General features: G+C 43.6%; 1 protein-coding gene across 2 annotated transcripts; it reads left to right on the top strand.

Annotated features, from left to right (window-relative positions):
* Positions 1-1591: 1591 nt before the first annotated feature.
* Positions 1592-99130, top strand: LOC120062215 (protein diaphanous homolog 2-like). Of its 2 annotated transcripts, none has more exons than XM_039012017.1 (4): positions 1592-1751; positions 23477-23612; positions 44479-44577; positions 98902-99130. In XM_039012017.1, exons 1-4 carry the CDS (start codon positions 1632-1634, stop codon positions 98964-98966), a joined length of 420 nt encoding a protein of 139 aa, XP_038867945.1. In that variant the 5' UTR covers positions 1592-1631; the 3' UTR covers positions 98967-99130. The 2 variants fall into 2 exon arrangements, with proteins under 2 accessions (XP_038867945.1, XP_038867944.1); XM_039012016.1 differs by lacking the exon at positions 98902-99130 and adding an exon at positions 46152-46627.
* The last annotated feature ends 45049 nt before the right edge of the window (positions 99131-144179 follow it).

The raw sequence follows: 144179 nt of genomic DNA on the forward strand, positions 1-144179 counted from the left end.
CATCGCCAGGCCGTGTGGGCTGTAGCGTTGGCCACTGCCAGTGCTGCTGTTGAGGTCCAGTAAACACTGACCCGCTGAGAGCTAATCCAGCTTGTCTCGCCTCCCGCCGGCCCTGCTTTCATCCCCGCTCAGCTTGATCCAACGTCGGCGAGGACACGGCTGCAGCAAGGCCCCCGATCAGCCATCACATCCCCATTGGATCCCCCATAGAACCCCTGTTAGATCCCATACACACCAGCCCCATCCATAGATCCACAGCCCAGCCCATTGGCCTGTAGATCAGCTTTAGACAGCCTTGGACAGATGCACAAATGCATAGATCAGGAGATACAGGTAGATACATGAAGGATTATGTAAGCGATTGATAGAACAGTGGCGGTGTTGGATGCCGTGTTGTGTCTAATAATCCTCAGTGTTGTTGTGTGTTGCTGACAGTGAGAGCTCCGTAGTGGTTGTGTGTGTGTGTGTGTGTGTGTGTGTGTGTGTGTGTGTGTGTGTGTGTGTGTGTGTGTGTGTGTGTGTGTGTGTGTGTGTGTCCAGTCACACTGCTGTGTGTGTATCATGCCTGCTACCATGCCTGCTGAAAGTTGGTTTTTCAAAGTGTGTTCAATAGAGGTGTGCTTTTCACCTCATCTCACACACTGTCACACTGTGTGTTTTTCCATCTGCGTTTGTGGCAAAGAACACCCAGAGTCTGGTCTCCATGCGCTCAGCGGCCGCTGGGATAATGCTGCACTGACAGGAGCAGCTGTTAATAGCCATTCACCCGGTAGAAAGTGCTTCATCTGCTCTGTAAATTACACAGTGCGGCATGGGCAGCGGTTCAAGACGACCCAACCCCTCCCTTGTAGGGAGAAACAATGCAACAATGACTGAAATCAGCTATTCCAACAGCCATTTGTGTTGCGGCCTACTACAAAATACATTCCTATTACTCCTGGCCCGCATGCTATTAGCCCATGGTGCCAAAGACACCAAAGTGAGATGGAGAGGTTATTGAAACACACACATTAGTTTCTCTGACCTCTCCCTGTGTGAAATGCAATGTTTTCTTTTAGCATTTTTTGTGTGGGTGGGTTTACAAACGAGTGACTGGTGGTGGTTTGATAACTAGCTCAGGGATGGTTTTCTATTGTTGGTATGACAACACACATTCTCTGACCTCTCCTGTCTGGAAAGCACTGGCTTTCGCGCCGCTATTCTTTTCCCTGCATGGGTGGGTTTACAAGCGAGTGAATGATGCAAAGTTATAGGTTTCTCCATTTGCTTAATGATGACTGTTTATTGTTGTGTGACATCACACATAATGGTGACAAAAGTGTTATGAAGTATCATTGTCGTATTGTTGTACCAGTACTGGACCTGGGTTCACATACTTTGAGCGTTTCCATGAGTCTGCCTGGAGTGCCAGTCTGCCTGGAGTATCAGTTCACCTGGAGTGCCAGATGTGTGGGGTTTAACGTTTGGGGACCTTTCTATTGGTGTATTGAGCAAGGCAAGCTCAATCGGGCACAATTAAAGTATTCGAATCGAGTTCTATTGATTAAAAAAAACATGTTACTTTCCTTGACTGTACCTCCCTTCACGGCTTCTCCAAGCATTCGCGGGAGCAATACGAGAAGCTTTCCACCATGCACAAGAACATGCAGAAGCTATATGAGAGCCTGGGCAGCTACTACGCCTTCGACCCCCACGTCCTCACCGTCGAAGACTTCTTCGGTGACCTGGCCTCCTTCCGCATCCTCTTTGTGGTGAGTACTGCACACATACAAGTTGTTGTTCTCTTTGGAAAAGATGGAAAATATATCTTACCTGTACGGTCATGACACACACACACACACACACACACACACACACACACACACACACACACACACACACACACACACACACACACACACACACACACACACACGTTGGTTTTTCTCTATTTCCTCAATTTGTTATCAGTAAAGGGGTCGTTCCACGAAATGGGTGTATTTTGCGTCCCTTTGAAATGTTTTGTAGAAATGATGCACCAATATTGAGTGTTATTAGCCTGTTATATTAAATGAAGTGCACTTTAGTATAGACCACATGGAGAATTCAATACATCATATGTTTTATTAGAATGAAGGCTTGCTAAAGTGCCAAAATGCATCACTTTGACATGTCCCTACGCCAACCCTGTGTCACTTCTAGGAAGATTTCAACCCACTTAATCCTGAAATGTATCCACGTTTCACCATCATTGCAAAGGCCTAGTCATTTTGCTGCTTTGACAAAGTCCTTTCTGAAGATTCTTATTTCTATTCATGTGATGAGGGATGCCTCATTTTAAAACAATTGAAAATAATCAACCATTCCACCAAGTGAAATTATTCACAGCAGGTGCTTTATCATCTTTGACTGAGGTGGTTGAACTCAACCCATCAACCTCATTCGCTCAATTAATGTTCGGAAAACTTGAATTTGACTTAACTTTCATTATGTGTGTAACATACTGTATAATTCTTAATTTCATGAACACCATGTGGTTCCATGCTCTTCACCACATGAGGAGTTATCTTCACCTAAAACCTCAACCCTTTCATTGTCAACCCTATTAAAGGCCCAATGGTGACTTTCTCAGTTGGATAGGTGACTTTATTTATACTTGATCAATGGGAAAATGTGAGATTTATCTCAAACATGCTTTTAAATAATAGTTAGGCAGTTACATAGGGTTGACAGACGGTGTGCTAAAAATGCAGATAAAATGCTCTTAGTTCATAGGACTTTAATGCCTGAGATGGGAGAGAAAAAAGGTTTTCTTCCGTAGGCTAAATATATATTTCATGAAATTGAATGTTGAAAGAAGAGATTTTAAAGATACTTTCTTAGAGGTTTGCACATTCAAAAGGCATCCATTTCGTTGGAACGACCCAAACGTAATTTCTGCCTGAGTTTTATTATTGCTACGTTGAAGTAATCATGGATGAGAAATGCTGAGGTACGTTAGTGTCCATTGACTTTAGTAAAGTGTAGTTCTACTGTACAGTTAGAAAATATAGTTCCAAAAGGGTTCTTTGGCTGTCCCCATAGGATAACACTTTTTGGCTCCAGGTAGAACCCTTTTGGGTTCCATGTAGAATCCTCTGTGGAAAGGGTTATACATGGAACCCAAAAGGGTTCTACCTGGAACCAAAAGAGTTCTACCTGGAACCAAAAGGGGACAGCCGAAGAACCCTTTTAGGTTCTAGATAGCACCTTTTTTTGTCTTAGAGTGTACTTCAAAACTCATGAGGTATCAAAAACACATGTTTCTCCATTCCTCGTGAGAGAACACAAATGTGAACCATTCCAACAGCAGTGGGGACACGATAACTGAAAACAGTTTTTAGAAAGGAAAGCTTCTTTCAATTCACAAACACTTCTATCTCAAACCATTAGTGAAATCCATGGCTGATGCCATTTTACTTTCGGTGTGTTACACCAAGAGCAAGAGCAGCTGTCTCAGATTTAAGAAAGTTGGCACCGTCTTAAGAGTAGATAAAGAAATTTGCCTTACAGACCTGGGAGCCTGACGACGGAGGGGCGGATTTATAGGACAGATTAAGCCGTACATAAACTGTAGGAACTTCCCAAATAGCACCCTAGTCCCTACATAGTGCACTACTTTTGACCAAGACCATGGTCAAAAGGCGAGAACTATGTAGGGAATAGGGTGCCATTTGGGAGACAGCCTGTGCCTGAGAATGGAATGCATAATGTATCACGGAAGAGTGTAAGTTCCACACTGATAAAAGAGACTTTGGAAGCTTCTTATCCCCTTTAAACGTACTTTCATTAGCGTGCCAGTGTACGTGTCGGAAAGAAAAAGAAAGTGCCTCCTTCGGTGTGTCAAACAGTCAAGCAGGTCTTACGCAGGTAGAGGGGTGTGGTAAGTCTGTTGAGGCCTGCGCTTATTAAAACTCTGAAGAGCTTGGAACTGTGGAGGGTGACTCTAGTATATTGTATTCTATTGTATTCTATTGTAAAAAGAAAAATGATGTATTAGACTTATTAGCTACCTCCCACCATTTCAAGGAATACAATGACTAAGAATGATATCGTAGCATATGATGTATTGCATTACTCTGATATATTGTATTTTATTGTAAACATTATTTCTACATAAGTCCGCTGTATTTAAGCTATTACCTCCCACCATTTTCAAATAGCTAGTTAGTAGTGTTTGGGTTGAACTGAATACAATGACTAAGGATTATATCATAGCAATTTGCTTTTACCCCCTTGAAAATCTAAATATATCCATTCTTCAGAAATGAACAAATACATCCGGGCAGCCACAGAGAATAACAACGATGTATACGCTGACTCAGTGAGTGAGTTTATAAGGAAGTGTATAGGAGATGTTGTACCAACTGTGACTATTAAAACCTACCCTAACCAGAAACCGTGGATGGATGGCGGCATTCAAGCAAAACTGAAAGTGCGAACCACCGGATTTATCCATGGAAACAGGACTGTGAGTTTGGCCGAATAGTGTAGTTATTCCCTCCGCAAGGCAATCAAACAAGTGAAATGTCGGTGTAGGGACAAAGTGGAGTCACAATTCAACGGTTTAAACACGAGATGGGGTCTACAGGAAATTACGGACTACAAAAAGAAAACCAGCCACGTCACAGATATTTAAAAGTTTTAACCCTCGCAGGGCTGCTGGCCCAGACATTATCCCTAGCCGCGTCCTCAGAGCATGCGCAGCCCAGCAGGCTGGTGTGTTTACGGACATATTCAATCACTCCTCATCCCAGTCTGCTGTCCCCACATGCTTCAATATGGCCACCGTTGTTCCTGTAACCAAGAAGGCAAAGATAACTGAACTAAATGACTATTGCCCGTAGCACTCACTTATGTCATCATGAAGTGCTTTGTGAGACGAGTCAAGGATCATATCACCTCCACCCTACCTGCCACCCTAGACCCACTTCAGTTTGCATACCGCCCCAACAGGTCCACAGACGATGCATTTGCCATCACACTGCACACTGCCCTATCCCATCTCGGCAAGAGGAATGTAAGTATGCTGTTTAATTGACTACAGCTCAGCATTTAACACCATAGTACCCTCCAAGCTCATCATTAAGCTGGAGGCCCTGGGTCTCAACCCCACCCTGTGCAATTGAGTCCTGGACTTTCTGACGGGCCGCCCCCAGGTGGTGAAGGTAGGAAACAACATCTCCACTTCTCTGATCCTCAATTCGGAGTCCCCACCAGGGTGTGTGCTCATCCCCCTCCTGTACTCCCTGTTCACCCATGACTGCGTGGCCATGCACGCTTCCAACTCAATCATTAAGTTTGCGGACAACACAACAGTAGTGGGCTTGATTACCAACAACGACAGGAGACAGCCTACAGGGAGGAGATGAGGGCAACCTCTCACTCAACGTCAACAAAACAAAGGTGATGATATTGGATTTTAGGAAACAGCAAAGGGAGCACCCACCTATCCACATCGAGGGGACAGTAGTGGAGGAGGTGGAATGTTTTAAGTTCCTTGGCGGACACATCACAGACAAACTGAAATGGTCTACCCACACAGACAGTGTGGTGAAGAACAGTGCCTCTTCAACCTCAGAAGGCTGAAAAAATGTGTCTTGTCACCTAAAACCCTGACAAACTTTTACAGATGCACAATCGAGAGTATCCTATCGGGCTGTATCACCGCCTGGTACGGCAACAGCACCGCCCTCATCCGGAAGGCTCTCCAGAGGGTGCGCATCACCGGGGGCAAACACACCTACAGCAGCAGGAAGGCCAAAAAGATCATCAAGGACATCAACCACTCGAGCCACTCCCTGTTCACCCCGCTACCATCCAGAAGGCGAGGTCCGTACAGGTGCATCAAAAAAGCTTCTATCTCATGCCCATCAGACTGCTAAACAGCAATCACTAACTCAGAGAGGCTGTTGAGAGGCTGACTCATATCACTGGTTACTTTAATAAATGGATCACGAGTCACATAATGTTACCATATCTTACATTAGTCATCTCATATGTATATACTGTACCTTATACCATCTATTGCACCTTGCCTATACCGCTCGGCCATCGCTCATCCATATATTTTTATGTACATATTCTTATTCCGTCCCGTTAGATTTGTGTGTATTAGGCAGTTGTTGGTGAATTGTTAGATTACTTGTTAGATATTACTGCATTGTTGGAATTAGAAGCGCAAGAATTTCGCTACACCCACATTAACATCTGCTAACCATGTGTATGTGACCAATCAAATTTGATTTGATTTGATGAGTCAGTCAGGAATGAGTGATTCCCTCAGCTTTATGTAGGTGCCGAGGCTATATGACTGTGCCATCAACTTGATTATTTAGAAGACATCACGTGCTTATATTCAGTCAACACATTTTAAGAATATCATGGAATATAATTGAACAATTCTGTTTCTCTTAGAATAAAAACCTTAATGTAACAACAGTTTTAGTAAGTAATACTGTTGAGTAGAAACAAAAAAATATCCAGGACAGTGGAATAGCAATTCTTACACTATTGTTCTCATTTCAATCACCTTCTTCATCCTTCATCAGTTTCTATTTGGTTTATGTCACCCATTCATTAGAGACACATAAGCATCTTGGGACCCAAAAGCATAATCAGTGCTCTAACTCCCCCTTTCGGTGGTCTGGAGCAATGAAGCAGTGACGCAGGGTACCGTACTAAACCACAAATTACCTCTCAGTCTCGCAGCATAATCTCAAAACTTTTAGTTGAGCAACCACTGTAGCTTACATTGTTTCACAGACACAATTCCAAAAGAGTGTCACACAGTGGCAGAGTAAATTCAACCAAAAATAGTGCATTCAGAAAGTATTCAGACCCTTTCACATTTTCCACATTTTGTTACGTTACAGCCTTATTCTACAATGGATTAAATATGCACAATATATGACAATGCAAAAACCGTGTTTAGCGTGTCTGGCAAGACGCCGGTGTCCGCGACGTGGCTGGTTTTCCTTTTATAGTCCGCGATTGATTGTAAACCCTGCCACATAAGGTGGTCCGTCCTTTAAAAGTTGCCACGTACTGCAGCACAGCTTGTGTAGTGCCGCAGTATTCTATGGCACGTTATTTAAGTGCCAACCACTGGTACCATTATTGCTAGTTAGTGCTAGTTTGACCAACAGATGACATTTTTGAGAAGCATTTGATAGCCTTCAATAGTGGCTGTACTAGAGAATTTAAAACCTTGTTTTGTAAGAACATAGTATATGGGACTGATATTAAGATTGATTAATATTATGGTGTTTCTATTCCAAGAAAAACCCTCTGGGTTTCCATTAGGGTGGAATGGAAAATATGGCGCTGTACAACGTGATGGTTGGGAGTAGGCTACAGTGCTGGGCTGTTTAGCTAAGGAATCCCTGTGTCATGCGCCGGCACTGGGAGACCGGGGTTCAAATCCTCGACGGGGAGGAAGGAGTAGGCTGTCCTTGTAAATAATATTTTTTTCTTAACTGACTTGCCTAGTTAAATAAAGGTTATACTAAGAGCATAACATTTCTATATCATAATTGTAGTCTAACCAATACCCAAGCGGAGATTCAGTCAAAATAAAAATATAATTGATTTATCAAGACCAGTCCCCATGCTTGTTTTAGAGCAGCGCAAAACGGTGCTGAAGTAGTTGTAGGCTAATGCTTCAAATCCTATTGCTTCTAACTTCAATATACTCTTTAAATAAATAAGACCTACAACACTTTTAACAGCACATTACTCAACACTAGTGAGACTCATGTCACTTACGATAGGCCTACAGTATATATCGAAAAATATGACGTGACCCTCCACCAATAACTACATATAGAGGATTGGAGGTTTATAAATTAAAACCAAAAGCCGCCTCATGGGTCTCCCAGCATGGGTATCTGTAGCAACACAGTTTGAATTGCGATACGGTGACTTAGACAGCAACGCCACAGGGGAGGCCCCATCCACAAAGTATCAAAATACTGAGATGTGTTGGTAAAGGTATATTGTCCTGCTAATAGGCCATAATGGGCTATTATAAAACTGTACATGGTGTCCAGGTCAGGTTGACAAAAACATTTCTTTATTAAAGACTACCAGAAAGAATGTTGGTACTTATTTATTTTGATCCAAAGCCATGAATGAGTGAGTCACTCAGCTTTATGTAGGTGCCGGCTATATGACTGTGCCATCAACTTGATAATATATAATGATATTTTGGAGGTTATTTTGGAGGTTTTCAAAAAAAATTAAGTGAGCGATTGTAATCTGAATAAAGGCCAAAATAATATTTGTAAAGGCCAAAATATGTATTTCTGTTTTTAGAGGGCGAGAAGCACTGGGCCAATTGTGCACCTGCCTATGGGACTCCCAATCACGGTTGGATGTGATACATAATAATAATAATACTTAACTTAGAGCCTAACTTAGAAATGCATTTGATGATAGAAAATGTCCCCCTGCCCTCCATCTAGGCAAGTATATTGTCCAGCTACCTGCTAGAACAGTGGGAATGTTTCACTAGTCAGCGCCATTATTAGTGCAATGCCCCTAAAAGTTTTGCAGTGGATACAGCTGGAGAACTGCAAGGCAATCCCATTGTGCGCCACTCGAGAGCCATGACCAATATATATTGTCCTCCAGATATAATATATCTGTGAGAATATTCAAGGGGCTTATATATAATTCTAAATGAATATTAATGATAATCACTGTGTTATAAATAACAATATTTTGGAGATGATTTCGTTATTTCCAAATAACATAAAATGAGCGAGAAAAAGGCCATTCTTGAATATGGGGTGAGACATTGTTACTAATTTGTAAATAAAGCCAGTTTGTTATTTAGAATGATTTATTTCTGTTTTTAGAAGGAGAGAAACCAAAAACCTACAGTCATCTCATAGGTCTCCCTGTCAAGGACAGCACGGGTATTGAACCAGCATTTGTAGCAACACAGCTTGCACTGCTATGCAGTGTCTTAGACTTTGCACCACTCAGGCGCTGTACGACATGACCGGTCGGGAGTGGACTACAGTACTACAGTAAGAGCAAAATAATCCTAACAAAACAAATGAATAAAAATCTTTGTGTAATAACAGTTTTAGTAAGTAACACTGAAGTCGTACACAATTATCATTTTCTATTTAGGTTTATATCACCCATTCATTGTCAGTTAGAAACACAGTAGGACCCAAAAGTATAATCAGTGCTCTAACTCCCCCGTGTTCCGCTGGTCTGGAGCAATGAAGTGGTGACGCAGGGTACCGTACTAAACCACAAATTACCTCTAAGTACCGCAGCATAATCACAAAACTGTTAGTGGAGCAACCACTGTACGTCTCGTGTCTGAGCCATTGAATTGCGAATCCACTTTGTCTCGATATTGACCTTTTGGCTGTTTGATTGCCTTGCGGAGGGAACGACTACCGTGTTTGTATCCTGCCATACTTTGCCGTGGTTAAATGCGGTGCTTTGTGCTTTCAGTTTTGCGCGAATGCTGCCATCTATTCACCTGCACTTCACAGAGTTGTGAAGGTGTACATTGATCTTGATGCGCCTTTTCAATAAATATCCAAGGTCTTATTCTAATGACATGATGATTAATGCTTGAAGAAATATTCTCGCTCTTATCCATAATATTCTTATCATGTCGACTAGCCTACCTGCACAGCCTACCCGCCCTGTATTTGTGAGCCTTTGGCTAGAGCACATGTGCCAAGACCAGAGTATACACATTTGCTATATAACCCAACCGTTTTTGTGACAAAACTATTAATAGAGTTGAAAATACGACTTTTTTCCGCAATAAGTCCGTTTTGTGGAAACACACCACTGGTGGGAAAATGTGCGTTTTAGAATATTTGCATTAACATTTGTCGCCAATTGGATGGAATCCTAGCTACTCATCATCTTACGGCGAAGATGATAACACAAACCGTTTCAACTTCAACATTTCAACAACATCAACAATATACCTAGTCTAATACATTAGCAATTTAAAAACACCAAAAACAATTCAGTCCAATCAATCAGTGTGTGTGTGTGTGTGTGTGCGTGTGTGTGCGCGCAAGAGAAAAGAGAAAAAAACATGTTGATTTACCCTACTTGCAGAAGAATACCATCCTCCTCTCTTTCATGCTGAAAAATGGTCAATGCCTCTGTAATACAGTAGCCAACTCCGCTGGACTTAAGTTCATGCAGTACAGCCTCTTCCATTTACATTTTTTTGTCTCTCTTGTCCACAACGATTGTGTATGTAGGTTTTTAATCCTTTTCAGACAGGGAAATCACCTTTCAGCTGATGTACTTGTAACATGAACTCCTTCAGTTTCTGTTTCAGAGCACTGCTCTGGAACGATTTCATATTTATCCCAGCCTGGCTCAATATTGATCTGATCAAAAACCATGTCCAATGATCTCTGGCCTTCGTGCACAGCATGCACTGCTCTACTTTTGAAGTTCCAAGGAGTGGCACAACCTCCCTGTACCTGAATGGTATTGTCAATCTCAGTTTGTCAATCTCAATTGTCAATGCTTGTCTTTTTGCATGACCGGGTAAAAAAGTTATGAAAACTGTCCATGGATGCAAAAAAACAACTATTGCTTGTCCCCTGTCATAAAACTAAATGTACTTTGTGGGCATAACAATGTCTGAACAGGGCATATTGACAGTGGCTTTTCACGAGCGCCTGAACCCCACTCTTGCAGCACGCCCCATTGTAAGTCTGGCAGATGAGTTTGGCTGCTCGGTTGTATTTGCCAATAGTTTGCATTACAACAGCAGTGATGACCTCTGCATTTCTCTCTGCACTTACAACTAAAAACCCCAGGAATCTCTAGCATATAACACCCTTATTTATCATTGACATAGCGTGTTATGATTGTCAATTGACATTTGCAGGATATGTCTGTGGTGTCATCCTCCTGACTGCTATGAGGATGACACCATGGGAGTGTCAAACACTGCAAATGCTTTGACAAGTTCCACAAAATTGTTGCTGACTCATCGTGTTCCCTGAAGGCTTGCTCCTGCCTTCCCAAGTACATTAGTGCGATGACCAGTTTCTTCAGAATGTCTCTGTTTTTCTTCAGCTGTTTGTTGTGCCTCTGGACACTGATCACTGCAGCCTGGTTCGAGAGCCTCATTGTTCCAGACTCTACCAACGAGCTTTAGTTTCAGGCTTGCCATAATGTGTTTTTTAGACTTTCTATGTCGGTTAAGGGAACTGCCCAGGTTTGCAAGATCAGAATAACTGTGGGGGCTTGAGGGTTGTTGAGTGAACATGTGTTCTTGTCAAATAGAATATACTGTGTCCATGAATGCCAGCCACTGACAGAAACTGATTGCTTTGGATATATTTAGATTATCAAGGTGGTAAAACTACACCATGATCAATTGACGTCAGTATTTCAACACAAACCTCTGAATATTATACAAACAGCAACACATTCCCAGTTTATTAAAAAACAAAAGATATAACATTTATTGGGCTGAACGTGAGTTGAGTCTAAAATAAAATGTCAGAAAAACACGCTCATAAAAATATACAGAATGCTCAAGAGGGGTTGTTAGGTGCAGGGACATTTTGTTTTTAAACTAGGGATATTTGTCCAAACTCAAACAGTGGAGAACAAACCAGAGACCCTACCTCCCGGGTAGAAGTCTTTTAAACATTTATTTAACTCCTTTCTCCTCCTCCATCTCTCCCTCCCCTTTCCGGTGCCCAATTTGTTTTGAATGTGTCAGGATGATGACACGATGTCCAGAAAGTACAACGTTTTCCAAACCTATTAATGTGAATGGCAAGGTCCCCTTGTCTGAGCTTCTTCTTTCTCTTCTCCCTCTCTCCTTCCCATATCTAAAACTAACTTTCATTCCGGTGATCAAAGTGTACCAGCGTACGACACGGCGCTCCCCAAGGATTTGCCGTTGCACGGCCTCTGAAAGGAGGTGACCGCTAAGAAGTACATTTGTCTCTCAAGCAAATAGGTCTTTATGAATAAGTTATTACTGATTATGACTTCAATGCCAAGGAGTAGGAGTGGCCTGGGGAAGTGGGCGGGTGAGTTTAGGGTTGGGATAGAGACTGGGGTTGTTCTTAGTGTATAAAATAAACAATCCTTCGATGACCAGCAACTATATTCCCGATATTTCATCTGGTTTTCCTTACTCGTTGGGAGCCCCAGTTGACAGATGCTCCAATGCTTCTAACTTCGAGGAATGTTTGGTGATCAATGTATATTTCATTTTGGTTGTTTGTTTTTCCCCATGTAAAACGGAAATAATTTAACCGTTTCCTTTGCAGCTATAGATGCTAACTGAACAGCCCTCCCCCTTTGCACCATGCTAAGGCTTGGCTAGCCAGTAGCAGCCTTGTGGATCTGTCTTGGGAAGGGTATTTATGCTTTGGCTATGCTAGCGGTACGTCCTTGCATCACCCATCACTTAAACTACAGGCACTTAGGGTATACTGTATATAATGCTGATACAGCTATACCGATACAGCAAATGGATATTGTGACTGGTCGGCAGTTGGGGTCATTAAAGAAATTCATATTCACGACGGAGACCTTATTTAACTTTCCAATTGATTTTACTCTAACACCCATTCAACATGCACAGTAAATGTATGGTTCTTTACAGTTCATCATATGGGCTTTGAGTAATTTGAGGCTAAACATTTATTCGCCGGCATCACGGAGTGTTGTTTGGCCTATGTAATGCATTCATTACACACAGGGCCATCCCAGACGATAAAGAACTCAATTGGAATACTACTTTCCTCTAAATTGCTTTGACTAAAAAGCTTTGGCTTAATGCAACGCCGACTGTCATGAGGCATTTAAGTACATAGACCTCATAGAGCTGACTACAACAGATAACATAATCCATTAGCTATGGGTGTCTATTCTACTGACAGCGAAGCTAATAAAAATCTTTAGATTTTGGCGCATAAAGTCCACATATATAGAAATGACCTGACAATTTGCTATTTTAATATAGACGGCCATATTTGAATATGGAGTGGATGGAGTCGAAGTGAAATGCATTCAGTCGGCTCTGTGTGTGTAATCCTGACCAGGGGCAGAGAGGAGGATGAGGATCTCTACATTAATGAGTTATCAAAGCCCGGGCAGATGGAGGACGAGCTAACAGTCTTAGTCATTAATTGAGTGACTTACTAATAAGACCAATAAAGCAAGACTAATGGGTGTGGGGTTGCAAGCATCATCGCATAAGCTTAGAGATCAAATGACGTGTGTGTGTGTGTGTGTGTGTGTGTGTGTGTGTGTGTGTGTGTGTGTGTGTGTGTGTGTGTGTGTGTGTGTGTGTGTGTGTGTGTGTATGCGTGCAAGTGTGTTTCTGTGTTTGCGTGACCGTGTGTGTGTGTGTGTCCCATCTTTTCAGGGCCATTGGCTCGATCGCAAAAGTATGTTAATGATGATAATAATGATGGGGCCGGTAATATGATGCTTCTCCTCCCACGCCCCTGTGACTGCTGCATCATCCTCCGCAGCTGCTACAGCTGCTGCACTCCTCTAACACAAACGCACGCGTGTAGTACAGTACACAGACACACAAACATATTGCTATGGATACTGGCTCTCAATGATTAAGTCGCTGATATTCACACTGTAGGCACTACTCAATCTAAACTAGTCACCAGATTTCATTGCATTTGAATTGTAATTTCCTCAGTAAGGAAAAAATAATAATAATGCGCCTCAAAGACTAACAAGTTAGTGTACTTGTACCCCATACGTTCCTGACACCATTCCATTAGAAGCTGGCACATACTGAAACAGACGGTGGATGAACACATAGGCTGCCCAAAGTTCTGTTGTGCTACAGTGTTAGTGTTAACATTTAAATGAGATACACACATAGATATTGTAGATTTTGTGTGTGTGTGTGTGTGTGTGCGTGTGGGCGTGCGTGCGTGCGTGCGTGCAACAGAACAGTGCAATTAATTTAGTATGCTAGCATGGAGAATCAAACACACTCCTTGGACTGGGCCAGCTCGTGTGTATAGGAGCAGAACCTGCTTGGTTCAACCCATGTTCAATTGGGTTGAGATCTGGTGACTGACACACACGCACTCACACGCACGCACGCACACCATATACAGTGCATTCAGAAAGTATTCAGACCCCTTCCCTTTTTCCACATTTTGTTACGTTACAGCCTTCTTCTAAAATTGATTAGAAAAAAAAACACTTATCAATCTACACACAATACCCCATAATGAAAATGTATACAAAATAAAAAACATAAATACTTTATTTACATAAGTATTCAGACCCTTTGCTATGAGACTCGAAATTGAGACAGGATTGTGTCGAGGCACAGATCTGGGGAAGGGTACCAAAAAATGTCTGCAGCGTTGAAGGTCCCCAAGAACACAGTGGCCTCCATCATTCTTAAGTGGAAGAAATGTGGAACCACCAAGACTTAGAGCTAGCCGTCCATGCCAAACTGAGCAGTCGGGAGAGAAGGTCCTTGGTCAGGGAGGTGACCAAGAACCGAATGGTCACTCTGACAGAGTTCCAGAGTTCCTCTGTGGAGATGGGAGAACCTGCAGCACTCCACCAATCAGACCTTAATGGTAGAGTGGCCAGACGGAAGCCACTCTTCAGTTAAAGGCACATAACAGCCCGCTTGGAGTTTGCCAAAAGGCATCTAAAGGACTCTCAGACCATGAGAAACAAGATTCTCTGGTCTGATTAAACCAAGATTGAACTCTTTGGCCCGTTTTTTCAGCGGCAGGGACTGGGAGATTAGTCAGGATTGAGGGAAAGATGAACGGAGCAAAGTACATAGAGATCCTTGATGAAAACCTGTTCCAGAGCACTCAGGACCTCATACTGGGGTGAAGGTTCACCTTCCAACAGGACAACGACCCTAAGCACACAGCCAAGACATCGGGACAAGTCTCTGAATGTCCTTGAGTGGCCCTGTGGCATGACTCTCTCCTTGGTGGGAATCAAAAGGAGACTTTGCCAGAACTCCAACATCCAAAAGTGAATAATGAAACAATATTTCTAACATAAAGAATGTAGGAAATTATTTTGGGGGATCCAAACAATAATCATGTCATATCATTTAGCAATTTGTGACGTCATTACGGATGGTATAACATGATACCTGTAACTCTGAAAGTAGACACGTCCGAGTTACCAGTTTTGCCTCTAAATGTTGTAAAACTTAGATGATTAAATATGAAACTATTTGTGAAAAGATAGCAATGTGACTTTAGCCTTCTAAATGAGATAATTATTTTTCATGTAAACTTTTGCCAAGTCAGTAACCACGCCCATGTGAGCACAGACATCATGGCAACACGATGGAACCATCCTCCAAGGTGAGTACTTAAAAGGACTTGCTGAAGAATTAACATACTAAACCAGAGAACTTAAGGACGCAGTCCACACGTTGAAATGGTTGCAATTTAAATACTGATCAGACGGCGTGGAGCGGGGGCTACACGGCTGACAAATGATTTAAAACTACAACACCAGAAAATGGTAAGACCCTCTGAAACTCTTGATGAGTGAAGAAGATAAAGACTACACATTCACAGTCTGCAGCTGTATATGTTAAATAGTCTAGAAAACTCGACCGAAGACGAGAAAACAATAACATTTCCCTATCACCACTGTGTGATACATCTCTGATGGATACATTCTAACAAACACTCCAGAACAAAGAAACTACAACTACAAAGGACATTGTGTCCTCTGGTGGACAAATCAGAGACTTCTGTCGAACTACTCCCCATAGACGGACCGGGTGATTTCAACAAAGAGACGACAAAGACATACACACATAAATATATGTGTTGCATTTCTTTTCTGAATGAGCGGTTGTTTGTGTGCAAAGTATTCATTCTCTTGAGCATAGCTTCCACATGTATGTACCAGCCCACTCTTTGTCTCTCCCTCTCCTTACATGCCCCTCCCTTTCCATTGTGTAACAAGCCATCATATCGGGTTAGTCCACTAGGGACTTTTCATTGCATTATGTTAGTAATCAATAACCTGTAACGTGTGTGTGTTTATGTATTTCTGTGTGATTATTTAGTTAGTTACATAAATTGTCTTAATCATATATTTACTATCACTGAATCATCACTTTTAGGCTAAGGTTCGTGCAGATTTACGAGGTCAACGATGTTCATAATGAGACTGATATGAGGAAATTTGTAATTGATGGCTGGGATGATACCGATATATTCTGATCAATTCTTGAGTTAATTCAGGAAACGGTAACTCATTAAACAAACTTTTCCCATGGTGCCCCAGATTCCTAATGAGTTAATTGTTACATAATTCATTTAATCGGGTAATGTTTAAACGTCGGATTTAATTATTCAATGAATAGCCGTCATCACATTAATGGTAGACACGTCACGACACTAGCCAGACCCCGGACTTAAACCTGATCGAACATCTATGGAGAGACCTGAAAATAGCTGTGCAGCAACACTCCCCATCCAACCTGACAGAACTTGAGGATCTGCAGAGATGAATGGGAGAAACTCTCCAAATACTGTTGTGCCAAGCTTGTAGCGTCATACCCAAGAAGATTCAAGGCTGTAATCACTGCCAAATGTGCTTCAACAAAGTACTGCATAAAGAGTCTGAATACTTATGTAAATGTTATTTCAGTTTTTTATATTTAATATATTTGCGAACATTTCTAAAAATCTGTTTTTGCTTTGTCAATTCTGGGGTATCGTGTGTAGATTGTTGAGTGAAAAAAACAAACATTTTATTCAATTTTAGAATCAGGCTGTAACGTAACAAAATGTGCAAAAAGTGAAGGGGTCTGAATTGTAAAGGTTCTCTTCCAGGGGTGAAGGAGAGGACCAAAATGCAGCGCGGCTAGTGTTAAACATGTTTAATACAAACACAAGAGAAACACTACAAACAACCTACAAAATAACAAATGTGCAAAACCGATACAGACCTATCTGGTGCAGAACACAAACACAGAGACAGGTAACAAACACCCACAAAATCCCAACACAAAACAAGCCTCCTACATATGAGTCTCAATCAGAGACAACGACTACCATCTGTCTCTGATTGAGAACCCACACTAGGCTGACATAGAAACAGACAAACTAGACACACAACATAGAATTCCCACCCAGCTCACGTCCTGACCAACTAAACACATACAAAACAACAGAAAACAGGTCAGGAACGTGACAGAACCCCCCCTCAAGGTGCGAACTCCGGGCGCACCCCTAAAACTCAAGGGGAGGGTCTGGGTGGGCATCTGTCCGCGGTGGCGGCTCCGGCGGTGGACGAGGGCACCACTCCACCATTGTCTTTGTCCACCTCCTTAGCGTCCCTTGAGTGGCGACCCTCGCCCCCGACCATGGTCCAGGAACCTTCACCAACTCCCCTCTACAATAGAGGAGACAACTCAGGACAGAGAGGTAGTTCAGGACAAAGAGGTAGCTCAGGACAGAGAGGTAGCCCAGGACAGAGAGGTAGCCCAGGACAGAGAGGTAGCCCAGGACAGAGAGGTAGCTCAGGACAGAGGGACAACTCCGGACTAGTGGCAGCTCCGGACTGAGTGGCAGCTCCGGACTGAGTGGCAGCTCCGGACTGAGTGGCAGCTCATGACTGAGTGGCAGCTCATGACTGGAGGGCAGCTCATGACTGGAGGGCAGCTCATGACTGGAGGGCAGCTCATGACTGGAGGGCAGCTCATGACTGGAGGGCAGCTCATGACTGGAGGGCAGCTCATGACTGGAGGGCAGCTCATGACTGGAGGGCAGCTCATGACTGAAGGGCAGCTCATGACTGAAGGGCAGCTCATGACTGAAGGGCAGCTCATGACTGAAGGGCAGCTCATGACTGAAGGGCAGCTCATGACTGGAGGGCAGCTCCTGACTGGCTGGCGTCTCTGGCAGCTCCTGACTGGCTGGCGTCTCTGGCAGCTCCTGACTGGCTGGCGTCTCTGGCAGCTCCTGACTGGCTGGCGTCTCTGGCAGCTCCTGACTGGCTGGCGTCTCTGGCGGCTCCTGACTGGCTGGCGACTCTGGCGGCTCCTGACTGACGGACGGCTCTAATGGCTCGGGACAGACGGGCGGCTCTAATGGCTCGTGGCAGACGGATGACTCAGACGGCGCTGGGCAGACGGATGGCTCAGACGGCGCTGGGCAGACGGATGGCTCAGACGGCGCTGGGCAGACGGATGGCTCAGACGGCGATGGGCAGACGGATGGCTCAGACGGCGCTGGGCAGACGGATGGCTCAGACGGCGCTGGGCAGACGGACGGTTCAGACGGCGTTGGGCAGACGGGCAGTTCAGGCGCCGCTGGGCAGACGGGCAGTTCAGGCACCGCTGGGCAGACGGCAGACTCTGGCCGGCTGAGACGCACTATAGGCCTGATGCGTGGTGCCGGAACTGGAGGTACCGGGCTGAGGGCACGCACCTCAGGGCGAGTGCGGGGAGGAGGAACAGAGCTCTGGCGATGCACTGGAAGCCTGGTGCGTGGTGTAGGCACTGGTGGTACTGGGCTGGGGCGGGAAGGTGGCGCCGGATATACCGGACCGTGAAGGAGGACACGCGCTCTTGAGCACCGAGCCTCTCCAACCTTACCAGGTTGAATGGTCCCCGTAGCCCTGCCAGTGCGGCGAGGTGGAACAACCCGCACTGGGCTATGCAGGCGAACCGGGGACACCACCTGTAAGGCTGGTGCCATGTACGCCGGCCCGAGGAGACGTACTGGAGGCCAGATACGTTGGGCCGGCTTCATGACATCCAGCTCGATGCCCAACCTAGCCCTCCCAGTGCGGCAAGGTGGAATAGCCCGCACTGGGCTAAGCACGCGTACTGGGGACGCCGTGCGCTTTACCGCATAACACGGTGTCTGACCGGTACGACGCCCTCTCACTCCACGGTAAGCCCGGGGAGTTGGCTCAGGTATCCAACCCGGCTTCGCCACACTCCCCTTTAGCCCCCCCCCAAGAAATTTTTGGGTGAGCCTCTCGGGTTTCCAGCCACTCTGCCTTGCAAGCGCCTCATAATGCCGCCTCTCCGCTTTTGATGCCTCCAGCTCCGCTTTGGGACGGCGACACTCCTCTGGCTCTGCCCAGGGTCCCTCTCCGTCCAGAATCTCCTCCCATGTCCATTCCTCCTTGTACTGCTGTTGCTGCTGCCCGTTGCCACGCTGCTTGGTCCGGGTTTGGTGGGTGTTTCTGTAAAGGTTCTCTTCCAGGGGTGAAGGAGAGGACCAAAATGCAGCGCGGCTAGTGTTAAACATGTTTAATACAAACACAAGAGAAACACTACAAACAACCTACAAAATAACAAATGTGCAAAACCGATACAGACCTATCTGGTGCAGAACACAAACACAGAGACAGGTAACAAACACCCACAAAATCCCAACACAAAACAAGCCTCCTACATATGAGTCTCAATCAGAGACAACGACTACCATCTGTCTCTGATTGAGAACCCACACTAGGCTGACATAGAAACAGACAAACTAGACACACAACATAGAATTCCCACCCAGCTCACGTCCTGACCAACTAAACACATACAAAACAACAGAAAACAGGTCAGGAACGTGACATGAATACTTTCCGAATGCACTGTGAACCCCCCTCTATGCTCCTTTGAGACCCCTCTTTCCAAGTCACTGAGGTATCCAGACATGGTAGCCAAAATAATAGGCAACTGGGCATTTTAATACATGACCCTAAGCATGAAGGAAGGTTTTTTGCTTAATTAACTCAAGAACCAGACCTGCGTGGAAGAACCTGCTTTCAATACAATTTGTATCCCTCATTTACTTAAGTGTTTCCTTTATTTTTCGCAGTTACCTGTAGCTTGGTAATTATCTTTTGGGTAGTGATAGTCTACTTTCAACTATTTAGAATATATTGTACATCACGGTTTACGTGATAGTCACTGTAGTTTATGTACTGTGATGGCTAGTTTGTTTTATTTAGCTGCAGAAACCACCCATCTGTGACTTTGTGTAACATTCGCAGTTCACTCATCCTTTAATCTTCTTTCATTTTCTATCTCCATCCCTCCATCTTCCAGCTCGGTTTTTAAATACCCCACCTAGAGTTGTTCCAATTAACGAAACAGTTTTAAGTGAGGCTTTTTTTCTCTCTCATAATCAGCTTTGGTAATGACTTTGGATTATTTCATGTGCAAACCCAATTCCCCTTTCTAATTTACCTTAACGTATCGATTGGTGACCACCGCTGAATACCTGAAGACTTCCTACTGTGTTCAGTCTTTACTATCGCTTTTCCCGTCTTGCCATTCATTTTCCGATGACGTTCAACACACAGACGATAACACACACACAAAAAAAAATCAACACAGTTTTCTGGTTTAAGTTCTGGCATTAGCTGTCAAAAAAAAAAATCTAATGTCAGTGAACGTCGCTGTGGGTATAATCGATAAGTTTAAGGATAGGATGTGTAACCATGGAGATAAGCTTGATGCAGGGAGACAGGTAGTTTGTTATGAATGTTCAACTGAAAAGCATTGACATAACAATCTCCATTATTCTGAGAAAAGGTACGTTCAAGAATCATGCATTAGTTCAAAACTAACCTTTTGAATCTACCATCTTATCAACAGCAAATAGGTCTTATGTCAAAGGTAATATCTAGAATTCATGCTATGTCTGAGTTGTACCGTTAAAGTTGGAAGTTTACGTACACTTAGGTTGGGGTCATTAAAACTAGTTTTTCAACCACTCCACAAATTTCTTGTGAACAAACTATAGTTTTGGCAAGTCGGTTAGGACATCTACTTTGTGCATGACGCAAGTTATTTTTCCAACAATTGTTTACAGACAGATTATTTCACTTATAATTCACTGTATCACAATTCCAGGGGGTCAGAAGTTTACATACACTAAGTTGACTGTGCCTTTAAACAGCTTGGAAAAGTTTATCTCCCATAAGTCTTCTTACAAGAGTACAAATAAGGAAACAGATCAAACGGATACATAGACGTTGCCATTGGCGCAAAGCAAGGAACAGCATATAGAGAAGGGGAAAAACAAAAAAACATATTTATTGCTATGGCAATTAGCGGGAAAGCATGTTTGACCAGGGCTAGTGTAATTGTGTTTACGGTCAGAATTGCTTGTTTATTTAGAGTACGTTTTTTTGTAATTTTTTGTAAAATCATTTTATATGTAATCTAGCACTCAAATAGAAGCTGGTTTATAATATTTTTCTCAAATTAATTGAATTGTCTTATCAAATTAGGATGACAATGGATTTGATCAACTGCAGATGTAGACCAATATAGCCTATAGGGCTCTACAACAATGTGCTAAAACACAGTGGTGGATTCATTACTGAATAGGGAGGGGAGGCAATGCATCATCACTTACCCTCTGTATTTGTCCACCATTATGTAAAGTGCACACAGTCAACATGTATACACCCACCATGGGTATCTATATCACCAGTGAATCCAGTATCCTATTCTATTCAGTGCACAGGCACACAAATGAATGAGTGAATATGTGAATGCTGCTCATAGGTCTAAATAACAATTAGAAATGTGGAGCATGATATTCCTTTATCTACTCTCTCTCTCTCTCTCTCTCTCTCTCTCTCTCTCTCTCTCTCTCTCTCTCTCTCTCTCTCTCTCTCTCTTTCTCTGTCTGTCTGTCTCTCTCTATCTTTGTCTGTGTGTGGCTTTCTCTCGTCCTCTCTCTCTATCCCTTTGTCCTTGTCATCTCACAAGGAGACAGTGACAACGAGTGCTCTCGTCCTTGGGAGCTGAGGCTTCACTATTGACTGGCATGATGAGCTGCTTGTTTCCTTGCTCCTTCCACACGATCTCCGTAATCCCTGTGTCTTAGCCGCCAACACGACACACGTCAGGAAACCATGGGGGGATTCTGAGGGGGGTGTCTGACTGTCGACACTCATTATATCAGACCTTGGAGGAGGAAGAGGGAGCAGGAAGGAGCAGGGCGTGCCAAGACACACACACACACACACACAGTCTTGTATAACTAACACAATCCAGTCCCATTCAAAGTCCTATTTTCCCTAACCTCGAATCCTGACCCATACCCTAACCCCAAAACCGAACCTTAACCCTAACCCTAGCTCTTAACCCTAACCCTAAAACGAACCCTAGTTCCTAACCCTGAACCTAATTCTAACCTTAACCCTAAACCCCCTAGAAATAGCCTTTGACCTTGTGGGGACTAACAAAATGTCCCCAGTTGGTAAAATATTTGTTTGTTTACTATTCTACTGGGGACTTATGGTATAGTATAGTTAAACAAGTAAATAAATATAGTTAAACATATCCACACTTACAAACACAAGCACACACACTTTCAAATACACATATGTCGGAAAAGTCGCACAGATACATGCACAGTTGCACATGTACACACATGCACGCACAGTCACACACACAAACACACACGCACGATTGCATGAACACATACACACACACACTCTAAGATGAGGTCTGTCATGCATGCGCCACAGGCCCGGGGTGAGAGAACCTTTGTGGGCTCCAAAGGTTGCGTGGTAGTGTCTGCTTCCCCCCTCTCTCTCACCTGGCGTCAGAACATTTTGTGCGAGCGGAGAGCCCCCTACTGTTTTCTCTGTTTTCTCCTCGAGCTCCTCCCCTGACAGCTCGGTGACATTTAAGCCAGTGAAGAGGGCAGATGGTGATATCTGTCGTCTCTCTCCTCTCTCCTGCTTGGGAGACTGGTTCACTGTAGTGTCACCCTCTTATGTTATGGTTCCCCGCCATCTTTGTAAGGTAAAGACTGAAAAAGACTGACGATACACTGCACACTCTAGATGCAAAATACACTCTTAGGTCATCGACCTTAGTCAGGCATAAAAACAAGACGAGCTTGATGCAATATATAGAGAGTCTCAACACAACACACTCACATGCAGTGAACTTCTATATGAAAACACAAATAATTGATGTGGAATAACAAAGATATTCTATAAATATTGATGTTTTTGCCATATTTCCAAAGAGAATGACTGGTCTTACTGCAGTGGAATGCACCATACTGTTACTGTACTGCACTGTGTGTGTGATGCAGTGTTATCTTTATTATGTCTAATGTTGATTGATGTATTATTGAAATGTGCCATCGCATGTCTCCTTTTAATATTTGTGCAAAGATACTGTACATTGTGTTGATCCAATGATGGCCACATAAGAAAGAAAATATGTTTGTGACAGAGTTTGTGCATTTCAAATGCATTGTTTATTCCATTTCCTATGAAACTATACATTTGATGACGGGATCCAACAGTACTGGAGAAGTATAGTGGCGTCAGGAACTGAATTCTAACTGCCTGTGTGTGTGTGTGCGTGTGTGTGTGTGTGTGTGTGTGTGTGTGTGTGTGTGTGTGTGTGTGTGCCTGGATCCTCATGCCTGTGTGTGTCTTCCCTTTCCCTCTCCAGGAGGCGGTGAAAGAGAACCACAAGAAGAGGGAGATGGAGGAGAAGATCAAGAGAGCCAGACTGGCCAAGGAGAAAGCAGAGCGCGAGAAGCAGGAGCGCCAGCAAAAGAAGAAGCAGCTGATTGACATGAACAAAGGTACGCCACTTCTTCTGTCACTTCTAGAGAGAGAGAGAGAGAGTTTGAGAGTGTGTGCGAGAGAGAGACTGTGTGTGTGCGCGTGCGTGCGTGTGTGTTGAGGGGGGGTTCTGTGTGTATGGGTGGGAGAATGTGTGGGTGTGTTTATGTGTTCGTGTGTGTTTGAGAGTGTCTGAGAGAGAGGTGTGTTGAGGGGTGCATAGCTTGAGTAAGGGAACTCTGCAGGGGGGGGAGAGAGGCATCTTTATCGCTGAGAAGAAATCACACACTTTGCACATTCAGATCTACAAAAAAACACCCTAATGTTAGCATGTGTTTTATCCTGTCTTTATTTAATAGCGAACAACAGTTTGGTATAGTATCCATATTCATATGTTTTGTTCAATATTCATATATGTATTATTGATCTCGTTCTGATGATGATTGCTAATAATGATACAACGGGTGGTTCTAATCCTGAATGCTGATTGGTTAAAACCGCATTCCAGCCGGTGTCTATTCCACGAGTGACCACCGTCTAAAGCTCTGACGTTGAAACGCCCATTTACTCTGTTCCATCTCACTGCGCAATCCACTGTCTCATCAGCCCAGCCAGACAATTTTATAAACTTGATCTCCACTGTAAAAAGCATCGAGACATTATCTGACATTTATTTTAGACTAACATTTAGTTTAACAGCAGAGTTTCTTATAAACCTTGCTGTCTCTCTATAACATTTGCAACATTATTTCAATATTCAAATGTGATCTCCAGCCGTCCCGTAGTAATGAATGTGTCGGGAGTCGGGATGAGAAAATAAGCAGCGTTTCTCAGCCAGTCGAAAACATGAATCAGCTGGCATAATTTGTATGGATATATACAAAGAAATGTAAATTGAAAAAGGTCAAACGAAACGAAGTGTAGCTAGTTTGCCGTCTTTCCAACTTCAGTTGGAACTGATTGTGTCCTGACGAGATATTACATTTTCTATGCCAGGCGAAATCACGCCTCATTAGCTCGTTGTTATGGATGTCTCCAAATAAATGTCACTAGAAAAACAGCTTAAACAAATGCCAATGCAGCTACTGTTGTTATTCTGGCTGCACTGTTTGACGCGTGTCAGGACCCGGTGCGAGAAACAGTCACTAATAATCGTCAGAACCCAGAAGATGAGGCAGACACAGCAGTACTAGAGATGGTGGTTTAATTAAAGAACAAAATCTTCAGGCAAAGAATCTAAATCCACAATGTCCAAAAATAAAGCCAAGAGGCACAAAATGGAAATCCTCCAAAATACAAAAAGAAACTCCACAAAGTGGTAAAAAACAGCAGGGAAAAACAAACCTCAAAAGACTACTCAAATAATACACAAGAACTAAACCAGAGAACCTCTGGAAAATCCAATAAGAGAAATATCTGTACAGAACAAGGCTTGGGCTGGGGCTGGGGCTGGGTGCTAACTTACAAACACTGAGCAAGGAACTGAGGAACACACAGGGTTTAAATACTAACAAGGGAACGACCCACAGGTGCAAACAATAATTAGAGCAAGAAAAAACAAAAGGTACAAAAAAGGTGCAATGGGGACATCTAGTGACCAAAACCCGAACAGTCTTGGCCAAAACCTGACAACGCGACTGTAAGTTTGTCGTAGTTGGCTAGCTAGAACGAACGACTGGGTTGCATGCATAGATACAGAACAAAAAGACTGAACGACTGGGTCGTGTCTCTGGCAACCGAACCGATACAACCCTAGATTTGTGTGGGGACTATATCTTGTGGAAGGATGAAATAGTATGAATAAATTAATCAAAATAACTTTTTTAATGAAAATATGTCAATCATTATTTGAATATGTTGGTAACCCGTTATATTAAAGTGCTAATGCCAAGAAGCCGGTGTTTGGAGGATATATTGGCACGGGTGTTGTTCGAGACGAACCGTGCCAATATCCTCCAAACTCCAAACAATGTATTAATATTATCTAATATTAGTCATAGGAGTAGGCTAATAGTCACAGTAGTATTACTACAGTGTTAGACTTTGTCGTACAGAAGAGTATATATTCAAAAAGCTACTTAAAAGTCATATATTTGAACCCAGGTACTGTATGAGTAGTACTATTAGAAGACAGTACTTATAGTTGTCCTCCATAGTAGTTGTAGTCAGTATAGTAGCAGTAGTAGCAATAGAAATGGTGACAGTGACAACAAAGCCTAGCAGTTCCATTGTGAATCCCTATTATGTCCCTGTGTTCGTCACTGTGTTGGCTGTTGGGTGTAGCCCAGCTCAGCTCTGCGGGGTGACGAGCAGAGAGTAGGCTGTCGGCCTCCAGTGTCATGGTGGATGTAGGTCACATGTAAAGATGGGATATCAGATCCGCTGGCTTTGTAGAGCAGACAGTTGATAGGGCTGGCACATCACACAGAATAACACAGCCCTTTTTTGGGCTATTAAAACATTTAAAGGTGCAAAATGCAGAAATCGCTCCGCCATTTCCTGGTTGCTAAAATTGGAATAGTTGTCTAATTTCAGTGTATGTGATGAAACAAAGCAGTGCAGAGAATCATTGCACCACGTTAACCACTCTGAAATACTGTATCTTCACAATTAACCCAAAATATAGTTTTTTTTTAGCTGTTTGAAGCTGGTGTACAAAACTGAAAGTGAAAGATGCAAAAACTAAACTTAAGAATGCTAAGCATGGAAATAGCGCACATAGCACAGATAGCCCTTCTTCGACTTGCTTTCAATGAGAATGACAGATCTATAACTCACATTTCTGTGTGCATTTAAGTCGGGGTCGCTCAAAAAGTGACATATTGCAGCTGTAACAACCCTGGATAACTAAAATTGAGTTGCAATTATTATTCCGACTTTTTTAACCATAGACGTGTAAGAGAAATGAGAGGGAAATGATTGTAAAAATGTTCACAACATGAAAACGTGATTTATTACAGTTAACAGTAAGTTTTAGAGAGATTTGTAGGAAATTATTTTTTCCCAACTTCCTGGTTTCGATTTGGACATTTAGACTCTGTCCCAGCCAGGTCATTTATACAGTAGTTTATCGTTTTAAATGACTGCCTTTATCTTTCTCATAAACAAAGTACTGTTGGTGAAAACGCTATTGATTATTTCAGACAGCACAGCTATTCAGACATGGCAAAATAGCAATAGAGATCCGTGAGTCTCAGTTCCCTATTACTGAGATGACATTGAGACAGGCAGAATGTTGTGCCTAGAGGCCTTTGGGGGGGCTGGGAACCAGTCGGCGTGGTATTTTTTGTTCTTTTCTGACAAACACACTGGGATTTCTTACAATCCACCAGTTTCAAATGTCACAGCTAGCCGAGGACCTTTCTGTAGCTCTGCCGCGTTCAGCAATGTGACAAGCCGCTCCAAGTCACTCTCCATCACACACTGCTGCCGTAACTCTCTGTGAGATAATTGATGCATGCAAGTATTTCAAACGGTGACCTCTTTGAAAGCGTCACTTTTAATAATCCAGATTCGCTGTCTTCTGAAGATGCCTTGGAAGCCTGTCTCTCTCTCTCTACTCTCTCTCTCTCTTGCTCTCTCACTTTCATTCCCATTCTCTCTGTCTCTGTCTCTCTCTCTCTCTCTGTGTTCCTCGCAGTTTCTCTTGGTCTTCCTCCCACCATCCCTCTCCCTATCCCTCCCCCTCTATTTCTAAGCAGATAGGGGGAAACAGGTGATATTAAAGATTTCTGCCGGAGCAGGTTTTGATATCTGTTTCAGTCGGAAGACATCATAATACGTTGGGGAATTAAGAAAACATGACAAGGACACGGACAGGTAGCCTGGAGCCTAGGAGATAGCGTGGATACTCTGCCATCCCCGTTACCCAGACTCCTGGTCTCTCTCGACTTAGTGTCTGATCATCCAGACGTTGTAATTCTGAATTCCGAGCCTTTCATGTTTCAAGGACGACGACACCTAGCAGCTTTATATCGTAGGCGGTTGGTGGTTCTGAAACCAATAAGCCAATACGATTAAATCAAAGTCGACTCGTCCCTCTTAGATCGTGTTTTCCCCCGCACATTCTGTACCCTAACTAGGTCCTTTTTGTGAAGAACTGGAAGGGGAACGACAGTTGGGTGATTTTTTTTCTTATCCTGTCTAAATGGGCTTGTGAATGGTGAACTTTGCTGTAATTCATCTTAAAAGGGGGTACAAGGTTAGGTTTTCTATTTAGTGCTATGTTCAGAACACAGATGTCAGTCTATCTAGTATTTTTCCATTGTATTCATTATTGTTTTATTCTACCCTGCTAGATAGTATCAGCCTTCTTCTCCTACAGATGACAGCTTTGGGTGTGAGAGGCTCCTCGATAGCCTCACTATACACACTAATCACCATTAGGCATCAACAGTTTGCTGGAGTTAGTGAGTTGGATGCCTTGAAACATTTTCATAGAAAGATAAGGAAGTATATGGTTTCAGAGTAAGCTAATCTTTTATTATTCAATACGTTTTATCAATCATATCCAACCTTTTTCAGCATTAATGTTGCAAGAGTGGGGCAGTTGTGGGGAGCTAAAATGTGACCTGTTTCAGGAAAATAGTTGTATGTCGCGGGTCACTACTTTACAGGAGAGCCGTTTGAACTTTAACTTTTTTGAATGAAAATGTGGTACGTAAACTTTTTTTTTAATCAAAATGTGTTTTTGGGCTAGCTAGTTAACATTACGTATAAGATATTATTATTAGTATCTCAGAGCCATTTTCTTGGCTAGTTATAGCCTAATGTTAGCTAGCTAATATTGAACCTGGTTGGTTAGCTACCTGCAGATTCATGCAGGGTAGTAACGTCATGAGTTGGGATTATGGTTCATTTTTTAGCTAGCTAGCGAGCTACATATCTTAACAAAAGACTCCACTATGCAAGTAACCATTTTGGGTGTGTTCGTAAATTCAGTCTGACCATCTACTTCGATTTCGGGGTACTCTCATCTGAGTGTGCCAGAGTGCAGAATAACTGATGAATTTACGAACGCTCAACACCCGTTGAATAAACGTCGTCAAAAAAAGCATAATTAAATTGTTGCCAGCAGCACAGTTACAGTCACCAACGCTCTAGATAACATGAAAACAGCCGAACCACCTCTGCTAGGGCGAGTAAAATGGTCAGAGTTTGGGTGGGGGTTAAAGCTTAAGAGGGTGTGAATGATTCTGAATGGGTATAGACAAGGAAGAGCTCTCCAGTAGGTACCAAAAAATTCTAAGGTCATTTTCTCAAAAGTGAGGTTACAAGTTTATCAACTTTCAAAGCATAATTACTTTCCCATTGTTCCTCAAATGCAGTGTATGATATACAATTTTCATGCTCTGTGTCTCTGCTTTTATCCAGTGTAAAAAACACAATTTCAAATTTTGCTACATAAGACCCAATCAAGGTGGTCGGTCAAAAATTAGATCTCTTGGCTTGATGTAATATACATTTTCTTGGAAATTAATGCAAAGACCAACTGAAGGCAATAAACAACTTCTCTGGTACAAAACGGCCTATGTGGCATCGATATTAGTCCGAAAAATGTATTTGAGTGTCCAAATTGACTACAAAGTGTAAATAGGATAATGTTTGTCATCAAGTCAGTCTCATCCAAAAAGGAGATTTGCGAGATAATTAGGGGGAAAAATTGGAATGGAATGAAGGGTAACGTAACAGTTTTCATGAGTTCCCCATAACCTGCAGCACCCAAGTAATCAATTCGGAGCGCAGCTGCACGTGAACCAATCGGAATTCCCATGGTCAATTTGGTTTGACATTCAATATCCCTATAGGGCTAGTTATGGACCATCAGTAAATGTACATGAGACAATATTTTAAAATATCAGTAAAATTTCAATGACTTAACCTCTATCCAACTATAATATTAAAAGCATTTAATGAGACTACTGTCCCATTTACATCGTCTAATTTAATGATGGTCCCGAACTAGCCCTAGAGGCTGGTTATCCAAAGTTAAACTAACTTTGCCACAGTCGCACACCGGCCGGCTGAAGCTAATTGGCGAAAGAAGTTGGCTAGCTTGCTAGCTAGTCTAGACTACTTCCAGACACAAGAGACATCCATATCAAAGCACGCCTTCAAGACCCAAATCTTGTTCTCAGTCACATTTCCTAATGAGGAGAATTGAAACTGAGGCTAAATCTGGAAGTTCAGCCCCCCTTCCATTCAAAACTAGGCTCCCCTATCCCAGAATATATGTATCTCTGGTTACAATGCTTGCTTCAATATAATACATTTATAACAAATGTACACTATCATCACCTTCGGTGTATCCAAATATCTTCTCACAGCCAGCTGGGACAAAACGTATGTCCATTATTTTCCTGGAATGACATTCAGGTAACAACCAAAATAAAGGAAACACCAACATATAGTGTCTTAATAGGGTGTCGGGCTAACCTGAGCCGCCAGAACAGCTTCAATGCTCAACAAGTGTCTGGAACTCTATTGGAGGGATGCACTATTTTTCCATGAGAAATTCCGTAATTTAGTGTTTTGTTGGTGGTGGTGGAAAACGCTGTCTCAGGCTCTGCTCCAGAATCTCCCATAAGTGTTCAGTTGGGTTGAGATCGAGTGAATGAGACACACACACACACATACCCTATGCTCCTTTGAGACCCCTCTTTCAAAGACAATGAGATATCTTATTCTAGCCATGGTAGCCAGAATATTGGGAAACTGGGTATTTTTATACATGACCCTAAGCATGATGGAATGTTAATTGCTTAATTAACTCAGGAACAACACCTGTGTGGAAGCATCTGCTTTCAATAGACGTTGTATCCCTCATTTACTCAAGTGTTTCCTTTATTTTGTTAGTTACCTGTGCATTTAAATGTAACTTTTCTACATATTCTTTTCTATGGTTTCATGCATTAATTCATTCCAACATGTGAGGTCTGTTTGATGGATCATACTATGGTGTTTAATGCAATTTCAAGGGGCTATTTTGGTAAAGAGATAGATTTTAAGTCATTTAGCAAATTGATAACTAATCCGCTTCACATGCAAATGATTAACAATGAAATGCATATTTAATGAGAATTTAATTCATTTAGCTTTAAGAGGATGGCGTTGGGTGGTGGTGGTCGGGTGGGGGGGGGGGCTGATGGACAAATGCATTTCGGAAATGGCACACAAAAAAGTCCCCTCCATTGCCAGGAGTGAAACTTGAGAATGTGCTCTTTTCAGTCAGCGAGTACTTCCTTGAACGCCTGTTATTGATGCCCTTGACAAGGGTCGGGCTAAATCAGTTTTCGTTGTGAAGTATTGGAAATACTAATATGGGAAATTGCTTATGAAATCATTACGTACTTCTCTCCATTTGTTTTAATTTTCCCTAAGTGGATTACCATATTCTCTTGGACTGACCAGATGTTCAGCATTAACCCAAATTGCTTTACCTCGGCTACAAGTGAACAGGCGAGCCAACGCTGCTGTAAAATACAGCCTAAATCCACCCTAATCCTTCCGTCTCTAATGAGATATTTCATCCCAACAGGGTATTTATTATGCTTGCAGATATGAAACAATGTCACAGAGAGTGTGTAGACAGCCTGTAGAGGGAGAGGGAGGAAGGGATAACTATAGGAAAGACTGGACTTGACATTCTATTGGGGGAAAACAACCTTCATTTACAAGTTGATGTCATTGATGTTTCAGCCATCAGAGGGAGCAGGGGGGTGGACAAGTGGGCACTGGTGCTACCCATGCCCGGCTGGCATCAGACAGGGTCAGTGCCCAGGTCTCAGCCAGTGTCCCTGCCCGCACGTGGACAGCGTCACCACAGTCAAATCCACTTAGGTCTGAATGGGGCCTGAAAGCACGTATTACGCTGTTTTGAGCACAATGTGACATGGCATAGGGGACACATTGGAACAATTCAACAACAAGTTAAAAAGTCCTTTGAACATTTCTTATAGTAATAAACCAGGTAAGTTTGAACAACACGCTAAATACAAAGTCAAATGTATTTAAAGTGCATTTCACATGAATCACAACACACTCTATCATTAAAAAAGGATTCATTCAAATAATTACTAACTTACTTTGATGTTTTCTTTCACCTGTTTGGTTTGGTCTGTTTTTTAGAGCCTATATAGTATTATGACAAGGGGCATTGATAGCTTTATTGTTGGTAAATAGATAAACAGTACATCATTTTGAAGACGTATGAGGTGAATTATTGAATTTAATATTCTGGGCTGAAAAGCTGTCTGGTTGCAACTTGCTACAATAACAATGGCTGTGCATTGTGTCCTGTATTACATTGACCCGTTTGTGCCTAGCTTCCTAACGCACAGTAATTGATCATCTGTTTACCTTTTGTAACACTTGTATTCTTTATGGAATATTTGTAAATTAGAAAACCAATAGTTCCCAAACTATTCCAGCCATCTTATAAAGTACTCATATAGTTGGAGGCTCACAGATGCTTTTTTCCTAATTACCTTTTACCTGCATGTGATCATTCTTCACAGTGCGAATTAAAATCTGCAGATCCAGTCCAATCCATTTTTCCAGCAGCTTGCAGGCACTGACAGAATTCAGTTTTATACAATTCTCTTCTATGGGGGAATATTATCAACAATCGAGACGGAGGCTTTGGCCTTTAGCTAAGTTGGTGTAGGCTATTCACTGATATCAATGTTTACTGTGTGAAAACTCAAGTTATGTCGAATCAAACCACTCTAGTTCAGAGTTCAAAATAAGATGAACGACTGCTCGCCTTGAAATAAAAGCACACCATTTCATTAAAATGGCTCTGAGTCTATTACTAAAAACAAGGTAGCAGTCTTCCTAATCACTCTAACTGGTGCGGACACAGCCTTATCATATTGTCATGGACTAAATAAGTGAGAAAATAAGGAGGTCTTTTCACAGGTTGTCCATAAAGCCGATTATATAATTAGCTTTTCATTTGTCTTGCGCCTTTTATTATTAAAAGGCACTCTTCAAGAGTGACTGAGTGCAACCGTTTAAAAAGCATCCATTTTGCTGATGATCTACTATGCTTGCTCAGTTCACCAGGCCTATTCGAATAAGGTTGGCATGCCTCTGTGGCTTTCAGAGAGAGAACAACTGAATGTTGACAATGATGGCCTCTAACACCTTTTCATGCACTCTCCCTGTCGGCTTTTCAACTTGAAGAGACTACATATCTCCTTGAAAAGCGATAGGAAAAAACTAGTGGGTGTCACGCTTTTCACACAAAGTACACGCTACAGCAAACTGGTATTACAATAGAATGGTATGGAAAAGACAGAAAAGAACCACCAGTGGCTTTGGTAGGCATTTTTATAAATGTAAACATCCTGTTTATCCACATTTTACAATACAGTAGTATACCTCATCCATGTCACTCTCAACCTCTATACCTAGCTAACAAGGTCAGGCTTGTGGCATCTTGAATGCAGATTGTGCATATATGCCAATCTCCATCAGCAACGTGTGCCCAATGCATGCCATGCTCGGGGGAGCCTGAGATGTTTTTGCCGTTGCCGGGGCCGACGGTAACTGGAGCGACAGGGGCAGTATGAAAGGGATGTAGATTGATGATGGTGTTTGACAGTGACAGCCAGCACACGTTAGGGCCGGAGAGAGTGTACATGTGTGTGTGGGGGAGGTGTGTGTGTGTGTGTGTGTGTGTGTGTGTGTGTGTGTGTGTGTGTACCTGCGTGGGGACTTTGCCAGGCAGGTGATTATAGAGAGGCGATGACAGGAGGCTGACGCTGAGAAAAGGTTGTGTCCTCGTGGTCGCACAATGTCCCCATAATGTCCTTCTCTTTATAAAAGGGTAGGGGACAACATTGTCACAGGATGATCTTAGAGACATAGTATATATTACAGCTGGAAGATGAGACCTATGGGGAAAATGATTGTTTTTGCAGAGACTGTGGCTTTGTTCCAATAGAATTCCACTCAGAATGCGTACCCAATACATTGATTCGCACTACTGTAAGCAGGAGGCTAGTGTGCATATTGGAACAGACATCATAGTATTCCTTTAGCTTAGCTTTTAAATTCGTCTAGTATTAGTGGGATGATATTGATCTTCGTGTTTGATACAGACACTGATGAGTAAGGACAGATTCATCGACATGATTAGGATGTTTGGTGTCGGGCCCTGACATTCCCGCTCCTGCATGTTTATTCCATTTGCTCATTTTCTTTTAAGATTATCATGATGGCTAGTGTGTGTGTGTATGTCTCGGTGGTGTGTGTATGTGTGTTAATCCTCATTGGCGACGTGTGTAGAAAGGATCCTCGGCCACCACACTTGCATACGACGGCCACTGCTTACCTGTCACTTTTGCATGTGTTATTTACGCCGGCTGTCAGCATGGCAGCATCCTCTTTTAAATAACGCTACGTTACATTTCAATGCGGCAGGGATCCGGGGCACAGGCGCTGGTAGGAAGCAAACCAAACGAGCGCTCGGGAAAATTCCTCCTGCACGTGGTGGACGGCATTGGACGCATCCCAAATGGCACCCTATTCCCCCATAGGGCTCTGGTCAAAAATAGTGCACTGTATAGGGAGTAGAGTTCCATTTAGGGTGTAGCCGTTGTGAATTTTAGATTTCTGTCATTACCTTGGAAGGTGCAACAAGGGCATTGGGCTTCATCGGGTTTATCTGCTGTAGTCCATCAACTCTAATAAATAACGCCATATTAGATTGTGTTCGTATCATCTTGGTGGATCTGACTGCGCCCCAAGGCGCTGATGGACTGTGTGTCTGTGTGTGTGTGTGTGTGTCTGTGTGTGTCTGTGTCTGTGTCTGTGTCTGTGTCTGTGTGTGTGTGTGTGTGTGTGTGTGTGTGTGTGTGTGTGTGTGTGTGTGTGTGTGTGTGTGTGACTGTTAGTGACTGTTTACTGCGTCCCAAATGGCACCCTATTCTCTATATAGGGAATAGAGTGTAATTGGGATGCACACCATCTGTCTGTGTCTGTCTGTATTTCTGTCTTTTAAGGTGATGCAATAAGCCAGTCCCTTGTCCAGCGTTTCCCAAACTCTGGACCCCAGGGCTGCATGTTTAGTTTTTTGCCTTAACACTACATAACTGATTCAAATTATGAAAGCTTGATGATTATTTGAATCAGTTGAGTAATGCTAGGGCAACAATCTAAACGTGCAACCCTTAGGGTCCTCAGGACCCAGTTTGGGAAACCCTGCCCTTGTCCATTTCCTACCCAGACATTGTTTTGTCTAATCACTTTAAATTTAAAGTGTCTAATCACTTTAAATCTGTTTGACATAATTTGGTCTGGTTTCCCCTCAGGTCAGGAAGGTAGATCTAAATGAGAAGATACAATACATCAGTGTGTGTGTCTATGATTCCTCGTTGGTGACATTTTCCCTCCAATCCTCCTTCCTTGCCTAAACGTATGAAGCCGCCTCCCTTAGGAAGAAAAAAAGTTGAATCTCATTAAGTTGAATCTCATTCAATCATTACATTTCCTCATGCAGTCATGGGTGGCCTGCCCGACGTCTCCCAGATCAATTCAAGAGACTTCACGATCTGGACGTCTGGAGTCACTTTACAGTCAATCAAACATAATTATACTCACTACAAAGCCCATCCAAATTGCATTGTCAAATCTGTTTACCCTCCACCAAGACGGCTGGCTGCAAAAACGGGATTCGGAGTCAGAGAAGATGATACCTCATCTGGGCGAAATGGAAGGCAGAGGATGTTAAGTGTGCCACTTTGAGAGAGACTGAGGACAGTGAGATGTGTTCTGGATGGATGGCAGACTGGTATGGAAGTTGTACAGATTTAACTCATATGCTTGAGAGTCCTCCTGTCTCTCAAACTTCCCTAGACCACTGGACCTCTTAGCACTGCTCACACTGTTGTCCTCTACTACTGTAGAGGACAACAGAGTTAACTCTTACTCGTCGTTAAGAGTTAGTGGCCAACTCTTAACGACGAAGATTTAAAAAAAAATAAAAAATAAATAAATAAATAAATGTAAGTTCATTTCCTGCAATCCTACACATTTTGCAATCAGGTGTAGAGAAAATGTTGCAGTTTTACAACAAGTTTTAATTGGCTCATTCATTAATTGTCTTCCAATTGGCTCATTCATCTCCTCTCCTCTGTAACTATTACCATACTATACTATGGTAAAATATGGGTTAAATAAATAAAATACGTTTTCTGCAATTCAAAAAAATCCATGGTACGGAGAAAAAAACCGTCAATTTCATTCAATTATTCTCATTTTGCAATGGGGAAAAGAGAAAAAAATTGCAGTTTTACAGCAAATGCCACTCAATTCTACCCATTTTGCCATGGGAAAGGTGGAGCGACATTTTTCCTGTTTGAAAGCAAATTTTCTGCAATTCTACACATTTTGCCATCACTCATATTCGAGTGAGAATGACTAACAAAATCAATGGGTGACCCCTGGATGTCAGGGCCCCTGGGCACGTGCTGTGCGTGCCTGGTCGGTATTCATGATTACTACAAGTTTAGATAGCTGGCTAGACTAACTACCAATCCATAAAACATTTATTTGACATGGCTAATTGAATGAATGTCATTGACTTACATAAGAGAAAAACTGCTGAAGCACAATCAAATTTCAAAACTGCACCTGGTGTATTCTACTATTCTTACTTGCAATATTAAGTTGAGACCCCGACTGAGTTCCTAAAATGAAGTTGATTATGCCGGTGCTGATAATATGGTCATATAGCGTTCATCTTTATTCAGAGCAGCTTACTGAACAGAACTGCTGACATTGGCAGGGACACATATATCCAGTTAAAGTTGCCTACGCAGGAATTTAACCCACAGCCCTGGTTTGGCCAGCACAATACTCTAACCCACTGATCCATTGGAACTACTCAACTACTGTATGCAGCCCTTGCCTCTGTACGCCCTTACTTGGCTGAGTGACATGGTGACTCCATGTGGTCCTCCTAAAGTGTGTCGACTCTACCTCTGTCAAATTAGCCAGTCAGGCTGGCTGCCTTGTCTAGGCTGGAGCTACCCCTGTGGACTAGCATGCTGGGTCATGTTCGTTTAGGCACCAAACAGACAAAAAAAACTGACTGAAACAGGCAGGCACCAGCTGGCCTTGCCCAAAAGGAAACGCAAAAATGTTTTTAAACATTTTCTATATTTTGCCCGAATGAATATTACTCCTTGTAAAGAGAGTTAGTGGCGGTAGTAGTAGTAGTAGTAGAAGTAGTAGTGGTGCCTGTCTGTCTCCTTTGTTACTTGTAGCTTTACTCTTTCTCTCCCACCCCAGCCTCACATGTGACCTCGCTGCTGCTACCGCCTACTAATCCAGATGGAGAGGGTTTACTTTTGTTTTTGTTTATTCACTTATTCACGCATACAGCTATTCGGGGCTTTCGTCTCCATGGCACAAATGCAAATCGCCACGGTGGCTAATCCACTTTCATCTCTTTCTCTTGCCACCACTGTCTCTTTCTCATCCTTCTCTCTCTGGTTCCGTGATAAGGGGCCAAAACAGAGTGACAGGAGCGACCGGGGTCTTACTTTCATCTTTGTAGCACACCACCCTCTTCATCTTGTGTCAAAACCAGTAGAGACCTCACTGGGGCCCTCATCCTCATTTTGTGTCTACCCCTCCCTGTTCTTTGTCCTGACCCACTCCACCCTCCCCTACCCTCCTCCCCGGGCGCCCGACCCTTTGGCGCCATCCTGGGGCTTGCCAGCCTTGCACTCCTATTCCCCTCGGACCAGGGGGGATGTGGGAGCATCCATAATTCTATTACGGAGGACATGAGTGGGTTTGCACATGAAGCTGTTACAGTCAAACAGTCAAGAATGATCTGCTTGTGGATCCATCTTCCACATTAGGCAGAAGAGCGCCCCCACCACCCCTCCACTCGAGAGGATCCTAGACACAGAACAGGAAGCTAAAATGTCATCTCACCCCAGGATACTTCACTTGACTATCCCATGAAAAGAAATAGAAGAGGGAGCACTCAGATGTCTGCAATGGTCTTATTTGAGGGATAAACAAACCGTTCAGCTTACGTTTCGGTGTTGCTCGGTTTGGCCCTATAGCGTGAATCAGTCATCTGTGTATGTGTGGTGGAAAGCTAGGCGAGAGTAGAGAGGAGAGAGAGGGGTGTGGCTCGTGTCTATCCTCCCTGCCCTCCCTCCATGGCAGTGATGTCTGACTGTTTGGCTCTATCTGGCTGGCTGACTGTCTGGCTAGCTGATTGGCTGGCTGGATGGTGCCTTTGGAGCCACAGGGACTGGGGGAAGGAATGACAGCTCAGTAAAAGAGAGAGAGAGAGTGAAGAGAGACAACAGAAGAGAGTGAGACACTAAGAGAGAGAGGGAGAGGTGCCGCCTGTACACCTGGCCATAGTGCAAGCTTCCCTCCCTCCACACAAAGGCTTTGTTCACAGCTAATGCACCAGGTTAATTGCACAGATGACTCTGTGCAGCCCATCAGATGAGCTAAAATGTGTTTAAAAACAATTCCCGGGAAGAAAAGCAAACTTCTTCTACTTCTTGTTTTCCATCAAGAGAGAGAAAGAGGGGAGAGAGAGAAAAATAAAGTGGGAGAAGAGCAAGGGAGAGGGCGAATGAGAGAGAGAGAGAGAGAGAGAGGGAGAGAGAGAGAGAATGGCAAGGGAGATAGGGAGCACATCTCCAGTAGGAGCAGCAGCATTCTCCCTTCAGAGTGGTCTCAGCACATCAAGCACAGGGCTGCAAGCACTTATTAGAGCTCATTACAGTGCAAATGAGAGTAGGGGATCTGTCACTGCGAAAGCTGGAGCAGGGGAGGCTGGAGACGGCAGCGACACACAACACAGAATACAGACACGCACACACACACACACACACACACACACACAATACACACACAGGTGATACATAAACACCGACAGCGAGACAGACGAACAGAGGCAAATCATAAATACACACACACACACAAATACTGACAGAGACACACAAGCAATACATAAACACGCAAACAGAGACAGACACACAGACGACGCAAAAAAACACACAAACACACAATGCACGTTTTCCCCCTTCCCACTGATGGAGTTCCCTTATTTGTCTTTACACACTCTCATCGGTTTAACTAGGAGATTACCGGTGTGTTCGCTAACACCACGCTGTTGCTGGTATTAATGACATAAACACTAACCTAATGTTATTATCCTTGTCATTATTTCATATTATTGTAAGACATATAATTATTATTGATACATGTTGAATTAGCATTAGTGATGTTTGCCGCTGCAATGGCTACCAATATAAATCTTGTTATTTATTGCAGAATATGGGCCCTGGTCAAAAGTAGTGCACTAAATAGGGAATAGGGTGCCATTTCGCACCCTATTTGTATTATGTACCGCTACTCAGACCAGACAGAAACTCTCTGCTTAAATTCTGCTTGTTTTCGTCAGTTTTGGTCCCTTCCCTCCAGAGCTGTCGGCGGCTGTATGCGAGCCATCAGAAATGTAGTTCTCCATCGATCCCTCTGTATTTCTTCCCCCCAACATGGAGGGAGATGACAGATAGCAAATTGAATTTATGAACAGCCTGTGTTGACACTGCTGCATAATGATAAGAATGCCATCCCTTTGGTGTTTAAGAAGGAAAGCATGGCGACTAATACAGATTGAAACCAAAGTGCCTCCGTTTTTCTTCAGAGAATGGGAAGAGGATGAAGTCTGCTTCTCAATTGGCACCATATTCCTTAAGTGGTGTTTAAAAAAAAATATATGTTTTTACCGAAGCCTCCATAGGTGGGGAATAGGTTGCCATTTGGGATTCAGAGGAAGTTAACAGATCTGCATTTTATTTTTGTCTTGCATCCACATGCAAATCCTTGTATTTCTTTTACCTGAAGATGTGTATTGGAACACAGTAATCTTATATTTGTATTTAATAGAAGTATACTGACAGTAAATTAAGTAGTATAGAGCTACACTGTGGAGGTTTTTGATGATGTGTTACAGTGCCTTGCAAAATGATTCATCCCCCTTTGCGTTTTTCCTATTTTGTTGCATTACAACCTGTAATTTAAATGGATTTTTATTTGGATTTCATGTAATGGACACACACAAAATAGTCCAAATTGGTGAAGTGAAATGAAAAAAAGTAACTTCTTTCAAAAAAGTATTTTTTTTTAAACGGAAAAGTGGTGCTTGCATATGTATTCACCCCCTTTGCTATGAAGCCCCTAAATAAGATCTGGTGGAACCAATTACCTTCAGAGGTCACATAATAAAGTCCATCTGTGTGGAATATAAGTGTCACATGATCTGTCACATGATCTCAGTATATCTACACCTGTTCTGAAAGGCCACAGAGTCTGCAACACCACTGAGCAAGCGGCACCATGAAGCCCAAGGAGCTCTCCAAACAGGTCAGGGACAAAGTTGTGGAGAAGTACAGATCAGGGTTGGGTTATAAAAAAATATCAGAAACTTTGAACATCCTACGGAGCACCATTAAATCCATTATAAAAAAATTTGAAAGACTATGGGACCACAACAAACCTGCCAAGAGATGGCCGTCCACCAAAACTCACGGACCAGGTAAGGAGGGCATTAATCAGAGAGGCAACAAAGAGACAAAAGATAACCCTGAAGAATATGCAAAGCTACACTGCGGAGTTTGGAGTATCTGTCCATAGGACCACTTTAAGCCATACACTCCACAGAGCTGGGCTTTACAAAAGAGTGGTCAGCAAAAAGCCATTGCTTAAAGAACAAAATAAGCAAATACGTTTGGTGTTCGCCAAAAGGTATGTGGGAGACTCCCAAAACATATGGAAGAAGGTACTCTGGTCAGATGAGACTAAAATTTAGCTTTTTGGCCATCAAGGAAAACGCTATGTCTGGCGCAAACCCAACACCTCCCATCACCCCGAGAACACCATGTTTTTCATCGACAGGAACTGGAAACTGGTCAGAATTGAAGGATGGCGCTAAATACAGGGAAATTCTTGAGGGAAACCTGTTTCAGTCTTCCAGAGATTTGAGACTGGGACGGAGGTTCACCTTCCAGCAGGACAATGACCCCAAGCATACTGCTAAAGCAACACTCAAGTGGTTTAAGGGGAAACATTTAAATGTATTGCAGTGGCCTAGTCAAAGCCAAGACCTCAATCCAATTGAGAATCTGTGGTATGACTTAAAGATTGCTGTACACCAGCAGAACCCATCCAACTTGAAGGAGCTGGAGCAGCTTTGCCTTGAAGAATGGGCAAGAATCCCAGTCCCTGGATGTGCTCAGCTTATAGAGACATCCCCCAAGAGACTTGCAGCTGCAATTGCTGCAAAAGGTGGCTCTACAAAGTATTGACTTTGTGGGGTGTGAATAGTTATGCACTCTCTAGTTTTCATTTTTTTTCATTTGAATTCTTTCGCAAGCCACTGTAGCTATTAGAGGGGTCTGTCTGGCTCTCTAGTTCATCCTCTCGCTGAACTGGCCCAGAGCAGCCATGGCTATAGGTCACACTGCATGGCTGACACCAGTCTGTGCTGGAGCACACACACACACACATAACATGCACATATGCACACCACGCAAGCACACACACCCCACATAGGCACAAAGACACACACACATACACACACAGTTGTGTGAATTGAATTTTCCACTGTGTAAGCACCAGGACGCCCTCTCCCTCTACACAGGCAGCGTTTTAACAACCGCCTGACATCACTCCAATGGGAGACTCTCCCCTGATCAAGACACATAAGGTAGATGGGACTATTAAACAGTGCATTAGACCCGGGGCCTGTCACGTCACGTCTCCCCTGTCTCCAGCTGAATGGCTTCGGACGGGGTGGGGGGAATCCCCAACGCACAGAGTGTATGTCCCAAACGGCACCCTATTGCCTATATAATTAACTACTTTTGATTATAGCCATATATGCCCTTTTTAAAAGTAGTGCACTATGTAAGGAATAGGTTGCCATTTAAGACATAGCCAGAGTCACTTCAGCGGCTAATGCAGGCAGAGGACGGCTGTGGATGAAAGCCTCCACTGATGAACATTGAAACATATTATTTCTGTGGCTTACGCAGGGGAGCTAAGTGCTCTTTACCAAGATTTAGTGTGGAGCCGGTCAATACTGGGCCGCTCCATCATTGTTCCGTCGATGACACCGGGCTCTGCCTTTGGAAAACATTCCAACCGCCAAACGGCTTAGTACATCCATGGCCCCACTGTGCTACCACAGGAGGGGAAGAGGAGAGGGAGTTTTGGGATAGGCCACTGTCTCTGTCCCTACACATATTAGCACAGTGTGTGCAGTGCATTGCCATGCGTACAGCACAGTACAGCACATGGCTCAGACGGAAGGATTCAGAGAAGACGAAGCATTTGGTCCTATATCTGGGTCATCTATCTTTACCCCCATACTAATGAGTCAGTGGGCCCTCTGTTCATCATTGTGGTCCAGAACAGACACTATTTTAAATTGGGATCATTAAGGTGACTATGCCATCCATCGTTTGCATACATGGCTGAACTGACTTGTGGGTAATGTTCACGGCGAGAAAGGCCGGGGCTTCTTCTAGGCATCATGGCAGAGAAGAAACGTTTGTGCCAGCCAGAGTCTGAGGATGGACTTTCAGCAGCACTTTCAGTGAGCGTTGATCAATCTTTTGTTTTTCCATTGCGGCGTTGTCGGGCGAATTTCATTTAGGAACCGAAGAAGTTGACACTGGGACATAATCAATTTGAGGAAATGCAACATATTCCAGTATTACCATAGAGAAGTTAGACGCACAGTATTATTTTTGTTGCCTTATCCAAGCAACACAACCTCCCAACGATAAAAGATTTACATAAAAAAAGATGTACCCAAGACTAGAAACGCATCTTATGTTAATTAGCCACACACGCTTTATTTGCGCTAATTTCTTTTCTTGATTTGCTCGTCTCATTCCCTCTTCCCGAGGCCCTTCCCAAGGGCTACTTTGAAAACCAAAGTGTATGATCTCTCTTTCTATGTGCTTTGTTTAAAAGCCACCTAGATTAAATGAAGCTTAATTAGACCATCTTGAAACAGAACAAAACAAAGTCCAAGTAGCTAGTGCTTATCTTCAAATTGGCTCGGCTACACTTTGATAGCCTTGCTAATTGGTTTAAAGCGGGACATGCATTTCACATGCTTTGCCCTGTATAAACAAGATTGCCAATCTGTATCTAGCTATGACACTGAGAACAGCACCGGCTCCCACTTTGTTCATGTATTTCCGTATCTAGGCGAACCAGGACCTCGACATGAATGCAACGTGTTAAGTCCGGGCAGGTAAACATTTATCTACTGCACCTTGGCTCCTGGAAAACTTTTAGACAGCACTTGCTTCAGTTTCCTTCTTCTCAGAGACCTAGACATCACACGGGGCCCCTGACAACTTTGATCAATTTGTCCTAGTTCTCGCTTAACTGTAGCCCAATTCATCATCTGTAATGACCAAGGCTTGGGAGCTAGGCTGGGTAGACTGAGTTCAAGACGGAGGATCACAGACACAAAGAAGCAAAATGACTAAAAGTGGAAACATGCTCCCCGGTGACCTGCCAGCGCTCCATTAACAATGGCCTATTCGACCCGACGTTCCACCACAGCCGGCCAGACCTCCGCTCTAATGCCGGAAGCTCATAGCTCAAAGATGAGGCCCTGGCTTCTGAGAATCTCTTAACATCCCCAACTGTGTCCAAACGCTTCCCCTCGACACACTAAATACAATGCTTAAGCAGAAATGAAAGTAAAAAAACTCATGCATTTTGGATTATTTGAGAATGATGTCTAAATCCCCACAGCAAACTTATCTTGATCTGACACGTAGCCCACTTAGAAGACAACTGTTGTTTACTGTGTTCTTGTCCTCGCGCCGCCTCTGATTTTGAGCTGTGAATACCCAGGGCAAATATATTCGATTGCGCGGCAGGGAATTACAGAAAAGCGAACCTTTGTGCAGGAGGGTCTGTCTTGAGAATAAGTGATACCCCGCTCGCAGGAAATGTTCTTTCCAAAATGGGTTAAGATGGGCTAAAACCGAAGAATTCGACAAAACTCTTCCCAGCAATGTAGCACCTCATCAAGCCATTGTACCTGTCCTCCCTCCCTCCCCTCATCCCTTCCTCTGTCCCTGGGTATCAGGTGCCACCTGGGCCCTGGGGATCTTGCCAAATGTAACAGTAAGCCCTGGAGCCCGGGCTGCTGGCTCTCTCTCTGTCTCTGTGATGTATTTACTAGGGTTCACTATCACATGTTTTAATTAGGGGATAACAAGGCCCCGGCTCTCTGACGGATTTGCTAACTTCACACATCATGATTAGTTTCCCTCTCCCTAACTATATACAGTACCTGGCTGTGTGCGTGTATGTCCTATATCCCTGGGAGAAGATGGAAGGGGAGGAGAGATACAAGTAAAGTCACCATAGGGAAAGGAAGGAAAGAAGAGGGGAGGGTTGAGGACGGGGTAGACCACAGTGAAGTAGGCCTGTGTGTATAGCTATAGGGCATCTGGAGGAGTAGGTTGGTGAGAGGACTAGTGGAGCGGGGCAAGGCACAGGGTCGTAAAACTCCTTCTGAGACACTTAAATGCTCCGGGCCTCTGACATTTCATACTGTATGCAAGCATGTAAATGCACGTGCAGGCACACACAAACACTTACGCATTCAAATACATGCATTGTGGATCCAAAATTTGCATGGATACTGGATCCCAATTACTTATCCAAACCCCAATAGGAGACAGGAGTCTGGCTCGACGAGTCGTACATGTGTATGTGTGTATTTTAGTGTATGTGTGATTTTTTTTCTCCCTCGGTGTGGGTGTATATCCTCTAACCATATTCTGTCCTGTCCTACAGAGGGAGGAGAGAATGAGACAGGTGTGATGGACAGCTTAATGGAAGCCCTGCAATCCGGAGCGGCCTTCCGCGACCGCCGAAAACGAACCCCGCGCAACGGTAAGGTCCCCCCACCTCTTGCGAGGTTACTTCCTCCCTCGCTGGCGACCATCTGTGTCCTGCACGGACACAGAGTAACTGCCATACCTCTTTAAACGTTATGTATAACCTGATTCCATCAACACACTCAGTCTCATCCATTGTCCTTAATATGAAAGGACTGTTGCGGGACCAAGTCGGTATATGCCAAGGGCGGACACATGTCTGTACGCTCATGTGCTTCTCTCTGTGTGTGTGTGTGTGTGTGGGGCCTTCCCCTCCCCAACACACACACTCACTACACACACACACGTGTACTATCCCTGTGCACTTCATTACACATTCATTGTCACATTGTCATTTCGTAAGGTGCTGATTACAATAGAAATGGGATGCGAGTGGGGGCTATGGGCTAGAAGTGAGTTAACATAATCCTAATGTTAACATATTCCATCCTGCCATGATGAATGGCCTGTACCCAGGGGGATGGTAAGTTGCCACCTGGTAGAGGTGCCAGGTTACATTGGTATGCAGGTGGAGAGACAGAGTCCTGTCTGTATAGAGGAGCTAGAGGATCCACAGGTGCTGTGATATTCCTGGTGCACTCCCTGCTCCATGCTAATCACTAAACAGTTATCGGGTGTATATTGGGCCTCATTAGGCTTAGGTTAACATGGCTTAGTATGAACAGAGTCGAGTGAGTATGCGCAGAGGTTTAGGCCCTGAACCTTGGCACTGAATATGGTAGTAGCTCCCCCTTTCACTCTGATAGGCTGGGTGTAATTTTCACCACATTGCTCACATCTATACAGTCCTCTCAAATCTATACAAGTGCCATGGTGGTATGGAGGTAGGAGTTAATTATAGAAGGGCCTATAGTAAAAAGCCTATTTCAGACAAGCATATGTTGTCAAAACTCTTATGGAGCACTCATTCAATGTTATACCAACAACCTCAACAACGAATAAACTAGCATATGCACACCGTGACCAAAATAATTGTCCTAAATTAACTGTCATTATGTGAAATGACCTGTTCAATTCCCACATTGTCTCTCCTCTTTCTTATCTTGGCGAATCACATCTCCCTACTAGGTCCCATGTCAAGGTTTGTCCAATAAGACCAGGTTAATGAAACAGGGTGTCACAACTCACACTCCTGAGTCCTGCTCTTCTTATCTTGGCCCGCATTTTGAGCTTGCTGGCAGCCAGGCAGCCATGTGGAGAAAAACACACACACACACACAATGCACAAACACAAAGGCATGCACACGCAGTACTGTATGCATAGACACACACACACACACGCACTCTTCTGATTCACCTGCCCTTCATCTACAATATCTCTCCTACTCTAACATGGTTCACCCAGACTGACAACATGGGAGATACACATGACATGATTCCAAACCAACCCAATCTATTTTCCTTCCCAAGTGTCTTTTTTTCTGTGTGAATGAGACAGTTTGTACTGTTTGTGCCAACACCAAAACTTTTCAGAGTGGATAATTAGTGTCTGATATATTTCTCTCTTTCTCTTCCCCCTCTCCTTGTCCTCCCTTTCTTTTTCTTCTGTTTATTTCGTCAATGTTGCAGGTGATCAAAGTCCATCCAGTCCTGCCTCTCGGTGGCCAGGTGCTAACCATGGTAACACAACCAATCCTGTGTCTGTTTAACCCTGAACCTGCTTCTATGCTGCACTGTACTGCACCACCTCTACTCCTGGCTGTGTAACTCATGTGGCTTCTTCTCTCTCCTACTGAACCAGAGCTGGTGCACTCTCTGACAGACTCCTACACTGATCCATAACTTCTCTGATTATTTCTGTGGCGACAGTCAATTAGGTTACATAGTATTATCTTGTTTCGGTCTGATATAGGCTTAGTTGTACACCCTCAATTCAGTGGTGATATCAACTTGACGTGGTTACAGACTGATTAGATTGATTTGAATGGTTTGATTAGGTTACATATAGAAGATTGATTATCTCAATAACAGGAATGAATACACAGTTGAAGTCAGAAGTTTACATACACCGTCGCCAAAAGATTTAAACAATTCCTGACATTTAATCCTAGTAAAAAAAAAATGTTTTAGGTCAGTTAGGGTCACCACTTTATTTCAAGATTGTGAAATGTCAGAATAATAGTAGAGAAAATGATTTATTTCAGATTTTATTTCTTTCATCACATTCCCAGTGGGTCAGAAGTTTACATACACTCAATGACTATTTGGTAGCATTGCCTTTAAATTGTTTAACTTGGGTCAAACGTGTCGGGTAGCCTTCCACAAGCTTCCCACAATACGTTGGGTGAATTTTGTCCCATTCCTCCTGACAGAGCTGGTGTAACTGAGTCAGGTTTGTAGGGCTTTGTGATGGCCACTCCAATACCTTGACTTTGTTGTCCTTAAGCCATTTTGCCACAACTTTGGAAGTATGCTTGGGGTCATTGTCCATTTGGAAGACCCATTTGCGACCAAGCTTTATCTTCCTGACTGATGTCTTGAGATGTTGCTTCAATATATCCACATAATTTTCCATCCTTATGATGCCATCTATTTTGTGAAGGACACCAGTCCCTCTTGCAGCAAAGCACCCCCACAACATGATGCTGCCACCCCCGTTCTTCACGGTTGGGATGGTGTTCTTTGGCTTGCAAGCCTCCCCTTTTTTCCTCCAAACACAACGATGGTCATTATTGCCAAACAGTTCTATTTTTGTTTCATCAGACCAGAGGACATTTCTACAAAAAGTACGATCTTTGTCCCCATGTGCAGTTGCAAACCGAAGTCTGGCTTTTTTATGGTGGTTTTACTTCCTTGCTGAGCGGCCTTTCAAGTTACATCGATATAGGACTCGTTTTACTGTGGATTTATATACTTTTGTACCTGTTTCCTCCAGCATCTTCACAAGGTCCTTTGCTGTTGTTCTGGGATTGATTTGCACTTTTCTCACCAAAGTACGTTCATGTCTAGGAGATAGAACGCGTCTCCTTCCTGAGTGGTATGACGGCTACGTTGTCCCATGGTGTTTATACTTGCGTACAATTGTTTGTACAGATGAACGTGGTACCTTCAGGCATTTGGAAATTGTTCCCAAGGATGATCCAGACTTGTGGAGATCTACAATTTTTTGTCTGAGGACTTGGCAAATTTCTTTTGATTTTCCCATGATGTTAAGCAAACAGGCACTGAGTTTGAAGGTAGGCCTTGAAATACATCCACAGGTACACCTCCAATTGACTCAAATTATGTCAATTAGCCTATCGGAAGCTTCTAAAGCCTAGCTGTTTAATGGCACAGTCAACTCAGTGTATGTAAACTTCTGACCCGCTGGAGTTGTGATACAGTCAATTATAAGTGAAATAATCTGTCTGTAAACAATTGTTGGAAAAGTTACTTGTGTCATGCACAAAGTAGATGTCCTAACCGACTTGCCAAAACTATAGTTTGTTAACAAGAAATTTGTAGAGTGGTTGAAAAACGAGTTTTAATGACTCCAACCTAAGTGTATGTAAACGTCTGACTTCAACTGTAGGCCTCATAGAGATCTGGCCAAATGTAGGGTTGACTTTTGGATGCACCTCAGACTTGAAAAGAGTGCTCTTCAGCCTCCCTCCGGCTTTGTTAACTCAGTGACTCAAGGTCTCTCTGGTTTCTGTTAAGTAGATCTACGCTGATAGAGCATGACGTCACATCCTGTCTCGTGGCACTTTTTAGGAAGCGCTTTGTCAGCAACACAAGGGCTACAGTTGGCTTTCGTCACTCGCCACACGCTGATTTGTTCGGCATGCTCCACCCCTCGCTCTTTTTAGCCAGGGCTTTCATCTGGTAAATGTAAACCATTGCACAATGCGCAAACACCTGCAAATACTCCCCTTTAATGGATTCTTGCATTTGTGTTGCCCTGGCCTACTTTGAAACTGTCTGTGGTGTAATGTTGTGATTTCTTTCTCCCACCACCTACCTCTCACCACCTACCTCTCTAGTCTGGTACATCTCTGTGGGTTGCATGTTACGCTGTTGACTGCCTTTGCCTGTGTCTCTTCAAGTGTGCGTGTGTGCGTATCTGTGTGTGCGTCTGCTCGTGTGTGTGCGTATTCGTCTTTGTTTGTGTGTGTCTATCACTTTCACCGTTAAAAAGCAAGCCGAGATCTTTTTTTTATTTTTTATGACTTAAAAAATGTACTTCTATTGCAACTTTAACCTAATAAACGTTATGTAGGAATGAGGTTTGTGAAGTAGGCCTCATTCATTATCACAGCGTATTGGCCAAATGCTCACCCTGCCAATATTGCACTTCTCAGACCCTAATATATTTCAAAATTCGAGCTTTGATAACAAAATAGATCAGTTGCTGTATCACTTGTGAGGCACGGCTGAGCACGAATTGAAATAATTAGCAATTTGCTTCTTTATTTTACTGCTACATTCATCTGACTGTCAGTCTCAGAGGAGGGTGGGAGAGAGCAGCGGAAGGTCTGCCTCTCATGGTCCCTGCTCTCTCTTTATTCCTCCGGCGACGTCGACAAGGTACACCGTCTTCCACCTGATGGAGGAACTCGAGTCACACGGCATTATTTCTGCCTCATGCACAAATTCATGTTGTTCCTATGACCAGAGAAAGTGAAATATTTATTGATATTAAAATAGACACGACGAGCTACTAAAAATAAAAACGCAGGGCTGTTGATACACTTGGCTACTCATTCACTGCAGCTGCAGCGTGAGTAGAAGTAGGGAAAACCGCGTTTCATGTTTTGTAAAAATGCTGAATAGAAAGTTTAACATGAACTCACTCGTAAAAACAGCAGCTCTCTGCAGTGTTCTTTGACCGTCTCTCTCTGGTCATGGTTTTAAAAGATATGAAATCTCACGCTAGTATCAAACTTTTCTGTGGGGTCCTAGAAGCTATAGGCACGGTGATCTGAGCTATCCGATTGGCCAGCGGCTTTCCTGCAGAAATGTTTGGTGATCGACTAGGAATGCCTAGTCGATCGACCGGTTGGTGACCACTGGTCTATGTATTTCTGTGTGTGTGTTATTTTCCTTAGTAGCACTCCTGCTTTGTATATGCATTTGACCCTGTATAGTTATGATAAGCCATACACAACCCAATGGGCCAATTGTCTCTGTATGTATTCTCTTCGCTTCTCACTGCATGGCACTGCTGAGTCCTCACACTACAGTCCTCACGCATCATATGAGATATATACAACCCCGCTGCTCCCCCGAATTGGCAATGCATTATTGTATCCTGATACGTGTGCAGTGTGTATCTGTGTGCATGTCTTTCTATTGTCGAGATAGAGGCCTGTATATGATTTGATAAACAGCTGTGTGGATTGTAACCCCATTAGGTTATGAGAGGTATGGTGTAGCAGAGAATCCTCTTGACATGTGCAGGCTCCCAAGGATCGTGTGGCAAATGGGTTCTAAAATCAAAGCACCATGCTGGAAAGGAAATTTCGATCAAATGTGTATGTTGCGAGCGGTTAGAGCACCAATCTTTAGGCGCACTTTGAGGAAAATCCCCAAATGGAACCATATTCCCTATATAGCACACTACTAGTGCCCTGGTCAAAATGAATGCACTACATAGGGAATATCGCTCCATTTGGGACGCAATCAGAAATTCACCAGCTGTGAAAATAAACAATTAAGCTCCCACTGCTACCGACGGTTGAATAGACGATTAGAGGCTCCTTCTCCCGAATCGCTGATTAGCTGTCTTTTGGAGGAGGCTGTTGCTATTTTGGCGACAACGGAGGAGGAAAATTGTCGACATTTGAGTGTCAGCTTTTCGAGAATGATTTCTAGGTCAGAACAACATCTGTAATATTCGTCTGTGCTTTTCCGTTTCTCATCGTTTTCTTTTGTTATTCATCCCATTACGACACAGAACTGACTCAGAACTTGATAGGAACTTATCCCAGAAATCCCTGCCTCTCAGAGACAATAGCACTTGTGATAATTTCATGAAGTCCACAGAATCTACTCCTCCTGCTTAGTCATGTCTGTTGTGATCTTACCGTTTTAAAGTGTGATTAACCTTTTGTCATCCTACAAACGTACATCATATACAAGAGGAGTTTGTTTACATTGGAGGAGTTCAGTTGAAAGCAGCTTGTCTTTCCTTAATATTGTCAAGATGGAACTGCTCTCCCTCACATTTCCGCAAGAGTCTGTAGGTACATTACGTAGAGACTCGTACATTACCAGGAGGCACCAATCACGATTAACCCTAAAAGTGCCAAAATATGTTTTGCTTAAAAAAAGGGGTAATTTTTACCACAAATTGGTAATGATTGCAGAGACACTGTCTTTCAATTAGTAACACTTTTTGAAACACAAAAATTCAACAAAAAAGCATATATTGAAACATACATTTTTTTATAGTCAAATTTGATTTAAAAAAATACTGTTTTTCATGTTTTGAACAGGTATTTACAGTATCAATTTCATCCATAGCCATTTGTTATGAAAATACAGTATGTCTGTTATTCATTCACATTGCTATGATTCTGTGATACTCAGAGGCTGAGAAATTGTCGATTGAACTAATCTGGCATATCCGTAGGACATTAGATGTCCAGTGATATGGGTGCCGGTGCCATCAGACTTTTAGCTCTAACTTTGGAACACTACGGGGTATCAACTCAGTTCCAATTGCCTCTTCAAGATGACTCTCGGTTTGGTATAGATACATTGACTTGAAGCTAAATATGTATTTACACATTTTTTTGTTATTTTTTTTGTTATAGTGGCTGCCACGCCACCAGGAGCCAAATATATGGGTGAATCCATATCTATATATTTTCAGGGTACATAGTGGGTACACAGGGTACACAGTGCCTTCAGAAAGTATTCACACCCCATTATTTTTTCCACATTTTGTTGTGTTGTTTCAGCTTGAATTTAAAATTGATAAAGTGGAATTATGTTTTGTTGTGGCAAACCTAAATAAGTTCAGGAGTACATATTTGCATAACAAGTCACATAAAAAATTGCATGGACTCACTCTGCGTGCAATAATAGTGTGTAACATGATTTTTGACTGATTACCAGATCTCTGTACCCCACACATACAATTATCTATAAGGTCCCTCTGTCAAGCAGTGAACTTCAAACACAGATTCAACCACAAAGAACAGGGATGTTTTCCAATGCCTCGCAAAGAAGGGGACCTATTGGTAGATGGGTAAAAGACTGATATTGAATATCCCTTTGAGCATGGTGAAGTTATTAATTACACTTTGGAGGGTGTATCAATACACCCAGTCAATACAAAGATACAGGCGTCCTTCCTAACTCAGTTGCCGGAGAGGAAGGAAACCGCTCAGGAATTTCATCATGAAACAGTTAGTGTTTAATGGTTGTGATGGGAGAAAACTGAGGATGTATCAACAGCACTATAGTTACTCCACAATACTAACCTAATTGACAGAGTGAAAAGAAGGAAGCCTTTACATAATAAATATTTTCCAAAACATGCATCCTGTTTGCAACAAGGCACTAAATGAATACTGCAAAAAAATTACATGGCAATTAACTTTTTGTTCTGAATACAATACAACACATTACTGAGTACAACTCTCCATATTTTCAAGCATAGTGGTGGCTGCATCATGTTATGGGTATGCTTGTAATTATTAAGGACTGAGGAGATTTTCTTTAAGGATAATCTCTGAGGATTGAGATTACTGAGGATTGAGGATAAAACATTTTTTTTATGGATTTACGCACAGGCAAAATCCTAGAGGAAAACCTGGTTCAGTCTGCTTTCCACCAGACACTAGGAGATTAATTCACCTTTCAGCAGGACAATAACCTAAAACACAAGGCAAAATCTACACTGGAGTTTACCAAGACGACAGTGAATGTTCCTGAATGGTTGAGTAACAGTTTTTACTTAAAGCTGCTTGAAAATATATGGCAAGACTTGGTAGTCTAGCAATGATCAACAACTAATTTGACAGAGCTTGAAGAATTTAGAAAAATAATAATATGTTGTACAATCCAGGTGTGGAAAGCTCTTAGAGATTTTCACTGAAAGACTCACAGCAGTAATCACTGCCAAAGGTGGTACTAACTTCTATTGACTCAGGGGTTTGAATACTCTTGTCAATTAGATATTTCTGTATTTCATTTTCAATAAATAAAAAATTCAATGTTTTCACTATGGGGTATTTTGTGTAGATGAGTTAGAAAAATAATCATATATTTAATCAATTTTGAATTCAGGCTGTAAAATGTGGAATAGCTCAAGGGGTATGAATACATTCTGTACACCGTACATCTACCTATGTGCCAAAATGTCACAAAGTCTACTATTGTGTCCACATTTTCAGCTTAGCCACCCACCACTAGTATACAAAAGAGAGATAATTTTTTCAGTCCTCCATATTAACACAGAAATCATGGTAAATTGTGTTTTTTAATCAGTAACTAGTTGTTTGACAAAGTCTTCCAATTTCAGAACAAAACGTTGACAATTGACATTTTTGATCGGTACTTGTATGGTTAAAGCCAATTTCCAGAACATTTCCAACATCTCCGCCTCTCCAGTTGTGTGGAACGTAACTAAACCCCTGTGAAGTCCTCATAACCTACTTGACGCAATTACAGAAGCCAGTCCTAATTGACAGAGGCTAGAACCAGGCATTGTGTTGTGTGGATTTATGAGTTCTCATTCTCCTCAACCAGACAATGCATGTTATCGGCATGATATTTGGGTCAACTCGGGCATACATGATTTCCAGGAAGGTTATTTTTTCCTTCAAATTAGAAAGGCTGCACGTGTCTCAATTCAATTCAGAAAACTATATTTATTCTCAAGGGGATTAATATGACTAGGCTGAAAACGGTAGTGCAGGCACCGCTTATGCTTTCTATTTTTGACACCAAACCCAACACTGCTGTGTGTGGCCAAATAGCTCTATTTTCATGTAATCTGACCAAAGCACCGGTTCCAATCCAAGTGCCAATGTCATTTAGCAAACTACAGGCGTTTACATTCATTGGATGACATGAAACTAGAGCTCTTTGGCCACGCACACCAGTGGTGGGTTTGGTGTCGAAATAAGAATGCATGAGCAGAAAAGAACCCCTTACCTACTGTAAAGTATGGTGGTGGAGCTTTGATGTTATGGGGCTATTTTGCTTCCACTGATCCTGGTGCCCTTGTTAAGGTCAACGGCGTCATGAACTTTACCCAGTACCAGGACATTTTAGCCCCAAACCTTATTGCGTCTGCCAGGAGGCTGAAACTTGGCCGTGAGTGGATCTTCCAGCACGATAATAACCCCAACTGAGTCCCGTGTGGCTTGGTAGAGCATGGCACCTGCAACGCCAGGGTTGTGGGTTCGATTTCCACAGGGGACCTGTATGAAAAATGTATGCACTCTCTACTGTAAGCTGCTCCACAAAGACATTGTTAACAAAATCAACAATAATCTCTGGACTTGAAAACTTGTGGTTGGAAGGATTCTCTATAGAGGAATGGTCTAAGATCCCTCCCAATGTGTTCCTCAACTCATCTTTTTTTTTTTTTTTAAGTCTTAGTGCCGTTTATCCAAGCAAGGTTAGGTATTAAGGGGGATTGAAAACGGATGTAAATAATTTTGACTCCTACCTTTTTGAGAAAAAAAAGTATTACTTGTTAAGCAAAATCTATTTTTCTGAGCAATTTTATCAGTATTTTTTTGAGCGTACACTGTAGCTCAGAATTCAAATTATTTATTTTCTGCAGTCATTTTTGCTCAACATTATCAAGGGTGTCAATAATTTTGTACCCCACTGTAGAAAGGCAACATAACCAACAACAAACAACGGTATATATACCGAGTATAGAAAACACTTCTCTTTCCATGTCTGACTGACTAGGTGAATTCAGGTGAAAGCTATGATTTCTCTTATTAAATCCACTTTAATCAGTGTCGATGAAGGGGAGGAGACGGGTTAAAGAAGGATTTCTAAGCTTTGAGACAATTGAGACATGGATTGTGTATGTGTGCCATTCAGGTGAATGGGTAAGACAAAATATTTAAGTGCCTTTGAATGGGGTAAGGTAGTAGGTGCCAGGCGTACCGGTTTGAGTGTGTCAAGAACTGCAACGCTGCTGGGTTTTTCATGCTCAACAGTTTCCCATGTGTATCAAGAATGGTCCTCCGCCCAAAGGACATCCAGCCAACTTGACACAACTGTGGGAAGCATTGGAGTTAACGTGCCAGCATCCCTTGTAGAGTCCAGCCTGATGAATTGAGGCTGTTCTGAGGGTGCTCCTAATGTTTTGTGCACTCAGTGTATATAGCTTACATAACCAATAACACACATTGGTATATACAGTGCGTTCGGAAAGTATTCAGATCCCTTGACTTTTTTGCCCATTTTGTTAATTTAAGCCTTATTCTAAAATGGATTAAATAGTTTTTCCCCCTCATCAGTCTACACACAATACCCCATAATGACAAAGCAAAAACAGGTTTTTAGACTATGTTGCAAATGTATAAAAAATGTAAAACTGAAATATCACATTTACATAAGTATTCAGACCCTTTACTCAGTACTTTGTTGAAGCACCTTTGGCAGCGATTACAGCCTCGAGTCTTCCTGGTTATGATGCTACAAGCTTGGCACACCTGTATTTGGGGAGTTTCTCCCATTCTTCTCTGCAGATCCTCTCAAGCTCTGTCAGGTTGGATGGGGAGCGTTGCTGCATAGTGAATTTGAGGTGTCTCAAGAGATGTTCGATCGGGTTCAAGTCTGGGCTCTGGCTGGGCTTCTCAAGGACATTCAGAGAGATTTGTCCCGAAGCCTGCATTGTCTTGGCTGTGTGCTTAGGGTAGTTGTCCCATTGGAAGGGGAACCTTAGCACCAGTTTGAGTTCCTGAGAACTCTGGAACAGGTTTTCATAAAGGATCTCTTTACTTTGCTCCATTCATCTTTCCCTCAATCCTGACTAGTTGCCCAGTCCCTGCCACTGAAAAACAGGCCCACAGCATGATCATGCCACCATGCTTCACCGTAGGGATGGTGCTAGGTTTCCTCCAGATGTGACACTTGGCATTCAGGCCAAAGAGTTTAATCTTGATTTCATCAGACCAGAGAATCTTGTTTTTCATGGTCTGAGTCCTTTAGGTGCCTTTTATCAAACTCCAAGCGGGCTGTCATGTGCCTTTTTGTTGAGGAGTGGCTTCCGTCTGGCCACTCTACCGTAAAGACATGATTGGTGGAATGCTGCAGAGATGGTTGTCCTTCTGGAAGGTCCTCCCATCTCTACAGAGTAACTGTCAGAGTGACCATCGGTTTCTTGGTCACCTCCCTGACCAAGGCTCTTTTCCCCCAATTGCTCAGTTTGGCTGGGCGGCCAGCTCTAGGAAGAGTCTTGGTGGTTCCAAACTTCTTCCATTTAAGAATTATGGAGGCAACTGTGTTCTTGGGGACCTTCAATGCTGCTTAAATGTTTTGTTACCTTTCCCCAGATCTGTGCCTCGACACAATCCTATCTCGGAGCTCTACGGACAATTCCTTCGCCCTCATGTCTTGGTTTTTGCTCTGACTGTGGGACCTTATATGTGTGTCTTTCCAAATAATGTCCAATCAATTGAATTTACCACATGTGGACTCCAATCAAGTTGTAGAAACATTTCAAGGATGATCAATAGAAACAGGATGCACCTGAGCTCAATTTCGAGTCTCATAGTAAAGGGTCTGAATACTTACGTAAATACGTTTTTTCCGTTTACATTTTTTATAAATTAGCACATTTTTCTAAAAACCTGTTTTTGCTTTGTCATTATGGGGTGTAGATTGATGAGGACATTTAAAAAATATATATATATATTAAAAAATGTTTTAAATAAGGCTGTAACTTCACAAAATGCTGAAAAAGCCAAGGGGTCTGAATACTTTCAGAATTAATTATAGATAACCTTCATAACCAAAAACATACATTGGTATATACATAGGCTACATAACCAACAACAACATATAGAACAGGAGAGATTGTTAAATTCAGTCAATTCAGGATAAACAATTAGAATTTCAGTTCACTTCCTGAATGGACTGAATTAAAATTGACCCCAACCCTGTTGCATACAAGAGCTCATCAAATCTCAACACTGATGTTCACACGAATATGAGCAAATAAGAGCATGGGGAGTTTTGTTCACAAAACCCCCCTCTTTCCCCCCACTCTGGTGTGTTGATACCCGGTATATAACCCAAGAGATTGGTTGGTAAGAGAGAGGCATGGAGCCGGCTCGTACATCCTCTCACCATCGATTGGTCTGTGATGAAAGCCACAGACTCAGTAGCTCTTTTATACGGGCATCTCCCAAAAGGCACATCAATCAGATTTCAAAAGAGGATGGGAGCCAATCGGTATTTATTTACTGCCCATTTTCAAAGTCATTACGATGTCCCTAACCAGTACTATCCCCTCCTCTCTGACTCTCTGGATTCACCTTCACTGTTTTGCCCATCAAAAGTGTGTGTGTGAGAGTGTGTGAGAGTGTGTGAGAGTGTGTGCATGTATGAGCGTGTGTGTGTGTGTGTGTATGAGCGTGTGTGTGTGTGTGTGTGTGTGTGTGTGTGTGTGTGTGTGTGTCCTTCCACTAGCCTCATAAGGGCCTCTTTGACATTGAATGGATAGAGATCATCTTTCCTCCATTAAAAACCAGAAGAGATGCTGTGATATAACGCTTGTCGCAGTTATGGGATTTCAGGACCCAACTGCCTAATCTCACTGGTCTAGCCGTTAATTCACCCAGGCAAGAGGGGAGAGTTGGCCCCCTGTAAATGTAATGAAGATTAAATTACTTATTTTCAGTCATGACATTTTTAAGGGGAGAAAGGGATGAATCTGCAAAGAAGCAAATGAAAGAGAGGGGAGAGAGCAGCGGGGAGAGAAAGCCGGACACCGCTAAAGGATTTTTTTTCTCCTCTTTTATTATTCACATCATCGTGTTGTAAATTATCTCTCAATACCAAATGCCTTAGGTTGTCCCTACTAATGGGTCTGTGTACTGGATGGCTATCTTTTTTTGAGCTAGTGAGCCATTTCTTCATCCTGCATGTGATCTGGGGAGAATTACACAGTTTGTTACTTAAATTAGTAAATGCTATTATATCACGTGGATGTGATGGTGTTCGCAATTCCTTTAGCAAGTCATTTCCTCTCACATATATGTTCTTTATCGCTCCCTTCCTTTCTTTCATTATGTCTCCCTCTCTCTGGCTTGTGCTCCCTCACGGTCTCAGACACACGTACACACATGAACATGTACACAGGTGCATGTACTGTAAACGCACACACACACACACACGTTCACACACACACACGTTATGTTCTTCTATCCTCGTGGGGACCTAAAATGTATTTCCATTCGAAATCCTATTTTCCCTAACCCCTAACCCTTACCTTAACCGTAACCCAAACCATAAACCTAACTCCTAACCACTAACCCTAATTGTAACCCTAAATGTAACCCTAACCCTAAACCTAACCCCAAAGCTTAAAATAGCCTTTGTCCTTATGGGGGACGTGAGAAATGTCCCCACAAGGGAGAATTTTCCTTGTTTTACTATCCTTGTGGGAATTTAGGGGATTTTAGGTCCCCACAAGGATAGAATAACCCCCCCCCCCCCCCCCCCCCCCCTCCACACACACATGTATACACACACTATCATATTGGGGCTGTTGCTATTTAGCACCTTGCTGTTGGCAGACTACAGCCCCTGCCTCCGCCCCTCCACTTCAGGGTGTTGATAGAAGTTATCCATTTGGTGGCGGCTCCCGGGGCCACTGCTAAAGGAAGTGGAGCTAACGTGACTTGCTAGAGCCGAGGGGACCTGGAATGTAGTGCGCTTGGCTATGGATTGGGGATGGCTTAGTAGATCCTAGATATCAATAGAGGGGAAGAGAGGCTCTGTGAAGAAGGCCGCTTGAACCCTATCACCTGCCCGTGATAGATAAAGGATACTTATCAACAGCCAAAAGGAAGAGGCTAGATAGAGGAGAGACTGAAGGATCCAGAGGCCCGACAGACCGTCGGTTTGATGTCCGAGGGTGGATGTGCCTCACTGCTATTGTCCCACTCTGTTCTTCTCACAGATCCAAAGGACCTTCCGCCCAGAAAAAAAATCAATTTGACAGGCCTAACGAAATACCATCATGGAAATATAGATGAGGATTTTATGTGCCGTTTGAGTACCCCCGCCGCATAACTGATCTACCGTTTTACTCCGCCGGTCGAGCTGGAGTGGACAGTTAAAATGAGCCGAGTGTGACACGAGATCCATTTTTTGAGGATAAATCAAATTTCAATAAAAGGTTGGACTTTCTGAATGGCAAGCCGAAGACGACCACATCTCCAGCCATGCATTATATGGTTCCTTACAAGAGGCTTTTGACCTTCGTTAAGGGTCCCATCTAGGTGCCCGCCTCCTCTCATACTGTGTCTATATGACGCAGACCCCTTTGTGTGTACACTTACAATGGCAGGCCTTACTCCTCGCCTGTGTGTTTCGTGAATACCCTTTCAGTCTTCTGTGAAATGCGGTTTATACCCCATCTCCTATTTTTGTATCTAAAGCATTGCAGTACAGCAGCATTTCCCACATCTCTATCCACTCTCCAAATACTCCCAATACAGCACTGGTACTCAAATATGTGGGCAGATCTTGGAAAAGGTCATCTGAAGTGTAAATTGTCAATATCGGATCAATTTGGGAGGGCAAATATTCTTCTGAGCCCCCGTAATTGAAGGTTTTATCTAATTTTTACCCTGGCACATTCGCACAATAGGATTGATTTCACTCATTGTGTGATGAATTCCTATTAGACCTATAACTCTCAGCTGCTAAAAGCAAAGGGGGAATCACTTTAAGAGAAGAAAAAACAGAGACGGCATAGAGAGGCGTATGAACCAACCAACTGACTGTCCTCAGGGCTGAAAAATCGGCCTCATAATACTCCAATGGAATCTCCGCAGCTATCATACTTAGCCCTTTGAAGGATGGAAAGTTCCCTTGGACAAATTAAACCTTACTCATCGCCTATTAGAGCCGAGAGAGAGCGAAGAGGTTCTAATAATAATCGGCAGTAGAATAAATAAAGGCTCTCCACAATGAGATGTAGTTATGTTCCGTGACAATGAGAGGCGATTGCACCCTTTTAATGCTATTTCCCACTGTCATTTCCCCTATATATTTTTTTTGCTCATCTCCGAATGGCGAGGTGGCCATTACCCACAGACAAGTAGCATCTGAGTGGTGTTAACATTGGAGTGTCAGCCATTATCCATGATCTGTCAGGCGCCATAGCGCAGAATTCATATTTTAGTTTTCCATTTGGCGGGCTGGATGGCGTGTAATAAGGAAGCATAGGGTGGTGTAGAAAATTCAGACATTTTGTTACATGTCTGAGGTTGTTCGCGAGCTGCAAAATGTTATGTTTTGCAATTGTGTGTTGATCGGCAGATTCGTTTGATTAGCAGTTCATAGGATTGTGCCGTGACAAATTAAGTGATTTTCAAATGTAGTTTGTTCCAAAGCTCTAATTGGCATAAGTCACACTTACCAAAGCTATAATGACAACATGCGGGTAGCTTTGTTTGTTCGGATTCACAAGTCCACAGGTAAATGAAAGGTCAAGCTAAAACAATCAATTATAATTTTGCATCTATTTTCTCTAAATAACTTTTTTTTAGGTGAGGGGGGGTCAGCTTTAATATTGAAAATAGATTGTGGCTTCTAGCTGTGTAATTGTCTGCATAATCTCCAATCCCCATATATTTTTTTATATTATATATACAAAAGTATGTGGAAATTTCAGCCACACCCGTTGCTGACAGATGTATAAAATCGAGCACACAGCCATGCAATCGCCATAGACAAACATTGGCAGTAGAATGGCCTTTACTGATGAGCTCATTGACTTTCAATGTGGCACCGTCATAGAATGCCACCTTTCCAACAAGTCAGTTCGTTGAATTTCTGCCCTGCAAGAGCTGCCCTAGTTAACTGTAAGTGCTGTTATTGTGATGTGGAAATGTCTAGGAGCAACAACGGCTCAGCCTTGAAGTGGTAGGCCACACAAGCTCACAGAACTGGACCACCGAGTGCTGAAATGCGTGACGCGTAAAAAACGTCTAACCTCGGTTTGCAACACTCACTACCGAAATCCAAACTGTCGCTGGAAGCAAACTCAGCACAAGTACTGTTCGTCGGGAGCTTCATGAAATGGGTTTCCATGTTCGAGCAGCCTCACACAAGCCTAAGATCAACATGTGCAATGCCAAGCGTCGGCTGGAGTTGTGTAAAGCTCACCGCCATTGGAAACACGTTCTCTGGAGTGATGTATCACGCTTCACCATCTGTCAGTCCGACGGACAAATCTGGGTTTGGCGGATGCCAGGAGAACGCTACCTGCCCAAATGCATAGTGCCAACTGTGAAGTTTGGTGAAAGAGGAGTAATGATCTGGGGCTGTTTTTCATGGTTCGGGCAAGGCCCCTTAGTTCCATTGAAGGGAAATCTTAATGCTACAGCATACAATGGCATTCTATATGATTCTGTGCTTCCAACTTTGTGGCAACAGTTTGGGGAAGGCCTTTTCCTGTTTCAGCAGAACAATGCCCCCGTTCACAAAGCGAGGTCCATACAGAAATTGTTTGTTGAGATCGATGTGGAAGAACTTGACTGGCCTGCACAGAGCCCTGAACTCAACCCCATCAAAGCCCTTTGGGATATAATGAAATGTAGACTGCGAGCCAGGCCTAATCGCCCAATATCAGTGTTCGACCTCACTAATGCTCTTGTGGCTGAATGGAAGCAATTCCCCGCAGTAATGTTCCAACATTAGAGGAAAGCCTTCCCAGAAGAGTGGAGGCTGTTACAGCAGCAAAGGTGGGACCAACTCCATATTAATGACCATGATTTTGAAATGATATGTTCGACGAGCAGGTGTCCGTGTAATTTTGGCCATGTAGTGTATATCATTTAAATATACATGTATTTTTTAAAATATATTTTCCTTTCCTTAAATATATTTTCCTTTCCCTTTCCCTAAGCTTTTGCATAACTGAAGCCTTTAGTGAGAGATCTAATGCTTTAATATCAATTCTGCCCTCCGAATTCATATCCATTCTCTAAAGAACTTTGTGGCATATCTGTGTAGATATTCCTAAGCAACAAACCCAATGACAGCCATAGTAAAGTCAAAAGGTATACGTTAATGTCATATATACAGTGCATTCGAAAAGTGTTCAGACCCCTTTACTTTTTCCACATTTTGTTACGTGACAGCTTTATTCCCCCCAAAAATGTATCCTCATCAATCTACACACAATACCCCAAAATGACAAAACGAAAACAGGTTTTAGAGATTTTTGCAATTGTATTAAAATAAAAAACAGAAATACCTTATTTATATACACCGCCATTCAAGCATTTGTTGGTTCGATTACAGGCTCAAAATGGCCAGAAACAAAAACCTTTCTTCTGAAACTCGTCTGTCTATCCTTGTTCTGAGAAATGAAGGCTATTCCATGCGAGAAATTGCCAAGAAACTGAAGATCTGGTACAACGCTGTGTACTACTCCCTTCAAAGAACAGTGCAAACTGGCTCTAACCAGAATAGAAAGAGGAGTGGGAGGCCCGGTGCACAACTGAGCAAGAGGACAAGTACATTAGAGTGTCTAGTATGAGAAACAGACACCTCACAAGTCCTCAACTGGCAGCTTCATTAAATAGTACCCGCAAAACAGCAGTCTCAACGTCCAGTGTCTGTGTTCTTTTGCCCATCTTAATATTTTCTTTTTATTGGCCAGTCTGAGATATGGCTTTTTCTTTGCAACTCTGCCTAGAAGGCCAGCATCCCGGAGTCACCTCTTCACTGTTGACGTTGAGACTGGTGTCTTTAATCGCTGCCACAAAGTACTGAGTAAAGGGTCTGAATACTTATGTAAATGTCATATTTAAGTTTTTATTTTTAATAAATGTGCAAAATGTCTAAACACCTGTTTTTGCTTTGTCATTATGGGGTATTGTGTGTTGATTGTTTTGGGGGAAAACACAATTTAACCCATTTTAGAATAAGGCTGTAACGTAACAAAATGTAGAAAAAGTACTCAGTATATTCGGGAAAGTACTATCTGTTTAACCATACAATTTTTAAACAGTGCAATATTTTGAGTTTTTATCATTTCCCATTTTTCTTTGGTTTACGAAACATCTATCAGCATATTGATTACAAGCCTATTTTTTGACTCGTGTTGTTCTTTGAATGATGCCCCGCAATATGGCTGTTAATTACATGCAGTTAAGTGAACCACCTGGGCCTCTTAATGCTCACGTCTGAAAGGTATAATAACTCCTGACAATGTGAACACAACTCCTGTCTGCTCCCTGCAGTGCAGTAAGCACAGGCAATCTGGACAGATCGTTTACACTGGAGAGTCAGTCAGTTATCCTGGTCCCAGATATGTTTGTGCTGTCTTGCCATACAGCTATAGAAATTGGCTACACTGCACAAAGAGATCTGGGACCATGCTATCAGTGAGTATTAGCATTAGGAATTTAGTTTTAATGTTCTAATAGGGGCAACTTTATATCTGACCTGTGGCATTAAAATAGCATTCTTGGTTGTAGATAAGGGTAGCGATACATTAGACTGAGCACCGAGCAGTAGATCTCCCCTAGAGGATCCTCTAATTTACTTCATCTATTTTGCCTCAATACACATCACAAGTAGCAAAACAGATGTTGAGCTGTTAAATGTATCATATTTACAAACAGATGTGAAATATGTCTCAGGTACTAGGGGGATGTTTGCACTATTAATCAAGTGTAGCCTTTTAATTTAGTCTTTAAAAGTTCATTGAAATTGTGCAATGATAAAAATTCACAAGGTGTTTCAAGGTCACAATTGGGATACATTCAGCTGCCTGGTGTATGTGTTTGTGTGTGACAGAGACAGACCACTGGCTTTCAAAGGCCTGACAACTGTACAAACGCAATGACACAGAGAAAGAACATTAACGCCACTGCCCGTGTGCGGTAGCACTTCTGTTTAGACAGGCAGGGAGAAAAGATGGAGAGAGAGAGGAGGGTTGGAAGGAAGGGAAAAAAAAGAAGGGAGAGAGCTAGAGCGAGTTGAGGGTTTGAGGGGAGGAGAGTAAGAGAGTAAGAGAGAGAGCTAGAGAGGGGATGGGTGGAAGGGTGGAAAGAGTAAGAGAGAGGGTGACCTAGAGAGAGCGAGAGAGGAAAGGAGGAGAGGGTAAGAGAGAGAAAGAGGGAGAAGGAAAGAGAGAGAAGGGGAATGAGTGCTTAGGGTTCAAGATGGAGATTGAGAGAGAGAAAGGGGCCATTGTCGGGTGGCAGAGGAGGAGAGAAAGACGGACAGAGAGAAACACAGAGTTAAACCAAGCAAGAGAGAGAGAGAGAGAGAGCGACAGCGATAGTGAGGGGAGGGTAAAAAAAAGTCAGCAGTGAAGGCTGCCTTAATGTGGAGAGCCCTCGCGTTGGTTTGTTCGGCAGAGAGCCATCGGCAAGAATCTCTGTGCCCACCCAGGCACACCAAGCGTCACTGGTCCAGATATCGCTCCATCACTAATGCTGACGGATGCCCATTTGCGAGTCTGCACGCATTTATTTATTTATCTGTTTATTTGTGTCAAGGTTTAGTTATTGATGGGGCTCGAGGATGTGACGGCACATTTCCATCTGTGCAGTGAAAGAACGAACGAGAGAAAGTGGGAGAAAGAGAGTGTGCCTAAGTGTGTGCACCATTTACACTCGAATGAATGGCCCCGTCTGTCGGAGGAGGGACAGCAGGTTCACCATTTAGATTCCAGCAGTCCAAATGGCTATCCCTCTCTCCTGTTAATGGAAAACTGATATGACCCATTTAGTTACTTAGCACTAATCCCACTGGTTTAGTGGCTCCTTTCTCGCTCTTGCTTTCTCTTTCCTCTCTTTTTTCTTTCTTTCCTATTTTTTCTTCTGATTTATAGTTGGGTGGTTTCTGGATTGATTTGAGCAGCGTGAGACCTCTCATAGGTTTGGGTTATTTTTAGACTTCCACATGGACTGTGTACAGCAGGACTCGTGAACACTGCAAGATGGCTGCAATACAGCCATGACTTCTTAAAACTGCAGGCATGATATTTTGGTCCATTGTCAGAGGGAGTTTGTCCATATCTGATTTTAAACTTATAATCATTGATGTTTAAATTAAAAGCAGTGGTGTAAAGTACTTAAAACGTCTTATGGCTAGGAGTTCCACAACATTCTGCTGAAAAGGCAGAGCGCGAAATTCAAAAATATGTTTTAGAAATATGTAACTTTCATACATTCACAAGTGCAATACACCAAATTAAAGCTGAACTTCTTGTTAATCTACCCATCATGTCCGATTTCAAAAAGGCTTTACAGTGAAAGCACACCATATGATTATGTTAGATCAGAGCCTAGTCACAAAAACACACACAGCCATTTTTCAGCCAAAGAGAGGAGTCACAAAAAGCAGAAACAGAGATAAAATGAATTACTAACCTTTGATGATCTTCATCAGATGGCACTCATAGGACTTCATGTTACACAATACATGTATGTTTTGTTCAATAAAGTTCATATTTATATCCAAAAATCGAATTTTACATTGGCGCTTTATGGTCAGTAATGTTGTGCCTCGAAAACATCCGGCGAATTTTCAGAGAGCCACATCAATTTACAGAAATACTCATAATAAACTTTGATAAAAGAAACAAGTATTATGCACAGAATTATAGATATACTTCTCCTTAATGCAACCGCTGTGTCAGATTTCAAAAAAGCTTTACGGAAAAAGCAAACCATGCAATAATCTGAGTACTGCGCTCAGACACAAAAACAAGCCATGCAGATACCCGCCATGTTGTGGAGTCAGTAAAAGTCAGAAATAGCGTTATAAATATTAACTTACCTTTGATGATCTTCATCAGAATGCACTCCCAGGAATCCCAGTTCCACAATAAATGTTTTTTTGTTCGATAAAGTCCATCATGTATGTCCAAATACCTCCTTTTGTTAGCGCGTTTGGTAAACAAATCCAAACTCACGAGGCGCGGGCAAGTCCAGGCGAAAGTTCAGACGAAAAGTTCAAAAGGTTATGTTACAGTTCGTAGAAACATGTCAAACGATGTATAGAATCAATCTTTAGGATGTTTTTAACATAAATCTTCAATAATGTTCCAACCGGAGAATTCCTTTGTCTTTAGAATTGCAATGGAACGCAGGTCGCTCTCACGTGTGCGCACATGATCAGCTCATGCCACTCTGGCAGACCTCTGGTTGAATCAGCTCTCATTCGCCCCCACTTCAACGTAGAAGCCTCAAACAAGGTTCTAAAGACTGTTGACATCTAGTGGAAGCCTTAGGAAGTGCAATATGACCCCATAGACACTGTATATTCGATAGACAATGAGTTGAAAAACTACAAACCTCAGATTTTCCACTACCTGGTTGGATTTTTCTCAGATTTTCGCCTGCCATATGAGTTCTGTTATACTCATAGACATCATTCAAACAGTTTTAGAAACTTCAGAGTGTTTTCTATCCAATACTACTAATAATATGCATATATTAGCTTCTGGGCCTGAGTAGCAGGAAGTTTACTTTTGGGGGTTATCTGTACACTAAACATGCATTGTTTATAAATTATGTCTGAGTGTTGGAGTGTGTTCCTGGCTATCCGTCAATAAAAAAACAAGATAATGGTGCCGTTCGGTTTGCTTAATGTAAGGAATTTGAAATTATTTATACTTTTACTTTTGATACTTAAGTAAATTGTATCAATTACATTTACTTTTGATATTCAAGTATATTTAAAACCAAATACTTTTAGACTTTTACTCAAGTAGGATTTTACTGGGTGATTTTCACTTTTACTTGAGTCATTTTCTCTTAAGGTCTCTTTACTTTTACTCAAGTATGACAATTGGGTACTTTTTCCACCAGTGATTTTGTCACGTTCCTGACCTGTTTTCTGTTGTTTGGTATGTGTTTATTGGTCAGGGCGTGAGTTTTGGGTGGGCAGTCTATGTTTTCTGTTTCTATGTTGGTTTTGGGTTGCCTGGTATGGCTCTCAATTAGAGGCAGGTGTTTGACGTTTCCTCTGATTGAGAGTCATATTAAGGTAGGTTGTTCTCACTGTTTGTTTGTGGGTGATTGTCGTCCGTGTCTGTGTCTGCGCACCACACGGGACTGTAGCGTTTGTTCGTGCGTTCTTCATGTTTTATGTAAGTTCTCTCGTTCAGGTCTGTCTAATTCGTTTTGGTGTTTTTTGTAAAATTATCAAGTGTTCTTCGTGTGTTTAGTTTCGTCTTGTTAAATAAAGTTCGTTATGTATTCACAACCCGCTGCGCCTTGGTCTACTCTCTCACCGAAAGACGACCGTTACAGATTTAAAAGCGCCTTTGATATCATCTGTGACTGTGTGGAGGTTTAACATGAAATGTCCCCTTAGCTTTTTTTGCAATGGCTCTCTATTGCAATGATGATGCAATTAGCGGGCAACTCGTGTAACCCTTAATGGTTGTTTATTCTCCCAATGACATATTTACTGTTCCCAGGAACTGGGGAACGGCCATGCCTAATTACCCACAAGTGTACCAATTGAGGTCGTTATCCTGTTTGCCAATATTCTAGACAAAGGTCTGCCCAAGGAGATGCTAGCTATTCTGGGTGATGGCTACATGCTAAAGGTTGGGTAGCTACTTGATCTCCCACGATTATTTTGTTTTTCTCTACAGTATCTCTGCCATAGGATAGCAAGCCTCAGATATTGTCTGTGCTAGCACCCACATGCTAAGTGGTGGAGCAGATTTTGACATTACACTGAGGGGTTAATCCCACCCCTCTCGAATCTCCCGCTCATTTCCCCCACGTAGCCTAGTGGCAGGTAGCCTAGTGGTTAGAGCGTTGGGCCAGTAACCGAAAGGTTGCTGGATCGAATCCCCGAGCTGACACGGTGAAAATCTGTCAGTCTGCCCCTGAACAAGGCAGTTAACCCACTATTCCGCTGTAGGCCGTCATTGTAAGTAAGATTTTGTTCTTAACTGACCTTTCTAGTTAAATAAATGTTAAATAAAAAAATGTAATTACTAGGAGTCCTAGTAAATGACTAGGAGTTGATTAGCATCCGTCTCCCGTGATGTCCAGAATCTCAGAACCAGCTGGTTTCAACCAACCTACCGAGCTGTGTTTATTTGAAATAATCACAAATTATTCCCGTGCTGAGAAGGAAAAATTACTTGGTATTCATGAATTCCATAATTTACAATACAATAAGCAATACCTTCTAACAGATGACTAATATAAGTGTTTAAAAATAGACAGTGTTCCATAACTTCACAAACATTTTCCTTTCATACGCAGGAGATCAAGAGAAAATATGGCTGAATGTTTGGGGGTTCAGCTTTATCAGGCTAAGGTAGGGTCTCGAGTTGGAGAACCACACCCAACACACACTGAGTAACACAGACTGGGAGTGTGGCACTTTCTTTATCGTTTTCTAGGACTTTCAGCTAGGATCATCAGTGTGGTGCTAATCTGTGGCTGTTTGAGTTCGATGGGCTGAAACACAAACCAATGGGCCGGTGGAGTGTGTGGCGCGGAAAGGACAGGAAGTGTTCATCAGCGAGGAGGCTAGTGGAGTTTGCCAAGTGACCTCGGCGCCCTGAGGGGGAGAGCGCTAAGTAAAGGATGAGGCTGGCGACTCACTGCATTACCTCAACTAGGGAGCAGTTGTTTTGCTCTCTCTCTCTCCTGCAGAGGACTTCCTTTCCAGTGGGTTAGGTCAGTGTTGCCCTGCGGCAGACTGCTGTTATATGGATGGGGCTGTGGTGGGTTTTGGCACTGGGAGTCACTAGGAGTGTGTGCGTGTACGTATGTATGTATGTATGTATGTATGTGTGTGTGTGTGTGTGTGTGTGTGTGTGTGTGTGTGTGTGTGTGTGTGTGTGTGTGTGTGTGTGTGTGTGTGTGTGTGTGTGTGTGTGTGTGTGTGTGTGTGTGTGTGTGTGTGTGTGTGTGTGTGTGTGTATGCCACTGCCTGAGTCCCAACAGAGGAGTTGTAGATAATAATGAAGGACATCATGGAAGAAATCGGGCTGGTGACTATGCTCTTAATCAATGCTCAGAAGCCTCATCTCATCCAGGGCCTGTATTCACAAAGCCTCTCAAAGTAGGAGTGCTGATCTAGGATCAGGTCTTCCTTGTCCATATAATTCAATAATTAATGAAAACCTGAAAGTCAAAACTGATCGTGGATCAGCACTCCTTCTTTGAGGTTTTTGACGCATACGGCACCAGATCGACAGACACAGGTACAGGTCCATACTGTCCTGTGATTATACACACTATACACCATGCCAGGACAATATTCAGTTTGATTAGCATATCATCACGTAACAGAAGAAGCATGTAAAAAGCACAGTGTTGTAACACACTCCGCTTTACAGCAGATCACTCTTCTGTCTTCTCTCACTCTGTATCTTTTCATGAATATGTTTACAGTGGTCGGTAACCGTGTGATTGATGGATTTTCTTTTGCCTATTGTAAAAGTTTTATGACAGCACATAAGGCTGACAGATCTGTTACTAACAGAATAGATGGCGGCTGCTTATAAAGGCTGAATAATTGACGAGGGGAATCAGTCAATGGGAGAGAGGACAGAAGGATGGAGCTTAGATGGGAGGCTAGGGGCCCTCAACGGCACTGCATGTGTCACAAATTGCACACTATTCCACTTTATAATGCACTGCTTTTGACCAGAGCTATGGGCCCTGGTTAAAAGTAGTGCACTATAAAGGGAACAGGGTGGCATTTGGGTCGCAAGTACTGTACAGATATGGCATCGGAGAAATAAAATGCCGGGAGACTTATTAGCGGACGTGCTATCGCTCTCTTTTTTGTCATCCCCCCGTACCTCCTTCCCCAGTCCTTTATCAACCTTCCTTTTTACCCTCCTCTTCCCGACACTGTGCTCTGCTTTTCTTTCACACGAGGTAGAACGGCAGAGGCAGGTAGCAGCACCGTCTTATATTTGAATCGTTTTTATTTGAATATGACCGGTTTGTTTACGTGACGCGGTGGGCAATGAAAAAGGCTTTCAGATCGAATAAATTGTAGCCAAGTGCCACCCCCTCATCACACTGTCGTCAGTCATATCCCCCTCATAATAGAAAAGCAGGCTGGTATAATAATTGCTTTGATGGTCCAGCCCGAAAAAATCCGCCTGAGAGAAAAGGTGGAAAAGAATTAATGCACTTTGCGTTCCTCGGGGGCATGTGGCCCAGATTTCTTCTTCATAGAAAAATATAGGGAAAGGACGGGGAAAAAATCCCTCTTTTCTTTGCTTTTAGAATAAATGTAGCAATAAATGCAGGAATACACATCCAGTTTCCATCATGCCTAAAATGGCTTATTCAGGTCGAAGACAATGGTGGGGACATAGTTAACTGGCAGGTGGAGAAAGGGTGATTTCGGTGGAAATAATCTGATTTTGAACGGCCCTCCGATCTATGGGAGTACCTCTGGTCGGCCCATTGTGAAAGGAACAAAAGTTTGGCCCTTTAGAAAGAAAGGCTTTGAATGTTTCAGAGGGCTTGTGAATGGGGCCCAGTGCAGAGCCCAGGGCTAACTCTGGCTATAGAAGGAGCCCGTCAGTCAGGCCTCGGCCTGGGATTAGCCCAGCTCTATTGAGCCACTGCTGGGAGTGACAATGCCGCCATTACCCTCACATGCCCTCAGACCCAGGACCAATCACTAACTAGATCCACTGCTCCTCAAGGTGGGACTGGAGAGAGGGCCACTCCAGGAGAAAAAATGTAACTACTCTACAATCTGTTGATATTAGACATAGAACAACTACTCTATAATCTGTTGATATTAGATATAGAACAACTACTCTACAATCTGTTGATAATAGATATAGAACAACTACTCTACAATCTGTTGATATTAGACATAGAACAACTACTCTACAATCTGTTGATATTAGATATAGAACAACTACTCTACAATCTGTTGATATTAGATATAGAACAACTACTCTACAATCTGTTGATAATAGATATAGAACAACTACTCTACAATCTGTTGATATTAGACATAGAACAACTACTCTACAATCTGTTGATATTAGATATAGAACAACTACTCTACAATCTGTTGATAATAGATATAGAACAACTACTCTACAATCTGTTGATAATAGATATAGAACAACTACTCTACAATCTGTTGATGTTAGATATAGAACAACTACTCTACAATCTGTTGATAATAGATATAGAACAACTACTCTACAATCTGTTGATAATAGATATAGAACAACTACTCTACAATCTGTTGATATTAGATATAGAACAACTACTCTACAATCTGTTGATAATAGATATAGAACAACTACTCTACAATCTGTTGATAATAGATATAGAACAACTACTCTACAATCTGTTGATATTAGATGTAGAACAACTACTCTACAATCTGTTGATGTTAGATATAGAACAACTACTCTACAATCTGTTGATATTAGATATAGAACAACTACTCTACAATCTGTTGATAATAGATATAGAACAACTACTCTACAATCTGTTGATGTTAGATATAGAACAACTACTCTACAATCTGTTGATAATAGATATAGAACAACTACTCTACAATCTGTTGATGTTAGATATAGAACAACTACTCTACAATCTGTTGATATTAGATATAGAACAACTACTCTACAATCTGTTGATATTAGATATAGAACAACTACTCTACAATCTGTTGATAATAGATATAGAACAACTACTCTACAATCTGTTGATATTAGATATAGAACAACTACTCTACAATCTGTTGATATTAGACATAGAACAACTACTCTACAATCTGTTGATAATAGACATAGAACAACTACTCTACAATCTGTTGATGTTAGATATAGAACTACTCTACAATCTGTTGATATTAGATATAGAACAACTACTCTACAATCTGTTGATAAGAGATGTAGAACAACTACTCTACAATCTGTTGATAAGAGATGTAGAACAACTACTCTACAATCTGTTGATATTAGATATAGAACAACTACTCTACAATCTGTTGATAAGAGATGTAGAACAACTACTCTACAATCTGTTGATATTAGATATAGAACAACTACTCTACAATCTGTTGATAAGAGATGTAGAACAACTACTCTACAATCTGTTGATAAGAGATGTAGAACAACTACTCTACAATCTGTTGATATTAGATATAGAACAACTACTCTACAATCTGTTGATAAGAGATGTAGAACAACTACTCTACAATCTGTTGGAGCATGCTTTAACTGGTAAAGAGAAAGAGAGCACTTCCATATCCAATTGTCCTTGCTTTTATGTTTTTTTAAATTGACTTTTTCTACGAATCCCATTTTTTCGTAATGTACCATACACTTGTTGTTTCAGAGGTCAAATTGTATTGGTAACTCTTATAAACCCGCCCTTATGTTGGTGGGAGGTTTGGGTGCCTGGGTGGGTTGGTAGTTTGAAAGGAAGAGACTGGTGTTTGGAGTAGAGAGAAAAAGAGAGGGACTCTATAATAGTTGTGCACATGACCTCTTCATCACAGCTGCTTGCTCCACAGTAGGTAGCTGTCCTGTCCCTCATACAAAGCACTGGGCCCTGGAAGTGCCCCAGACCCCAACATATGGATGGCATCTAGTCCAGAGACCATTGTTTTCCCACAGACCCCAATTGTTTCACAGGCAAGAGAATGCAAGGGGAGGCATGCCCCTCTCTAGTTCCAGGCCTGGGCACAATGTCCTACCAACCCCCCCCCCCCCCCCCCCCTCCCCCTCCCCCCCCAGCCCCCACCTCAACCGCAAACCCTTAGCCCCTGTTCTCTAGAGTTTAGACCATGGCTTAGCCTCTTTGCCTCTTTTCTGGAGAGTGATTTTTTTGTGCGTGGTTGACAGGGCATTACATTTCTTTGGAAGTGCAGGTGCAGGCCTCCGTTCATTCGGCCTTTTTGGAAAAGGGGGAAATGGAATCAGTGGGCCAGATAAATGCAAAAAACTCAATTTATTGAAGTCAGGCGGATAACAAATATTACTTTTGCGGGTAGTGAGGTTAGGAGGAGGATATATATTTGTAGGAATAACTGAGGTTTGGGGAAAGAGAACTCCCCGTCAAGGTTTAACTGGTAAAAAAGACTTAGAAAACCTGTGAAAAATTGAATGCTGATATTTTCCTTTCAAAGCTAAGCTTCGACAGAACCCAGCATCAAGGCCATGGTTCCTAATTTTATGAATGCCTCTTATGCCCATCTTGGCTGTAAATTCTACATCTACCCATAAGGGTTGAGTTGTGATCATTGTTTTTTCCCTTCTTTTTAATAATTTTGCTGGTTTATTGTCGACAAGAGCACAAGATTTCCATGTCCACTCGTGTTAAGGAGAGCACAATCAAACCAGCGACGGCTTACATACAGATAAATCACATTGAATATGTTAAGATTTGCACACAACATAGACAGACCACATTAAGCAACGTTAGTCATGCAGACTAGCCGACTAGGACTAGCTTTCCAGCTTGTTGCATACTGAGGAGTCAGATTGGTGCGCTAGCTGTGTGCGCTAGCTGACTCTTTAGCCACGGAAAACGACCAACTGTGTGTTTCAGGTCACTGTCTGAGGCCTAGTTTCCCCTCAATCCCTCCAATCATAATTCATCTCCCTCTTTCCTAATACAGTTGTTCTTTCCACCGTTCGGTGATATGAAATGATTTTACGCTCACCATGCTCCCAATATGCCCAGCTATGTGTGCTTCCCTGACACATTTCTATCTCTACAACCGCAAGTGGAAAAGACACAGGAAAACACAGCAACATTCAGAGACATACTCATAACATTTGTTATTATGGATTTCTCGTTCTGTGCACGGGCTCTTGAAAAGCCACAGCTGTCTAATGTTGAGCCAGTGCTGGCCTCACTGCTAGAGTCGTACCATGAGAGCATGGTTATGTGGCATATTTTAGATGTCGAAGTGAGCCGAGCATCTGTGATAAGAGCATATCCGAGTCAGTCATCAGCAGCAGTATGCCTCAGAGCCTCAGGGCAGGAAGGAGAGAGAGGGAGGGAGGGACAAGACGATATGCATCATGTGAAGCAGAAAGGTCATGGCTGCAGTAGTGAAAGAGGGAGGGAGAGAGAGAAGCAGCAGTAGAGGCTAGCTCACCTCGCCACTCACAGACTCCCCGTTGCTCAATAACATGTACAGCCTTGAAGGAGCAGGCCACATATTTATTCAACCCCTCTGTCCAGCACCACCATTTCAATCAGCTTACATCTGTCATGGATCAAATTGAATTGGTCTGAATTAGAGTCAGGGTATGTCTTGCATGTGAAATCGGGTTTACAGTATCAGTTAGGAAACCAGGCCCGTACACACACACACACACACACACACACACACACACACACACACACACACACACACACACACACACACACACACACACACACACACACACACCTGTTCCATTCTCTTGCCGTTAGCTGTTCTGAAAATTACATTCAGCCTTGTCTTGGATGTAAGAAGATTATGTGATGCCATACTCTATCACTCTGCCAGTGAAGTGTGTGTTGTAGCACATGCAGGCCCGGGTGGAAATGCTACAGCACATTTTTACAAAGGCCTTGTGCCTTTCTCTCTCTCTCTTTCTCTCTCTCCATCCCTATCTCTCGAAAGCATCTTTTCTTATTTTTCGAGACAGCACAATCTCCCTCTGCACCCATGATTTATCACAAATGTTACACAGGATGTTCTGTTCCTGACTTTGCTGAAAAGATTTCATATGGGAAAGGTTTGGGTTTTGAACTGTGGAATATGCATGGTTAAGTCAAATATTTTCTGTAGAGAGAAGCAGAGTTTATTCACCATTTCCTCGGTGTTTTTTGTTTTTTTTAAACCAGGGCAGCATATATGCATGCCTGTTGTAGTTACCTGGCCTGGAATACAGCAATGCTAGCATGATTTTAGCTTTTAATGCTAACTATTGAAATGACAGAGGAACTCCCATTGTTATTGTCTAGAAGAATGATCTAGATAGCCAGAGAGCAACCTTACCTGAGGATAGCGAACGACCTCACCTCACCACGCTACCCATGGACACACTTTCCTGGCGCCAGAGACACAACAAAGTTTGTCTTGACTAATTGAATGTAAGACTTTCCCTTTTTTTGGGTCAAGTCATTTGCATTGGTGAGAGGTCATAAAGCATTTTCTGAATCAGATGCAAATGTCCCTGTTATCAGCAGTGGACCTGATGAATAATGGGATGTACAAAACACACGACCCACCAGGAGGAAATGAAAGAGCGCCTCTTTTCTGCTCCACTGATTTCATTATAGACACTATTATTGGCTTAGAATGGCGACATCTATTATCTGGAGTCAGAATAGGACCATTTTATTGGACGAGGACGAGTCCTTTATGAATGCCCAAGCTCATCAAATAAGCACCAATGCCCCAGATAGGGGAGCATTATTCACTCTGGTGGAAGGGAGTGCTAGTGGCCCCACTTTCAGCCAAACATGTGGATGGATAGTCAGAGGTAGCTAAGGCCCCTCTGAATCTGTCTGTAGACCAGATACAGTGTATGCCATGATACAACATTGTTTTCCCAAGCAAACGCTCCACATAGGCCCTTATGTTGCAGTATGGTTCACACGCTTGTGTCGTGTGGTGTAAGTGGGTTGTCCACGAGGTTAGGAGCATAAAGTAGTAGTAGCCAAATGTTCTTCTCGTTTTATTCCCTTGGAACTCCCATCTCTCAATTTTAGCAAGGCTAGATTTCCCCTCATAATTCCCAGAAAGAACAACCTTATACAGCTCTCCTCAAACCCTGATCTGACATGTACACATGGGGACCGCCTTTATGTTTATTCTCCACGAGCCATTGTTATCTCCTCTCTTTTGAAATGAAATGTGTTTGTCGCTGCGAGTGGAAAAGTGGAACGGTTTTGAGGTAGGGACGAAGAATAGAGGAGAGCTCATGGCAGAGGGCAAATGGGGGCTAGGGAAAAGCAGGAGGAAAGGGTGCAAGTAAGACTCCTTGATGACAATGTGCCAGGTAACCTCTTGGGAGGTTGTGGGTCTTTGTTGCTAATGCTAGTTGCTGTATTCCCCACTGGATTCATCTCGTTCTCATTTTGCGGTGGTGACTGTTTTTTTTAGCATGTTAACCACAAAGTAGGTTCTGTTTGTACCTCAAAATCACAGTGTATTTTGGATACCTTCCAGGTCACGGTACATAGGCCTATTTCACTGGGCAGTAGTTTACTGAGTATAAAAAAGTAACCGATATTGTATTATAACTCAATTTTGAAAGGAGTTATCAATGATATTGAGGCTTGAATGCACAAGGTTTCTCTGGTTTTTCTGAGTTGAAGGACACTGACATCCATGAAATCCATACTTTCGATCTACGGCATTGCTCTTTTTAACAGCCTTCAAATAACAAAATTAGCAGATATCTCAGGCAAATCTGCTGACTACGATAGACGTGTTATTTAGCATTCAGTGCAGGCCAAACATCTTTACTCTGTCAGGGTACACTTGATTCAAAAACAGCTGCAATCTAATCCTAAATTATACCCATGTTCATGAGTATCGGACGAGCAAAAATTGAATGAGCTGGCAAGGTGGCGGCAAGTAACAAACTGGATAACGTTTGCTTTTCCCGCCGTCGAGTGCCAAACACTTTTATCGGGGTGGCGGTGTGTAATGTTATTCGGGTACCTTATAAAGGGTTTATATAGCCTCTTGGCAGCCGAGTCGACATATTATTTTCTCCTCCAAAAAAAGATCTGTCTTTAGTGAGATTATGTTTATTTCCATTACAGGGCGCCATGTGCTATAGGCTTACATTTTCAGGCCTTTCACCTCTGAAAGTTTAGCCATAATCAAATCAAATCAAATTGTATTAGTCACATACACGTGTTTAGCAGATGTTATTGTGAGTGTAGCGAAATGCTTGTTTTTCTAGTTCCAACAGTACAGCAATATCTAACAATTTCACAAGTAATACCTAATACATATTTAAGTCATTTACATTTAAGTCATTTAAGTCATTTACATTTAAGTCATTTAAGTCACATACACATCTAAGTAACGGAATGGAATAAGAATACAGTTGAAGTCGGAAGTTTACATACACTTCGGTTGGAGTCATTAAAACTCGTTTTTCAGCCACTCCACACATTTCTTGTTAACAAACTATAGTTTTGGCAAGTCGGTTAGGACATCTACTTTGCGCATGACACAAGTAATTTTTCCAACAATTGTTTACAGACAGATTATTTCACTTATAACTCACTGTATCACAATTCCAGTGTGTCAGAAGTTTACATACACTAAGTTGACTGTGCCTTTATACAGCTTGGAAAATTCCAGAAAATGAGTCAATTGGAGTTGTACCTGTGGATGTATTTCGAGGCCTACCTTCAAACTCAGTGCCTCTTTGTTTGACATCAAGGTAAAATCTAAAGAAATCAGCCAAGACCTCAGAAAACAAACTGTAGACCTCCACAAGTCTGGTTCATCCTTGGGAGCAATTTCCAAACACCTGAAGGTATCATGTTCATCTGTACAAACAATAGTACTCAAATATAAACACCATGGGACCACGCAGCCGTCATACCACTCAGGAAGGTCTCCTAGAGATGAGCAAATAACTGGAGAACCAATAAAAAGGTAGCTAACTAGGATGGGAGAATTCCCTTCTTTGTTTGTTCTGTAGTACCTAAGGCTGTTAGTTACCAATGAACTGGTGTTGTGGCTGGGCTGGGGTCAAAGGTCAGGCTTCAAAGGGCATGTCAGAACATGTCACCCTCCCCCACTCCATTCTTTGCATATTCTCCAGCTTTCAGTAGATTAGCCACATTCCTGGTGGCTGCACTGGTTCTCCTCTCTTCTTCCTCTCTTCCTCTGTCATTTCCTATGACAAACTGGAAACCTCAAGAGTCTTCTCCCCTTCTCCCACTCCGCCTCCCCCCACCTCCTCCACCACTAGCCCCATATGTAAGCCTCGTGATTGGATGAACAAGCTCTGCCATCCCATATGGTCCCTTGTCCCACCGTATCTGATCACGGGCAGCGAACAAGGGAGCCGACGCGTCACAACAGGTTTGTTCTGCCGCGCTTGTCACATGCCAGCTCAGCGCTGTCAGTCGCCCACTTCCTGTCCAGCAAGCAAAGAGCAGACGCTGGGGCTTTTTAACTCCTCGAACGGCTTGTCGACTGCTGGAAGGAAGAGAAGGAATTCAAGCCCAGGCCAGGCTCCCTTCAGCCTTCAGTATCTGCCTGGCGTACAGTTAAACGGCCCAGGATGCTCCGCCGACTCAGCGTTTCCTCCGCGATCACCGCCAACACCACTGTAATTTATACAACTTTTTATATCAACTCTGCAGTGGTAATGGCTAATTTCTCCCGGCACATGGCTCTTCATTAAAAGTTAATTTTCTGTCAGAGTGGATCCCAATCAAATTAGCCGCAGCCACTTGTTCGTCTGGTCGCCTTCACTTATTTAGTTTAGATATTTAATCCAGACTGCATTTCTATTTTTCATCAGGCAGAGCTGGCCCTGTATCGGTGAATCATTGAAAACGTAGAAATGCTTTTTTATCAGTCTCACGTTTTCTCGCTGTATCTCCTTTTATCCATCTCTTTCTATTCATTCATATCTCCCTCTCTCCCCCTAACACTTACACATATATTCTCTCTCTACCACTCTTATCTATCTCTTCTATGTCTCTCCCTCATTCTCATGTGCGTTCTCATGCTGATGGTGACACACAAAGAGGTTCTATGCCTTGGCGGAAATGATTGATGGCAGAGGGATAAAGTGCAGGAGAGCCCGGTAAGATTCATAAATTTGGGTCTGGAGTGTGTGATGGTCAGAGACAGCCGGTCGCTCTGGAGGTACTTAGGTGCTGGTTATGTGGTTCAATATCAGGGAAAGATCTATGCATATCCAGCAGGTTCATTCATGCACAACTCGTACTGTAGAGAGCTGTTCTCTGCCCTCCTTCTTCTCAGTGTTCCATTCACTGGTGCTTACCAATAACACGAGAAAGGCTTTTCATGTTTGTTGTCCATTCTCCTCCTCCCCCCTACCCTCTCGCCCTCCGACTCTCTTATAGTTTTCTGGGTTTTATTTATGTTCCTTTTCTCTTCAGTATTATTTATCTGGAGAAAAAAAATCTATAGAGAGCGGTGAATGCTGACAAAGAGGGGAGAGAGGAATTTGTGTTCTGATCTCTACTCGGCCTTGTTTTCGTGTGTTTGTGCTCGAAAACAATTGATCTACCTTTTGTCACGTCACTGAAGGAGCTGGTAGGCATCGGTGTGGCTGACACAGACGTTTGGGCCTAATCGACCAGAGTAGCAGGTAGCTTAGCACTAGCCGTGTTGGCTCTCTTAGCGCTTGTATCCACGCCATCATCAGCCGCATGATTTCAAAGAGCCACTGGTAGCACTGCTCGTAACTAGTAGCAGATACCGCTAGCCATGTTAGCTGTGCTAGCTCTTCTAGTGCTCATAGCCTGGCCATCAAGCCATTACACAGAGCCACTGCTATTACTGCTAGTAACTGCTAGTAGCCCTAGTGCTAGCCATGCTAGCTCTTCTCCCCTCCTCCTCCACATCTCCTCCTCCATGACCAGTGATGAGATTACTCTATTCCCTCTCTAGCCCAGACGTCAAGTGGCACCATCATTATCCAGAGAGAGGCTGCCTGGTTCTGAACTGAACTGCCTGGTTGTGATGTCCTAAAGGGCTATGGTGGTCGGTTGTGTTGGGTCGAGAGGTTAGACAAGTGGGGAGGGGTTGTTATAGTAAAACTGCCATCTCTGTTCAGCTCCTTGCATTTATGCCTCACTGGCACAAAACCAGCTTTGAATGGAGAATAAGATGGGCTCTGGCAACAACAAAAAAACACCAAGGCCTGCCATGCCTGTCATATTACCTGTTTACATTAACCCAGACACAAGGGATCCCACATACCCATCTCACCCTGTTTCATTACGGGGCGGCAGGTAGCCTCGTGGTTAGAGCGTTGGACTAGTAACCGAAAGGTTACAAGATTGAATCCCTGAGCTGACAAGGGTAAAAATCTGTCGTTCTGCCCCTGAACAAGGCAGTTAACCCACTGTTCCTAGGCCGTCATTGAAAATAAGAATTTGTTCTTAACTGGCTTGACTAGTTAAATAAAAATAAAAATTAATTACGCAGGCACGCAAGGTGAGAAGGTGCCACACAGCGCCCGCTCCCACGAGTACTACTTCCTTGAGTTCTCCTTATTCTGACAGGATGAGAGTGGCTGCGATTTGCCCGTTCTTACTTTTTTCGGGCCTGTGTGTAGAAATACGGCACGCCTATCTCTCAGAAGTTAGATGACAGCACGGATATGGGAATTAGCCAGCATTACATCCGCAAAAAGCTACACACAAGGAGGGGGTTGTTGGAGTGGACGAGGAGGATGGAGGCTCTCTGGTGCCAACAACATTGCATTTTCTTCAAGTAATAATAAACAGGTTTACATTTTCAGAAGAGCATCTGGTGCAGATTGGAAGAGCATGTTAACCAGAGGAGCAGCCGGTCCACCAGATGTTTCTGGTCCCTGTAGACTTGTCACAGGAGGACCTTTAGTCTTCATCCTGCAGCGCGCGCACACACACACACACACACACACACACACACACACACACACACACACACACACACACACACACACACACACACACACACACACACACACACACACACACACACACACACACACACACACTCCAAAGGCCCTGTCCTTGACTCATACTCACCTAATGCAAACACCTACTACACACACACGCATGCACACACACAAGCACACAATTAGACGGCTATTGGGTTGAATCAAGGATTTCTTAAAGGGGAACTGCACCCGCTGATTTGGCCTAGTTTTTGGGCTCCTAAGACCCTCACGAACTTCTACAGATGCACCGTTGAGAGCATCCTGTCAGGCTGTATCTCCTCCTGGTACGGCAATTGCACCGTCCGCAACCGCAGGGCTATCCAGAGGGTGGTGAGGTCAGCCCAACGCATCATCAGGGGCCCACTCCCTGCCCTCCAGGACATTTACAGCACCCGTTGTCACAGGAAGGCCAAGAAGATCATCAAGGACCTCAGCCACCCGAACCACGGCCTGTCCAACCTGCTACCATCTACAGTACAAGTGCATCAAAGCTGGGACTGAGAGACTGATAAATAGCATCTATCTCCAGGCCATCAGACTGTTAAACAGTCACCACTAGCCAGCCTCCGCCCAGTACCCTGCCCTGAACCTTAGTCACTGTTACTAGCTGGCTACCACCTGGTACTCTAACCTGCACCTTAGAGACTGCTTCCCTATGTACATACAGTATAGTCATTGAACACTGGTCACTTTAATAATGTTTAAATATTGTTTCACCAACTTTATGTATATATACTGTATTCTAGTCATGGGTCATCCTGTATAACTACTGCTGTACAAACCTTTTCTGTTCATATACTGTCTCTACTGTCAATACAATGCATTCGTAAAGTATTCAGAACCCTTGACTTTTTCCACATTTTGTTACGTTACAGCCTTATTCTAAAACGGATTAAATAAATAAAAATCCTCATCAATCTACACCAAATAACCCAAATGATCAAGCAAAAATAGGTTGTTCATTTTTTTCTCATACATTTATAAAAATAAAATCCAGAAATACCTTATTTACATAAGTATTCAGACCCTTTGCTATGAGACTCTAAATTTAGCTCACGTCCATTCTTTTTCTATTGATCATCCATGAGATGTTTCTACAACTTGATTGGAGTCCACCTGTGGTAAATTCAATTGATTGGACATGATTTGGAAAGGCACACACATGTCTATATAAGGTCCCACTGTTGACTGTGCATGTCAGAGCAAAAACCAAGCCATGAGGTCGAAGGATTGTGTCCAGGCACAGATCTGGGGAAGGGTACCAAAACAAATCTGCAGCATCGAAGGTCCCCAAGAACACAATGGCCTCCATCATACTTAAATGGAAGAAGTTTGGAACCACCAAAACTATTCCTAGAGCTAAGCAATTGGGGGAGAAGGGCCTTCGTCAGGGAGGTGATCAAGAACCCGATGGTCACTCTGACAGAGCTCCAGTTCCTCTGTGGAGATGGGAGAACCTTCCAGAAGGAGAACCATCTCTGCAGCACTGTACCAATCAGGCCTTTATGGTAGAGTGGCCAGACGGAAGCCACTCCTCTGTAAAATACATATGACAGCCCGCTTGGAGTTTAGGACTCTCAGACCATGAGAAACAAGATTCTCTGGTCTAGTGAAATCAAGATTAAACTCTTTGGCCTGGATGCCAATGGGCACATCTGGAGGAACACTGGCACCATCCCTAAGGTGAAGCATGGTGGTAGCAGCATCATGCTGTGGGGATGTTTTTCAGGTGCAGGGACTGGGAGACTAGTCAGGATTGAGGCAAAGATGAACGGAGCAATGTACATAGAGATCATTGATGAAAACTTGCTCCAGAGCGCTCAGGAACTCAGAGAGGGGCGAAGGTTCACCTTCCAACAGGACAACAACCCTAAGCACACAACGCTTGAGTTACCCAGCCAAAGCCCGGACTTGAACCCAATTGAACATCTCTGTGAACACCTGAATAGCTGAATAGCTGTGCAGAGACTTTTCCCATCCAACCTGACAGAGCTTGAGAGGATCTGCAGAGAAGAATGGGAGAAACTCCCCAAATACAGGTGTGCCAAGCTCTCTAGGTTTCTTCCTAGGTTCCGGCCTTTCTAGGGAGTTTTTCCTAGCCACCGTGCTTCTACACCTGCATTGCTTGCTCTTTGAGGGTTCCAGAATTAAATTCCAGAATTACATTCCTCCTTTTCATATTTCTTAACCTTTTCACATGTACCAACAAATAGTATAGAGAATGATTTATTTCAGCTTTAATTTCTTTCATCACATTCCCAGTGGTTTAGAAGTTTACATACACTCAATTAGTATTTGGTAGCATTGCCTTTAAATTGTTTAACTTGGGTCATCCGTTTCGGGTAGCCTTTCACAAGCTTCCCACAATAGGTTGGGTGAATTTTGGCCCATTCCTCCTGACAGAGCTGGTGTAACTGAGTCAGGTTTGTAGGCCTCCTTGCTCGCACACGCTTTTTCAGTTCTGCCCACAACTTCTCTATAGGATTGAGGTCAGGGCTTTGTGATGGCCACTCCAAAACTTTGACTTTGTTGTCCTTAAGCCATTTTGCTACAACTTTGGAAATATGCTTGGGGTCATTGTCCATTTGGAAGACCCATTTGCGACCAAGCTTTAACTTCCTGACTGATGTCTTGAGATGTTGCTTCAATATATCCACATAACTTTCTTTCCTCATGATGCCATCTATTTTGTGAAGTGCACCAGTACCTCCTGCAGCAAAGCACCCCCACAACATGATGCTGCCAACCCCGTACTTCACGGTTGGGATGGTGTTCTTCGGCTTGCAAGCATCCCCCTTTTTCCTCCAAACATAACGATAGTCATTATGGCCAAACAGTTCTATTTTTGTTTCATCAGACATTTCTCCAAAAAGTACCATCTTTATCCCCATGTGCAGTTGCAAACCGTAGTCTGGCTTTTTTATGGCGGTTTTGGAGCAGTGGCTTCTTCCTTGCTGAGCGGCCTTTCAGGTTATGTCGATATAGGACTCGATTCACTGTGGATATAGAAACTTTTGTACCTGTTTCCTCCAGCATCTTCACAAGGTCCTTTGCTGTTGTTCTGGGATTGATTTGCACTTTTCACACCAAAGTCTCCTTCCTGAGCGGTATGACGGCTGCGTGGTCCCATTGTGTTTAATCTTGCGTACTATTGTTTGTACAGGTGAACGTGGTACTTTCAGGCATTTGGAAAAAATCTAAAATTTTTGGCGGCTGATTTCTTTTGATTTTCCCATGATGTCAAGCAAATATGCACTGAGTATGAAGGTAGACCTTGAAGTATATCCACAGGTACACCTCCAATTGACTCAAATAATGCCATTTAGCCTATCAGAAGCATCTAAGGCCATGACATCATTTTCTGGAATTTTCCAACCTCTTTAAAGGCACATTTAACTTAGTGTATGTAAACTTCTGACACACTGAAATTGTGATACAGTGAATTATAAGTGAAATAATTTGTCTGTAAACAATTGTAAACAAACATTACATGTGTCATGCGCAAAGTAGATGTCCTAACCGACTTGCCAAAACTATAGTATGTTAACAAAAAATTTGTGGAGTGGTTGAAAAACGAGTTTTAATGACTCCAACTTACATACTTCATGCTACAGTAGAAAGGACGACACGATACACAGGATTCATTTTGATTTCAAACCTGTAGAAAACATTATTACGAAATACTGAAACTTCCATCGAACAATTTGCGAACATTACTTTAAATAGAGCCATGACGAAACCTGTAGGAAACATTACGCTGAAGTACTGAAATTCCTGCCTGAGAAACATATGGTTCCCAGAACATTATATGCTAGCTGGGTAATCTGCACCATTCCCAGAACGTTGTGGGAAGGTTGTATGCAAAATTACCATAGGACAACCACACTCTCACGCAAGCCATGCCTAATGAATATTGACTAATAAATACGATCGAGAACCATGATGAATAACTGTATCAAATACAATGTTTTGAAATATCCTCCTATTCCACTCTATCCTCTTCATAGAAGTCCAGCCTAACAGCCTGGTAACTTGTTTTGCAGTACAGTGTTTCTCGTTACAGTATTAAAGCAACCCGATAGGCCCCTAGCGAGTATAGGAAAGGTAGCTAGCTGTACAAGTCAAGAACTTGTGTTAACGTATGGCTAATTAGCAGAGTCTAATGGTTCATGCGATTTGTAATTGGCTATTGATTGATTACGATTAAGATAGTTGAACAGAGGCCATATAAAATCCCTATCAGAAACGTAGGTTTCAATTCACGTGGAACAGACACGACTGTGTGGTTGCAGAAATACATTGTGTAATACTTTCTGAAAGGGGGTGAAAAGAAACTAGGCCTCCACTTCTTCCTTCCACACACTATCAATCAAATTGAATTGTACCCACAGTTGAAATCCATCAATTATTGTCTTGGTTCAGGACTTTTCATTTTGCACAGCCAGGAGAAAAAAAACTAATGTGCTGATTAGCCCACAAGTTCTAGGGATTGCAACATTTTAAAGAACAAACTATTTGACATTATAAATATATGAGAGGCAAAGTTAAGCACCCACTCTTCCCACACTCCCCTCCAAGCCCCCAGCCTACAGACGCACAACTACTGCCCTGCATAAAAGGGTCCTAAAATGAGTCACAAATTGCTAACAAATGATTTCCTGCTCTTGGGAATAATAGGGTCCCTGCGCAGCCTTTGATTTCAGCTCTTTTTGTGTCCCCTCTTTGTTTACTTTGCTGTCTGGCAGAGACTCCCTATTGGTAGTTGTCACACTGGGTTGCTGGGCAGCAGCGAGTGGGTGTGTTCTATGTGTGTGTGGTGTTGTGTTTGTGTGTGTGCCTCTGTGTGCCTCTGTGTTTGTATGAATGTGTTTTTGTGTTTGCAAGCGTGTATGTGCATGAATGTGACTGTGCATGTTTAAACGAGTCTGCGCGCGCATCCATTTGAGCCAGTGTGTGTGTGTGGGGTGATGTGGCGTAGAGGGCACTTCTGTCAGATCTGATGTCGGGTCCCGTGCTATGACATGAAGGGCGCTGTCAGAAGAGATGGCCGCAGGTACAGCTGCCCTCTGTGCTCTCCCTCTTTTCCCTTCGCCAAAGAGTGGCTGCATGAGACACACACTTCCTGTGACCAGTCACATACACACTTTCTGTGACCCAGCACACCCACTTCCTGTGACCCGACTGTGGGCATATTTGCTGGGGAGTAGGCCTCGAAATATACCTTCTCAGCCTTGCCCAAAACCTGTTGATCTCTTCTTCAATTCAAATAAAAAAGACTTGATTTATCCCACAAGGGGCATTCATGTCTGGTTGATCTTCTTATCCTTACCATGACATCAGTCGCAGCCTATGCGAGGCTTGTTTTTCAAGACTTATATTTCTTTATCCTTCAGAAGAGGAGGTATTTTTATGTTAGGTCAGGATGCAAAGAATGCATCATAGGAATACATGGAAAATGATTGAACTGCTTTGAGACTCCATTTTGTCTCCCCACTGTCATTCACTTCTACTGATGTGGCTATTTACTATTCCCCTCTCATGTTTCTGCATCCGTCTCCTGAAACTCGTTCTAGGAGTCAATGATACAGTCTGAAGTTCAATCAGCTCTTTTTTATTTTATGTAACCTTTATTTAACTAGGCAAGTCATTTAAGAACAAAATCTTATTGACAACGACGGCCTACACCGGCCAAACCCGGACGACGCCGGGCCAATTGTGCGCCGCCATATGGGACTCCCAGACACAGCCGGTTGTGATACAGCCTTTTAACCACCGGAGAGAGAAAGGCAGTTAAAATCAGGACAGCATTGAGGCCTGTGCCTCTTTGCATCCTCCTGTATGCACCTGCTTTGATGGATAGGTTGACAAGGCTGGTGCGTGTAGCTGTCTGTGGTTCCCTGACGGTTTTCCCTCTCTGGCCCCTCCAATGTACAGTCCTATGCCACCATGCCCAAATTGCCCCATATTCTTTATATAGCGCAGTACTTTTGACCAGGGCCCTGTTCAAAAGAAGTGCACTATAGAGGGAACAGGGTTCCATTTGAGACGCTGCTATAGTGCCATCAGGACTAGACAGTGGTAGACCAGACAGGGGACTGAAACTTTAATGCTAATTGATCCCAAGGAAGGCCAGGGAAGAAATGTTGACACAGGTGTGTTTCCATAGGGCCTGCCACGGAAAGGCGGGGAGGGCTGGGTAACAGCATGGACCGTTGGGATACAGGACTGTGGCATGGCACAGAGTGCCCGCTGGGAGGGAGAGGGAGGGATGGAGAATGACCTATTTTCCTTTTTTAAGCTAGCACAACCATGGTGTGAATGGGGTGATGGGGGTTGGTCGTGGTGTGTGTGTGTGTGTGTGTGTGTGTGTGTGTGTGTGTGTGTGGGGGGGGGGGGGGGGTTGTATGGTGTGTGTGTGTGTGTGTGTGGGGGGGGGGGGGGGGGGGGGTAGATGTGTGCGTGAACGTGTGTCTGTTTTGTATGCTGATTTCTGAACACCACACAGTCTTAGATCTGCTGGAAAACGGTGCCAAAATAGTACTGTAGATTCGCTACCTCACTGACCAAAATCAGTTTTCACAGCTGGTTGGACATTTGTGTTTTTACCTGGAGGATCTCACCACTTATAACAGCCAGGTGTAGGGATTACAACTGATCATGTCTCCTATTTTCATTTATCTCATATTGATGGCTTTTCCGCATGTAAACCTCATCATAAACAAACGAACAATAGCTCGCCATGACAGACGCCCGAGCATCTGGCAAGCCAGCCACTCAGAATTTTCAAACCGCTTACTGCACACCCTGTCGCTGCGATTGGACGAGAGATAACGAAAAACAGGGAAGTAAAGAGTAAACAAACACAACTTGGAGGGTGGGGCTTTTACAGCATTTTATCATGATGCAGATGTACAGAGAGAGAGAAAGAAAGATACAGCGAGAAAAGCAGAGAGAAGAGAGAAAAGCGAGAGAGGCAAGTGACAGCCTTCTCCTGTGTTGCGGTTTGCAGTCGTAAATTCTTCAAACAACATTGTGGGATCCTAACCAGTGTTGTGCCACCAGATTGGCGTCTTGAACAGGAGCCACCTCCTCCAACCACGTCCCTGTTTCCCTTGTTTACCAGTCGCCTCTCTCCTCTACTCCCCCGCTCCTCCGAAGAGGCTTTGTCCCGAGCAAGGCCCCATAAAAGAGTGATGAGGAGCCTTGTCGAGAGGACCTGTGTACACCACTTTATTCAGGAACGATCACTTATTTAAAGGTGTCGGAATCTTGTTGTTTGCTTGTTTTATTGAAAACCTTGTGGGTAAAGTGGCACCGGAGCTGGCATGTGAACATCTCTCGGGGGGCTCTGCTGCAGAACATCTTCTTCCTTTTTTCGATAAATAAGTGAAGGGAGTGCGGATACATTTTTTTATCCCTGCGAAGATCCATTGTTGCCCGGGACGTGTTGGTAAGATACGTGTGGGTGATGGAAAGCAAACTAACACACAAACACGTCCCAGGTCTGTGGTGGAACCCTCGCTGTGCTGCACAGAGTGAGTAGCAGCCGTGGTTAAGGAAGATGCATGCATAGCCTACCCCTTTTACCTCCCACAGTGAAAAGCAACAGAGCAAGCTATTTGCACTTGGGACATCTACGGCCTTACTTAGACATCCAGTCGTACTGAATGAGTTTCACTGTCAGTTGATTGCAGTGATTTAGTTTTATATGCTCTTGAATCTCCTTCTCTGTTCATTCAGTCAGGGAGTCAAATTAATGTTTGAGCATGATCTGTTCTCGAACAATTTCCTGCATGGTAATTGAGGAGGGAACTGCACATCCCACCTTGTCCTTTTAGAATGACTATGATGCAATAACGTAGCACCTCCCTTGCCTCCTTTCCCTTAGCTGAGATGGCATCAGATATGTCGAAGTGTAGACTTCACATTCTCGGCGCAAAACGTGCTGGGAATGTGAAGTGCAGCGAGGTGCGGCCCATCGCGGGTGATTTTTGTACATCCGGGAGAGCCCGACCGATGAATGATTCAGAGTGGAGAGAGGAGACTAGAACTCACTCTGTCTTTAATGCCAAGCCACGGGAAACACGGGCATCTTCTGCATCATCTTCACCAAATGGGCCTGATGTTGTTGAGGAGAGAGACCCTTTTAAACCCTCACTGCACTCCCATGATCTCTCTCCGCTCTTTTTGTGCACTGGAACACATCAAAAGACCAATTGGTAAATAAATAATCAACAACAGCATGTTTTATTTATCTCCATAGGGCGAGGAGAGGATTGGAGAGGAGTCCTGGTGAGTTCTGAAAGCAGCCGGGTTTGAAAAGGCCACAGGGCATATTTGGTGTGGAGGGGAACTTTCCAAGGGTAGACCCGTTGCAAACTAATAGTTTGAGGGTTTGTGAGGAGAAGCAAGGGACCTGAGTGTTAGCTACAACCTGTTTTCGGTGTGCAGAGTACCTGCGGAGTATCTAGGGTACACACATTTGTTTCCATATATCTAGACATTGGTCATACTAGCCATTCTTTGCCTGTTTTCCACCGTGGATATTTTAGCATGTTGTTCTTTTATAGAAGTATATTATTGTATTTCACTATGGCAACAGCAGATATTTCTATTAATTTCACCCCTCCTGAGGTGAATACAGTCTCAAGTGGAATTCCAGCAGCCTATTGTGTTATTTCTGGTTTGTGAATAGATTAGTGTGTGCGTCATTGTCTCATCACTTGTGTGTGTGTGTGTGTGTGTGTGTGTGTGTGTGTGTGTGTGTGTGTGTGTGTGTGTGTGTGTGTGTGTGTGTGTGTGTGTGTGTGTGTGTGTGTGTGTGTGTGTGTGTGTGTGTGTGTTTTCGTGCCTGCCTCCTCTGTGTATCTGAGCATATGCACCTGTGAGTGTGTTGGTGTGTGCGCATCATTGAGAGTGCACTCTGAAAGGGTCATTGCCGGAGCCAAAGCCACTGTAGGCTGTCAGACAGTGAGAGATGCAGCACCTCTAAAGGCCATGATTTTGGGGCCCCGTTGTCTATTAACAACCCTGCAACACTTCTCAGGGCTGTCTCGCGTTGCCCCCTCGGGCCCCCTCAGGTCCCTGAAGGAACAGCAGAGAGAGGCTGCTTCTCCGAGTAGGGGACGGCCCCTTTCAAACCCTCCAAACTCTAATTTTGACATCATCAACAGCATCTGACAGTAATGAGGCACCGAGTTGTCAGAGCGGCCACCAGCTTAGCTCAGTACTGTATGAGTATGTATGCTTTTATTCAGGGATGTTTGGTAAAGAAAAAGATGGATGAATGTGATGGCAATGACTTGAAATACAGTAATGTGAACGCTAATGCCAAAATTTTGCATGAAAGGTGCCTATTCTCAAAATAAAAAAGGTGCGCAAACAGCATTTCCGTGTGTTTACACTCCTACACAAATCAAATCCCTGGTTTTATTATTTTACTCCACTCCCTCTCTCATCCTACCACCAACCCCCCAGCCCATAGCTCCTTTCCTAAGGTCAAGGGTTAACACATCGTAATGGCTTTGTCGCCTCCCCCGGTGATGTACACTGGCTCAAGTGTTGGTTCCTCACACCCCCACTGTCATGTTGTGGATGTGTATGCATATGCATATGTGTCAGTCCTTCCTCACCGGGGGGGTTTCTAAGGTTGGATTTATACATAGAACCCCTCCCCCATGCCATTCAGAGCGGGGACAACAGGCACCCTTGCGGCGCACCTCAGAACAGATAGTGTAGAGATGTGTCCGTCACTTCATCTTGACGCCTCCTCCATAACATTCACATCAAGACATTCTCCCTTGAAATGATTCTTGATGCGAACCTACATCAAATATCGGTTTGGGCAAACAAATAGAATGAAACCATCTATCCTCCCTCGTATCAACATGGGCCATCTGTGTTTATCACGCTATCTGGCGTTCCCATCATCACAGAGGCTTTTGTGTTCACAACCTGGCATTTTCTTCCTGTATTTGTTTGGTGGTCCATCAGTCTATTTACTTTATCACGCTGCCAAATCATCCATTTACGCTCCCATCTGTCCGTCAAACTATATCTTAGCATCCATTTGTCTAACTCTCTCAATCAAAGCAGTGCTGTGTCAGGGCAGAGTGGCTTTCTTTCCTCCTGTATTTCGTCTCCGCAGGTCTCACCATTAGACCCGTGTTTAAGTGGTTCCGGCTGCAGCACAAGACTCCCTGTACTTTCTGCCGGCGTATATACATACAGTACATGCATACGGGTCACACATATAATTACAGGCAATTCACAGCTCTTTCTGTGTTGACATTTGGTTGAATTGGATGGTGAGTGATTCTAGGTTGTTGTGCTACGTGACACAGAGACAGTGATGTATTTTTGCAACGGTGAACGATGCTGACAGTTTTGTATGTGCTTTGATTGATGTTGGCCTATGGTATCATTGAATGCTATGGTATGGTCCAAGGTGTGTGCTTTTGGCCGCAGCCACTTTACTACACTGGTACAGAGGACACGCGGTGGAGGTTGCGGAGACAAGTCAAGCTGTGCTGAACCAGGCCAGTGCACTGACTCCATTTGGTCCAGCTCACCCCAGCTCTGGCCTCTGGAGCTGCTAGTGCCCCAAGGCCCACCCTGGCCTCCCGCCGAGCCCCCTATCAGTTTTGGAGGATCAGCGATTGACCACCTCGGGCGGCCCTGTGCCTGGACCTGATGGATTACCTGCTACCCTGGCTCAGGACTAGGAAAAGCCCGGGCCCTAGCTGCACTAGATGCGACAGACCCCATCTGTGTTCATTGCTGACTCCAGCTCCAGTCTGCCCCCCGGGCTACAGGCTTAGGCCAGTAATGAACCCCCCACTCAGAGGCTTACTGTCCATGCTATTTTCCCCACAGCCTTATATACCCCAAATGCTAGCCTTTTGCCAATATGGACAGCTAGCCTAGCAATGAATCTCAAACAGGCATTGAGCACGCACCCTAACGATTTGAGGAGTGTATGCACAGTTGAAATTGATTTTTCTTTCTGAAGCCTGCTTCCTGAAATCTACTGCTGAGCAGATGATCATGAATGGGAGTTATGCCTCTGGCGCTTGATCGATTGCAAGAAGGTTTTCATCTTTTGCCTGTTTGGTGCGTTTGTGCATTGCCTCGACTGCCAGGAGAATACTAGGAAGTATTGTTCCGTAGCAAAAGAAACAGATATCAGTCCAGATATCAGAAGGGAAAAGGGCCCAATGAGAAATCACAAGTACTAGCGGCCTGTCAAGCTCGTTGTTTTCAATCAAAGATAGAGGCCTAAAGGACTGAGCACACGCTAGGCTGCAGAGGAAGAAGTTTTGACTTTTTATTTTTGATCGTGAGTTTGACACATATACACACACACAGTTGTTCTCTATCTTCCCGTCACACTGTTTGTCACTGGTACAAACCTGTCAAAGCCGTCCCGCCGAGGAGGTAACCTAGTACTCTATCTCCCCTCTAAAAAAAAATATTTGTTTATGGACACGTGTAGTGATTTCCAGGTCTCCTGCGCCGTATTGTGTTCCCGAGCTGTCAAGAGACATTACTCTCAGCCCCTACTCCCCTTTCAGCGACAGCGAGCAGGGGAGAGAGAGAAAGAAAGAGAGGGGGCAGCGGACAATGGAGAAGTGTGGGGGGAGGAGGGACTGGTGTGGAGGGGCACAGCAGTGGGCAAAGGAAGACGCAAGGCCTGTAGCGAAATCAGTTAAGATGCTGCCTCCTTTCAAATAAGGGGCTAAAAGGCCCGGTTGGTCACTACTTTAATGCAGTCCTTAAGGTAGATTTGTGAGAGAGAGGCATTTGGATTGGGAGAGAGAATAGGTTGTATTGAGTATCTGGGTCATTCACCAGTGTGTGTGTGTAACTGGTGAGCAGCGTGCTACATGACAGACGACCCCATGCGTGATTGAAATCCACGATATGGACATGAGAGAGATTCGCATCAGTTGTGTTTGGAGTCGACGCCGCTTTTATATCCCATTACCGTTTCATTATCCTTTTGTCTCAACAAACTGTCAGATTAGGCTCACTTTAGATTCACTTTTCCCTGCAAAGGATTTTAGCTGGGTATACATACACGCCATGCACACCATACTTTAAGCTTATCTGCATTCTTCTGGAATTTCAAGCAGGAGATTGGAGTGTTTTGTTGTTTGGGGTTGCTTTTTGGTAGTTCCTGGGGATTTGGGCATTTGACAACTATCCCTTTGATTTCATGTAAACACCTGTAAATCCGGCCATGCTTGCATGGGATCCTGAGATAGAGAGAGAGAGTGAAAGAGGGGGACAGGAAAGAGGGGGAGAGGAGTGAAGGGGGGAGAAAGTGAGTGAGACAGATAAAAAGAGAGAGAGAGAGAGAACGGGCAAGAGAGAGACAGAGAACGGCCGAGAGAGAGAACGGGCGAGAGAAAGAGGGAGGAGAATTTCAGCATCTTGCCTCAGCATATCCAGGCCCGCCTTCTGTGTTTCCTCTGTCACACCACTCTGATCCCTTTTTCCATCTGACGTGGGCCCCGTGAAGAACACCCCCCTAAAATGTCCTGACTACCCGCACACTCATTTAGCTGACATTACTGAAGACCTAAGGCCTTCACAAGATACCAGACACGAGACATTGACATGCTTTGCAGTTGTATAGCTATAAAAATAAACCAAGCTTTCAGTGAGCTCTTGCAGTTTTTTGTTGTTACATTCTGTTAGGAAATATTTAGCAATGTTTAGAGGGGGTCTACTTAAGTCAATGCAACTCTGCCGCAATCTGACAGCGTTATAAAATTCTTTACACTGTCAAAATTGTGTTATTGTGTTATTGATTATGCGTCCCTTCACGTCAGTCAACCTATTTTTTTCCCGACACTGTCACACAGCCAGTGCAGTGGACTTATAACACATATAACAGATGCCTATAACAGAAGCTGATCAGACAGATGTGAAGTAAAGCTCCTAGCAATCCCCTAAATTCATTCTGTGTTGTTGACTATACATTTCAAACCCAACTGATAAATTACCCATAGACTGATCTGAGATCAGATTTTAAAGGGTCACAGTCTGCCCATGTTCTTCGACCTTAATCCCTCTCCACTTGTCTTGCTCTCTCTCCCTCTCCTCTCTTTCTCACTCTCTCTCTTTCTCTCTGCTATTTATCTTTCTCTCCACCCTCTCTCTCTCCATCTCACCCCCCTACCCTCCTCCAGAACTTAAGTTACCCTTCAGTTGGACTCCAGTTTTCCCCATTCAAAGCAATTACTCTCATCTTTGAACAAGCCTCTGTTATGGCGCAAACTGTAGTTTTGCTTCTGCAACCCTATAAATTAAAGCCGGAAAAATGTCTGTTCTGCCCCCCCCGCATCCCATTTATATATCTTGCTTCTGGTGTTTCTCGGAGCTCCATTACTCTGCAGCCACTAGCCCTGGCTGAGGGCAGGGAGAAGATGTGAGGGAAAGATAGAAGTTGCAGCGGATAGCACAGCTCTCAGAGAACTGGGAGTAATGGCGGTGTGTTGTGTGACGCGGAAAAATATTGAATCACCCCGTATTGCATTTTGTCTCATTGAAATATAAAGTGTTGTGTGAGTGTGTTTGGCCGTGTGTGTGTGTGTGTAATTATCCTAGAAGGAAAAGGATGATGATGGTGATTATGCTTACCTCTACCACTGTTATCTTAACCCTAGTGGATACATACAGTGTGTTTATGTAGATGCCAAAGCAGCAGCTAACCCAGATGTTAATGAACTTTAACATACTGTATTTAATCCCTGCTCAGTTTACCGGAACAGTCTTCCTGTTTATATAGGGAACGCCTGGAAGATCTGACGGGGAATGCTTTGATAGATTACTAGCAGGCTTCCTCTTTGCGTTCGGATCACAGGCCCCGCTGATGATGTAATGCTGTGTAATTAGTAAAGGATGAAAGTAACACAAAACCCATTATGGGTTTTCATCTCTTTTTGGAGGGACCAGAGACGCAGGAGCTCCCCATCGCTCCATCACAACATGAAATGGCATTTTACTGGACGCTTTCCAGTAAATCAGACAAGAGCTCTGTGTGTGTGTGTGTGTGTGTGTGTGTGTGTGTGTGTGTGTGTGTGTGTGTGTGTGTGTGTGTGTGTGTGTGTGTGTGTGTGTGTGTGTGTGTGTGTGTGTTCGCTCGCGCGAGTGCGAAGGAGGCCTCATGGTTGGTTGTCATTTTGGCGTCCTCCCTTCATATTACCTTTGGCCTATCCAGGCCGCGTCTCCTTGTGGCATGGATCACTGGGATGCATTGTTACACACCCCTTAGAGTGTGTTCGTGTGTTGTGTGGTGATTTGCCACTCCTTACTCAACCCCCTTGGCGCGCTGCTTTACCACTCGAGAAACAAGAAACAATGCCAGTCGTTTGCATTTAATTACACTCTGTGAGAGCCAGACAAGTCCCCACTGTAACCAGGAATGCTCTTATTATTTTGTCAATTCCCCCTTTCTCCCTCTCTTTGTGCTTCTGTGACTTCGCTAACGCTAAAAGATGCCGCCTCGGGGAGAAGCAGGTAAAGGGAGCCATCTAAACCGATGGCAGCAGACAGATTTGTGATCAGTGCTAGAAATAGCCTCGAAGTTGTTTGGTGTGTGGTTTTCCTTGTATAGTGTGTGTGTGTGTTTCTATGGGTGTTTAAGTGTTTTCATCCCTGTAGAGGATAACTGTAACGTTTAGTCTGCCAATAGACATGGGCCGCTGTTTGTGCAGTTGTTGTCGCTAGATTGGCGTGGGGAGGAAAGATTTGCTTTTATACCTGACGATGCGAACTGGAAAGGCTATTAGAAGCAAATGTTTCCACTCTGAAGTATCCTCCAATCGGAGATGCATTTGATTTTACCGGCCACCTTCCCTCTTCCCTCCTCTCACCAAGTCTATGTAAAAGCTTACCCATACCTTCAACAACTTGATGCCAATTACCCATGTCATTTTCAAACTGTTGTCCGGTCACCTGAATGGAAAGGCAATCCTCGCTGGGGAACTTGTAGAGATGGGAACGGTGTGAACCATTTCCAAGTTCAACCTTCTACACACAATGGCTGGTTCTTCGCTGCGCCGAACAAGTTCAAGGAGTTGATCGAGTGTCTTCATGCCGACCTTAAGCGCATAATGTGTGCAACTTTCAAATCTTCAAAGTGATTCCAAACAGACGGCGATAATTATTTCCTGGAAGTGTTGAAGTGTTTGTTTTCTCGCTCCGTCCCTACTCTTCATTTCTTGGCCATACCCAGTCCCTCTCCTTTCTCTCTTTCATCTCTCCTCTCTCCTCCTTCTTTTCTCCCTCTCACGTCTGGTAATAGATACAGCCAGTTCGAAGCCCGGTATTAAAGGGAGGAGGACTGTATTCTCCAAGTGGCTCCGTTATATGCTGTTCTATTGGGCTCAAGGTCGGAGGCGAGTGCTCGTCCCGAAATGAGGTCACCTTGATTGGAATTGCAAAAGGCGAGGAATCGGACGTGGACGTTTTCTGGCACCAAATTTTTTTTTAAAGTTGGTTCTTTGGTCTCTTGTTTTAAAGTTTATTGTTTACCATTGGTGGTGGTTTGCATGGAACATTTGGCGCCTGCGAAGTTGTTCGAGCTTGCCCCTTAGGCACGAGAAACCCTTGGAAGCGTTTTTGAAGATGAAAGGGAGGGTGATCGTGGAAAGTCTCTCAGATGTGCTCTGCAATATAGAGCATGTGAAGTTCAGAAGGTCGCAGGCTGTAACTTTCACCAACTCAAGTCAGCGGGAAGCATATAGCACATCTGTCTCTCTACATGCATATATATATATATCTCTGGCTTTCTCTGCCTCTTTCTTTATCTCACTCAGGCTCTCTCTCTTTATCTCTAGATTCCTCACTCTCTTTTTATATCTGCCTTGCTTTCTTCTTTCTGTCTGTCCTTCTCCCCCTCTCCTTTTCAATCTCCCTCCCTATCTGTTACCCCCCTCCCCCTGCTTTCTCTCCTCCATCCTACTCCCCCCTCTCCTTCTGTGCGCCATCTGCATGCTCTCTCTCAATCTGAGGCGTCTGTGTTGGAAGTCTTGGTAGTGGAGATGTGTGTACCCCACTGCCGTCACAGTCACTCTGTCGCATTAAACAACGCCCAGCCCGGGACACCTGGCACCCCACAGCTGGCACTGAGTAATGGGCTCCACCATGGCAGTGCCAGGGGAGGCCTGCATGGGCTTAGCTAGCTACCTTGTTTCCGTTGATATCTTGCTTCCTGGCCGCCCAGTGCTGCCCAACCCTCCTGCCACCTGGCATGGCGGGACCGTGCCATGGGCAGCCATGGTTGGCCTGTTGGAGAGGGAGGGAGGGATTGTTTGTAATTCTCTCATGGACTTGGGAGCGTGGACCGACGCAGCCAACCCAAAGGGTTCTAAGTGAGCTGGTGGGCTCGCAGGAGCAGCCAGAGTGAAACCTGTTGCGTAAATATTGGAAGTCCTAATAGAAATAGAAAGGGAACACCTTGCCTCACCTTACACCAAATCCTGTTTGAAACTAACCAAAGACAACTCTCTCTCTCTCGCTCTCTGAGAGAGGGAGAGTGCTGTGTTTGTGTACTTGCCTGGCACCCTTGATCTTTAGGGTTGTGTGGTGTGTGTCTCTGCTTTAAGTTTGGCCTGCATTAAAGGGACATTTCTAAATTGTGCAACTTCATATTGCTCATCTCCAGCACCAACCCAACATATGTGAAAACGGTGCATTTCAATGTCTTGTAACAAAAAAGATAGAGGAAGATAAGTGTTTCCAATGACATCATCAACTGATTAGTAGACCAGGCACGGCGCCAGGATTTTTTTCTCTCCCGGTGCTAAGAGGGGGGCTTGACCAATATGTGGGGTTGCTAAGAAAATATTTGATTTTCATGACATTTAAGTGCATTTATTCCATATGTATAATCAGACAACTGTACATTGGTAATAATGTTTCTGATGAAATGGCTATCACAACGTCAGAAATTACATTAATAATATCCTAAGTGCAACAACAATGAGAAGTGCAATGCATTTAGCCTATGCCTACTGTGCACACACTTGTAAAACGAACTGGCTATCATCACAATCTTAGTGATTATATTTATATTGCAAACAAAAATAACTTGTAGGCTGACGATATACATGCGTCCTGCTGTGTATTGGTTATAATGTTACGGATTAAATGTCTATTACAACATCAGAAATGAAAGGAATGATTTCCACAGTGCAGCCACAACGAGGAGTGAATTTACCCTATGCCTGTCAACTGTGTACACATGGTGTAAAACGAGCTGGCTATCATTTTTCTTATGGATTATATTTCTATTGCAAAAATACTTGTAGGCCGACTGGCGTCTTCTTGTTCCATCCAGATCCAGATCAGCGCAATTGAATCATGTTCCCACCACCGGACAGGCGCGATCTGTCAATAAATAAAAGGCTTTTCAGTTACCAAGTGTTGTTTTATGGAAGGACGATGTGTCTGTTGTTGTGGTTCAGTGAAAATAAGTCTATAATCTTCTGGACATCCAGGGCCTTGGTTCTTTCTGCGTGTATGGACAGGCAGGCAAGGTTGCTGAGTCGAGGGTTTGCCCACTATTTCATTCTGTATATCATGATGCGTGTACCTAGCGTTCACCTAGCGTTCACCTTGATGAGATTTTCTGTGCAACTGTTTTGTCGAATTTGCCTATGACCTGTAAAAGTTCAAGGAAGTTTCCCTGGTTGACAGCCGTGTCTTCTCTTGATCAGAAAACGGTCCATCGCAACGGGGCGAGATGGGCGACTAGCTAGCTAGAAGTTAGCTCACATAACGTAGCCTAATGTGCGCGAGCACACACACCAGACACACGCACACACACACACGTCATAAGGTACACGCGCGGCAAGAGCACGCAGCCAGGGATCGGATTGAGAACAGAATGGCAGGTTATTAACTTAAAAAATATGTTTAAATAAATGTAAAAATAAAAAAAACACTAAAACGCTTGAGGGGGCTTAACTGGGGCTATGCAGATTTGTGACGGTGTAGCGCCATGCCTGTAGTAGACAATGCCTACTCATAATTGGTTCAAATCACACGAGGCACGCCGATGTCATAGGAAACACTTATCTCCCTCTATCTTTTTTCCCCACAAAACACAGAAACGCGCAATTATGTTGATGTTGGGGTGATGTTGGAGATGATGAATATAAAGTTGATAAGGGAATATACAGTTGACATGCTCGCTGTGATGTGAGAATAGGTGGAAGGGCTCTCGAGTGGGAGGCCAGATCCCGAGCTCAATGGGGTTACTATGACACCAGACGCAAGCACCACCACTCCAGGCCCCTCTTGTCTCTTCCTCTCAACCCTGTTGCTCTCTTATTAATCAGCTTGGGTTCTGTTGTTGATGTTTTCCCTCCCTCCTCTCCTTCCCGTCACAACCCCTTTTTTTATTTGAGGTACCGTCTGTGTGTTATTATGACTCTAACAACACTTTCCTGTTCTCTCTCTCTCTCTCTCTTTCTTATTTTTTTTTCTCCCTCTCTCTCTCTTCAGACAACCGCCGTGCGGTCCTGGAAAGGTCTCGATCACGCCACAACGCAAACCCCCATGCTCGATGATGGCCCGCGCCTACCAGAAGACGTTAGACAAGTGCCAAAGAGGCCTGCGAGGAGAATCTGAGGACGTGTAGTAGGAGAGATGGACCCCAGCCGTGTGGCACACACACACACTTAAACACTCACAGAAACATTAACAAACACACCAACACATGAACACACACATACACTATATATACAAAAGTATGTGGACACCCCTTAAAATGTGTGCATTCGGCCATTTCAGCCACACCCGTTGCTGACAGGTGTATATAATCGAGCATACAGTCATGAAGTCTCCATAGACAAACATTGGCAGTAGAATGGCCCATTCTAAAGAGCTCAGTGACTTTCAACGTGGCACCGTCATAGGATGCCACCAAGAAGTCAGTTCGTCAAATTTCTGCCCTGCTAGAGATGCCCTTGTCAACTGTAAGTGCTGTTATTGTGAAATGGAAACGTCTAGGAGCAAGGACAGCTCAGACGCGAAGTGGTAGGCCACACAAGCTCACAGAACAGGACCGCCGAGTGCTGAAGTCGTAACACTCACTACCGACTTTCAAACTGCGTCTGGAAGCAACGTCAGCACAATAACTGTTCGTTGGGAGCTTCAGGAAATGGATTTCCATGGCCGAGCAGCCGCACACAAGCCTAAGATCACCATGCGCAATGCCAAGCGTCGGCTGGAGTGGTGTAAAGCTCGCCACCATTGGACTCTGGGGCAGTGGAAACGCGTTCCCTGGAGTGATGACTCACGCTTCACCATCTGGCAATCCAAAGGACGAATCTGGGTTTGGTAGATGCCAGGAGATTGCTCCCTGCCCCAATGCATAGTGCCAGCTGTAACGTTTGGTGGAGGAGGAATAATGGTCTGGGTCGGTTTTTCATGGTTCGGGCTAGGCCCCTTAGTTCCAGTGAAGGGAATCTTAAAGCTACAGTGGCAATGAAATTCTAGACTATTATGTGCTTCCAACTTTGTGGCAACAGTTTGGGGAAGGCCCTTTCCTGTTTCAGCATGACAGTGCCCCCGTGCACAAATCACAGTCCATGCAGAAATGGTTTGTCGAGATCGATGTGGAAGAACTTGACTGGCCGGCACAGAGCCCTGACCTCAATCTCATCTAACACCTTTGGGATGAATTGGAACGCCGACTGCGAGCCAGGCCTAATTCCCAAAATCAGTGCCCGACCTCACTAATGCTCGTGGCTGAATGGAAGCAAGTCCCCACAGCAATGTTCCAAATTCTAGTGGAAAGCCTTCCCAGAAGAGTGGAGGCTGTTATAGCAGCGAATGGGGGACAAACTCCATGGAATGAGATGTTCGACGAGCAGGTGTCCACATACTTTTGATCGTATAGTGTGTATATATATATATATATATATATATATATATATACAGTTGAAGTCAGAAGTTTACATACACTTTTTCCCCCACTCGTTTTTCCACCACTCCACAAATGTCTTGTTTACAAACTATAGTTTTGGTAAGTCGGTTGGGACATCTACTGTGTGCATGACACAAGTAATTTTTCCAACAATTGTTTACAGACAGATTATTTCATTTATAATTGTGAGGTTGTTGGTGAATGGAAAAATGCGGAGTCAGGCGCAGGACACAGATATGAGTAATAATCCGAATTTACTCAAAATATAAGAAATGTTCCAACAAGGAAAAACACAATATTCCAGAGCACAACAGAACGAACCCACATGACAAACAATAACGCACAAAACAGAGAGGGAAGCCAGAGGGTTAACTAAGGAACATTAAATAATAGAATGGAAACAAGGTGTGTATGAATAAGACAAAACAAAACGAAAAAGAAACGTGGATCGGTGGTGACTAGAAAGCCGGTGACGTCGACCGCCGAACGCCGCCCGAACAAGGAGAGGGACCAACATCGGCAGAAGTCCTGACAATAATTCACTGTACCACAATTCCAGTGGGTCAGAAGTTTACATACACGAAGTTGACCGTGCCTTTAAACAGCATGGAAAATTCCAGAAAATGATGTCATAGCTTTAGAAGGCTTCTGATAGGCTAATTGACATCATTTGAGTCAATTGGAGGTGTACCTGTGGATGTATTTCAAGGCCTACCTTCAAACTGAGTGCCTCTTTGCTTGACATCATGGGAAAATCAAAAGAAATCGTGGACCTCCACAAGTCTGGTTGATCCTTGGGAACAATTTCCAAATGCCTGAAGGTACCACGTTCATCTGTACAAACAATAGCACGCAAGTATAAACACCATGGGACCACGCAGCCGTCCTACCGCTCAGGAAGGAGACGCATTCTGTCTCCTAGAGATGAACATACTTTGGTGCGAAAAGTGCAAATCAATCCCAGAACAGCAAAGGACCTTGTAAAGATGCTGGAGGAAACAGGTACAAAAGTATCTATATCCACAGTAAAACGAGTCCTATATCGACATAACCTGAAAGGCCGCTCAGCAAGGAAGAAGCCACTGCTCCAAAACCGCCATAAAAAAGCCAGACTATGGTTTGCAACTGCACATGGGGACAAAGATCGTACTTTTTGGAACAAAAATAGAATTGTTTGGCCATAATGCCCATTGTTATGTTTGGAGGAAAAAGTGGGATGCTTGCAAGCCAAAGAACACCATCCCAACCGGGAAGCACGGGGGTGGCAGCATCATGTTGTTGGGGTGCTTTGCTGCAGGCGGGACTGGTGCACTTCACAAATTAGATGGCATCATGAGGTAGGAAAAATATGTGGATATATTGAAGCAACATCTCAAGACATCAGTCAGGAAGTTAAAGCTTGGTTGCAAATGGGTCTTCCAAATGGACAATGACCATACTTCCAAAGTTGTAGCAAAATGGCTTAAGGACAACAAAGTCAAAGTATTGGAGTGGCCATCACAAAGCCCTGACCTCAATCCCATAGAAAATGTGTGGGCAGAACTGGAAAAGCATGTACGAGCAAGGAGGCCTACAAACCTCACTCAGTTACACCAGCTCTGTCAGGAGGAATGAGTCAAAATTCACCCAACTTATTGTGGGAAGCTTGTGGAAGGCTACCTGAAACGTTTGACCCAAGTTAAACAATTTAAAGGCAATGCTACCAAATACTAATTGAGGGTATGTAAACTTCTGACCCACTGGGAATGTGATGAAAGAAATCAAAGCTGAAATAAATCATTCTCTCTACTATTATCCTGACATTTCACATTCTTAAAGTAAAGTGGTGATCCTAACTGACCGAAGACAGGGACATTTACTAGGATTAAATGTCAGGAATTGTGAAAAACTGAGTTTAAATGTATTTGGCTAAGGTGTATGTAAACTTCCGACTTCAACTGTATATTACACACACACACACACACATACACACACACACACACACACACACACACACACACACACACACACACACACACACACACACACACACACACACACACACACACACACACACACACACACACACACACACACACACACACTGCCAGGTCCTGAAGAAAAAGAAGACCCCTAGAGAGGCTATGCTGAACTGAGGAGCTGACAAAACAAGAACAGTACATTTTCACTCACAGAACATTCAATAGTCATACTGTTGGACTGACCGCCTTACATATTTATTCACTACTTTCTCATGGCTCTGCCTGTACATGAGTGTTTAAAGCTTGGGTTGTTTTGAAAAAGCTTTTTTTTCTTTGTTGTTTTTGCTTTTTTTGACTGGACACGTCATACATGGTCTCTCAAATTGTCATATAGGTCCACAGAACTTGTCCTCTCATCTCTGGTCATATACTTCCGATTGGATGCAGTATTGCTTGAGAAATGTGAGTAGTGATGTAGCTAGAGAATAGTCAGTGAGGACTGCACTATATTGTATGCTTATCAGCAAGATACTAATCACATCCAACAGAGCTTTCCTTTTCTTTTCTGCGTGTATTCAACACATCCAGCAATTGACTGTGGCCACAGGTGTGAAACCCTTTTTCTGTCAAATGTTATTTTCTCTGGCATGAAACCAGATCCTATTATGAATAACATATCTCACAACAACGACACAGAACTGCACCCTGTAAATGTGCATCACTGATCCTTGACTGAATTCTCCATATGTTGTGGACTGTATTTATTGTTTTGTGTTTTTTTTCCCTTAGATGTCAAATGCCTTAGGTCTTGAGAGGTTTTGCTCGCTAGCTGTTCACGCAGAAACCTGAAATATATATGAACATACAAGCCTCAGCGAAAGGCTGCTTTTACTGAGCGCTCAACCACACAAGCCAGTCGAGTTTCTGAATTGCTAACTAGCGTTAGCATGCTGAAGCATTAGCTTGTCTGCTCCAGTCAGGCTTCTGAATGGCTTACTAGCATTAGCATGCTAAGCCATTAGCTTGTCAGAGAGGGAAAGACACATGAATGGGTTCTCCCCATTTCTTAATGTCAGTGCTAAGAGCTTTCCCGTTACTATCAGTTTTCTTCTAACCGTAGCATAACCTGCCCAGACTTCACATTCATTTGACAAGATGTCGTACGTAACAAAATGGCCATATAAAAAAAATCAGCAAATACATAAATGCTAGTTTGAGAATTCAGTTAGAAAATAATTATCTAAGTATTGTGCTAACAGTAAGGAGCCATTTGAGATTTTGTTACCCCTTTTTTTCACACATATTTATTCCCATATTCACAAAGCGGGGCGAGAGCACGCTTGTCCCTTCCATGTCTGAGCAGTAAGCAGATGCTAGAGAAACGGTCGCTTTCCCCCAAAAGGCAACCGTAGCCAGAGGAATACATTGAGGGTTGATGCAGACAACATGGTGGCTGTCTCAGTAAGGGAAGCCTCCACACACCCTCCCTTGCCCTACTGCTTATGGCGCGAGTAACCGCTCGCCACAATGTGATGTAATTACCATAACACCGCTGGAAAAGCTGTTTGCAGCAAATCAAGCCTTCCCCGTGATCGGAACAGAAGCTTGGGAGAAAAGCAATGTTGCCGTTTAAACAGTCTGCCAGCGAGGTGTGGGATGAGACGGTCTGTTGCACTCCTTGTCTTAGAAGCCTCACTGGTCAAGTTTGATCAATTCGATCTCCATAACATTCCATTCCTCCGGTTCAAGGTGCATGAGAGTTACCTGGGAGAAGTGTGGCATAGTCAAGAAAGGCGATGAGGCATATTCTTTTGAGATTGGGGTGTACAGTTACAGAGAAGCTTCATCCCAAATGGCACACCCTTCCCCACATAGTGCGGTATTTTCAACTGGAGCCCTATGGGCCCTGGTCAAAAGTATTGCACTACGTAGGGAATCTGGTTCCATCTGGGATGCAGCCAGAGAAAGAAGTGAAGGCTATTTGCCATAGCTTTGGCTTCACACAATGTGTCATATACACTAGACAGACCCGTTGTGGAAGATCCAGCACTGCCAAAGGCATTGATTTGCCTTTTTCTCATAAAAAATCACCCTTTTGTTCTATTTTACCATCACACAGTACATACCTTTTTGTTAACACTCCATTTCTTGAACTCCCACCCATACAACACTATGAACGTTGTGAACCCATACCCAAGGCGTTTGCTTTGTACCTTTTTCAAATTCCATAAGTTACTCCACGTGTGTCTGCGATTAGAGGAATGCCCCTAGCTTCAATGTGTTCGTTTTTTATTTAATTTCTTTGAATAATTAGACAGACAAATTGTTGTTTTTATCCTACTTTAATCAAATGTGTTTTTTTTGTGCCAAGTTTGTATTCAAAACATGAAAAACTGTTACAGAATGGTGACTGGATACTCAGTTTTAATGTTTTGTTTTTGTATTTATCAAAAGGGATCAAATATCTCTCCTAGTCAAGTGAAATTATAGTTAAACTTGTACAGAATAAAATCTAGATTTTGAACCTGGTAGCCAACTCTTTAAACAAGTCCAAAGTACACATTTAAGCAGGTAAACATTGATACATTGAAAATATGAAATTGTGATGTGATCACACATAATGGAACACAATTCATGCAAATATCATCAAATACCATCTTTTGGAATTTAACACAGAATATTTTGACTGAATTAGATTTTTTTTTATTCCAGATGGATCTCTAATTCTTGATTTCCCTGGTACAATGAAATCAGAGACTAAAACTACCTTCCCCATTTGTGATTGTTGTATTTTCCCCTGTAGGCTGGTCCCATATCTGTTTGTGCTGTATAGCCAACTGTCGCCTATGCAGCACAAGCAGATCTGTGACCAGGCTATGCTGTAGAGTGATAAATGTGTGCTGTGTATACGCAGATACTAGTAGCAGTGTTGCAGGTGGCAACAGTACCTGTCAATGGACTGAACCACCACAGTAGTGTTACAGGGTCCCTCTGATTGGGCCAAATCATTTCATGCTCACCCCGGGTTTGGCACTAAAGGCAGTATTCTTACTTGAGATCTGCTCTAAGGTGACCATACTAAGGGTAACCCGCTTAACTCAAAATGTTCACCCAAGTCTCTTATTGACATCAATAAATGATTTACATGAAAGTCTGATTTGGGCAAGTGGATCTCAAGTCGGAATACTGCCCTAACCGACTAACCGAAACCAACCATAAGAGCGATGTGTGTCAATGAGGAGGCAGTTGTATGTGAAGCTATTTAGGTGCCATCATTTTGTGTATTCTGATTACTAGCGACATTTTGGATCGACGTTCAAACTGATTGACGGTGCACTTCAACTTTGATTTGAATTTCATGATTACATTGCCATCGCCACAGAAACCAAGTGAACTACTTGCAAATGTTATTTTCAGCAAATAGTTCATTGCTGCCACATCTCCTTATTGTTCCCAATTTGTTAGTCCTTTATAATGTAATTTGTCAATGAAACATTATGATATGATGAATAAAGAAAAGATGAAGTAACAATGTTGACATGATGTATGCTGCCATAGCCCCGCCTGCCCTCGGCTTTGTTCACATTTACTTTTTTTTCTTTTTTCTTAAAAACAATTTATATTTGTAATATCTTTGCATTTATTTGTATCCATAAGGAAGACAAATTGTAATCGTTATGCACACTGTTCCTGCGCGAAGTATGTAATGGAATATCATACTAAATAATAACCACTTTGTTATATAAATTGATCTCTGAAAGAAGTGTCATCTTTACCATTGACTTGTGCCTCCTAAGTACAAACTGTGATTTTTTTATCAACCCCTGTTTAAATGTCTATTTTCCTGATCTAATCGCTGAGTATCGCCAGTAATTTTTGTAACACTTTAGCTGACAGGCATAACGATTTATTATGTCACTGTCTATTTTTATCTGACTTAAAATGTTTTTTTTTTTGTTGTTAGGATCATTTCCTCCTGATGGCAGAGCAGATGATACCTGTCCCTGATGATAATAGGGTATTACAATGCATTTTAGCTTCATCATAATGCATTATACCTACAGCCTGTAAGTAAAGTACAGTTTTCCTCACTTTCTTCCATTACAGTCTCCCTACAATGACCGAGCAGATGATACCTGTGCCTGGCTGACTTATGGACAGAGAGTACCAAGTGCTAGTGGTGTAAGCGCATGATAAATGGGACCTCTCCAGTCATACCTATAGAAAGGCAACATATTTGGAGCTTCACGCCCCAGCCCTTTATCTTGCACTGTGTCAAAGGCAGGAAGATAACACAGTCAGCTCGAACTGTAGCTTACGGAAATGACCATCAGCCCATGAACTTGAGGCAAACAACAGAAGCAATCTCTTCTACTTGCAAAAAAAAATTCTCCAACATACTTCAATGCAGGGAAATCATGGCATTTTTTGTCTGGAGAGTGATGAATAAGTAATTGTTTTACTTATTTCTCCCTCTCCAGACATAAATCCAGGATTTCCTTGCGTTGAAGTAAGTTGGAGCATTTTTTTGGCAGGTTGTCGATATTGCTCCTCTTGTCCTCAAATGTACACAGCTTAGGCTATTTATTTTGTGATGATGATTTTGAAGAGGGGCTATTTGAGGTGTAGAAAAGGTTGTGCTGTATTTCTGTTTTTGTTAGCAAGTCATATTTTCTGGTACTTTGACAAAACACCTGAAATGTATTTATACTAGAATAGAGAAGGATAGTGAAAGTGTAGTTATATACAGTACCAGTCAAAAGTTCGGACACACCTACTCATTCAAGGGTTTTGCTTTATTTTGATAATTTTCTACATTTTATCATAATGAAGACATCAAAACTATGAAATAACACATATGGAATCATGTAGTAACCAAAAAAGTGTTAAACAAATTTTACCTTTGAGATTCTTCAAAGTAGCCACCATGTCCCTTGATGACAGCATTGCACACTCTTGGTATTCTCTCAATCAGCTTCATGAGGTAGTCACCTGGAATGAATTTCAACTAACAGGTGTGCCAGGATGCAGTTGCAGAGGGAGGTGTTCAGTCGCAGGGTCCCGAGCTTGGTGACGGGCTTGGAGGGGAATATGGTGTTGAACGATAGTGTTATATGGTGTTGAGCTAGAGTCAATGAACAGCATTCTCACATAGGTACAGTGCTATCGGAAAGGATTCAGACCCTTTGTCTTTTTCCACATTTTGTTACGTTACAGACTTATTCTAAAATGGGTTAAATACATGTTTTTCCCTCATCAATCTGCACACAGAGTCTTCTTGGGTATGATGGTACAAGCTTGGCACACCTGTATTTGGGGAGTTTCTCCCATTCTTCTCTGCAGATCCTCTCAAGCTCTGTCAGGTTGGATGGGGAGCGTTGCTGCACAGCTATTTTCGGGTCTCTCCATAGATGTTCAATTGGGTTCAAGTCTGGGCTCTGCTGGGCCACTCAAGGACATTCAGAGACTTGTCCTGAAGTCACTTCTGTGTTGTCTTGGCTGTGTACTTAGGGTCGTTGTCCTGTTGGAAGGTGAACCTTCGTCCCGGTCTGAGGTCCTGAGCGCTCTGGAGAAGGTTTTGATCAAGGATCTCTCTGTACTTTGCTCAGTTCATCTTTCCCTCAATCCTGACAAGTCTCTCAGTCCCTGCCACTGAAAAATCCCCACAGTGTGATTCTGCCACCACCATGCTTCACCGTAGGGATGGTGCCAGGTTTCCTCCAGATGTGATGCTTGGCATTCAGGCCAAAGAGTTCAATCTTGGTTTCATCAGACCAGAGAATCTTGTTTCTCTTTAGGTGCCTTTTACCAAACTCCAAGCGGGCTCTCATGGGTCTTTTACTGAGGAGTGGCTTCCGTCTGGCCTCTCTACCATAAAGGCCTGATTGGTGGAATGCTGCAGAGATGGTTGTCCTTTGGAAAGTTCTCCCATCTCCACAGAGTTCACCTCCCTGACCAAGGCCCTTCTCCCCTGATTGCTCAGTTTGGCCGGGCAGACAATTCTAAGAAGAGTCTTGGTGGTTCCAAACGTCTTCCATTTAAAAATGATGGAGGACACTGTGTTCTTGGGCACCTTCAACACTGCAGACATTTTTTGTTACCCTTCCTCAGTTCTGTGCCTCGACAAATTTCTGTTTCAGAGCTCTACGGACAATTTATTCGACCTCATGGATTGGTTTTTGCTCTAACATGCACTGTCAACTATGCGACCTGATTTAGACCAATCATTTAAATTTACCACAGGTGGACTCCAATCAAGTTGTACAAAGATCCCAGGGATTATCCATGGAAATAGGATGCACCTGAGCTCAATTTCGAGTCTCACAGTTAAAGGGTCTGAATACTTCACTAAATCAGTTTGGGATTTTTAATATATTTGCAAAGAATTCATAAACCCTATTATTTCTCTGTCATTATGGGGTATTTGTGTGTACTGTAGATTGATGAGGAAGAAAAACTATTTAATCAGTTTTAGAATAAGGCTGTAACGTAACAAAATGTGGAGAAAGTCAAGTGGTCTGAATACTTTCTGAATGCACTGTACTTCCCCTCTTGTCTAGGTGGGAGAGAGCAGTGTGGAGTACTATTGAGTTTGCATTGTCTGTGGATCTTTTGGGGCGGTATGCAAACTGGAGTGGGTCTAGGGTGTCAGGGAGGATGGAGTTTATGTGTGCCATGACCAGTCTTTCGTAGCACCTCATGATTACAGATGTGAATGTTATTGGGCAGTAGTCATTCTGGCAGGTTAACTTACTGTTCTTGGGAACAGGAACAATGGCGGTCAGCTTGAGGCATGTGGGGATTACAGAATGGGACAGAGAAAGGTTGAAAATGTCCGTAAAGACCCCTGCAAGCTGGTCTGCGCATGCTCTGAGGAAGCTCCCTGGTATTCCGTCTGGCCCAGCGGCCTTATGACTGTTGACCCATTTAGAGGTCTTACTTACGTCAGCCTCGGAGACCGAGATCACCCAGTTTGAGGTTTACTTTACTCTTAGCTTCTTTATATAGCTTTTTTTTTACACACCTGGCTACCTTCTGCTACTAGCTTTGGCACAGAACCTCACTCTGCTCTTCTTCCTTAGAATGTAACACAAAAGCCTACAGCTTTGTCTGATGATGACAACAACAGCGAAGTGGGTCTGTTTTTGCCTCCATAAGTCTTTGGGGGTGATTCAGAAAGATTATGCTCCTCCTAGAATGTAACACGACAGTTTACAGCTTTGGCTGATGATTACAACAATAGCTACAGGGAAGGTGGTCCACTTTTGTCTTTTCGAGGTGATTCAGAAAGATTATGCTCCTCCTGCCGTATTTGTCTGGTCTGGTGAAATTGTACTTCTTACGAAGGTGAGGGATAATGTTGCGCTACTAACTAGGATGAGGCATGGGTGGCCCTGTACAGGTAATGAGCTTAGCAGTGCAGTATATATGGTATGCGGCGATGGGATTTTGTTATTTTGACACCCCAGGTGAACTAGCCCTTTCAGTGTCTGAAAGATGAGCAGAGTCCACACGCTCTCCGCTGACAGGTCAGCTGTCAACAATAGTACAACATAATATGTTGCGTTTTTATTTCCCAAACTTCCAGGAATATATAAGCATGTGCAAGGCGAGGCGAAGTAGGGAGAAAGTAACGACTCCTTACTTACCTGAGCTAATTCTGTCTCAGAGTTGGAGGAACCTTTTGTTGAGCAGCGTGTGTGTGCGTGTCAGCAGGTGTCTGTCTGTGGGAGACACAATGATATATTTTTTCCTGACGTTCTCCAGGGTTAGGGTTACACAGCTCTAACAACAGCTCGGATGATCATCACAAAGACATGCGGAAATGGAACCTGCAGTGAATTTGATCAGCCCCGTTAAACCCAATGTGATGTTAGAAAAGAGTGCCCAGTTGAAACAGTGTGGCGTTTTGATTATTACATCCAGCCAAGATAAAAAATGAGATAGCAGTGGAGTGATGCCTGGCAGATATTTCAGCTTGGACGTCGGCCCACCACCTCAAGCTCAGGAAGACGGAGCTGCTCTTCCTCCCGGTGAAGGCCTGGCCTGTCCAAGACCTTTCCATCACAGTTGACAACTTCACGATGTCCCCCTCTCAGAGTGCAAACAACTCAACCTGGACAACACCCTGTCGTTCTCTGCAAACATCAAAGCAGTGACTCGTTCCTGCGGGTTCATTCTCTACAACATCCATAGAGTACCGAACCTACTTCACACAGGAAGCGGCGCAGGTCCTAATCCAGGCATCTACTGTCTGGACTACTGCAACTCTATGTTGGCTGGGCTCCCCGCTCGTGCCATCAAACCACTGCGACTTATCCAGAACGCTGCAGCCCACTGGCTTCCAGTCGAAGCTCGCATCCATTACAAGACCATGGTACTTGCCTACCGAGCATCAAAAGGAACTGCCCCTCCCTACCTTCAGGCTATGCTCAAACCCTACACCCCCAACCCAAGCATTGAGTTCTGCCACCTCTGGTCTCTTGGTCCTCCCACCTCTACGGGAGGGCAGCTCCCGCTCAGCACAGTCCAAGCTCGTCTCTGTCCTGGCACCCCAATGGTGGAACCAGGACATCAGAGTTCCTACCCCTGTTCCGAATACATCTGAAACCCTAAAACTTCAAAGAGTATTTTAAATAATACCACAGCACCCAATCATGTGCATGTTTGTGGCCACCTCTTGCCACTAACCCCTTGGCACTAGTTTTATAAAATATATATAAATGTAAGCATTATGGTAGGTGCCATATTATTTACACTTATCCAATCCTATCATATTTAAACAAATGCCTGATTAGGGACTAGGGGTTGTTTGTGTCTCCTACCTCATCATGGTCGTTTCCCTCTTTAGATCACTGCAGAGCCAACATGTCTGCTGAGGCTGGCTCTCAGGAACCTGGATGTGAGTCTCTGTCTGCCTGTCATAATCTCTCTCCTCCCTCTCCCCTCCCTAGCAGACGGGCAGCGAGTTGGCATCTTTTCTCCTGTCTGCCCCGGGGCTGTGGAGCTCACTGCTGCTCCCAACATGGTCCTGTATCCCCTAACTCCCTCATCCTTCTCCATCTCTATCTCACCCGAACCGCATCCAACCAGAAACTCGATCCAGGAGGAGTAGTCACTTGCCAGCTGGGAGGGGTTGTCATAGGAGAGGCTACAACCTGTCAGAATATGTTCATGTCTCCTATCCACACACCCCTGTCTCTCCTCTCCATCTTCCTGCCTCCCTCCACGGCACCCATCTTTCTATCTCCCATCCACACACCTTCCAGTCTTATCCATCTCCCTCTCTCCCGTCCTCCCTCCTTCCTTCCTGTATGTGGAGTAGCAATTTCAGTAGAAATACAAGGATATAACATCTACAGAAGAGACAGGAATGTAGTGCTGAGCAATTAACCAAAATGTTAAATTATTTGGTTTCCATTTCATATTTTTTTTTTTCTGTGAACTTCTCTAGAGAAAAATAAGATCAAGCTGTGCGATGGAGTAGGGTGTTGTAGTTTCCAATAGGCCAACATTCTACATAGTTGAGCACAGTAATTAACTGCAATGACCACAATCCATTGCGTGCTTACTTGTCTGGTCTGTGTGTTTATTTTATGCCTGCTATGTTAGGCTAGTGTAGGGCAGGCATGTAAAGAGAGAGAAGAGATAAGAATTTGCAATGGAGAGGGTTAGAGAGCCGTTGCTTTGAGAATACACTACCGGTCAAAAGTTTTAGAAAACCTGCTCATTCATGGGTTTCTTTATTTTTACTGTTTTCTACATTGTAGAATAATAGTGAAGACATCAAAACTGTGGAATCATGTAGTAACCAAAAAAGTGTTACACAAATCAAAATATATTTTATATTTGAGATTCTTTAAATAGCCACCCATTGCCTTGATGACAGCTTTGCACACTCTTAGCATTCTCTCAACCAGCTTCACCTGGAATGCTTTTCCAATGATTCCATATGTGCTATTTCGTAATTTTGATGTCTTCACTATTATTCTACAATGTAGAAAATATAAAAAATAAATACAAACCCTTGACTGAGTATTTGTTCTTAAACTTTTGACCGGTAGTGTACATGATCTAAGGGATTGATAGTTGGTATTCCACAGTCATAAACTAATGCCTTTACTTCAAGAAACGCCAAAAATTCAGATTCTGTCAGACAACATAGGCAACAGCTCTATAGAGATGAGATGACGACTTGAAATGAAATAATAAAGTAATCAAATATAATACACAAAACAACTGAAATATTTTATTAAAGTAAAGTCATGTGAATAAATTATGGTTAATGAGTGATGAGAGGTAATGGTCAGTCACTACCATCATGGGACTTTTATTAATTGTTTTACACTGGGTTGTTACAGCATTCAACCTACATTCAACCTACATAATGCGTAGTGTATTTAATGTTTAAAATAATTAGCGAAACCGGAATGTAAAAAATATTAAAATAATTAACAATTGAACCGAAATTGAAACCGACATCAAAAAACAGTAATCGCTCAGTGCTACAGGAATGCCTTTAGAGGTGTTGCAGTATATTTTCAGAGCCAAATTCCTGTTAAGCTTATGTCTAATGTTGTTGAAGTGTTGTGGTTGGAAGTTGACCTGCCTCATCTAATGCCTCTTTTGGTGTGCTGCTATTTTCCCCAAGTGCTAACAGCCAGCATCTGGATAATATCTGCGCAACACTTGATAATGTGTGTGATGCTAACAGAGGTCAACTTTCTGGGTGACCTGAATAGAGACTGCTTTTCATCAAGCTGTCCGCTCAAGAGGAAGCTTCTTACTGTAACCAGTTTCTGTAATCTGGCTCGGGTTATTGATCAACCTACCGAAGTGTTTGCAAATAGTACAGGAACTACATCATCCACGTGTATCGATCACATTTTTACAAATGCGGCTGAACTTTGATCTAACGCTGTATCCGTACCCATTGGACGTAGTGACCCTCTCACTCTGTCTGCCATATTCATTCTCTCTGCTCTTGTTTTCCTTAATAGGATGTCGGTGGGTGGAGCTGGGAGGGTCTTCAGCAAAAAGGACACACCTGACCTTGTGTCCCGGGGATAAATACACATTTCCCCCATACATTGAGGAGACTCTCTCCTCGCAGTCACACTGTCGTTTTTTTGTTGTGGCATTTTGTGGCTACTTTTTGTTCGTTTATTTTGGCACCTCTCATTATCACCATCTATGCACACATCCACTCACTTGCACTACTGACAACTGACTACACACACTATTGTTACTTGTATAAAGTTTACTTTATTGAAAAAAATATATTTGTGTTATTCCTTTATCTCTGCGTTGTCTCCCTCTTTGTTACGGGCTACGAGCCGATTCGTAACAGTGGCTCTATCCAGAAAAGCCAAAGGTCCAAAGGCTTGGCCTAAAGTAGTGTATAAGAGCATATCTAAAACGAAAAGCATTGTATTTGGTACAAATCATTCCCTAAGTCCTACCCCTCAGCTGAATCTGGTAATGGATGATGTGGCTGTTGAGCAAGATGAGGAAACGTCATTTCTCGGTGTCACCTTAGACTGTAAATTGTAATGGTCAAGGGATATTGATTAAATTGTTGTAAAGATGGGGAGAGGTCTGTCTGTGATAAAGAGATGCTCAGCGTTTTTTAACGCCACAGTCGACCAAAGAGGTCCTGCAGGCTCTAGTTTTATCCAATCTTGACTATTGCCCGCTGATATGGTCAAACGCTGCAAAGGAGGACCTAGAAAAGCTGCAGCTGGAGCAGAACAGAGCAGCACGTCTTGCCCTACAATGTACAAAGAGGGCTAATGTCAACCGTATGCATGTTGGTTCTTCTTGGCTCAAAGTAGAGGAGAGATTGACTGCATCCATTCTTGTTTTTGTGAATGTGTTGAAAACTCGAAATAGTCTGTATAATCATCTTGCATATACTGTAGCTCTGACGTACATACTTACCCCACCAGATATGCCACTAGGTCCCCAGGTCTACATTTAAGTCATTTAGCAGACGCTCTTATCCAGAGCGACTTACAAATTGGAAAGTTCATACATATTCATCCTGGTCCCCCCGTGGGAATTGAACCCTGGTCCCCCCGTGGGAATTGAACCCACAACCCTGGCGTTGCAAGCGCCATGCTCTACCAACTGAGCCACACGGGTCTAGAACAACTTCAAGAAAACGTACAGTATTATATATAGCCATGATGGCATGGAACTCCCTTCCATCTCATATAGAGCAAGTAAACAGCAAACCTGGTTTCAAAATAAAGCAACACCTCTCCCCCATGTGACCTCACTTCTGTGTGCATGTACTGACATGTATGTGTAACTGATAGATACACACACGCACACACTAACACACGCTCTACCCACACATTATTATTCTTTAGTTGTATTGTTAATTCTTTATTATTATTGTATGAATGTATGTGTCTTTTGTAACTTTTTTATTTATTGGTATTTTTTATATGTATGTAATGTCTATGTTAATGTTTTTAATGTATGTAGGGTTCTGTGTGGCATAGTTGGTAGAGCAATTGCGCATGCAATGCCAGCGTTGTGGATTTGTGTCACGGATCCCCCCCCGGTACTGCTGCTCATTCCGTTTACCAGTTCCGGAGGTCTACGTCACCGGCCTTCTCGGCGTCACTGAACTGGATTCATTACCGCCAACCCCGGACTGTCTTGTCTCATTACGCACACCTGGTTCCCACTCCCCCTGAATACTGCCCACTGTTCCCCATTGTCCTTGTCGGTTATTGTTACCATGTCCGTTGGTGTTGTGAGCACCTGTGCTGTTGCATCGGCTTCCATGCTACGTGTTGTCGCGCACTTGTTTTACGGGTCTCGACCCGTGTATTATTTATAGGTTTACACCTCGTTCTTTTGTTTGGGTGGAGAAAATAAAACCCTCTATTACGTATTCCTGCGCTTGTCTCCTATCATTATACAGTGTGACAATTTGATTCCCACAGGGGACCAGTACAAAAAAATGTATGCATTCCCTGCTGTAAGTTGCTCTGAAAAAGAGCATCTGCTAAATGACTAAAAATGTAAAATAAAAATGTCAATTGTAAAGTATTTTTTGTCTGTAATGTCTTTTCCATTATGTATCAGACCCCAGGAAGACTACCTGTCGGCTAATGGGGATCCTAATAATAAAATAAAAAAATCCTCCCTGGCCGTCTTCAAATCACTGAGGCAGAAGTTCCATTAGGCAGACAGACTGTCTGGCGGATGGACGGACAAACAGTGACCCTTTCAAGAGGAAATAAGAGCAGCTCAGATAGAGATTAAGGTACGAGAGAGGAAAGAGGGAGAAAATCTTTTTGGGGACATGTATAACCATCTAACAGGACTGAAGTGAGAGCACTTTCATCTGTCGAACTTGTGAGGTCTTTGGTCAAAGTGCTGAGGGTCAGTGGAATGAAGGAAGGGTTGGTGAGTTATAAAATACTTGATAGTTAGAATGTACCTTTCTTGTTTTATCTGTATGGGGGGGAGGGGTCTACTAAGCTAACATGGAATTGTTTTAAGATGGTTATACCATGGATAATTTAGCTATTTGATATTTTCCTGGGCCTTTACTACTATAACCCATATAATCGCATTGAATAAAACATTCATAAATGGAAAAACAGACAGTCCAAAAATGTATAAATGCAATAAGGTTTTGAAGTGTTTTCCCTATATCCTATTTAACCCTTTTTTTATGACACAAACCTACCTCCATACATCCATAAATTGTTTAATAACTAGTACCGTTTACCTTCAGACGACTACGTGACACGACGGAGAACACCGTGGTGTTCGTGAGAATCTCCTCTTTCCAAAGTTATTGTTGACGCACGGGTGATCTTAAATTAAGGATTTAATTCAAACACAGAAATAGACAATATGCACTGGCCAGACCTAAATGAGGCACACCTTCAGAAATGTATTCACAGAACCAGATAGATGTACACTGAGTGTACAAAACATTAGGAAGATCTTCCTAATATTGAGTTTCACTCCCTTTTGCTCTCAGAACAGACTCAATTCATCGGGGCATGGACTCTGGAAGGTGTCAAAAGCGTTCCACAGGGATGCTGGCCATTGTTGACTCAAATGCTTCCCGTATTTGTGTCAAGTTGGCTGGATGTCCTTTGGGTAGTGGACCATTCTTGATACACAGGAAACTGAGTGTGAAAAAGCCAGCGGCGTTGCAGTTCTTGACACACTCAAACCGGTGCGCCTGGCACCTACTACCATACCCTGTTCGAAGACACTTAAATATTTTGTCTTGTCCATTCACTCTCCGAATTGCACACATACACAGTCCTTTTCTCAATTGTCTCAAGGCTAAAAAATCCTTCTTTAACCTTTCTTCTCGCCTTTATCTACACTGATTGAAGTGGATTTAACAGGTCACATGAATAAGGGATCATAGCTTTCACCTGGATTCACCTGGTCAGTCTATGTCATGGAAAGCAGGTGTTCATAATATTTTGTACACTCATTGGAATAGGGAATGTCAGTTTGATAGAATCAGAGATCTGTATATAATGACGAGATGCTCATGTCTCCACTCTAACAATGGTAGTCATTGTCCCAAAGGCGGGAAGGCAGGCGACAAGCTTAGGTCCAAAATAAGCCCAAAGAAACGCATTGGGCTTATTTTGGAGAGATTTGATCCAGAGTTAAACCTCTCGCTTCGCCTCTCGTTCTCTGATAAAATACATTATTTGAATGTGCAACATTCATGACATCTCACCTTCAGCCAATTCAGATCAGCGCCAGGTGCAGCAAATCAACAGCGATTACTATGATTTAATTAAACTCAGTGTGCAGATTGATATCGTCTTCTGCACCTTTTACAAAGAAACTGAGATCAAAATGTTGTAATTTCATTATCTTTTCAGTTTATTACCCTACCAATGTAATGTGCAAGCTCTCATATGAGAAGTAACAAAGAGTGGGTAGACAAAGAGATACAGTACCGAGTTGTGCAGCGGTCTAAGGCACATCGCAGTGCTAGAGGCGTCACTACAGACCCGGGTTCGATTCCGGGCTTTATCACAACCGGCCGTGATCAGGAGTCCCATAGGGAGGCGCACAATTGGCCTAATTTGTTCTTAGTCTAGTTAAATAAAGGTTAAATAAATACAAAGTACCAAAACCATGCTGCAAGTAAGTATATTATGTATATTTTGCATAGATTGTTGCTGGAATAGGGTAGTCACCAAAAATATAATTGTTCAGTTGTTGAATATTTTTTTTTACCTTTATTTATACACATATGTCAAATAAGAACAAATTCTTATTTACAATGACGACCTGTCACAGAGCAAGCACATCAAGTATAACACACAAATGGGTTACACAATACAAACAACAGTCAAAAATACACATCATGAACATATCACAGCTCAGGAGAAGACCCAGATGCAGGCAGTTCGAAGTCACAAAAGGTTATTACAAATAAAGAGGGCAGACAAACAACAGGTCAGTAATCCAGAGCAGAGTCCGAAAGGTACAGACCAGCAGGCAGGCTCAGGGACAGGGCAGGCAGAGGTCAGTAAACCAGGGCAGTGTCACAAGGTACAGAACGGCAGGCAGGCCCAGGGCAGGCAGAATGGTCAAAACCGTGAAAACTAGAAAACGGGGACTAGAGAAAAAAATGGGAGTGCGGGAAAAATGCTGGTAGGCTTGACGAGATAAGACGAACTGGCAACAGAATAACAGAGAACACATGTATAAATACACTGGGGATAGATGGGCAACATCTGGAGTGGGGTGTACACAAGCACAAAGACAGGTGAAACAGATCAGGGTGTGACAGAACAGTCAGTAAAACATTTATTAATAGGCAGCATCTAACCCTCTAGAGTCAATTTCCGTGGCCCGCATAAAATCAATTAGCATAACAAAAGAATCTCCACAAAAATCTGTATTTTTAAGCTAGAGATACATCTTTTTTTTCATGGGCTGCATCTCAACCCATCGCATCCGCTGATAGCTGCCTTCTGTAAAAATCTGTCTTGTACTTTTATTTATTTATTTTTTACTTATCTATTTTTTACTTAACACTTATTTTTCTTAAAACTGCATTGTTGGTTAAGGCTTGTAAGTAAGCATTTCACTGTAAGGTCTACAGCTGTTGTATTCGGCACATGTGACAAATAATATTTGATTTGTACCTGCGGTGAAAGGTGGCAGAGCTACAGCGGTGTTTGTCAGCCCTTGAGACATACCTTTCATCTGCGGTGAAAGATGGCAGAGCGGTGTTTGTCAGACAATGAGACAAGGCTAAATTCTATGTTTCTTAAGAAAATATGTTTTATACCTAAAGGGGGGCCCGGCTTAGGCTCTAGAGGGTTAAGAGGCAAGGGGAAAACCCATGAAGTTATCAATTAAAATCATAGACTGTTTGTTTTTAAAAGTACCAATGGACACAAAAGAGCTTAGTTTCAGTGCTTTCTTAAGGATGAGCCAGTATCTAGCAGCAGAGAATTGAAAAGCCCGACTGCCATTCACAAACTATAGACCAATCCATGGTGCTGAAATTGCGACATGTATATGCGTCTGCCTATCAAATCGATGAAAGGCTTTCTGTGGTGCCAGGACATGTATCCTATAGCTTTGCTTTAGCTAATGGATAAATGTTTATTGGGAGGCCTATTTGGTCATCATTTTCTGAAAAAACAAGCTACTCCAAGAGTGTGTAATAGGCTGTCTGAGAGAAGGTTATAATCCTAATAAACCCATCTAATGTGAGTACATCTGTTGTTGAAGTACAGTAGATGAATACAGCTGCAGTACTCTAGCAGTAGTCAAGCTGCTCATGCTGACAAACCTTGTTATTGCATAGATCAAATTAGCTTTAAAATTTCCTTCACACAAAAGCTAATATTTCACTTATGTTTTTTGGGGGGGGGTAATTTTTTCCCCAGAAGGTCTGATAAAGCTTTAAAAATGTTTGTCCTGCCACAAACATTTTTACTGTGCATTATAACTATTTCAAACCACATAAAACAAGATGACTGTCAATGGCAGCCTGAAGTAGATGGTTTACAGCTCTTTAACAGTGTTACAGAAATGTTTACAGCTCCTTAACAGTTTAAGCAACTGACACTAGACCAACTATAAAAAGGTCTTACAATTACATAACTAGTTTATGAACTACATAATGATTTAAATGTGCATACATTTGCATAAAAGGAATACATTTACCACAGTGCATAACTTCCCCCATGATGGATCTTCAGAATACAGTCACAGGTAAATAGATTTTATAAAACGGTTTACCAACATATACATATAAATGACAAATAAATTAATACAATTTAATTATTCCACTAGAAGATATAGTCCGGACAAAAATGTGGTTGTTCTTTTTATCATGTTGCTACAGACGCGACCCAGTCGTTAATCATTTTCTGCATAGATGCTATACACGGGTTGGTTGTTTAGCAAGAAAACCAACATGTGTGCAACTGAGGCAAAACAGACGGGGTTGGCTTAGACTGTTTGCAACATGTAAACTATATTTAGTCTCCAAATGTTTATTGAAAACATAAATACATTTGTACAATGCGCATTTGTTGTCTTTCAAATACATTGTTACAGTTGCTGATTAGCGAGCTAGCACATTTTCTGCCATGTTAGCATCGACATGACATCAGTCAAAACACCTCAAAACAAGACATTGTATCAATAACAAGAGACAATGAGCTGAAAAAAGGCTTGCATCTTGTCATTGTTGCTAGCTATCTGACCATTCAGAACGCACATCTTCCAGCCACATCGATGCGCGCACATTATTTTCATGACGTTGTCAGCCAACCGGTCTATGCAAAATGGTTGCTATGCAGGCTGAATAACATTCTTGTCACTTGCTAGCTCGCTACGTAGCCAACTTCAGCTAACTAAGTGACGTCAAGCATTGCACCTGGAATGACAGTAAACTATCATTTGTGTTTGTTTTAGCTTTCTTTCTATTCGCATTTACTTGGATGTGTCCAAGATAATAGACGTGTGATTTTGCCTGGCTCAGAAAAAGTTGACTCATCTCGTCTGTGCACCATTCACTCTCTATGTATGGTACAGAGATGAGGTCTGGCAGGCAGACAGCTGTGTATTTTAACCCCCACTGTACCAAACCAAATTCTAGGCTTGAAGTAAGGGGGACCTTGGTTAAACGTTTCCTGTGCCTTTTCCTGCAGATGGGCATGCCCGGTCTGTGGTTGTTTTTATTTATCTGACTATTCATGCATTTTCAGTTCCGGCCGTGTTCCTATTGTTCAGTCACCAGGATTGGCTCGTAGCACCAGCCACGCTACAGGATAAAGGCAAAAACAATCTGACACTGCCAGAACTTTGTTGGAGCCCACAATTGATTATACTGGTACTTAATTGACAGACCTAGACCCTGTCACACTGAGGAGCCAAGACGTCCGACAATCGTTGCCAACCTAAGAATTTGCCCACAACTTCAAAATGGTGTCCGTGGTGGCAAAATCGTGGCATAAGAGGGCTAAAATCGTACAGTCTGCAAAGACCTTAAGTAGTTGGAGTCGTTCAGTACTAACCATCTCATTATGATGCATCATCAATTCCTAATTACTAATTGGTTGTTAATTGTTTGTAGAAAGTGTTAGTGTTATGTCTCCTCTGTCTCTCTTTGTGTGTGTGTGTGTGTGTGTGTGTGTGTGTGTGTGTGTGTGTGTGTGTGTGTGTGTGTGTGTGTGTGTGTGTGTGTGTGTGTGTGTGTGTGTGTGTGTGTGTGTGTGTGTGTATGTGTGTATGCGTGCCGGTGTGTGTGTGTGTGTGTGTATGTGTGTCGGTGTGTGTGTGTGGATGCATTCACAGACGCTGTGATTGTTGGGGGTGAAATGGGAGCACAGTGCTGTAGCAGTGGGACAGACAAGATGGCAACAGAGAGGGCTTTGTCCAGAGCCCTAAACTTCGAATCAGGTTTGAGGAGTTAGCAAGGTAGCTTTGGTCATTTCTGACTTCAACTCGGGATAAACGGTACCATGGAAGTGGAACTTTTAGCCAGGTACATTTCTATGGAACAAATCCTTCATTGCACATTTAGTATGGACAGCATTTGCTTTCCAAACTGCGATTGTATTTCGAAATTTGCGAAAGGCAAACTTTCAGCTGCAACCAAACATTGGCAGTTCCCATTCAAGTCAAGACTGGCAGCCATTGCTAGCGTACCCATGGGTTCAAATTGCCAGGGTACGTCTATGGTCACAACGCAACACGCTGTTCCACAAGGAGCGATAGGAGTGGAAAAAGGTGCTTGTGCATTGATAAGCACACTAAAGATGGCATTATATGTTATAATGTAAAGATATAAGATATATGTTATAAGATAAAGACGGCACTATGAAAAGCCTATTTCACACCATAGCCTGATGAATTTGCAAGATCCCTTTTCTTTCATTTTAATTTTGGCACAAATTAAAATTTGCCATTGACTAACCGATCGATTGATGCTTCAGCATTGTCTCAATGAAGAGTTTGGCGTTCGACTAGCAAAGTGCAACATGCACACACAGTTACAAGCCTGCCAGAGTTAGCTACAGGCGGACGAGCAATATCCACCGTCATAGTACGGATGAAGCCTGACCTGAAATGTGGAGCTAACTGAAGCTGGCTAGCTTTATAAAAGCCTGAGTAGATCTAGCTTGCTTCGTAGTATACCACTCTGGTGACAGATACAGCGAGACACACACTGACACACACACTAACCACCATTCCTTTGTATCTCTCTCTGTTAGTCTAACGGCTGGGATGCCAGTGAGATGTTCAACTAGGAGACATACAGAGTCAACTCCACCTATGGCTTCCTCTCCATGTACACTTGTGTATCCTCCCCTCAGCTCCTCAATGTCTCAATGGCTCCTCAATCTCTTTTTAGGTTTAGTAATGCATTATTTGCCTCAACAAGCAACACATTTCCAACCAGAATGCCTGTCTTTATACTGGTATACCTTAAAGGCTCTGCATGGTCAATACACATCTGCAGTGGCCATACAGCATTTACTGAGATGCGGCCTCCGCAGAAGTCAGAGCAAACATACTTTTTGTGGTTTGCGGAGCTGAGAGCTGAGAGCAGAGCTGTTGTGAAAGAAGTTGTCAAGGAAGTGAATTTGTGTTTATACAGGACCTCCTGCCCCCACCTACTGTCAACCAATCATGTCAATGCAGAGCTATACGGAGTCCTCCACGTTGTTACAAAATGTGTGAGGTGCACTGCGATGTGGTACAGAGCTCGATTTGGCCTCCAGAGGCTCTGCAATTGCGTCAAACCCTCCATAAGGAGCCTCCGGATCGCAAATCTGGAGCAAGCATAAATGGGCTTTTACCGATAAGACCATGTCAATTTTCTCTACTTCCCATCTATCCCTCTATCCCCCCCTTAGTGTTCCTCTGGAGAGGCCTACCTCGGATGAACGAGACAGAAGGCAAACCCCCCCCGGTACCACCACCTCGTCTCACTGAAGAACGATCAAGGCAAGACTGAGGAGTACAAGTACAGTGCTATGAATGAGTAGTGCCGAGGGCAGGTGGCCACGAGAGGAATCCCAGACATACACTAATACAAAATCACATACAAATATGTAACAGAGTTAGGAACGTGCTGTAAGCTCACTCCACAGCTAGCTTGAAATGTTGCAGATGGAGGCATCCAATTGGTACCTTTTGGGTAGCACAAACCATTGGTACGTCGTAAAGGAGGACTGTGATTCTCTGCTCGGTGTGTTTGCGAGTAGAGGATCACTGGTTCAAGCCCAGTGTGGGACAGGGACAGTGAAGGAAGATACATTGTTTTTGCATTAGCACTACACACCTGATTCAAATCATCAACACTTGATGATAAGTTGATCATTTGAGTCGGCTGTGTAGTGCTAAAAATGTACACATTCCTCACCTCACCTCTCACTGGCTACCGTATGTGCAGTGCATTCAGAAAGTAGTCACACCCCTTGAATTTTTCCACATTCAATGTCGTCTTGGTAAGCAACTCCAGTGTATATTTGGCCTCATGTTTTCGGTTATTGTCTTGCTGAAAGGTACATTTATTTCTGTTGGAAAGCAGACTGAGACAGATTTTTCTCTAGGATTTTGCATGTGCTTAGCGCTATTATGTTTATTTTCATCCCACAAAAAATGTCCTAGTCCTTGCTGATGACAAGCATACCCATAACATGATGCAGCTACCACCATGCTTGAAAATATGAAGAGTAGTACTGCTTTGTATTCAGGGAAAAAAATGCATATCCTTGCCATTTTTTTTGCAGCATTACTTTAAAACTTCTTATGGCTGCAATCCCGCTACCGGGAGCGATATGACAACAGCCAGTGAAAGTGCAGGGCGCCAAATTCAAACAACAGAAATCTCATAATTAAAATTCCTCAAACATACATGTGTCTTATATCATTTTAAAGGTAATCTTGTAGTTAATCCCACCAAAGTGTCCGATTTCAAATATACTTTTCAGCGAAAGCACTACAAACGATTATGTTAGGTCACCACCAAACCACAATAAGCACAGCCATTTTTCCAGCGAAAGATAGCAGTCAGAAAAAGCAGAAATAGAGATAAAACAAGCTTTTTTATTTCACTTTGTCATGCAGGTTAGTATTGTGGAGTAACTAGAATTTGCCCACAACTTCAAAATGTTGTCTGTGATTGCAAAATCGTGGCATAAGAGGGCTATAATTGTACAGTCTGCAAAGACCTTAAGTAGTTGGAGTCGTTCAGTACTAACTATCTCATTATGATGCATCATCAATTAATAATTACTAATTGGTTGTTAATTGTTTGTAGAAAGTGTTAGTGTTATGTCTCCTCTGTCTCTCTTTGTGTGTGTGTGTGTGTGTGTGTGTGTGTGTGTGTGTGTGTGTGTGTGTGTGTGTGTGCGTGTGTGCGTGTGTGCGTGTATGCGTGTATGCGTGTGTGTGGTGTGTGTGTGTGTGTGTGTGTGTGTGTGTACAATGTTCCATCCTCAGTTTTGTCCTATCACAGCCATTAAAATCACCAATTTGCCTAATGGTGAAATCCCTGAGCCGTTTCCTTCCTCGCCAGCAACTGAGTTAGGAAGGACGCCTGTATCTTTGTAGTGACTGGGTGTATTGGCACACCATCCAAAGCGTAATTGATAACTTCACCATGCTCAAAGGGATATTTGGTACCTGCTTCTTCTTTTTTTAGGAGGGGAAAAACTCACTTTAACATGCCCTGGCCAATCAAAACGAGACTAGTGTCATGTCTATAATATACCTGATTTAGCTGCTATTTATAAACTGTTCATATAAATTACACTTCAAATTACACACAAAAGTAGTCGGCTTTAGGATAAATTCAGCTACTATTTATTGTTGAATTCTGCAGGTTTTGTCTGGCTAATAGCATACACAAATAGGCTGCAATATTCACAGTAAATTCAATCAAATAAAATGAAAAGCAACTTGAGAGACTCCCCTGGTCTCCTGAAGTCCTCCTTGCTGATTCTCTCTGTGTCTCTGTCTCTTTTTCTCTTCCTTTCTCTCAGAAAAAGTCTCTCTGTGTCTGTACTTCTCTCATTTTTTTTTACTACGTAGAGGCCTGTCGTTGCTACAGTATGCGTCTGCGTTGCCTTGCATTTTCGTGTGCAAATCTTTTCAAATGTTTTCACTACAGCCTGTTGGTCCAGTTTGCAGGCCCGACTCTTTTCTATATTGAGTATTGACACTCCAGACAGTCATTATGCATTATATGTCCATTGCGCTGCACATAATTTCAACTTCGTTTTGAATGATGCATGCCAAGATATAAAAGAGATAAGGGGACTGTTGATATTGCAACCACAAAACTCAAATGCCGGTTCACCAGTATGAGCAAAATCACAAACCGCTTGTTTTGTTCAAGCCCTCAAGAACTGTTGCCTCCTAAAGATGATAATCTGTTTGCATCTGCCAAATTATTTGCTGTCTAGTATCCAGGCGACCTGTTGCCAGAGCTTCTTACACAGTTAATCTCTTTCCATAACATGTTGAGGCCAGTAACTAAGGAAAATGAGAGGCTTAAATAAAGATGTTACAGACTGCTGTGTTTGAAACATCACTCCCTTCTGTCCAGTTTCCCTGATGTTGCTACGGCAAGCAAGCGGTTTTTACTATCCCTGTAACTGTCGCTGCTGCAGAGAGATCGTTTTCTGAACTAAAAACTCCTAACAAACTACCTAAGAGTAAGCTCCACTCATTGCACTGGCGATATCCCCTTACTTTCACTCAGTAAATTTTTTAACTTTTTCAAGGCCTGAGGCACTTTTTCAGTCACATTCCTGAAGCCCAAGAAACAAACACATAGCTCCAGACTACATATGGAAATGAAAAAGATTTATGAAGGGCTTTTGGTAAAAACAATTACATCGATGACAGGCGAATTGGCCCCCAGAGCTCAATATTAGTTGTAAAAGGCTGACTTCATGAATACTCACTGATCTGCCCCACATTGCTCCACTATGCGACCCATGCTCTTAGGCCGTGGTGATGCATGAACAAGCATCCATGATGCAGAACCAAGAATAGGGAAGGAGGGGTGGATGGATGGAGGGAGGGAGCTTGGTAATTGAGTAAGTGCCCGTTTGGAAGTGGATCCTGAAAAAAACATGTTTTAATGAAAAGGCTTTCTGAAGATCAGGTTCACTCCGAAGCACATAAAAGCCCTTCCCAAAGTTTTACTTTGTTTTTGCCTCTTAGACGAAGTAGTCCCAGCGGAGAATGTGCAAAAAACATGCACACCCGCATGTACGCAAGCAAACACACTCCAAATTACCGGGGTAAAAGCCTTGACGACAAGAGCACTCACACACACTCTCTCTCTGAAAACACACATGCATACACACATTCATGAAAAAATAAAGCGGGCATTCTATTCAGGCCTGCTATCATTTTGGAGCCATAGCGTCTTAACCCCAGATTCATTAATAATCCCTCAGTTTAAACAGAACAGGACTTAGTTTGCACTGAAAGGTTCAAAGTGTGCAAGCAAGTAAACAAACCTGAGCGCAAAGTATGCTTTTATCTCTCCCTGTTTCTCTTTTCCCTAGCAGCAAGGACTGACCTGTAGTGGCATAGCCAGCAGAGATAAAGAAGAAGAGATGCAGACAGTCTACTTCAGTCAAAAGAGGCTTTCATAGCTCTGCTATGTAAATAGACTAAAAGGTCTGACTATCAAAGGATAGAGAGACTGGAAAAGCTTATAGAAAGATGAGTGAGATTACGATAGCTTAAGCCTAATAGAAAGAGATACCCCCCCAAAAACGTTTGTTTCATTAAGATATTGATGCAATGTGATTGATATAAAATTAAAAAAGGTATTACACCAAAAAGAGCCCCTAATTTCTGAATGTCTTCTGTTAGATTCACTTTCTTTCAGTAACTTGTTTGGCGTCGAGTGTTTCTTTAGTCATAGAACGCGAGTGTACCCAGAATAATAAGGTCACATACTGCAGGACTTCCATAAAAGAACACTATCCCAGCAAACAATTCTAGGGAGAGAGAGAGAGAACATTTTTGTAATGTTACCCGTAATGTTTCCCTAGTGTTTGAGTCTCCAGTTTTCTGTTAGTTAGTGTAACATTCTATCTATGTTAGCAAAAACCTTCAAATAACCTTTTATTGCATGTTTTGGTGTTAAAGTTACAACATGAACTTTAACACCAACATATACAACATTAATGTGATAGTCACATTTTATTCCAAGAACATTTATGTGTGCAGTTATCTGAGGGTTATGACAATATTCCATTAACGTTCTACCAAAATACATAGAACATGGTTGCCATGTTCTCAGAATATACAGTATTCATGTTCTAGACACATTTCATGGGACATTACAAGAACATTCATGTGTCCAGTTTCCTGAGGGTTAGGAGAATATTCCATCAACGTTCCACCAAACATACACAGGACACGGTTGCCATGTTCTCACATATTAGATAGTCATGTTCTAGAGACGTTTCATGGGAACGTTGAAAGAACATTTCTGTGTATCAGTTGTCAGGACGTCGCCTGATGGTCCCAAAGAAACATTTTCCTCAAAAAATGTTTCATTACACATCACACCCTTTTACTGTTATGAAGGCCCTGATTGGTGAACCACTGATCCATTCACAGCTCTTTTTGTACTGTTTGCAATGTTCGGGATACTCACAAACACAGTGCTTTTAACATAGTGTTTTCAACTTATATATTTGACTCACTTTAACATACATGGTTACATTGTGCATGTTCATTTTTATACAATAATTATTATTCAACATGTCCTCACCTGGGATATGAACTCACAAGCTCTTGGTTCACGGCATTGAGATCCTGCAATGCCGTCATGTCTGTGTCTGTGAAAAGTTAATTTGACTATTCTCTCATCATTGATTTGATTAACTTATTTCTGTGTAGTTCTCTGATGTTGAATGGGGCATATTAACCAGTTTTATTGATACTCCTGAATCACTAAGATCAACACAAGTTTTTCTTGAGTATACTTTTAACAGAGCCGAGACAAAGCGCATTCGGAAAGTATTCAGACCACTTCACTTTTTTCCAAATTTTGTTACGTTACAGCCCTATTCCTAAATGGATTAAATAGTTTTCCCCCCCTCATCAATCTACACACAATACCCCATAATGACAAGCAAAAATAGGTTTTTAGAAATGTTTGCAAATCTATTAAAAAAATTCAACTGACACATCACATTTACGTAAGTATTCAGACCCTTTACTCCGTACTTTGTTGAAGCACATTTAGCAGCAGTTACAGCCTTGAGTCTTCTTGGGTATGACGCTACAAGCTTGGCACACCTATATTTGGGAGTTTCTCCCATTCTTCTCGGCAGATCCTCTCAAGCTCTGTCAGGTTGGATGGGGAGCTTCGCTGAACAGGTATTTTCTGGTCTCTCCAGAGATGTTCGATCGGGTTCAAGTCCAGGCTCTCTAGGACATTCAAAGACTTGTCTCAAAGCTCCTGCGTTGTCTTGGCTGTGTGCTTAGGGTCGTTGGCCTGTTGGAAGGTGAACCTTCACCCCAGTCTGAGTTCCTGAGCACTCTGGAGCAGGTTTTTATCAAGGATCTCTCTGTACTTTGCTCCTTTCATATTTACCTCGATCCTGACGAGTCTCCCAGTCCCTGCCGCTGAAAAACTTCCCCACAGCATGATGCTACCACCACCATGCTTCGCCATAGGAATGGTGGCAGGTTTCCTCCAGACATGAGGCTTGGCATTCAGGCCAAAAGGTTCAATCTTGGTTTCATCAGACCAGAGAATCGTGTTTCTCATACTCTGAGAGTCTTTAGGTGCCTTTTGGCTAACTCCAAGCGTGCTGTCATGTGCTTTTTACTGAGGAGAGGCTTCAGGCCTGATTGGTGGAGTGCTGCAGAGATGGTTGTCCATCTGGGAGGTTATCCCATCTCCACAGAGGAACTCTGGAGCTCTGTCAGAGTGACCATCGGGTTCTTAGTCACCTCCCTGACCAAGGCCCTTCTCACCCGATTGTTCAGTTTAGCCGGGTGGCAAGCTCTAGGAAGAGTCTTGGTGGTTCCAAACTTCTTCCATTGAAGAAGGATGTACGCCACTGTGTTCTTGGGGACCTTCAATGCTGCAGACGTTTTTTGGTACCCTTTCCTAGATCTGTGCCTCGACACAAGCCTGTCTACGAACAATTCCTTCAACCTCATGGCTTGGTTTTTGCTCTGACATGCACTGTCAAGTGTGGGACGTTATATAGACAGGTGTGTGCCTTTCCAAATCATGTCCAATCAATTTATCACAGGTGGACTCCAATCAAGTTGAAGAAACATCAAGGATGATCAATGGAAACAGGATGCACCTGAGCTCAATTTTCAAGTCTCATAGCAAAGGGTCTGAATACTTATGTAAGTAGGGTATTTCTGTTTTTTATTTTTAAATTTACAAAAGAAATGTAAAACCTGTTTTCACTTTGTCATTATGGGGTATTGTGTGTAGATTGATGAGGATTTTTTATTTATTTATTTAGAATAAGGCTGTAACGTAACACAATGTGGAAAAACTAAAGTGGTCTGAATACTTTCCGAATGCACTGTATACTTCAAAGTGCGTTCACCCTATTGCTTGCACCTATCAAGTTGTTTCAGATCTACACAAGTGCCTAAGGAAGAGGGTTTCTTCTGGACAGGGCCTAACTATACAAGCCCAATAAACACATGCCCTAGAGATATCCCTTATTGGGTCAGTGGTTAGGGTATTTGTCATTTTTACTGGTGACCTGGGTTTGAGACCCGCTACAGGAGACACCCTACTCTAACCTTCTTAGCAATATACACTATTTATACAAAAGTATGCGGACACCCCTTCAATATAGTAAATTTGGCTATTTAAGCCACATCCATTGCTGACAGGTGTATAAAATCAGCCACACAGCCACACTATTGCCATAGACAAACATTGCCGTCCGTATTATCTCCCAAGAGAATACTCGTTGGTTATTGTCACAGCCGTGTATATCCCCCCTAAAGCCGATACTACGACGGCCCTCAAGGAACTCCACTGGACTCTATGCAAACTGGAAACCATATATCCGGGGGCTGCATTTATTGTAGCTAGGGATTTTAACAAAACAAATTTGAGAACAAGGCTGCCTAAATTCTATCAGCATATTGATTGTAGTACCCCGGCTGGCAAAACACTGGATCACTGATATTCTAACTTCCGTGATGCCGAAAAGGCCCTCCCCCTTCCTCCATTGGGAAAATCTGACCGCGACTCCCTTTTGCTTATCTCCTCCTATAGGAAGAAACTCAAACAGGATGTACCCGTGACAAGGACCATTCAACGCTGGTCTGACCAATCGGAATCCACGCTTCAAGATTGTTTTGATCATGCGGACTGGGACATTTATACGCTGATTCGATGAGTGAACTTATAAGGAAGTGCATAGGAGATGTTGTTCCAACTGTGACTATTAAAACCTACCCTAACCAGAAACTGTGGATAGATGGCGGCATTCACGCAAAACTGAAAGCGCGAACCACCGCATTTAACCATGGAAAGATGACCGCAAAACTGAAAGCGTGAACCACTGCATTTAACCATGGAAAGATGTAACTGAACTGAATGACTATCATCATGAAGTGCTTTGAGTGACTAGTCAAGGATCATATCACCTCACTCTAGACCCACTGCAATTTGCATACCACCCCAATAGGTCCACAGACGATGCAATCGCCATCACACTGCACACTGCCCTATCCCATCTGGACAAGAGGAATACCTATGTAAGTATGCTGTTCATTGACTACAGCTCAGCATTCAACACCATAGTACCCTCCAAGCTCATCATTAAGCTTGAGGCAATGGGTCTCAACCTCGCCCTGTGCAATTGGGTCCTGGACTTCTTTACGGGCCACCCCCAGGTGGTAAAGGTAGGAAACAACATCTCCACTTCGCTGATCCTCAACACTGGGACCCACAAGGGTGCGTGCTCAGCCCCCTCCTGGACTCCCTGTTCACCCATGACTCGGTGGCCATGCACGCCTCCAACTCGATCATCAAGTTTGCAGACGACACAACAGTAGTAGGCTTGATTACCAACAACGACGGGACAGCCTGTAGGTAGGAGATGAGAGCACTGTGGTGTCAGGAAAACAACCTCTCACTCAACGTCAACAAAACAAAGGAGATGATTGTGGACTTCAGGAAACAGCAGAGGGAGCACCCACCTACCCACATCGACGGGACAGCAGTGGAGAAGGTGGAACGTTTTAAGTTCCTCGGCGTACACATCACTGACAAACTGAAATGGTCCATCCACACAGACAGTGTGGTGAAGAACAGCACCTCTTCAACCTCAGGAGGCTGAAGAAATTTGGCTTGGCACCTAAAACCCTCACAAACTTTTACAGATGCACAATTGAGAGCATCCTGTCGGGCTGTATCACCGCATGATACGGCAACTGCACCGCCCACAACCGCAGGGCTCTCTAGATGGTGGTGCTTTCTGCACAACGCATCACCGGGGGCAAACTACCTGCTTTCCAGGACACCTACAGCACCCGATGTCACAGGAAGGCCAAAAAGATCAACAAGGACAATAACCACCCAAGCCACTGCCTGTTCACCCCGATACCATCCAGAAGGCGAGTTCAGTACAGGTGCATTAAAGCTGGGACCAGTAGACTGAAAAATAGCTTCTATCTGAAGGCCATCAGACTGTTAAATAGCCATCACGAAGACAGAGAGGCTGCTGCCTACATACAGACTACAAATCATTGGCAACTCTAACAAATGGATCACTAGTCACTTTATTAATGCCACTTTAATAATGATGTTTACATATCTTGCATTACTCATCCCATATGTATATACTGTATTTTATACCATCTATTGCATCTCGCCTATGCCGCTCGGTCATTGCTCATCCATATATTTATATGTACATATTCTTATTCCATCCATTTACTTTGATTTGTGTGTGTTAAGTAGTTGTTGTGGAATTGTAAGATTACTTGTTAGATATTGCTGCACTGTCGGAACTAGAACCACAAGCATTTCGCTACACTCGCAATAACATCTGCTAACCATGTGTACGTGAACAATAAAATTTGATTTGAATTGATTTGTCAGTAGATTGGCCTTACTGAGGAGCTCAGTGACTTTCAACATGGCACAGTCATCAGATGCCACCTTCACAACAATTCAGTTCATAAAATGTCTGCCCTGCTTGATCTGCAATGGTCAACTGTAAGTGCTATTATTGTGAAATGGAAACGTCTAGGAGCAACAACGGCTCAGCCGCGAAGTGGTAGGCCACACAAGCTCACAGAACGAGACTGCCGAGTGCTGAAACGTGTAGTGTGTAAAAATCGTATGTCTTCGATTGCAACACTCACTACCGAGTTCTAAACTGCCTCTGGAAGCAACATCAGCACAATAACTGTTTGTCAGGAGCTTCATGAAATGGGTTTCCATGGCCAAACAGCCACACATAAGCCTAAGATCAACATGTGCAATGCCAAGTGTCGGCTGGAGTGGTGTAAAGCTCACCACCATTGGACTCTGGAGAAGTGGAAAAGCATTCTCTGGAGTGATGAATCACTCTTCACCATCTGGCAGTCCAAAGGACGAATCTGGGTTTGGTGGATGGCAGGAGAACGCTACCTGCCCTAATGCAAAGTGCCAAATGTACAGTTTGGTGGAAGAGGAATATTGGTCTGGGGCTGTTTTTCATGGTTCGGGCTAGGCCCGTTAGTTCCGTTGAAGGGAAATCTTAACGCTATTGTAACGATCATTGTTGGAAGGATGGTCGGACCAAGATGCAGCGTGGGGTAGGTTAATCTTTCTTATTTATGATAACCGGCACAAACCAAGAAAGAGTAACAAACGAAACGTACAGCTTTGTAGGGCTAAAAAGCTACAATACAAAATCAAGATCCCACAACCACAGTGGGGAAAAGGCTACCTAAATATGATCCCCAATCAGAGATAACGATAGACAGCTGCCTCTGATTGGGAACCATACCAGGCCAACAAAGAAATACAAAAACTAGAGTACCCACCCTAGTCACACCCTGACCTAACCAAAATAGAGAATAAAAAGGATCTCTAAGGTCAGGGCGTGACAGCTATATTATACAATGACATTTTAGAAGATTCTGTGCTTCCAACTTTGTGGCAACAGTTTGCGGAAGGCCCTTTCCTGTTTCAGCATGACAATGCCACCGTGCACAAAGCGAGGTCCATACAGAATGGTTTGTCCAGATCAGTGTGGAAAAACTTGACTGGCCTGCACAGAGCCCTGACCTCATCGAACACCTTTGGGAAGAATTGGAATGCCAACTGCGACCCAGGCGTAATCGCCCAACATCAGTGCACGACCTCACTAATGCTCTTGTGGCTGAATGGAAGGAAGTCCCTGCAGAAATGTTCCAACATCCAGTGGAAAGCCTTCCCAGAAGAGTAGAGGCTGTTATAGCAGAAAAGAGGGGAACAACTCCATATTAATGCCCATGATTTTGGAATGAGATGTTCGACGAGCAGTTGTCCACATACTTTTGGTCATGTAGTGTATGTTAATGTCATTCTTACCATTTTGAATTGCATTTATCAGATATTTCGATTGTTTATATGGAAATTACATTAGAAAACGTGGAAATATTATTTATACATCTTTGTTTATTATCATAATGTGTATGGATTTCTCCTCTTTCACTCATTTATGGAACTTTGGCTACCAGCTTTGTGCCTTTGTGCCAAAAGTTGAATAATACTTACTGTATAAATTAACATGCACAATGTACTGTAAAACACTATGTTAAAAGCACTGTCCCTAATCCTGTCAACAGTCAGAGAGCTATGATTGGATCAGTGGTTCGCCAATCAAGGCCTTGATTGGCTTGACAACAGTAACAAGACGTGACGTGTAATACATTTTTCTTTGGACACAATTGTTCTTGCAATGTTATCATGAAACGTGTCTAGAACATTAATATCTTATGTTCTGTGTATGTTTGGTTGGACATTGATCGAATATTCTCCTAACCCTCAGAAAACTGGACACTGGAATATTCTTGCAACGTTCCAATGAAACGTGTCTAGAACATTTATATTTAATATTCTGAGAACATGGTAACCGTGTTCTGGGTTGGTCTCTTGGAACCAGTCCTTGCCCATCACTGGAACATTCCTGTGAAAATGACCTAAGGAGACTCTAAAGGGAACGTTCTCTAAAGTTGTTGGAAAGTTTGTTGTTAGCTGGACTGCCAGCAATGATCTCCGTGACACAGAGACCGTGTATGACAACATCCTGTCGTCTCCACGTCTGTACCTTCATCCTTCTGTGTTCCCTGCACATGTGCAAGCTTACCATGGCACACTGCCCACACGTGCCCAATCACCTGTCTGCATGCCCAGATGCTCACATGCCCATGCACACTCTTAGAAAAAAAAGGTCCTATCTATCACCTAAAAGGGTTATTTGGCAGATCCCATAGGAGAACCCTTTGAAAAACAGTTTTTGGTTCCAGGTAGAACTATTTTGGGTTCCATGTAGAACCGTTCTACATGGAACCCAAAAGAGTTCTACCTGGAACCAAAAAGGGTTCTCCTATGGGGACAACCAAGAACCCTTTAGGAACCCTTGTTTCTAAGAGTGTAGGTTCATCTCCATCACGGCATGCTGTAATGTGTGCAGCCATTTACTCTTTTTTTGTCCTTTCCTTGCAGGGACTGGCAGAAGGTGACTGTTGATATTAAGGGTAGCTTTTCCACGCTGGGGTGGCTTCCTCATTGGTATTTCATGTACAGCCTTGGCACATTCGTCACATTTCATAAACTTCCTTATTATTCACTGGCGGTGAGAGTAATGCAGCCCTGCCACTCGCAGTCGAGAGCAAGAGATCTTTCGCTCTCGTTAACCCTCTTACCAAACACTGGCTTTGACCTCCGCCCCTCTGCTCTGCTCGCAGATACCGATTCACCGGAAGAGCAAATTAGAGTGTACGTTAATTTGAAGACCACAAATCCAGGGACACCAAAAATATCATAACATTCCGGAACGGTGCTATAACATTACGCGTTTGCTTCTGCCATAAATGTACGCAGGCTGCATCCTTTACTCGACCTGGGACCATGACTGTGGCCCTGAAGACTGTAAATTACTCTTTATTTGTTATGGGGGGTTGAATCAAGAGCACAAACAGGGGCCAGTTACGACCTTAACCAGATGGAACATCTAAACCCTTATTGACCACTCTGTCACCCATCGGTAATGAAGCATGATTTGACATTCCATTAATGGGGCCCTAGAGGAAGGGGGAGCTGATGTGGAGGTGAACGATGGGGACGGCTGTTGGCTGGATTTATGGATAGGGAGAGCTGCTCCCCTCACCGCTGTCCGCGCTGCTTCACAGGTCAGCTGCTCTCATCGGAGCCCATTAATACGCCGGTCCACCTTGTGGCATACTTTACGCTCCAGTGGGCGCACTGCCGCCACTGATGCTGCGCATCGGGGGCGACTTCGCAGGCAGGCACTCTTCTTTGGAACAGCCACGGAAGTAAAGGTAGAGGAGGAGGACTGAACATTCTCAATAGGTAAATGCGGGCTGCACAGGAAAGTAAAAATGTCCCTTTTTATCTGACTTTGGTTGTTTTCACATTTCCTAGAATTCAAATCCCTCTAAAGAGAGAAAGGAGCCCCGTACTATTCTGACCTTCACCGCAGCCCGACATACACAATGAATTGGTTTTGTAAGGGGGTCAAAGGTTATTGCCGCAGAGTACAACCCCCAAAAAACAGGCAGTCCTGTTTCTCCCTCTCTGCCCCAAATTCACCATAGCCTGAATCACACTTCAGGGACAACCAATGGACATCATGACATAAATGTGTTTTATAGCCACACAGATGCTGGGGGCAGGTTGTGTTTTTTATGCTTTCTGGCCCTAAAAACATGGCCACCTGCTCAGTGTATAAACCCCCACTGCCCGCCTGCCTTTATGGGCACACTCAGCGACCAACGAAGATATACAAGGATGGTGCAGACAGAAGCCGACAGAGCCAAAATGGCTGCCTGGCTGCATTTGCACCGATCCTGGGTCACATTCATCTGGCTTCTAACAGCTTCTTGGCTGCAGGGCGACTAAGAAGCACCAGGGGACCGGGCCTTGCTTGTTTCAGGGCCCAGCTGATGGATCTCTTTCTCTGTTCCTGCAACTGCTCCTTTACCCCTCACTTCCTCCCATAATGGGGCCTGTCACTTCTAGATATCTCTGTTTGCCTAACCTACTAGGGATGCACACACCACACAGTGATTACTTCACTCCCCACGGGAGATACAATGCTGTGGAATGTATGTGTATGTGAATAGGAAGGAGGAGTTACTGAATTTGGGAGCACACCTCCGCATGCCCTATCCAGCACCTGCTCTTCTGGTGAATGGGACCTGCCAGTGGAGCAGAGAGGCGGAAGTCACAGCCAGGGTTTGGTAAGAGGTTTAACGAGAGCGAAAGATCTCTCTCTCTCTTGCTCTCAACTGCAAGTGGCAGAGCTGCATTACTCTCACCGCCAGTGAATAATAAGGAAGTTTATGAAATGTGACGAATGTGCCAAGGCTGTACATGAAATACCAATGAGGAAGCCGCCCCAGCGTGGAAAAGCTACCCCTAATATCAACAGTCATCCTGTGCCAGTCCCTGCATGGAAGGACAGAGAAAGAGAGAAAATGGCTGCACACATTACGCCATGCCTTGATGGTGATGAACCTGCAGACAGGTGAGTGAGCACGTGTGGGAAGTGTGCCATGGCAGGCTGGCATATAAACAGGGCACCCAGGATGGTGAGGGTACAGATTGTGGCAAAGAAGGGGGTCGAGTGATAAATGGCAGATATGTGAGAGCAGAACTAATAAACGGGCTCTGCCCGATCACTAAAATGGCCACCCCGATCAGAACTACAGATCACAAAATGGCCGACTGCCAAAACTACAAGTCCCAGAAGCAAGGGGAACCCTCAGAAGGTGGAGCCAACACACAGATAAAGGGTCAAGAAAAACCAGGAAGAGGAAGTGAGGGCTGGAAGGGTCTGTGAACCATAGAGAAAGAGACAATAGATATTGGCTGGATTTACTGTGTATGAGCTGGACTGTTTTGGACTTACCTGTGGGCGTTTGGACCTGGACCTACTGAGAACCCGATTCGTGTACCGAACCCTGCTATCCTTGACCTTGCCTACGACCTGGGTGGACCAGGACGGAGAGACAAACACACAGGTACTGTCCTGTTCGAAAGAACTCTCATTCTGGGGTAATTTGGTGACAGTTTCCCACTTAATTTGTGACAAATGCTCATAACCTTGAAGAGGTTTGCCACACGTGGGGGAGAATGTGGGCAAATGGACTAACCATTCCGCTGGTTAGGTTAAACAAAAAAACATTAAAAAAAAACACTCCAAAGGGGAGTCAAGTTTTTTTTTTTTTTTGCTTGGTTTGATTAGAGCAGTTTCTCAGGAAAATGAGTATGGAGGGAGCCATACAAGCCCTGTTACAAGCGGCGGCCACCCAACAAGAGGCAACTAGAGCTCAACAAATAGCTCATCAGGATGCAATGCGAATGTACCAGGACACGTTACAGGTCCAGCACCGCACCAACCAGCTGCTCAGAGAAGAGCAAGAGAGAAACACCCGGGAGTTAAGAGAAGGCCTAAAGGGGCTAGCGGACCAAATTGGGGCTCAATTACCAGCTGCAAATACCCAGAGGCGGGCCAATCATTTTCTTCAAAAAATGACAGCACAGGATGATGTGGAAGCATATCTTACCACCTTCGAAAGGACTGCAGAGAGGGAGAAGTGGCCGAAAGAAGAATGGGCAGGGCTTCTGGCACCATACCTGGCAGGGGACGCGCAAAAAGCGTATTTCGACCTGGAGTTGACAGATGCACAGGATTACGATAAACTAAAGGGAGAGATTCTGGCAAGACTGGGAGTGACCGATACCGTGAGGGCACACCGCTTTCACCAGTGGTCCTACCGATCTGGACAACCTCCCCGAACACAGATGTTCGACTTGATTCACCTGGCACGGAAATGGTTGCGACCGGAGACCCGTTCCTCCGCCGAGATTGTCGAGACCATCGTACTCAACCAGTTTCAGCGAGGTCTACCCCAAGAAGTGCGACGATGGGTTGGCCAGAACGAGGTACTTTCCGCCGACCATCTCGTGGGCCTAGTTGAACGGTATTGTACGGCAGGAACAGCTGAGCAGGCACAGGAGGAAAGATTCCCATTCCCCAGGCCTGGGCGAACCAGCGGACAGGGTAAGACTGTCCCAACAGGTGGAGGGGGAAGAGAGCAGCGTGGGGGCATGAGGAAAGAATCAGAATCGGGCCGAGACACTAAGGGAGAAAACGGAAACCGGGACCGGGGGTCGAGGGGGTCTCCCACCCGAACGCCTATTATCTGTTACAATTGTAATCGACCAGGACATATTGCAGCCTACTGCCCTATTAAAGAAGAGCCAATGCAATGTAACCTCGGTGAAAAAGAAGATGATATGTGGTATGCATGTCCTGTTGTAACCACTGTACTTGAAAGATCAAGAAACAAACATATGTGCAGGGTGACGGTTGAAGGGAAAGAGGTGGAAGCACTGCTGGATTCCGGCAGTATGCTAACCCTGGTCGTTGCAAACCTAGTGCCAACTCATAAACTGGATACAAGTCAGGATATCAGTGTTACATGCATTCATGGGGATACCCGTCTGTACCCCACAGCCTTAGTGAGCATACAAACAGAGGACGATCTGCTGAATTGTGAGGTCGGCGTGGTCCCAAAGATGCCATATGATGTAATATTGGGTAGACACTTTCCTAACTTTGCGAAGTTAGGCCAAAAGAATGGCATATTTGAGAAGCCAACAACCCTGACCAAGCAGGAAGAAGCATGGGGCCTTCAACCAAAGCCAAGAAAAGAGGTCTCCCAGGGGCCAACCTCACAGGTGCTAGTAGGGGAGGATGAGGATGAAGTGGCAAACCTCGTTGACAACGACAGCCAGGTCGACGGCCACAGGAACAGATCTATCACATAAACCTGTTAAAAGCATGGAGAGAGAGAGAAACACTAATGGTCACATACCCTACACACACTCAGGGGGCAGCCGAAGTAAATATTTCACCTACTCTGTCCCCAGCACAAGTACAGGAAGTAAAGACCCTGATCCAGAAAAACAGAGATGTGTTTTCAGAGGTACCCGGCCGAACTGAGGTTACGGCTCACGATATCGTTTCCCTACCAGGGAGAAAAGTGAGCATGAGGCCATATCGGGTACCCGAGGCTCGACAGGCCGCGATTAGAGCAGAGACAGAGAAAATGTTGACAGCTGGAGTGATCGAGGAGTCACATAGTGAGTGGTCTAGCCCAATTGTGATGGTCTCCAAGCCCGATGGGTCTTTGCGGTTTTGTAACGACTTTCGGAAAGTAAATGAAATCTCCAAGTTTGATGCCTACCCCATGCCCCGAGTAGACGAACTACTGGAGAAAATTGGTAAAGCTCGGTACATTACGACCCTGGACCTGACAAAAGGGTACTGGCAAATTCCTCTGACCCCCAGGGCCAAAGAAAAGACAGCCTTTGCAACTCCTGACGGTTTGTTTCAATACACCGTCATGCCATTCGGCTTACACGGGGCCCCAGCTACCTTTCAACGGCTCATGAACAAGGTCCTAAAACCGCACCAGGCATACGCCGCAGCTTATTTAGATGACGTGGGAATCTACAGCCCTGATTGGGAATCCCACTTACCCCGGGTACAGGCGGTGGTAGACGCCCTTAGAAAGGCAGGGCTCACGGCGAACCCTGCCAAGTGTTATGTGGGGTTAGGGGAAACAGAGTATCTGGGATACACCGTGGGAAGAGGGTTAATCAAACCCCAACAGAAGAAGGTGGAGGCAATTAGAGAATGGCCGAAACCAGTAAATAAGAAGCAAGTTCGAGCCTTCCTAGGGCTGACCGGTTACTACCGGAAGTTCATCCCAAGTTATGCCACAGTGGCCGCCCCACTCACCGACATGACTAGAGCCAGAGGGCCAAACATGGTCAAATGGGATGAAAGGGCCACCAAAGCATTTAGGACATTACAGGAGGCTCTCTGCTGTAATCCAGTGCTGGTGGTACCAGACTTTGAGAAAGAGTTTGTGGTTCAGACGGATGCCTCAGAGGTCGGCTTGGGAGCAGTGCTATCCCAAGAGGTAGAAGGGGTGGAACACCCCATCCTGTTTTTAAGCAGGAAGCTGGAACCACGGGAAACCAACTACGCGGTCGTTGAGAAAGAGGCGCTGGCACTAAAGTGGGCTCTAGAAAGCCTGAAATACTACCTGCTGGGGCGCCACTTCACCCTCATCAGTGACCATGCCCCACTCACCTGGATGCATAGGGCTAAAGAGAAGAACGCTCGGGTGATGCGGTGGTTTTTGAGTCTCCAACCGTTTCACTTTGACTTGAAACACAAAGCAGGGAAGGAAATGGGAAATGTGGATGGGTTATCCCGCATGCACGCATATTTTGCTGCGGTAGCCCGACCTAGGGGGTCGGATCTAGGGGGGGAGATATGTGGCAAAGAAGGGGGTCGAGTGATAAATGGCAGATATGTGAGAGCAGAACTAATAAACGGGCTCTGCCCGATCACTAAAATGGCCACCCCGATCAGAACTACAGATCACAAAATGGCCGACTGCCAAAACTACAAGTCCCAGAAGCAAGGGGAACCCTCAGAAGGTGGAGCCAACACACAGATAAAGGGTCAAGAAAAGCCAGGAAGAGGAAGTGAGGGCTGGAAGGGTCTGTGAACCATAGAGAAAGAGACAATAGATATTGGCTGGATTTACTGTGTATGAGCTGGACTGTTTTGGACTTACCTGTGGGCGTTTGGACCTGGACCTACTGAGAACCCGATTCGTGTACCGAACCCTGCTATCCTTGACCTTGCCTACGACCTGGGTGGACCAGGACGGAGAGACAAACACACAGGTACTGTCCTGTTCGAAAGAACTCTCATTCTGGGGTAATTTGGTGACAGTTTCCCACTTAATTTGTGACAAATGCTCATAACCTTGAAGAGGTTTGCCACAAGATGTAAAGATGACAGGGTGTTGCCATACAGTGTCTCTGTGTCATTTTAAGACACTCCAGGACCGGACTCACACATAGCCGATTGTGGATAGATACTTTTTTCTGTAAAATACTGAAGGATAACTACACAACATTTGGTGAATGCAGATGCTTCTGACGCTGAGAAAACAGGAAGAATTTGTTGCCATGTGGGAAGAGTGACTTTTGGGAAATGCAATTAAAGAGAAGGACATTGGATTTAGACTACCAAATGCCAAACACCTATTTAGACCCAATCAGCATCTCTTCGAAGTAAATTAATACATATAGTCCAATTTGTAACATTCTCTATGAAATGGGATTTTAAATTGTGTGATTCAATATAGTGAGCTTTGAAATGGATGTATGTCCTTTTAAAAATGGTTATAAGTCATGACATTTTGATGACGGTAGTATGATAAACGAATGAAAATACACATATTAATCAACTTTGTCATTTTTTGTTGTTGAATATAGTAATAACTAATGGACCAAAATACCCCCAAAATCTCAAAATTGATAAGTACATGCAAAAAGGTCAGTCGCAGTGAGGAGCGTGGGACCAGTCAGGCAGCCTTGTATTGCGGAGATACGCAATGTCTCCCCAGTGTGCATCCACAGCCCGGTACGTTCTGTGCCAGCTCCTTGCACTTGCCGTGCGAAAGTGAGCACCCAGCCAGGACGGGTTGTGCCGGCTTAGCGCTCCCGGTCTCCAGTACGCCTCCTCGGTCCAGGATATCCTGCGCCGGCTCTACGCACTGTGTCGCCAGTGCGCCTTCACAGCCCAGTGCGTCCTGTGCCAGCGCCCCGCACTTGCCGGGCTAAAGTGAGCATCCAGCCACAACGCGTTGTGCCAGCTCTACGCTCCAGACCTCCAGTGCGTCTCCACAGTCCAGTATATCCTGCGTCAGCTCTACGCACTGTGTCCCCAGCGCGACTTCACAGTCCAGTTTGTCCTGTGCCTCCTTCCCGCACTCGCCCTGAGGTGCGTGTCACCAGCCCGGTGCCACCTGTACCGGCCCCACGCATCAGGCCTCCAGTGCGCTTCCCCAGTCCAGGGCTTCCGGCGACAGTCCTCAGTCCAGAGCTTCCGGCGACAGTCCCCAGTCCAGAGCTTCCGGCGACAGTCCCCAGTCCAGAGCTTCCGGCGACAGTCCCCAGTCCAGAGGTTCCGGCGACAGTCCCCAGTCCAGAGGTTCCGGCGACAGTCCCCAGTCCAGAGGTTCCGGCGACAGTCCCCAGTCCAGAGGTTCCGGCGACAGTCCCCAGTCCAGAGCTTCCGGCGACAGTTCCCAGTCCAGAGCTTCCGGCGACAGTTCCCAGTCCAGAGCTTCCGGCGACAGTTCCCAGTCCAGAGCTTCCGGCGACGTTTCGCAGTCCGGAACCTCCAGAGACGGTCCGCAGTCCGGAACCTCCAGAGACGGTCCGCAGTCCGGAACCTCCAGAGACGGTCCGCAGTCCGGAACCTCCAGAGACGGTCCGCAGTCCGGAACCTCCAGAGACGGTCCGCAGTCCGGAACCTCCAGAGACGGTCCGCAGTCCGGAACCTCCTGAGACGGTCCGCAGTCCGGAACCTCCTGAGACGGTCCGCAGTCCGGAACCTCCTGAGACGGTCCGCAGTCCGGAACCTCCTGAGACGGTCCGCAGTCCGGAACCTCCTGAGACGGTCCGCAGTCCGGAACCTCCAGTCCAGAACCTCCTGAGACGGTCTGCAGTCCGGAGCCTCCAGGGACGGTCTGCAGTCCAGAGCCTCCTGCGAGGGTTCCTAGTCCAGAGCCTTCAGCGAGAGTTCCCAGTCCTGATTCCCCGGCAATGTTCCACGGTCCGGTTCCTCCGGTGACGATCCACGGTCCGGAGCCTCCTCCAACGATCCCCGCACCAGAGTCGCCACCGAAGAGAGTCTACATCCCGCACCGGAGCCGCCACCGAGGCTAGATGCCCACCCGGACCCTCCACTATAGAGTCAGGTTTAGCGGCCGGAGTCCACACCGGAGTTCCCAATCAGAGGCAGCTGTCTATCGTTGTCTCTGATTGGGGATCATACTTAGGCAGCCTGTTTTCCACCTTAGTTTGTGGGATCTTGATTTTGTTAGTTGCTGTATAGTCTGCAGAACTTTACGTTCGTTTTGTATTTTTTTGGTGTTCATTTTAAATAAAATTAAGATGTTCGCCTACCACGCTGCACCTTGGTCTAATCCAACTTTCAACGAACGTAACAATAGCCTTTGGCCAGTCGCATAATTAATGAAGAGGTGACAATAAAAATAGATATAATACAAATTCTATTGTCATATTTACTCGGGATTTAACATGACAAACAACATTATTCATTTTATCTTGTAGCTCACTGACCAACTGTCAATGAGGACATTACAAGACAAAGTACACTTTCGGAACTAAACTGCACAAAATGCTGGTTGCAGAAGACATAGGCTATTCAGAATCACGTCTGCTCTGTCCCAATTCACAATCCAATAATTGACATATTTGATCCTTTTTATATGTGCCTTTTGACTGATTGGATCTCAATGTCAGCCTGCCATTACGGCAACATCACTTTTATAAGCGACTGTTATAAGTGACCATTAATATTTAATTTCCTGTTGAAAGGTTGCTCTCCACTGACATCTGAATCACTGTGGGACATAGAGGAGGGAACTCGGTGAGAATATTAAGCAACTGATTGGTTTGGTCACGGAGAGCCCCGGTCACCAGATGCATGTGTCCACTGGTGGCAGCGGTTGGATCCGGTCGTTGGTGGACAGACGGTGCGGAGGTTACGTGGCACAGTCCCACTCTGCTGTCTGCCACTCAAAGCTGTCTTTGTTTCTATTCGTCACGGTCGGCGGACTGCTGACGCTGGGATTTTGAAGGCAGTGGTCTGGTCCCCTGGTCTTCTGGTGCCTGGGCCTCACAGCTCTGTAGCAATAGCATTCATTACCCCTACGTAACTTCAAAAGTAAACTTTTCTCACAATGCATAGCCATTCACTAGGCATGTCCACTGCATCTTCTTTGTTAGGTGTGCTGCGTACCTATGGCTCGAATGCCCCTTAACCCACACCTCCATAATGCACCTGGGGTTCAAGGGTTCACTGAGGTTGAAAAATGCATATAGCCGAGGACTTAACAGGAGCACATTCTTTCTTGTTCTATCGATTGTTTGTATAGAACCCTGCTATTTAAATGTGCCCATCTGTGCGATACATGCATAATAAGTCACACTTTGTGAAGGTCGGAGTGTTCATGGTGTACTTCTT

Source organism: Salvelinus namaycush, chromosome 17 (assembly GCF_016432855.1).
Source record: "Salvelinus namaycush isolate Seneca chromosome 17, SaNama_1.0, whole genome shotgun sequence".
Lineage (NCBI taxonomy): Eukaryota > Metazoa > Chordata > Actinopteri > Salmoniformes > Salmonidae > Salvelinus > Salvelinus namaycush.

Excerpts from the sequence above, each read along its gene's own strand:
- LOC120062215 (XM_039012016.1), top strand. The coding sequence starts at position 1,632 with ATGCACAAGAACATGCAGAAGCTATATGAGAGCCTGGGCAGCTACTAC. Across the intron at positions 23,613-44,478 it reads GCTGATTGACATGAACAAAG|AGGGAGGAGAGAATGAGACA; the intron begins GTACGCCACTTC and ends CCTGTCCTACAG. Across the intron at positions 44,578-46,151 it reads AAAACGAACCCCGCGCAACG|GTGATCAAAGTCCATCCAGT; the intron begins GTAAGGTCCCCC and ends TCAATGTTGCAG.